Source organism: Zootoca vivipara, chromosome 9 (genome assembly GCF_965207765.1).
Source record: "Zootoca vivipara chromosome 9, rZooViv2.hap1.1, whole genome shotgun sequence".
Taxonomy (NCBI): Eukaryota; Metazoa; Chordata; class Lepidosauria; order Squamata; family Lacertidae; genus Zootoca; species Zootoca vivipara.
Genome location: NC_142592.1, coordinates 26,418,188 through 26,560,643, shown reverse-complemented (window position 1 = coordinate 26,560,643; position 142,456 = coordinate 26,418,188). Strand labels below are relative to the sequence as shown.

Genomic DNA, 142,456 nt, shown 5'->3' with positions numbered 1-142,456 from the left:
GGGTGACCTTCGGCTAGTCACACTTCTCTGAAGTCTCTCAGCCCCACTCACTTCACAGGGTGTATGTTGTGGGTGAGGAGGGGAAAGGAGATTGTTAGCCGCTTTGAGACTCCTTTGGGTAGTGATAAAGCAGGATTTCAAATCCAAACTCTTCATCTTCTTCTCTTAATATGGTTGCGCAGGATAGAGCAAGTGCAAATCCTAAATGTCAGTCCCTAAGTTTAATGGGACCCACTCCCAGGTAAGCAAGAATAAGACAGCACCTAACACCACAATCTCGAGCATGTCTATTTGGAAGAAAACTCTGTTAAGTTCAACAAGTTTTACTCCCAGGTAAGTGTGTACAGAACTGTAGTCTCAGTCGTGTTTTAAAGCAGGGATGGGGAATTTGTGTCTCACCTGATGCTGTTGGAATTCATCTCCCGTCAGCCCCAGCCAACACGGGCAATAAGCAGGGATGAAGGGAATGGTAGTCTGGCATTTAGAAGGCCACCAAAGTTCCCCATCCCTGTAAAGGAAAGTGACCTATATCATGATGGTGACCGACTGTTCCTTTACTTCAGAGATAGCCTGCTTTCGAAGTTGCTTTTGTTTGCTTTTTAAAGTACTTGTATATGTATTATATATTGCACAATCTATTGTTAATACAAGTGTGTGGGGGGACTTCAGTAAATGACTAGATAGTGGCATGATAGGTGCATGAACAGTCTCTATAAAAACATGGGAAAGGTTTTTTTCCCCCTGTTTACGGAGGGGAAACTCAGTCCAAGACTTTGCAGCTCATTAAGGGAAGACATTCAGTACTGGAGTCACAAATTCTTTTGCTCTGTCTTTCTCCGGGTGATGTCTTTCCTTTCCACCAAAACTTACTGGAGTATCTCTTGAGACCACCCACAGACGAAGAGAGATGAGTTTTGCTAAGCTGCACAGTATCTTGAGGATTTGAGAAACAATACGAAAACAGTTTATTTCTTTGTATTTAGACTGAAACTCCTTTTGATCACTCAGACAGTTCTGTTTTGCTTGAGGAGGACCAATCAATTTTCTCTGGCAGCAAACGAAAAAACAAACATCTAAATCAAAGGGAGACACGCATTAAGCAGAGAAAAGACAAGGACAGAGCACATGGCTTATTAAATATTTGGACAAATGTTCACTCGCTAAGTGGCTAGGAAATATCCTCATTTAACACGAGGAAGAGACTGAAATTTTAGCTCTGAGCTCTGCCTACTCATTTCAAGAGGTTTTGGCTTTTTAAAAAGGAATCTTCAAAAACAGAAAAGCAAATGGGAGGCACACTATTCTAATGGAAACTTTAATCAGAGCTCATCGTGCCATTTGTTTTTGATTGCCCTTGCTTTTGTAACAAAACATTATTTGTTCCTTATGCGGCCCTCTGGGGTTCTTTTTAATTAGCAAAGCAGAGGTAAATAATTAAAGTCAAAGACGTGGATGTAACTAAAAAGAGATGTTGTCAGCATCTTGTTGCTGAATTCTAGGCAACAGCAAAAGGCCACATGGAAACAAATCAGGGCATGAGGTAAGGAGAAATCTCCTTAATTCTCTGAAACCGACCTTCTCACTAAATGTAATGTACTATTTGAATCACCTGAGCTATCATCTAGGCCAGGGTTTCCCAAACTTGGGATTCCAACTGTTTTTGGACTACAATTCCCATCCTCTCTGACCACTGGTCCTGCTAGCTAGGGATGATGGGAGTTGTAGTCTAACAACAGTTGGAGACCCAAGTTTGGGAAACCCTGACTAGGCCTTACATCAGGCATCCCCAAACTGTGGCCCTCCAGATGTTTTGGCCTACAACTCCCATGATCCCTAGCTAACAGGACCAGTGGTCAGGGATGATGGGAATTGTAGTCCAAAACATCTGGAGGGCCAAAGTTTGGGGGTGCCTGCTTTACATTCTAGGGTGTGCAATAACTCAATGTCAAGTGTGTAAATGCTGTATAAAAGGAGGGATTGTACCTGCCACGAAGAGCGATGCTGTCAGTGAGCATGTCAGGAAAAAGCATTCAAGACTGGAGTGTGGAATGAAATGCCACTGAGCAAACTCAGTAGATGGTACCCCCTACGTAGCCTGGGGCCCTCCAGATCCTTGGCTACAGCTCCCATCACCCCTCATGATTGGCCAAGCTGGCTGGGACTGGTGGGAGTCCAAATAATATTTGGAGGGCCCTAGGGCTGAACCATTTGAAGAGAATTGGAACAGTGGGAAAGTGATAGAGAGCACAGGTGGGCACTGGAGGAAGAAGCAGGGAGATGACCACAAACAGATCCACCCACCCCCCGAAACTGAAGTGAGAGATGCCAACAGAGAAACATGGACTTTGTTAGAGAAACAGTCTTGGAAAAGGTATAGCTGGATGCATTTATCTCTGCTTAATTTTTCACTTGCTTTTGTGGGTCTTTGCTGAAGACACGGAAGTGCCGTAGGGCAATATGCACAACATGCCAGAGACTTTAGGGAAGAAGCACTGTCTGTAGGTGTTTGTATGCTAATGGTAGAAACCTCAGGGCCAGGAAGTGTTTGGTTTCAAAGTAAAGCATGGATATAGCAAGCGTAATGGAAACTGGTTGGAATGGAGAGGACCAGTATGGATACATACTATAGGAAGACAGAGAAGGACTTGCTGGAGCTGCTGTCACTCTGTGCAATAAAGAACACAGGGCTCTGGGAGCCACACAAGCCTGTCCTACACCTCCTAAGGTAGCCTGCTGCCCACAGGTGTGCTGGAGGGCGCTGTCAGTGCTGAAGTCAGATTCAGCTGCCAGTCTCTTCGGCTTCTGTATTTGGAATGCGAGGAGGCGCTATCCTGGCCTCCGCCTATTGGTCTGGGCTTGAGTGCTGGGTGCAGAATGAGCACAAACGCCAGTTCTTTGCTTTCAATTACGACTGGAGTGGGGTAAGAGGATGGACAGACCTGTCAGTTTCCATCTTTCTTTGTTTCTAATTATCCCAAGCTTAAGTTTAGCTGTCCATATTTCCACATCATTTTGCTATCTTTTAGAAAAATCATAGCGAAGGTTCAACTGCTTTGAGGGCAAATTTGTCCCGATATTTGCATGTCTGTGTGCAAAGCATTATTTTTTTTGCAAAGCAATTACCCCTAAAATAATGCATCTTTATATGTTGTTTCATAGGGAAGCTGTTTTCTATCAAGTCAGACAATTCTGACTTTAGCTCAGTAATGTCTACACTGACTGGCAGCAGCCCTACAGGGTTTCAGGCAAGGGGCATCTCCTAGCCCTAAGTGGAGATGGTGGGAGTTGCAACTGCATGCCAAAGAGATGCCCTACCACCGGCTACGGCATTTCCGCCAATATATGCATTTTATGGGCATTTTACCCCCATATATGCATATTGTACACATTATTAGGTTGGAGAACTGCAAACGTCAATGTATACCTGAGTTTTGGTTCAGAAATCATGAGCTAGATAGGTCTTTAAATGCGAACTGAATCACATTTCTCTCCCATCCCTAGGTGGGTAGGAAGCAGGTATGAGAATAACAGGCAGACCTTTCTCTTTTTTTGTACTGTGTACTATGTGTAGCATGAAGAGCATAATGTGATCCTTCTTATGTCTTCTGCCAAACTGGGTTTTCCACTGTTCTCCTAAGTCTGCACTTTGAAAAATATTAGCTTTTTTTCTTCATTGGCAGCTTGCTCCAGGGAATCTCTTTTATCTGACTGACAGCTGAAAGGCATTAAGCTGTATAGTAAATCACTTAACTAGACCCTGGAAAGTGTGATGGCTAAACCACAAACAGAGAGTATTCCAATATATTCACTACGCTGTACCATTTTATTGACATTATTGGACCAGTGTAACCACATATAATTAGTACAACCTATTCAGTTTTCAGCAAGGTCTTAAACTGGATATTTTCTAACTCTGATGGGGCTGAGTAGTTTATCTGAGATTTGTCGTATTTCCTCTTTCTCCAATTATCGCTATTCCTTTTTGCCCCCCCCCCCCAAGCATTCATGCCAATTTGCTTGCACATTGCCCACACAGAGGTTAGATTATGATTAGGAATTCAAGCGTGGGGTTTATTGCGTTAGCTTTCCTGGTTATAATGCTAGCACATCTGTCCTGATTTCTAACATTCCTTTCACACAGCAGTGCCTGTTGCATTATGGAACTGTATCTATTCGATCCCTACCACGGCATGCTAAATTTTCAATGGGAGGAAAGAGCCATGTTCCACCCCAAATGTCATCACATGAGTGGCAGTGATGTGTTCGTGTACACCTTGGGGAAATTTCAGTTCAAAGTTCCTGTAATTGAGTTAACAGAGCTGCCAATGATTATTATTTTTTCCCCTGGAAACAATTAAGACGGCAATAAGCACTCAATTTCAGCTAGATTCCACTAGATTTCCAGAAGTGTATTGTATGAGAGATCATGTTAGGCTGGTAGGATCGTAGAATGCAACAACTGATTGGCCTGCAGGAGAAGACCAATCAGGTTCCAGGAAGACGTTAATCAGCCTATTAGGCTGGTAGGATTGTAGAATGCAACAACTGATTGGCCTGCAGGAAAAGACCAATCAGGCTCCAGGAGGGAAGCAGAATCAACCAATCAGATGGGACTCCTTGTGTAAAGAATGTATATAAAAGCCTGAGGTTTGGGGGGCATTTCATTCACTGTTTTACAAGCTGCAATAAAGAGCATGAAGTCACTACAGGACTCTGAGTATATTTCACTCCACCACTGCTCCTTCCAGCAATTTCTATAGCCAAGTTGGTGCCAAACGCATGTGCTTTCCTTTGGACCATATCAGAGAGGCCGAGAGGGGGATCTTGTTGCCTAGGGAGCCCAATACATACTGCCCAGGCTTGTGCCCTGGGGAGGTTACTTGGGTGCAGTTTGACTTCACCCCCAAAGGCACACGCCATTGTCTCTCGAGACAGATGGATGCCAACAACTGCTGTACTGAAGGAATGTGAAGGTCTTGGTACACTTGAAGAAACACGACGTATTTTCCATTGCCGATTACGATAATGCCAAGGATGCAACTTAAGCCATAATCTCCAGTTCCAGCAGTTATTCACAGCTGTGGGAGAAATAATTGGCAGTAGGGTTATGACACACACAAGCCTTTTGTTTGTCCCTCATTTCTTCAGTGCTCTGCCTGTCGGGTAGCACACCTGTCAGTGTGGAAAAATGCTCAAGAATTTAGCAAGGCGGTACATTCACGGGTGCAAAGGACCACAAAGCCCAGAGTGGCTGGAGCTGGTGGTCTGTGCCCAGTGGTTTCTCTCTCTCTGGTTGTGGGAGTTGGTTGAGAGAGGAAAGTCATGTAGAGATGAATGATCCTTGTCTTGTTTTCAGGACAAAGTTGCTTTTATGATGGGAAATGCCTCTAAATTGCCTCAGCAGCATACCCTAAAAGTGTAGGGGGGGAAACCATGACAACCCATTTTCTCATGCAAAATTTCACACCAAGATCTCATCCCAAAAAGTGTTTCCCCCCCACAAAAGTGGTTTTTTTGTCCAGTGCTGCAAACTCATGTGACACCATGAAAAAACCCTAAGTCTTTGGGGCTCCGTGATCTTGCATGGGTCATGTGACACATGGTGGGAAGATGCACATCCCAGTTTGGGGACTCAAGATGTTGGAGGGCAATAAGGAGATCACTGTTCAGAGTATGGGAAACATAAAAAGATTCATTAGAACCTAAGACACCTTGGTGGTTATCACCTATTGAGGCATTGTCACTTAAAACATTGGGGGGGGGGAGAATGGCCAACATATAGAGACTTATTGGTAGAACAAGAAGGAAAATTAACATTGAAAGAATATGAAGAAATAAAGGAACATCTTCAAAATTGGTTGCACCATAGACAGTTAAAGAATATCTTTAAAGAGGACAGTAAGAAAGGTTTTTCATATTCAGTTTCCAAATTCCAAAAGGAAGTGATAGAAGAAAATTCAAAATTATTTTAAAAAGGCATACAATATCCTTTTGGAGTGTTCCTAAAGATGAAGAAGTAAATCGGTAATGATTAAATGGGCACAAGATATAGGCCACAATATACAATTTGAAGATTGGGTAAAATTGTGGAAAGTAAATTTGAAATTTACGGATTGTATATTGTTGAGAGAGAATTACATGAAGATGATGTATAGATGGTACATGTCACCGGTCAAATTGGCAAAAATGTATAAAAATGAAAAGAAAGAGTGTTGGAGGTTGAAGGTACTTTTTACCATATGTGGTGGGATTGCAAAATTGTAAAACTGTATTGGGAAATGATATATAATGAAACGAAGAAAATGTTGAAAATAACATTTGTTAAACAACCAGAAGCATTCCGGTTAGGCATTTTAGGTCAAGATCTGCCGAAAGAGAAGAGGACACTATTTATGTATGCTACTGCAGCGGCGAGAATTCTGATAGCACAAAAGTAGAAGACTGGAGAAATGCCAACTAAAGAACAAGAAGTAAGTTGGAGTTCTTGACTGAGAATCATACAAAAATGATAAGAGGTATTATTACAGTGGCCTGAGTTCTTGTCCTCTTATCGTTTTTGTGTAACTAAAGAACAATGGCAAGAGAAATTGATGAACTATGCAGAAGTGGCCAAAATGAAGGATAGACTTCGAGAAAAAGACAACAGTGACTTTGAAAAAGAGTGGGAACCATTTATAATATACTTGCACAAACCAAGGAAGAATATTGACTTGATGGCAGGATTTAAATAAACACTCACATCTTTACTAACAAAGAACATTTAAAATGATAAAGAAATAACATACAGTAGTGGACTTTTAGGAAACAGCAGTATGTAATAAGGGGGAAACAAACCAGAAATGGAAGTTAGGGGAAGCCCAGGAGGGGAGGGAAGAGGTGATGTAATATAAATGTTATTGATATGAGATGTATGTAATGATAGAAAAAGAAAAGTGAATAAAAATTTAATAATAATAAAAAGACGTTGGAGGGCAGTTGGCCTTTAGGTTTACTTCAGGAACAAGCTAGGCCTTCAGGCATATGGAAGTCGTGAGGCAGTTCCAGCGCTGAAATAGAGGGCTGTGAAATCCTTCTGTGCAGCCAAACCCCCTCCACAAAACTGTGCTGTTGTTTTCAGCCTCTCATTCAGACCCTCCTTGAAGTTTACTTGTGGGTCTTGCACTGAGCTCCTGTTCCCATTACGTTGCTTTTCACACAGCGGTAAAGCTATTCAGGGTGTCTCCCCTCCCCCTTTGCCCTGCGCCCTTCTTTCTCTCTTGTTTAGTTGGTAACAGATTTACAAAAGATGCCTCAAGGCCCGCTGAAAAGCAGAAGGGCCAGGGAGGGAGCCTCTATAGCTAGTTTGTGCTGGAAGCATTTCCTTTCCAACTTTACCCATGACAGTCAGGCAGGCTGCATTGTCGCAATTGCCGGTTCCCTTGACAGTGGAATCTCAGCCATTTTGACTTTAAGCAGTCTGGATGGTTCTTGTGTTTGAAGTTGCTGGAACTACATCAAACAGCCATGGATAAAGAATGCTGCTGAAGGATTTATTCTGCCCGGATAGGAATGTTATGGCTGTGTGTGTGTGTGTGTGTGTGTGTGTGTGTGTGTGTAAGAACGAGAACAGAACAAAGTTTTCCTCCAACCCCTTTTGTGATCTATCCATTAAGAATATTTTGGGTGGAGAATTTTGCTGGGGGGAAAACACAATTGTGTTCTGAATCTCCTGTATGGTACTCAGCAGCGCATATGCTCAGAAAAGTCCCTTGCTAATCAAGAGGAAAACATTGTTGGAGGGTATGGTAGGACGTCCCTATTTTCATCAGGGGGTATGTTGGAGGGTATATCTTTGTAGTTTCACGAACTTTTATCAGATAGCAAAAAAATCGTACAGTGGTACCTCGGTTTATGAACACAATTGGTTCCGGAAGTCTGTTCATAAACTGAAGCGTTCATAAACTGAAGCGAACTTTCCCATTGAAAATAATGGAAAGTGGATTAATCCGTTCCAGACGGTCCGCGGAGTAACCGTTCATAAACTGAAGCGAACTTTTCCATTGAAAGTAATGCAAAGTGGATTAATCCGTTCCAGACGGGTCCGCGAAGTACTTAAACTGAAGCGTTCATAAACTGAAACATGGGTGTAATTGGTTCCGGAAGTCTGTTCATAAACTGAAGCGTTCATAAACTGAAGCAAACTTTCCCATTAAAAGTAATGGAAAGTGAATTAATCCGTTCCAGATGGGTCCACAGCGTTCATAAACCGAAAATTCATAAACCGAGGTGTTCATAAACCGAGGTTCCACTGTACTGTTATCTGAGTCCAACTTCCATTCTTCTCCGCTGTTGTTTAGTCGAACCTTCTCGGGTTTGACAGGGCAAATAAAGAGTGAAATAAAGAAGACTGGGAGTCTGTCACGGTGTCGTATACAAAATGTCAAAACATGTTTTGTGGAAAGAGCTTTTTTACTTTAGTACAAAAATAGATATCTACTACAATACATGCTGCAAAGCTTTGAGTGTGGCCTCGGATGGTAAACAAAATTTTGTCCCGTTTTTTTTTAATGACAGTGTTGGTTGGCGGAGTCCATGGGGGAATGTAATTGCTCTCTTCCACTCAGCTCAACCTAACCCTTCCCAGAAGAAGAACCCAAAACATGTCTGGAATGTTTAAGATGATAGCCTTTTTGGCAGACTCGAATTAAAGTTATCGTTTTGGAGCCATCAAGATTTCCTTTAATGAAGTAGCATCGCCCGCTCTCCTCATTCTTCTCAAAGGATTTGGCATCTCTTGGGGGTAAAAAAAAGAGAGAAAAAGCTATACTGTAGGGAGAACAGTCTCTGTGCTACTGAATAGCTGCAACAGACAGGACTCCTATGCCTTTAAGAACTGCGTAGAAGAGGTGTTATTCTGTTATCATTTCTCTTAATATTGTTTCTTGCTGTATTTGGGTAAGAATTACATGCAGGTGAAGGTGATGTACAGTTTGTAGGACCCTGTGTGAGAGACAGGGAAGGGAACATCTCTCAGGGTGAGAGGCTGGGAGAAAACAGGGGTGCCCCCAGGTGAGAGCTGGGAAGACACATATTTTTCTGTATGGGACAAGAGTTAAGATATCTTAGTGAGAGAGGATCTTGTATTCTTCCATCTCTTCGGTCTCTTTCCTTTTTATATTTTCGTTATTCTTTGTGTAGATCAGCTTGTCCTTTTATTGTATTGTGAAAAGTGTTAATAAAACTTCATTTTATTTTTTAAAAAAAGAATTGTGTAGAAGAGGCAATGTAGGCAGGGCTATGTCAGGGACAAAAGGACCAGGATCTAGTGGTATATATCTCAGTGATTTGTATAGTAGTCATAATAAATTATATACTACTGTACTTACATGTCAAAATGCATAAATGAGACTGTCAGGCTTCGGGGAAGCGGCTTCCTCCCTCTCTTTGGCTGTGGATAAGCAGAACCAAGCAAAAATAGTCTCTTACCATTTAAAGAGATTTAATGATCACTGTGACAGAACAAAGAGTCGTTTCTCAGAGTAAAGGTGCTCCCAATTAAGGTTTACACCCACTTCCCCCCGAGTCACCCTTGTCACTTCCTCGTCTTGCAACCTGATCTCGCAACCACTGTGCCTTCTGTGCAGCTACCTTATCTAATCTCCGTGACCTTGGAGTGATCGGCTGGACACTTTCCAGAGAACTGGAGTCTGTTAACTCTCTCTCTCCCCCAGTTCTTCTTCTCCTAGCTGTTCACCACCCAGTTCTTCCCAACTTTTGTCTTCTGAACTATTTCCCTCTGCTCCAAAACTATACTGTTCCAAATCTATATTGCCCCACTGCTTCTGGGAAGATTCAGGATCCTGATCAGGAGCAGGGGAGGCAGAGGGGAAGGCTCCCACCATTCCTGATCTGTGCAGCCCTCCTCAGCACAGTCCCTGAGAGAGACATGGGAAACTTCAACACCCCAGTCAAGTCCTCGGCTAGATCAGGAAACTGTTGGGCAGAGGGGGTGCATTCTGTCCTGAGCATCTGCTTTCAAGAACAGATGCACAAAAGTAGAAGATTGCTGGGTGGGACACACAGTCAGGGAGATGGAATAACGACAGGCAGCTTCAGCTCCACACCACCGCCTTTCTTGTGCCGATGCGACAAATACAATCCAGGAGGGCAAACCCAGATGAAGCACACTCTCTCACACCCACGCCACCTTGGTGCAATCAGGTCTCTTTAATGCAAGCCAGATCAGAATTCTCATTCGGGATCATGGCTCTTGTTGCTTCCCTCAGGAACCCTGGGAACTGTGGTTTGCCAAAGGTGCTGGGAGCCGCCCTTCCTAACAACTCCCAGCACGCTGAAGAAACTATGGCTCACAGGATTAGGAGGGGAGGAGCCATGGCTGTGAAAGTGGCATGCAAAGTAAATCAGTGGTTCCCAACCTTTTTTTGGCCATGCCCCACCTAAGCATCTCTAAAATCCTGATGCCCTCCCCCCCGTGGCATATAATTCTTATTATTCAAAAAGTGAACTCATATTCACGTGGAGGAAGCCTGAAAGGCCATTAACTTGGTCTAAACGTGCTTCCAAATTGCCCCCCTTAAAAATCAACTTGCCCCGCTGAGGGGCGTATGCCCCCACATTGGGAACCACGGCTTTAAATGGTGGGTGCAGGGCCAGATTTAGGTTTGATGAGGCCCTAAGCTACTGAAGGTAATGGGGACCTTTATATGTCCAGCTGTCCTTTGACAACAACAAATTGTTGCTGTTTTTTGTGTGGAATATATGCTGTTTGGTAATTTATGGACCTAATAGTTTTCTAACCAGTGATATTCCTTCAGTAGCACATTCTGAAGAAGTGTGCATGCACACATAAGCTCATACCAAAATAAAAACTTAGTTGGTCTTTAAGGTGCTACTGAAGGATTTTTTTTATTTTGCTTCAACTCAGACCAACATGGCTAACTACCTGTAACTAACCAGTGATATTTTAGGGAGCAGGCTAGCAGACGGGGCTGATTACTTACATCATAGGAGCCTACACAACACAAAGCACTGTTGCTGTATGTAGGTTTTATTTTATTTGTTTTTTATCTTATAATGTACATCCATTTTTTTCCTTTAATTTTTTTTGGGGGCCCCAAGCTTATACGTAAATCCCACACTGGGTGGGTGTTACCACAGAAAGAGAGCTCCCAGAAATTGGACATTGTTTTAATAGCTTTTGAGCTACCGGGATGGGGAACATTTCCTGAGACTGAGGGCTGTTCTCTCTTTGTGGCAACATTCCAGAGGCCATGTGCTAAGGTGGGCAGGAGGGGACGGAAGTAAAAGTGTACACTAGAATAACTACCACACACACACACACACACCCTCCCTCCATCAAGACAAGAGGCATTACCAGAATTCAAGGGAGAAACACCTGGGATGCAAGGCAAGGTCAATGAGGGGAGTGGCCAGGGGGGGTGGCATTCTGAGGGTCAAAGGTCTGGTGGGCCATATTTATATTGCAAACTGCCCTGTGATTTTCAGCTGAAGGGTGGTATAGAGATTTAATAAAAGAAATAAAATAAATGTTGAGCTGTTGGGCCCAAGGTTTCACACCCCTGCTTCCAGCTAACTCAGATAGCTATGCTCAGGGTCCTTGGAGAGGAAGGGCGGGGTATAAATCCAGTAACTAAATAATATCAATATCCTCAGGCTCTTTCAATGGCCTTTCTCCCCACCGCCACAAGCTGTTGGAGGGGGGGAGAGAGCACAAAGGATAAAGCCCACCCAAAGCAGTTGGGAAATAAGCTTCCCCAATATACACAGTTGTAGCTTGGGCCAGGACAGAAAAGATAAAGGCTGTGGAAGGAGTGGAGCGAGCATCTCAGGCCCCTGCCTGGAAGCCGCAAGTGCCAACAATGGGATTAGCTCAGAACTTCCATCTCTAAATATTTGTGTGCCTCGTTAGCTGTTCGCAGGAACATCTGCCCCTCTTCAAAGTGGGACACCTTGAACTGTGCAAACACGCTTTCCAGCACTGTTTATACTTATCCCCAGATGTTTCCAAGGCAGGCACTGCAGCAGGTCGGCTGCAATCAAACTTCAGCTCAGAGCAGACCAAGCACAGGCCAGCAATAAACTCGGGACAAAAGTCGGTATTCTACCTTGACATCGAAATAAGTGTGGGAGATTTTATTCAGGGAGTGGGGCGAGCGAAGGCAGTTCTGCCGAGAAAATAGAAGATGCTGGCTTCCCTGCCAAGATTAAAATTATGTTGCTAATTAAAATGAGCACAGAGAAAAGCCCAAATTACTACGATTTTGACAGGACGCTGAGGCAATTCCTTTGGCAAACCATTCCTTTGGCATGGAAACTGCAGTTTCACAAGTGCTCAAATGCAGCTTGAAAGCAAGCAAGCAAGGAATAGTTTGCTCTGGGTACTTTCTCTTTAGCTAAGTTTAAGCGGGTGGCGCTGTGGTCTAAACAGAGCATAGGGCTTGCCGATCAGAAGGTTGGTAGTTTGAATCCCCGCGATGGGGTGAGTTCCCGTTGATCGGTCCCTGCTCCTGCCAACCTAGCAGTTTGAAAGCACACCCAAAAGTGCAAGTAGATAAATTGGTACCACTCTGGCAGGAAGGTAAATGGCATTTCCGTGTGCTGCTCTGGTTCACCAGAAGCGGCTTAGTCATGCTGGCCACATGACCCGGAAGCTGTCTGTGGACAAATGCACGGCTCCCTCGACCAGTAAAGCGAGATGAGTGCCACAACCTGAGTCATCTGCAACTGGACTTAACGGTCAGGGGTCCTTTACCTTTTACGTTTTATCCTGCACATTTGCAAACCAAGAAAACGGTCCAAGGATGACCACACATTACTAAAACAAAGCGGCTCTCAGCCTGGTCAATGCCTTGAACAGGCTGCATGGCAGTTGTCAGCTCTGCCTTCCAGAGTGGAATCAGTGAATAAATACATTTCTACCAAGGACTGAGACATTCTCTTTTTAAGATGGTTGAATGGTGCCTTATACGCCTCCATCCAGCAACTCCCGCAGCCAAGCTGGTGCCAAACGTATTGCTCCGCTTTCCTTTGGAAGGCCAAGAGACGGGTGCTGTCGACTGGACAGCGCAGGACACTCCCTACATACTGCCCTAGGCTTGCACCCCAGGGAGGTCATTTCGGCGCTGCTAACACAGCAGTTTGACTTCATTGCCTCTCAAGATGCCAACAATACACAGGATGCCTTTAAAGCGCATTCAAAGCACAGTTCTTCCCTCAGATAATTCTAGGCAGAGTAAATCTGTTAAGGGTTGCTATGACGTTTAACTCTGTGAGGGGTTAACTACAGTGCCCAGAATTCTTTGAGGGAAGAATGCGCATTTTAGAGGTATGCTGTGTACACAGCCATAATCAAACCTCTCCATGTGAACTTTGTACAAGCCAATCAGGATGAATGTTCAATAAATAAGCTGCCTGGAGTTGCTGTTAGAGCCTGTGAAATATACTCGGAGTCGAGAGTGAATTTCATGCTCTTTATTCAGCTCATATTCATCAAGGAGAAGAAGAGAAGACGAATAGCTCTTTTCCCAAAACCATCTGCTTATATACATTATTTACACAATGGGCCTTGCGTGATTGGCTACTTCAGGGCTACACCTGTGGGCCAATTATATTGTGGATTGACTTCTGCCTGCAGCCTGATTGGCTGCTCCTACAGGCCAATCAGGTAGCAGATTCACTTCTGCCAGCCGCCTGATTGGCTGCTCCAGCAGGCCAATCAGGTTGCGGATTCACTTCCACCTGGAGTTGGATTGGGTAGCTCCCGCTGATTCTGAATCCTATTGTTCTAGGATTCAGCTCAGTACATAACAGCCTGCAAACACTACAATGTTTTAGGGACACTTTCACAAGTAACTGATAGTAATAATACTTTTTAGTCAGAAATTCTATACCGTGTTTCCCCTTTTTTAAGACACCGTCTTATAACTTTTTTCCCTCAAAAAAACACAAGATGTCTTATTTTCAGGGGATGTCTTAATTTTTTATCAGATTTTTATTATGGACCCACCCTGGGGAGCAACTTCTTTTAAAAAGAGACAAGGGAAAAAGTGCCCTCTGTTTTGCAACACGCTGCCTAGGCTGCAGGAGGGAGGGCACTCTGTACCTGCCCAGAGACCACCACCATCACCCTCACTCCTAGCCACCAGAACGCCAGCCTTGCAAAATACATCCTCCCTGAGAGATGATGTTTATGTAAGGAGCATTCACCGTGCATGTCCAAAGGCAACCAGTGCAAAGGCAGTGGTGAGGGAGGCACTTTGTGCATGCTCAGAGACCACCCCATCCCGAGCTATAAACCCACTCCGGCTTTCCAAGATGCCTTTTCCCCGGCACTGGACTGGGGGATGGGAAGGGGGTGTCTCTCTGTGCATGCTCAGAGGCAGCCCCGTCCCGGCGTCGCTATGGAAGGGGAGGGCACCCAACCAACCACGATCCAGATCTCGGCCACAACGAGGTGCCGTGCGCCGGCAGTGGACTGAGCCGGAGCCCCTGGCGCAGGCCGGTGCAGGCCAGCGTGGAGCCCACTACTGGCCCCACCGAGCGCAGCCACGGGCCTATCGCCCAGCCCGCCTGCCTGCCTCCCGCTTCCCTGCCCACAAAATTCCGGCAGCGGCCATGCAGCCCACGATGCTCCAGCGCCGCGAAAGGGGCCAGCAGCGCTCCTGGTGCCGTCCGGCGCCCTGGCAGGGCCAGCGGGCCTCCCGCCGCCGCTCTGCCTTGGGCTGTGCAGCCCACAACGTTCCGGCAGCGCAGAAGGGCCAGCGGGCCTCCGGCCGCCGCTCTACCTTGGGCCACACAGCCCACAACGTTCCGGCGGTGCGGAAGGGCCAGCGAGCCTCCGGCCGCCGCTCTGCCTCGCCGCTCCGGCTGGGCACTCCGTCCGGCGCTGCAGAGCGCTCCACTCTGCAGCCGCCTGTTCTGGCGGCGGGGCAGCAGGCCGCCTCGGCCGGGCGAGGAAGACGTCAGGCCGCTGGCTGGGTGCTTCGCCTGGCGCTGCTGGGCGCTCCGAGCGCTCGGCTCTGCGGAGCGCTCCACTTTGCAGTCGCCTGTTCCGGCGGCGGGGCAGCAGGCCTCCTCGGCCGGGCGAGGAAGACGTCAGGCTGCTGGCTGGGTGCTTCGCCTGGCGCTGCTGGGCGCTCCGAGCGCTCGACGCTGCGGAGCGCTCCACTTTGCAGCCGCCTGTTCCGGCAGGTAGCTCGCCGCTGCAGCAGCCGGTTCCAGGCCCCGCTGGCTGGCTGGGTCCCGCTGTACACGGTATGGAGGTATGTCTTATTTCCGGGGGGTGTCTTAAATTTAGCAACTGCTACAAAATGCTGCCATGGCTTACTTTATGGCTACGTCTTAAAAAAGGGGAAACACGGTAGCTACTTTGTCAGCCCACCAACTTGGCATCTAAGGCCAGGAGCAGGCAAATTTTCCTCCAGCTGTAGTGGATAAGGAATCTGAATAACACCTAAAGGTTTGTGGGAAAGCAGATGTGAGGGATCATCACCCTGCCAAAAATGGAAGGGAATGGGCTTTGAGTTGGGGGGCTATGGAAAAGACTGGTTTCATTCAATGAATATGTTTATATTTATTTTGTTAAAGAGGGTTTGTAAAACTGCATTTCAGGGCACAATGACCTCACAAAGCAGTGTGTGATAGAATACAAGAGAGTTATAACAGCCTCTCTCTCAATAATATATAAAACCGCAGATTAAAACCATGCTATGGCTCTTTTAAAATGAACAGTAGCAATTAATCAAAATGTGACAATTAATTAAAAGCAGATCAAACCAAAAACATTTTAAGAGCTCCCTTAAAGGACAACGGGGACATTCCTTTTCCCTTGGGGCTGGCAGGCCCGGCCCTACGATGAGCCAGAGTGAAGCAGTTGCCTCAGGTGGTAGTTGCTGAGGGCAGGGGAGGGGGACAGAGCTGTGAGTGCCATGTAGCCTGCCCTGTGCCCCCAACAATAGCTGGCTTCCCTCAAGTGCAGTGAAATATACTTTCATTGGCACTGGAGTAAGATTCAACTTCCAATCCAACTGGCTTACTGTATGTATGTGCCTTGAGTGAGGGCACCAACTCCTAGGGGTTGAGGTCAATGGGACCTGGCTGGATTGAGCCCCCAAATAAAATTACAACCCTATACGTACTTCCTTGGCCCATAAAAGTCAATGGGACTTTACTTCTTAACAGACGTGCATAAGGTTGCTCTGTAAATAACTCGTGGACTAAAGAAGTCCAAAAAGTGAATTTAGACAGATGAGGGCAGGATAATGAAAGTCTACATTTATGTAAAGCTGCAGCAGACAGTTCTACGTGCTCATCTCCCAGTTTGGCAAAGAGTAATTGACAGAACAAAATGCAGCCATGTGGTTTGCTTATATTTCAAGATCCCTTATTATTGTTATTTTCCTAGGGTTAAGTAATGCTGGCATTTCAGACAATTTACTTTAGCAGTCTCAGTAGGGGGAGACATCTCCAATATATGTTCAATTATGCTTTAGAGAGAGACGGAGAAATTGTAGTAAAAGGGTAAAGCCCATACCACAATTGTAAGCTAGTTTAGAACAAGCGTTGCTGAAATGAATGGGTGCTACCCAGCAGTTTTGCTCTTGATGAACTTCCTTGCATTTCAGTGGAGTCCCAAAGGACTGCTGTCTTAAGACCCTTCTGGATAGCTCCAACTGAGTAAATCAAAACTGCTATTTACTTTACTGCCTATTTTGTGACTTTAAATCTCTGCTGGGCAGCCCTCACCAAGGAGTACTTGCCCCCAAACTTGGATCTTGGTATCCAGGAATTGTACCTATTTTTCTTTGCAACCGACGGAAACAAGTCACTAGGACTTGCTTCCCGGCACATGGGGTTAGGATTGCAGCCTAATATTGGCAACTGATCAAGCATTTTTTGTATATTTAAAAAAAGTTCTGCTGGACAGGCATCCAGTGAGCTCAAAACACCGATTTGGTTCGTGGTTGCCTGGATAATAAAGTTTCAAGTGCACCTCTGTGGTTTTCTGCTATTGTTTCTTCAGTATGATTTGATGCAACCTTTTAAAAACAAATAGCCAGGTGATCAAGTGCTTATTTTTCTCAGAGTTTACAGAGAACATCCAAAAGACAGATTTCATAAAACTTTAACAGGGAAAGGAAAGCAGTATTAATGAGAAATAGGTGTGGATGGAACTGGAGAGGTGCGAATGCGCTGACTCGTCTGCCTTTGTAAAGAATTACAAGGTAAGTTTTTTAGATCAAAGGACTTAGCCATATTAAAACTTGTTTTACATATACATTGCAGATAAATTAGGTTGTTTTTTGGTTGATAATTTCATTACAAACAGCCATGAGTGGGGGCTTTTTGTTGTTGTTTTCGTTTTGCATTGTAATTCGCGTAATTAAACTCCGTATCACTTCATTTGCTCATAAATCCTGAATCATTCCATTTATAGTTATTCCAGCTGTGTATACCAATTTCCTGCAAACCATTTTAACCCGATGGCAAGAAGCTTGATATGCCCACCTGCTCGGTCTCCATTCAATAAACATGGAACAGGTGAACCAAGGAGGAAATTCAAATGAGATCAAACGATCTGTTCAAAAGCGTGGACGGGGCCATCTGGAAATCCTTAGAGTTGTCAATCACAGAGGCAAGTCGGGCTGGAATTTTAAGTGGAATTTCTAGTTCCCCTTCCCTGCAGGAAGTCCGAGTGAGCCCAAGGCAGACAGTTGGCATGGCCTCCTAAGGTGAGGCAGATTCTTGAGAGTGGCTACCGGTAGCAGTGGGCAGAGTGAGGCAACTTTCTTAGGTGTCAGTTATTGGGGAGGAAGAAGCTTTTGGCTGCTCCTCTTGAGCCCCAGAACTATTCGCCTCTGTTGCTACATGGATTGTCCTTGACTCCCTAATCTGGCCTACTGCATAAAAGGTTTTGGTACTAAACATTTCTGTAAGGGGTCAACAGCTGAATCTGTCACCATGCAGCTTCTTCAACGAAACGGCCATGAGCGTTGCATCATCATCATCACCATTCAGCAAATTACGTTGCGTGAAAAACCATTCCAGTGATTCAAATTTAAGCACGTATATAGAGTGTTGTTTTTGTGAACCGACAAGAGCCTGGGACAATAAACAAACAAACAAACAAACCTCAATAAATTTATTGAGCTTTGCTGTGTGTTTGTGTGTGTGTGCTGGCTAGTCTTAATGTATTAGTAGAAAAATGCCCCGTGTTGATTTTCAAACAAAAACTGATCCAGGAAAGCAGACTTCTTTTGACTCTACACTTTGGTTTGGTTTTGGAACATTTTATTTCCACGAAATACACTGGAATGTCACTTGGCACTAAAAACAAAACAAAACCCAAGAGCACTAGAAACATTTTTGTTAAGTTTTGTTATAACTCTGATGTAGTGTTTCATGACAAAAAGGATTAATAATAAAATTTATTTCTTCTATCTGACCAGTTTATTGAGTCTATAGAGCAAACTTTCCATGCCTGCTATTGAAATTCATGACGTGTTTATACACGTTCGTACCTTTCTACAGGCTGTATGAAAGTTTATCTCTATTTGTCAGAGGAACCTCTTATATTTTTCTAACTCCATGAAAGCTCAGCGGAAAGTACTTCTTTCATAAGATGCCCATTGGCACCAACAGGAAATTTGCTGCACACCCAAGAAATGGAGTGTTAAAAATATCACAGCTAGTAAGGCATCTGCTATATGAATTGGAGCAAAGAAGTTTGTTCTTAGATCATAAAAATGTTCAGACCTTTTTACTTTTAAGGGTGGTGAGGAGTCTCATAAATTCAACTGGGATTAAAATCTGGCCACATTCTGCAGGAAAGAAATGCGATAAACATTTGCAGCTATGCGGAACGGAACTAGCAACAAAAAAGGCACAAGCGGAAATATTTTCCACTTTAATGGTGGTGAGAAGAATCGTCTGGGTGCCGCTTGAACTACAAAGGCCTAAGATAGATTATAGCAAGAGATTTATGGTGGAGATGCATGCAGAAAAAAAAAGAGTATTGACATGTGATACGGGATTGCCCAAATATTATTAAAGAGTGGGAAATGTTAAGTGAAGTAGCAGATGCTATGCTTAGGTCCAAACTTCTCATAAAACTCTCACTTCCTTTCCCAATACTGTGGCAAAATTGTGGCATGCTAATTCTGCCAAGGGGGAAATTCTATCCCAGGGTGATCCAGGATCAACATCAAGGTTTAAATTAACTTAAGGAAGTTTATGGAATGAAAATTTCCCTTCAGGATGGGAGGGGCTGGTGGGGAGAGGAGAGGACCAGAAATGTGCCTTTGGTGAAGTACCTTAAGCGCTCTTGGGAGCCAAGTCTGATTCTGGATTTATCCTTCCCGCCTCATGTTCTGTCTCATATTTTTCAGGACGGACTCTCGAGAGAGGGAGGGAGCACAGGTGACTGCAAGACAGATAAGGCTGCATGAAACTTTCACTCGGGAAACTTTTGTAGGTTAACTTATTTTCCTGGCTCCCACTATCAGACTCAGAATCCCAATTCTTGGTGTTTAAAGCTTTATTCCAGAACTCTCCACTGTGCCATAAAAGGTAAGTTGGTCTGCAGGGTATGCAAACCAGCGGTCACAGCAAGGTTCTCAGATACATGGCTAGGCATAAGATAAGACACTGTCCTAATGTCTTACATACCTCCAAAGGACAGGCGCAGTAATTCATGCAGTTGATATCCTGAGCCACAGGACTAGGCAAGCGAGCAAGCAGGCTGGATTTGGTGAGTCTGTGCTGGCACAGTGGTTTCTGCACCCTTGTTGATGGAAGCATAGCTATCAGGGCAGTTTACTGTCCGAGCTCTCTTAATCCCTAAATGGCCTTGGCCAAGTATACCTGAAGGAGTGTCTCCACCCCCATCATTCAGCCCAGACACTGAGGTCCAGCTCCGAGGGCTTTTTGGCAGTTCCCTCATGGCGAGAAGTGAAGTTGCAGGGAAGCAGGCAGAGGGCCTTTTCTGTAGTGGCACCTGCCCTGTGGAACTCCCTCCCATCAGATGTCAAGGAAATACAGTAAACAACTATCTGACTTTTAGAATACATCTGAAGGCAGTCCTGTTTAGGGAAGTTTTTAATGTGTGATGTTCTTCTTCTTCTTCTTCTTCTTCTTCTTCTTCTTCTTCTTCTACTTCTACTTCTACTTCTACTTCTACTTCTTCTTCTGTTGGGAGCTGCCCAGAGTGGCTGGGGAAACCCAGCCAGGTGGGCAGGGAATAAATGATAAATTATTATTATTATTATTATTATTATTATTATTATTATTATTATTATTATTCAACAATTCAGTTATCTGGCCGTGTCATCGCTCAATTTCTTTTCTTAAAGTGATTGATGTACACATGTTCCTGGTTTTGTTTGAATTTATTTTACTATAAAATTAACAAGAAAACAAATTTTCTTTTTTAAGGTGCAGAAGCCTGGTCCTCTTTTGCCCCTAGCCACCCTGTGGTGGCGACAGTGGATATTTTGCTGCTTGCTTCATGCCTCAGGAAGAGATTTTGTATGTGAACAGTATGCTTACAGTAGCTACCAAGGCAAGGGTTAAAAGAACTCAAAAGACACACATACAATTTGGCAAATGTCATTGGGTTTAATCATTCCAACGGAGATTCCCTCAAGTCGCTGCACCTGTCATCAATGCAGTGCCCAACAGTGGCACTTGAGCAATGTGAAACTTATTAGGAATTCATTTTTCCTATCTTAGGGTGGGGGGGGGAGAGAAATCCCATTAGATCTATCATTCCATATCAGGTTCGCCTCCATAATATGAAACAGGATCTCTTTTGATGTGGGAAAGCAGGAGCCCTGGCTACCCTTAGAGCTTAATGTAACTGGAAACATGTGACAACTACATGTACTGGCTAATAAGCTGATCTTCTTCCTCTCAAGCTTGTGGAATCACTCTCTGTTTCCAGAAAGTCCAATGATGTGTTTTTGGATTTCAGCTGAGTAAAAACATGTCTATCAAAATCTGGTTAGAAAACCATCCTTTTCTCAGTCAGTAGAACACGAGACTCTTAATATCAGGATCGTGGGTTCAAGCCCCACATTGGGTGGAAGACTCCTGCATTGTCGGGGCTTGGGCTAGAAGACCTTCTGGTCCCTTCCAACTCTGCAATTCTATGGTTCTGTTATTCCCCTGGATATCTCCCCAGTTGTGACTGGCTTTTCTGTCAATGGTCATTTTATTTTTTTTATATGTATATTGTTCTCAATGTGGAATGGGAGTTTCAGAGTTACATCTCCTCCAACCACTGATGATACCATACTATATTGGCTGTCGACAGGTTCTTCATTTTGGGCTTCTATTGATTCTTGTGCTTAGTATACAACCCAAAATTCACCTGCAGGTTTGCTAATATATAGTGTGCCATGTTTCTTTTAATTCCATTACCTAACCAGGAACCTGTGTGTGTTGCTATGTATGGAATACATATAAGCAACAACTGGGCTGTAGTTTTTCAACAATGGGGAGCAGTAAAAAAAAAAAAAGACACCAAAGACTATTTTGGCACTTTGAAGATTAGGACATTCATTAGGGTATAAGCTTTTGTGGACTTGTTTCCGCTACAGGGAAAAGGCAATGGCTCCGGAGTATCTTTTGAATGCAGTAGATCCCAGATTCAGTTCTGTGCATCTCCAGGTACCCATATTAATAAGTGGTGTGTGTGTGTTCCTCTACTCTCTGAATGAAAACAACAACATCAGCCGACATTGGCAATAAGAATAGTTCATCAATCCTGATATAAACATATATATTAAAATAAGCAGCCCACATGCCAAAACAGAAATCCAATCAAGATTGATGGTAATAAACTGAAATGTAGAAAGAAGCAGCAAGATGTTCCACTGATTAATGGGGGGTGTCGAGTATTTACCATGAGCTGTAAGAGGAAGGAATGTTTAAACAGAGGGACTGAAGCTGAAGAACGCGCTTATATGGGGAGCATTTTGGCTCTCGTATATAACAAGGAATTTTTAAATTTTTCATTAATGACAGCCTTTACTTTTAACAATCAGGGGTAGCCTTTGTTTATAATTCATTCCCCTTTTCCTGCCCTAGGCCATTGAATCAGGCTACCTCCTCTGTCTTAAGCCTATCTGATCTTTGCCGTCTGTTCGGTGCCCATTATTTGCAGGAGCCTTTTAGGGCAATTCCCATCTCCCTATTAATTGGGAGGAATCATTAACTGGGGAATTTCCCTTTGATGCTATTGTGAAATATTGAATCACATCAGGAATTTGCACTAAACTGCACAAATACTTGGATTCTAGTCAGAAGCATAATCCACTGAATACCAGAGGCATGTGGACATAAAAGAAAATGAGATTGTTTTGTGTTGAAGTCATGGCAAGTGGTTGGCATAAGACGATTTCCTTTCACAATGGTTTGTGGTGGAAAGAGGGGGCCAAATAGAAGCATTTTCTTTTAGACATGAAAAAATAGAGCACCATCTCCTAATCTCGTGCTCTATCTCACACGCAGCCTTGTTGTTTTTCATCCGATATTCTGATCAAACTACAACTCAAAGGTGTCCTCTTTATATGGCAATGCCATATGAAGTTTAATATAGCAAGATCAACACGGTGTACAGTTTTTAAAATCTCTCTTTGAATTGTGCTAGGAAATAAGAACATGAAAGGGCTCCCCACACATACACCTCCTTTTTGTGCTTTTAACTTTGTACATTGGCAATTTTCATCATCTTTAAATTACTCACAAGAGCATGCCATTTTAATGATTGCTATTATTCCAAGGGGAAGTTTTGGATCTGAGAATTACACACCTGGCCGGCAAAAACCCTGTTTGTATTTCACAGCCAATTCCCTATTCATCTCATTAAATCTTTACTTCCTCTGAGTTCATGGCTCTTCGGTATGCAGCAAGGACTTCTCTCCCCGTAGCTTTATGGAAATGGAAGTACAGTTGGTTCTGCCACAATGTGAACTGGCTCAGGAAAAAACTGTTCTGTAATCTAAACCAGAGGCAGCTAACTTCAGAAGCTTGGGAGGCCAGATGACATGCCACCATGCTACGTTTCTGAGCTCAATCATTTTGGGCATCCAAAATGTGTGTCCCTGGAACCACATTTGCTGAGCACTTTTCCCACACTGCATTGCCACAGCTACAGGCCCTCCAACATTCCTCAGATGAAAATAAGGACGTTTCTCAGAAGGTGAGTGCCACCACCACTTCATCAATGGGACACAGCGCACGTACCCTCTACCATCCTGAGAAAATCCCTTAATCCTGGTTTTATTTTTTAATTCTTTGGTAGATTTACAAAACACACACACACGGTCCCCATAGAAAGAGCTTTTCTTTTTAATAATCAAGATGGTTTGCGCTCCGCTCCCCATTTTTCGCGCCCAAGGAGGCCCTGCCCTCTGCCTGCCCCTCAGAGCCAGTGCGTCGCATGGGGCTGGGCCTCAGGGGTGTGGCAGGCTCTCATTCTCCTCACCCAGTCTCCAACAGCAGCTATGAGTGGCCCAATGGAGGAGGCCGGTAGCGGTGGCCATGGAGAGGCAACAGGATGCTGCCTCGCAGCCACTGCAGCAACCATCGTCGTCAATTGGGACAAGTGCCAGCTCATCCTCCTCCCCGAGTTCAGTGGCAGCAGCACAGATGGAGGAAATAGGGCCGTTCCAGGATCAAATCAGAAGCCAGGATGGCTTTCCTAATTCCGGGACTGTCCCTGGAAAATCGGGACACTTGGAGCTTTGGCAACTACCCCAATGCTACTTTCTAGCTTGAAGCTCTCACAACTAAAATTTTAAAACTGAAGCACTAACTCAAGAACGACTTACCCTTTGGATGGGTTTGTTTAACTCTGGATTCTATAGCTTCACAGGAAGTTCCTTTACGTCAGGCCAGGCCACCTAGGGCTGTGTACGCACTATACATTTAAAGCACGTTTGAGGCACGTTTCCCCCCTCAAAGAATTCTGGACACTGTAGTTTGTTAAGCGATGCTAGGAATGGCAATTCTGTGAGGGGTAAATTGCCATGCCCATGATACTTTGAGGGGAGAAGAGAAAGTGTGCTTATAATGTGCTTTAAAGGTATAGTGTGTGTGCAATCTAGACACAATATTTCACTGATTGGCTGGCAGTGGCTCTCTCAGGTTTCAGGACAAAGTATTTCACAGACCTGCCTGAATATACGAGGAGGTAAAAAGCATGTGCTCTTATGCTTAGCTACGGCTCCTCCTCATGGAGGTGGGCATGATGTTTTTGCTCGTCTCACAAGCCCCTGGATCCATAGACCTGCCTACCATCTGTGAAAAAGGAGACAGGATGAAAAACATTATGGCCTGTATGATAATGTCTTTATACAAATTTATGATGCAGCTATGTTCGGAATGCTGTGTGCAGTTCTGGCTGCCACATCTCAAAAAGGGTATTTTAAAGCTGGAAAAGATCGTAAAAGGAAAGCAGAAATGATCAGTGTGCTGTCTCTGTGAAGAATGGCTACAACAACCAGGATGGGTTTTTTGTTTGTTTTTAGTGGGGGAAAGGCAGTTAAGGGAGACTGTGACAGAGTTTTTTTATGTGGAGCAAAGAAAGTGAACAGAAGAGAGGTTTCTCTCCCTCTCTGAGAGTACTAGAACCTGGGATCATCCACAAAAACCAGCTGGCAGAAGATTCAGTGCAGTTAAAAGAAAATACCTAGTTACGAAATGTAACTGGAACATAACCGTTATGAAGTATTATGTCTGTTTTCATTGAATTTTCTTCTGGATGTAACATTTTTATGGAATCCGCTTTGGGGCCTATTTGACATAAAGTGATGTAGAAGAAGTTGGAATAAATATACATGCATAAAAATAATTAATTCATCAAATCTGCCTGCTGCTGCAATATGTGGTGATAGCCACTAGGTCAAATGGATTTAAAGGTAAATGATATTCAGCCCTGTTTCAGAGGCTAAATACTTCTGAAAAACAGCCACTGGGAAGCAGCAACAGTAGAGGGATATTGCCATCACATCTGATTTGTGAGCCTCCCAGAGACATCTGAGAATCCATGATTGGAAACTGGACTCTTGGCCTCATCCAGCAGAGCTCTAATTGTGTGTGGTGTGGTTTTTGTTTTTTAGAAATCCATGTTTGGCTCTATAACAGATTGGGGGTTTCTATTCTCCCTTCTGCTTCTCCTCAAGCCATCCTTCTGCCCCAGTCTGCCACTAACTTCCTAATGGCAGGGCCAGCCATGGCATAATGCTCAGAACCTAGGCAATCAAAGCCTCTAGACGCCATTGGACCCTAACTCCCATCAACCTCAGCAAGCATGGCCAGTGGTCAGGTATGATGGGAGTTGCAGTTGAAAGAGGGCCGCAGGTTTAAAGATCTGTGCACTGCCTGCCATTATTCCTCAGTAGTCCCTAAAGAAATATTTGCCCGTCATGAGGCCAATGCAAGTGGTACAGCCCTCACAGGAAACAAGACCTCCTACACAACACAACACAACACAACACAACACAACACAACACACTAGGTTCTGAATTGCATTAAAATCTAACATAGTGAAGATGGAACCATTTCAAAGTCATTACTCCATAAAATTAACCCCAATCCTATCCTGGTGTTATTTGATACAAATGCGAGCAAAAGGACTGCTGTGGCTTACAAATAAGTCCAAGTAGCATAATAGCAATTTAGTGGTAACAATAGCTATCTCAGTCTTTCCAATGGTGAGAATACTGTTATGGCGGGCATAAATAAGGGCTTGTTTATACACTGTCTACTTTAAATGGCCACAGTGGACAACCAGCTGACTCTGGGAAGCCTGCAAAAAGGACCCAAGCAAAAGAGCACTCTCCCCTTTTGTGAGTCCCAGAAATTGGCATTCAAAAGCATATTGCCCTGACAGTGGAGGGAGAATAACCATCATGGCTAGCAGCCTTTGATAGTCTTATGCTCCATGGATTTCTCCAAGTCTCTCCAAGTTGGTGGGCATCACTGCCCCTTCTGGGAGTGAATTCTGTAGTTTATTTAAGTGAAGTACTTTCTTTTGTCTGTCTAACATTCAGCTTCATTAGATGTTTGCAAGTTCTAGTGTTATCAGAGAAGAGAAAAACTCTATCCATTTTCTCTATGCCATGCATACTTGTATCATGTCACCTCTCTGTCCCACAAGCACAACTGTCTCTCCCGCGCATTGCTACAATGCAAAATACAATGATAACAAACTAACTAACAATGCGCTGCCCGTTCATGACACCCCAAACTCCAACTCTGCCTAACGGGAGGGCAGGCACAGAGCAAGAAAAAAGGAAGGAGGCACAAATACATAAGTCCCGTGTCTCTAGATATAGCAACTGGCCACATGTTAATTTCTTTTCCACGCTCCCACCAACCCACTGACATAAAAGAGTGCCTATTATTGCTCTCAGCCTGAATCACAGATGGCAATAACAGGCAGCAGTGAAAGATACAGGCACACATACATATGGTAAAAATATACTAGAATAATAGGTCGGACATTTTTGTATTGGGTGGAGTAGGCGAGAAGTCACTTCTCATCTTGGTGTGGTTTCTGCAAGTGTGTCAGCTCGACATTTCATTTATTATAGAACAGATCACATCCGTGGCTGAGCCATTCTGGTTTGGCGGGGGAGGCCCCCCGATTTGGATTGGGAACTTAGATAAACACTATGTTTCACCGAGGCACTCGGGAACATTAAAAGAGATACTGACTCATCTGGGGCAGGGGGGTTAGGGATGCGGGGAGACCGAGAGAGAGAATCTGAGAACGATTACACATGGAAGTAAATTCCATTTCCTTGAATTCACTATCTGGTGCTTTCTCAAATATCTTCACTTACACAGGCCACATGCAGGAAAGCAGGGCCTTTGTTTTGCTACGTTCATGCTTTTTCTGCAGTAGAAATCCACTGCCTCTGCACTACAGAAAAAATGTGTGCGGTTTTCCAGTTCTCATCCATTTCTATAAGGGGTCTTTGCAACCTTCTGTAGGTCCGAACCTGCACTCAATTGCTTGCATCCTCTACACCATGGTCTAGCGCTGGTCCTGTTCAGGCTGATCTTAACCTCTAGGCTATAAAACTCTTTAAAAACAAAAGCCTGACAATTTTGCTCCCCTTCCACACAAAAAAAACCTCAACTATTGCGTCCAGATTTTCACTTTTTGAAATATGGCAACCCTGTGCTCCTTAATGTCAGAACAGCCATTACAAAAAGGATTTCACCATCTGTCAGGGTGGGTAAGTGAATAAGGCATCTACCTGGCCCTTGGCAGTAGCTTTGCAGCTGTGGAACACCTACCTAAGAAAGCCATGTGGGGCCAAGCCCAGAAACATTTCTAGGCAGAACTGTAAGGGGTTTTTATTTGGTGGCTTCTTATAGAACTATGGTGATACATTTAATTGGGTTGTGCCCAGCCAAGTGTTGCGCAGAGTAGACTCTCTGAAATTAATGGATCAGTTTTGTTCCAATGCTAGGTTCTTGTGTGTCAAAATAGTTTGATGTTCTTAAATATTGCAGGTGTCATTGCAGATAAGACAGAATATATAATAAAACAATGAATTATTATATGTATTATTAGTCCTTGTGTCTTAGATTATAGCTGCAATCCTATAATTTAGTTTGCAATCCTATGCACACTTACGTGGGAGTAAGCCCCATTGAAATGCAGGGGGATGGACTAGATGACCCATGGTCCCTTCGAACTCTACATTTCTATGATTCCAAGTCTTGAAAAAGTGCAGACACATTCCATTAGTCAGGTCTGTCTGTTTCCCCCACTCTCAGAAATCAGTGGCATTTACTTCAGAGGAAGCATGTCTTAGGATTACATTGTTAAAATCTTGCTGATCTCAGTGCTTACAGCTGAATAAACGCATTTAGGATTACGCTACAAGGTTTTAAAGGAAAATACCACAGACTGGCAGTACAATCCTATGTGTATTTACTTTGACATGCCCTGTTATGGCAATGGGGCTTACTCACCACTAAATGTGTTTAGGGTATCTACTTTAGCCCATCAGAGTACGGTACTGTCAACTGGCAGAAAGTCTGCAGTGTCTAATGCAGAAGGATGTAGTGGAAGAGAAAGTTAAGCTTTTTCCATTGCTACAATTATTATTAAAAGCAGCTTGAGCACCTTAATACTGCTCATCACCCAGCCTAAGCAGGTTTCTCAAGTGAAAATGGCATTTAATACACAGTTTTAGGAGCCAATAATCTAGCGTGAAAGGCACTTGAATTGCATGTTTGGAGTTTGGGTAAACAATAACAGTTTCTTCGTTCTTGTTTAAGTAACTACATTGCAGGAGCTTCAACACGTTTTAAAAGAAAAAAAATTGTAGCAGACACATTCCACAAGTGTTAAGCATGCAACACAACAACCTGCAGCCTCAATGCAATGATATTCCACCCAATATTTTGTGTGTTCCTTTAAAAAGTTTGCATGAACCGTTCAGTGCAGCCAACACCTTCCCTCCAACACATTTGAATCCAATACAAAGGAATGTCTCGCCGTACTGTTTCCATTAAAGACGAAAGAATGAACACTGTATTGTAATTTTCAAGATAGCCAGCTCTTTCCATAGCAGCACATGAATACACCTGAGATAGATTAAACTCATATAGAAAATGTTCTTAGAACTTCCAATATATCTCTGCAAACAAACACCAGCATTCTGCAACTGCAAAGTGGTTTGTGTGTAGACCAATAGTGGCATCTAGTGATCAAGTGGGAAATTATTTTTCCCCCACTTAGAATTGCTTCTGCCCCCTAAACAACATAATTTTGCTTTACTTCTCTATCTTTGGAAACCTTTTGGGGGGAAAGGTCTATAAAGATGCAAGCTGCATAGATAGTTTGATTTAGAAATAGTAGAAGAGCATGATTTCCATACTGAATGCATGCACAATAAAGCTCTGAATGATTTCGTATACAGCTCTGGCTGTCATGAATTGAGCTGAGAAAATATGGTAGTTGACTTTAATTGCTTGATAATACTAGAGGTAACGGGAGGGGAGTGGCAATATTTTGAATGAACTCCATTTAACTGGGACAATTAAAAACTGGAGTTCATTCAAAATATAGAAGCAAAATTATTAACTAGGAGCAAGAGAATAGAACACAAACCACCAGTTTTAAAACTATAGTTGTACCTTGGTTTTCCAACAGCTTAGTTCTCAAACGTTTTGGCTCTCGAACGCCGCAACCCCAGAAGTGACTGTTCCAGTTTGCAAACTATTGTGGGAAGCCGAACATCAGACGGGGCTTCCGCGGCTTCCGATTTGCTGCAGGAGCTTCCTGGATTCTATTCAATTTCCAAGGTACTACTGTACTACATTGGCTCCTGGTCCATCTTCATCTGAAGCCTAAAATACAATGGACTGGAACCCAAGCGAACCATCCTGGGGAGGGTATTCAGAGTTGGGGTGTCATAGCAGAGAAAGTTATGGAAAACCTTCCTAGTGAAAGCCTTCTCGTTCTGTTGCTACCATTAGCAAGGTGGGTTAAGATCGTACTTTCTCTGTCATGACACTCCAGCTCTGAACAGCGTCTCCACGATGGCTTGCCAGGTACCATGTCCATATGGAAAACTATTTCATTTTCCAGTGCTTTTTTCAGAAGCTAGCTTTATAACTCTGCTTTTATTATTTTTGCAGGCTTTGATTTTACTGACAATGGTCATAACAGCGTAAAATGGTTGCAAGTGCTCTTGGCAGCTTCAGCTGAAAAAGCAATAAATTAATTCCAGAACACATGCATGCCAAGGCGTCGCTTCCAGACGTCCCACAACACAACTTCCTAAGAGGCAAGGTGTAGTCAAAACAGTGTCCATTTGCAGCAGTGGATCAGGGATGAAGACATGAGTGCAATGTGCAGAACACATTCAGATGCACTACACCCTTGACAGGTCCTTGCACTCTCAAAGCCCTCCACCCAGACTGCTCACACCATGCAGCTAATTTTGGATACGAGGCAACTGATTAGTACATACATAAACTGTTTTACTGTGTATCAGGCTTTGATCTAGTATCAACTATCTGTCACTAAACGCTCAAGAGTTGGTGTACAGGTATCACCATGAATATAATTGCGTGAACAAATGTACCAATTCAAAGATGAGACAGTTTCACCTTCAAAACAAACAATCACATTGAAGTCCACACTCTAAATTCCCCAAATTGAACATGTTATCAGCCGACTGGTGTATCTGTGTATCATTTGCTGCATTCCTGTACCACACAAATAGTATAACAATTAAAACAAACCTCGAAGGATGACATACAAGACGCAAGCAAACCTGCAACATGTATAATAAGCACATAATGAAACAGAAACGAAACACAGAAATGGGGGACGGGGATCCTGAAGTATTGGCTGCAATGTGATGATTAACTGTGCGGAATGATGCTCTGAATAGCTTCACTTATAGCAGCTGGAGCCACAAGCTGCTTGTAAACATACAACATCCATTTGGATTAATTTGAAATACTTCTAATTATTATATATCATGTTGTTGTACACAACATTACTTTCTTTGACACAATGGAAGGAACAGTACATAACCATTTGCTTTGACCAATAGTGAGACTTTTTAAGCAGCTTATCAACTCACAAGGATTGCCTCTGAACAAGTTGCACAGATGATTCATTTCAATGTATTCTTATAATGTGCTCATGAGACTCTAATGTTGAGAGAATTGCAAAGGAACTGCTTTCTATTTTATCACAGGCACAGTAATTAGGGTGTTGTTGTTTTTTACAATATCATATCATCTAGTGTATTCTGTATACCAGAAAGGCATACTGATACAAATATTTATCTACAAGAGATCATTTGTAGCTCATGCACACAGCATGGATAATCGTGGGCTGTGCATTTTTGTTTTGTTAGAAATATTTGAGATTTAAAAACCCTGCCTTATTGCAAGAAATTGGAGGCAAATTATTATTATTATTTAAAATGCATTATTGGTAAGTCCTATTTAATCTACAAGAGAGAAAATGGCATCAACTATACCCATTGGACTCAAGACACAAACGCAGATAAAACTTCTCCAACAAAGACACCATTTCATACATCCTGTATATATTATCCTGTATATATTTATAATGTTACAGTATCTATAGTACATTGTATACATCAAAGAGTCTTATAAGATACAAAGTTTAACACCAAAGTATCTTAAATCACAGCGCACAAAAGGCAGACAGACCCAGTAAGTTATTTCAGTTTCTTATCGGCATCACTCAGCTGGCAACAGTGATGGGTCCAGAACTACCTATCATAATAATGTAAAGGTAGAGACACCATGCCAAAACTAGCTGCTCCTACTGATGTGCAGGGACAGGGGAAGGCTCCAGTACCCATGCAGAATTCCACATACGACACTGACATCAGCATCAGACAACTCTGAAACGTCTTGTGTGCATGCACAGGGTAGATCCTAAATAAGATTCCCACTAGTTCTTTCCATTGGAGTAAATGGAGTGTCAAGCAATTTCAGAACGTGTTATGGGTTTGCAAATTGCTAATCTTGGATATAATTTTAGCTTATTTCATTTAGCTGCTTTCATTACTCCTTTAAGAATGGGAACAAAATAATTTTTACAGAAACATTAGCTCTGAAAAATTCACACGGCGAAGGATATGATTGTCTTTCAGGGTAGGAAACTATAGAGATTTCCAAAATAAAGTTGGAATCCAAATTGGTTTTGGGTCAGTGTTTTGAGCACCAAATCCTATGCCTTTTATAGGATACTGGAGAATCAGCAACTGAGGCCCAAAGAAGTACATTGGACAAGCCGACACAGTAGGATTTTTTATTTTTAAAAGTACGGCCACCTGGAGCCATATCACAAACTGTTTTTGAGCCTTCCTCAGGTTCATAATTGGCTTGCTGTGAAGCATGTAGACTGCTGCTCAGAAATCACGAGAAAACCAAAACTTGTTAGCAATCTAGGTGCATGATACTTTAGATTCTGCACTGATACTTTATTCGCATTTGCTGATTTATCTGTTCGCTGAAAACATAAGAGACACATTCAGCGCAATCGCATGCATGTCTATTCAGAAGGAAGTTCAACTACGTTCAATTGGACTACTTTCAGGCAACTCTGTGCAGGATTGCAACCTAAGAGCTATTACTTAGAGAAGCCTGGAGGATTCTTGTTGTGCTTATGTGGGTATACATTTCCTGAACCAACTGTGGATTGCAGGATGAGATGCTCCCCATTCAGAGGACTTCAGCTAAAGGATAATGGAAGAATGTGTAGACATAGGAGCTCTTCTGTAACAGAGAACTCCACAAATTGTAAGTAGGATTGATTCATCATCAGTGTACTCTTCCTTCATGCACCTGGGCTTAATAGCTCACAGCTATTGTGAACAGGATATATATAGACAGCATCTTTTGTGGATAACGGACTTCTGTTTTTTACCCTAGAATGACTCTTGTTGTTATGGCAGCACGTACTATTTTTTATTGCACTTAACATTACACTGCACTTATAGTCCTTACATTTGTCCTGTGAGGTCGGCTCCTACTCTTTACAAATCTAAAACTGTTTCAGAGTTTGTAATTTCCCCAAGCCTACACAGCTAGTTTGTTCACTGATTCCCACCGAACACTGAAACTATTGCACAGCAGTATTCTATGTTTTAGAAATGGGGTGGGGGGGGAACTGCACAGTGTTTTGGAGACTGAGAAACAGGAGGTCCCTTTCTCCATACTGACTGTCAAGTTTTGGAATTTTAACCATTGTTTACATGATAATACACCCTAGTGATAACCACCTCTAATCTCTTGAAGCTTGTTAGGCAAAATAGATCATCTCACTTCAAATGTAGAAGCAAGGGACAAGATCTGGGGGAAACTGCTAAAACCTTCACTGGCTGAAAAAAGTTAAGTAGTACACTGAAGACGGTCTTACATCATCAAGATATAAATTTTCCTCAGCTGGGAAGCTGACACATTAGGGAATTAACACACACTGTGGAAGCAACACTGCCCAGCAGTTAACATGAAAAGTGACCTAACCTTATCAAAAAGGCTAAGGAAGATTTGTCTTTAATACCAGATACTGCTAGGAATTTTAGTGATAAATCAACTAACAGATTTACATATATATTCCTACAGTCCCATGACTCACTGAAGGTCATCATTTAGGGAGCCACGATCAAGTCATAGAAAACATTTCAACTTCCCTTTTTACCTGACCTAAGGTGATAATTATTATATCAAAAATAATTAAAGGAAGTAACACCAATGGCATTAGAGTGGAAAATGCTAAAACACGGCTAATGTGTCAGCTGCTCAAATACATTCCGTATGTATTATACAGAAGCAGTTTTTTTAAAAAAATATTTTAATCTGCCTGAAATTTTGAAGTTCAGTGCACTTCATCGAGGCAGCTGCAAGGCTCTGCTAATTAGCCACTGAACCATAAAAGGTAGCAGTCTTCTTGATGAACTGACAAGAAAAAACTGTCCTACCACTGCACTACTGAATGCCGTATTACAGCTTCTCATTGCTGAAAGTCAATGTTCATTTTTTGAACATGAAAATTGTATGTGGCACTGTGTACTTTCACTACTCCACATTATATATATAAAAGACATATCTTTGATCATACAGTTTATGTTCCAGTTGCGACTTATCTTCATTATTTCAATTAAGAAATAAAATTATTCAGAAACCCCTTCAGAACGATGAACACACACACATAATAAAAACTGAGATGATGATGACGACGATGATGATGCGCCAGCGGTATTTACATCATCGTTTTTTAGACCCGCTGTTACCGCTTGCAGGCTTGTTAAAGCTCCTGCTCATCTGTGGGAAGTGTACAGTGGGGGTTCTCTCAGTTGGACCATACAATCCTAGGTTTCTGGCCGCAGCTGATTTTCTGAGAGGCTTGACACTGGGAAAAGGACTGAAGACTTGTGGTTTAGTATTGGCAGCTTGGGGAGATTTTGCCACTGTCCCTCTGTCACTGGGCGAATTCGGGAACTCGGATGGAGGTGTCTGACAGAACGAAGTCGATACTGATTCAACATCATCTTTGTCATTTTGGGTAAGTTCCAGGGCTTCGAGCTTCAGCTGAACAGCTGATACATTGGCGTTGGCATTGGCGTCCTTGTAACTTGGTTCAGGAGACTGTCCTTCAGCAGTCCTGGCATCTGAATCACTGCCTTCGATTTCCATAGATTCAGATTTGCTTGGAGCCTCTTCTTTTCCATTGGGGCTATTGGTTTTCACACCTTCATTCTGCTCTTCTATTAACCCTATTGTATCTCCATAGCCCAGCTGGCCTTTGGCTCTTGCTATGTTCTTTCGATGCACCCTAATGTGAGTGCGCCAAGGAGAGTTGAGCTTTGTTTTAAGATCTTCGTGGGGACTAGGTGACATCTTGCCTCCTGCGTGATTTGGAATATGAATAATAGCATTTTTGGAAGACCTGTTAGTTGGCTTTATCTTCTTTCCTAGCAGAAGGTGGTTGATCACTGGAGAATGGTTCACTTGAGAGGGCAGAAGACTAGTAACTGGTCCTTTATCTGAAGAAAACAAACATTTAAGAAGCACGCTATTGAATGAGGCAAGGCAAATGATCAAACATTAAAGCAAAACTGACCAGTCCGATACACAAAATCACACCACACACACACACACACACAGAGAGAGACAACATGGATTGGGGGAGAAATTAAATTAAGTTTGCAATTAAAGGCAGATCTACCAAATTAGCACTTTGAGGAAAAATATATGAGAACAGAAGAGAACAGAAACACAGCTATCCCTCAAAATCAGCACTTATCTGAATTTTGTAGTGGTGTTCTCCAACCAACCTTTATTTTAAAAATGCATTATATCAGGGGAAAGTGCATATGAACATTAATATGCATCAGTGAAAATGACATAAAATGCATTATATGAGGGGAAATGTCTTGCAAAAATGTGTGCATTGGTCAAAACCAAATATCAAAATGTGTTCATTAGGAGAAATTTTCATTAAAGTGTTGATCAGTTTTCATGAATCAGATTGCTACAGAAATGTAGACGTTATTTAAGAATCGAAAAATGAGTAACCGAGAGAACCAAAGTTGAAAGATCCTTCTACCGTGTTTCTCCGAAAATAAGCCATACCCCGAAAATAAGCCATACCCCGACAATAAGCCATAGTGATAGGCAGTTTAACCTTGTAGGTTAAACTGTACCATACTTAATAATAAAAAAGACATCCCCTGAAAATAAGCCACGGTGTGTTTTTTTGAGGAAAAATAAATATAAGACGGTGTCTTATTTTTGGAGAATCCAAAACTGACTCAGATATTTGACCATGTGCTTCTCATGTCTCTCTCTTCCGTAATAGCTGCTCATGATAAAGTTTAAAGGCAGGCTCCATAGTTTCTGTTGACTGGGGGGGGAAATGCAACAAGAAACAGCACATCTAGCAGCCTGAAGAAAGCAAGGAAAATGTATTTTATGTTGATTCAGAACTAAGAAAGTTATTCGGTAAGTAGGACTTATTTACTTTTAAAGGGAAAACATCTGGTACACAGGAAGCTATGTATACCAAATCAGGCTACTGATTCATCTAGTTCAGCACTTACACTAACTGGCAGTGTCTCTCCAGAGTTTCAGTCAGGATTATGTGACTTTACTACTGAAGTTATAGTTCAGATATGTTTACCTGAGCAGCGGTGATCCTCTTTACAAATTTCTCTGACACCTATCCTAAGCAAATAAAAATGAAGATCCTAACCCAAGCCTTCTATTCAAGGCAATAAAGACCAAAAAAGCAAGAATGTGAAATTAAATATATTATGAAGCTATACATATACACAACAGATAAATAAAATGATGGATTAGATTCTATGGGTTGATTTAGTTTAACTACTACAGTAAATCATGTGAATAGCATGCTAGACTCTGCCTTCTGCCTCTGCCTCGTCCTGACGACCACACAAAGGTGTCTATAACCAAGCAGCTGGGTAAATACTCCATTTCATAGAAAGAACATTCAGCAATTTAATATGGTAACCAAGACAGACCATTTCCCAGCAGAATATCCAGTCACAGAGAGACGAGAGAGAGAGAGTGCTAAAGGATATATACAAGACGATTGATTCAGGTTAGTGAAAGGGGGCTTTGGCAATCCTGGGAAATGAAAACCTTCATCATTTTGGTTTTGCCACATGGCTGTTCTGTGCATACTATATTTCTTAGATTTTCAAAACTGCATTTATGAAAGCTGGAACTGAAAATCCAGCCTGGGACAGGAAGGCCGTGCTGTCAGATGTGGGATAAGATTCCTCATATTACCTCACCACTGTTAGGAGGCACGACCCATCTCTAGCAGTAAAGTGAAAGTTCAGTTTCCAAATGGTTCATCCCACAGATAATACTGTCACAAAGGGTATTTACTATTTACTGATCAGCAGTGGCTGTATGTGCACTTTATGCTAAATCAGCGTTGAAACATATTTGGTCTAAGAAAGTCCAGCCAATTCATATATAACCTTGTAAGCTGTTGATAGTTCTGATGCCAAATCACTGTCCATCCAATTGGGAATTCAGAACATTTCACCCCAAGTCCAAGGATGCCATGCCAGAGCTGTTAGTAAAATCAGAGAAACCAATATTGAATCCAAGATTAGCATAGATATCTTTAAATACCATTATTCGGCTGGTCCCTGGGATCTAACATAATCCCAGGGTCATCATCTTCAGACCCTAACAAAAGAAAAACAAAGATCAACATCGTCTTTATAAGTGACATGCTCCTTAGTCAGATGAGATCCTTCCAACTACTTCATTCTTTTCTTCTTCTATATATGAATGAATACATAAAAACATGATTTGCTTTCACATGCACATAGCTGAAGATAACTTGCGCTTCCAAATACAAGTGATTTACCTGCTCTGATGTACACCTGATGGACCTGTTGCTGCTGTTTCTTCTTTATCCGTGAATACTGCCTTTTCAGCGCATTAATGTCTGTGGTCATACGTTCCATCATCATACTGTTAAAAGCGGCGTGGTACTCACTCCGACAGGCATCTATTGCTCCAGGGCTTAGCTCTGCGATATTGCTGGAACCTAGACTCTGCTCTTCATTATGATCTATGCATAGTAGGAAGGGAGCATGAGAAATACATCAGAATTAACCCCACCGTCCTTAAATCGGGGGAGGAAAAACTGTAGCCCTCCAGATGCTGCTTGGACTATAAACTCTCATTATCCCCTAACCACTGGCAATGCTGATTGAGAATGAAGGTAGCCACAATCCAAAAATCACTTGGAGGGCACAGGTTCCCCACCCCTGCCTTACATGAGCAGAGGATTTCAATAACCTGGCATTGTCTGTACTTGCATTTAAATGGCTGGCAAATTTTAAACCTCAAAAGATCAGCAGTAGTCAACATGAAACTGTTACCAGACTGTACTTAAACCCTCAGGAACTACAAAAAAATTACCATATATTCATCTTGATGTGACTTTGAATATTACTTAGCTATGCTGTTCTCAAAAGTACACATCATGGGGGTGGGAACAGAACATAGTTAAGGAAGGGATACACTGCACCTCTCTAATTGCTCAGTTGTGGGTTCAATCACATTATATCCGAGATAAAATACCAGTCTATCGTACAGTCAAACCTCAGTTGTCGAACATAATCTGTTCCGGAAGCCCATTTGGCTTCAGAAACTTTCGACAACTGAATTGCCACTTCTGCTTGGTTGCAAGAGCTACCTGTACCCAGCGGAAGCCACATCGGATGTTCGGCTTCTGAAAAATGTTTGAAAATCGGAGCATTTACTTCCAGGTTTTTGGTGTTCAGGAGCAGAATCGTTTGAAAACGGAGCCGTTTGGGAGCCGAGGTTTGACTGTGCTGCGATCAGCACCAAAGAGGCAGCTATATTTCACCTACGAAGCACTTCCTATGAAAGAGCCTAATGTGACTCAACGATTTTAAAAATCAGTAATAAAAACATATGTAAAAACCATTTACAATCCAATACAGATAAAGATGGAATGAGCCATATTAATCAAATGCTCTGATCAATGCTGTCAACTTTCCCTTTTTTTGTGGGAAATTCCCTTATTCAGCGCCCTTACTTTCATAATACATACTCCCTTACTTTCCTGCTTGGCAGGGGGTTGGACTGGATGGCCCTTGTGGTCTCTTCCAACCCTATGATTCTATATCCGGGAATTGACAGCCCCATAGGATTCCTTATCTTCAAATCCGGGGGTTGACAGCTATGGCTCCTATACCCTATCATAGGCCATGGAATGGTATGGTTTGTCCTTTGAGCATTTGATTAAGGGCTGATGCCCAGGGATGGTAATCTGCAGGCCTCTAAACTTTATAGCAGAACTGCAAGATAAACCCATGGGGGAAAGAGGATCCTATGGTAATGCTGTAACGTTTACATTCTTTACCTTTGAAATGCTTTTGATACTTCTGTAGTTCTGGGGCTAGAAACCCACTGAATGGCCCAAGGCAACCGATGACATTAGCTATGGAATCTTCATCATCGAGGTCGTTCTCCTCATCACTGTCTCTAATTTTTCCCAGCCATCTGCAGAAGGAAAGCACACAGACACATTGCTGTCCTGGACGTGCAAGTGCATCTATAATAAACTGAACAGTTCACCAGGCTCAAGATACATACTGTAATCATCTACGTTTGTCCCTTTTATATACAGATCTTGCCTGGATTACAATATATGGTACTGGCAAGGGGTGAGGATAGACTTACCCTGAAGCTGATTTCACTGAGGCAGGAAAAGGAGTAATGTTGTATGTATATTTCTCCCGTAATTCTGCTAGTTGTGGGAAAGGGAACTGGGCCATAGAATAAACAGTCTAGGGGGCAAAAAGAAAGAGACAAGCTTTTAAAATCGGTGCCTTTTCTTTTAAACTTTCAAAGCAACTGTCCATAACTCAAATAAAGGACGGCTGCAGGATTAGGCAATATATTTCCTCATGTACTGAAACAAAAGGTGAAAGGTTTGGGTTTTGGTGATGGAACATACATTTCCTGCAGGAAAGACGACGACAGTCTCGCTAGAAACATAAGAGAACTGTTTGAATCAGGCAGAAAAGATAACAAGGACATGCATGCGAAACTCTCGCAAACGCAAGCATTCGCTGCATTCCAAGGCATTTGTTTTCAAGGCAGTAAGTGCAAATTTAAACCAGCTCTACTGCAAGTGTGGTTGATCTATGGTCCTGCGGATGTTGCCAAACTGCAACTTCTGTCCTCTCTGCACCCACTCCAAACAGAAATTATGAACTAACAGATGTTGGAAGCATTCTTTATTGCTACCATGACACAAAAGCAAGAAAGTGAACAAATGGTGGAAATAATCACAAACGTTTGCTTTGCCAAAAAAGAAGTGCTGCCATATGCACAGGGCAAAAGTCTCGCAATTAAGGCGTGTTTCTGAATGTATAAAGAATGGGTGAGTCTGCTTGGCCTATACTTAATACACAAAAGCTACCATAGAAACTGATGCTATACTTCTTGCCTGAAGGTGGCGGGGGCGGGGGAGCCACATTGCCTTGATGTAGTGCAAGCAATGAAACGTTAAGCCCTTCTGGAGATGAGATTCCTTTTGCCTCAAGTCAGGAGTGTGCACAAAAACTCCAACAACGTAAAACACCTCTTCCATTTAGCGAGTCCACACAAACACCTGGCAAGCGTGGGAACAGACAAAACTGAACCTAGCCCCCACATCTTCATCCCCCTCCCCATTATTGGAGTTTGATCACTTTCACCTGCTTTGTTACTATATTCCTACAATCCTATCCCTTGGGAGAAGAATTGTAGCAGAACCTGAAAATCATTTATACCCTTTATGTCAATAGAAATCTGTTCCATATGAAACCTCTGAATAAAATTGTACCATTAAATTTTTCTGCATGTTGCTAATTTCCAGAGGTTTAGGTTATAAACAGAACTACACTTTCCTGTCCCCTTCTCTTTTAGCTGCAACAGACTGATATGGCTACTTCTGGGTGGGTGGGGGAACCAATATTCATAGCCCACCAAGCTGAACATAACTCTACAGCCATATATTGTGCCTTCCTTTTTGTAAAAAAAAGTCCTCCCCAAAACAGAAAAAAACAGGTGATTTATTAAGCATCTTGGTGGGCTATCTTACATGGCTGAAGGACGGCAGTTCGTTGTGCAGGCTTCCTTTAATACCCAATACTATGTGCCTATTATTGTTACATTTCTATCCCATCTTTCTTCCAAGGAGCTCAAGGTGGTAGCCATGGCTCTCCTTCTCTCCATCTTTATCCTCAGAACAACCCTGTGAGGTAGGCTGAGAGAGTGAGACTGGCCCAAGGTCACCCAGTGAAGCTTTATGGCTGAGTGGGGACTGGAAACCATGGTCTCTTGGGTTCAGGTCCAGCACTCTTGACCACTATACCACAATGACTCATACCTTTGTAAACCCTGAACCTCTCTGAACCGGAACAGCTTTATTATGACAAATGCAGTGGGTAGCGTTCAACTAAGTTTTTCCTCAGAGCAGAGCCCTTGAAATCAGTGAACATGGTTGACATAAGCTCAATAATTTCAATGAGTCTCCCATGAGTAAAACTTAGTTGAATATTGCCCCATATCTTGATTTCACACATCAAACCAATCACTGAAATGCAATTTATAACAGAGTAGGAAGCAGTTTGATACTGACATTCGTTGCACTCTTCTCAGTATTGTACAAACCTATTTCAAGAGCTATGTGGGCAGCCACCGCATTGTATTTTAAAAGTACAGCACATTTGCATTATTCATAAGGTTCCTTCCCTGTCTTTAAAGTTCTTGCCAAAGTTGGATGAAAAGCGAACTGTACAAGGTTGACTTGTTATTAACAGTAATAGAACACTCTGCTTCAATCAGATTTCGGAGAAAACTTTATAATTTTTGAACTGTTTTTTTCTTTCTTTTCTGAAGTAAGCTGCCTTATACAGGATCACACCTTCTAGCTCAATACTATCTTTGCTCACTGGCAGCAGCTCTATAAAGGAGACTTTCTCAGTCCTACCAGGAGCTGAATATGAAAACCTTTGCATGCAGAGTAGATATTCTACCATTGAGCTACAGCGTCCCTTCAAGATATTTTTAATACCTTGAAAAAAATGTGAGCTTTGTCCAACCAGAGCAATATTATTCCACCCTAGTTTCACCTTTATGTAGTTACCTTTATGTAGTTCATACTTACTAACCTGCATGAGTTCATTGCTATCAATCAGGTCGCCTTCCAACATCTCTTGGGTTAACTTTCCCATGGTGCCATAGAATTCATCTGCAGTTTCACAACAATCTATCTGCCTGCATCGCAACACAAACATTTCTGTTATCTAAACAACATGTTATATTTCTGAGTAAATATAGAGCGTTTAATCAGTTATTTGGAGAGGGGGGGAAACACATAAACAGCTATAAACAGCTTAATACCAGTGATATTAGTGGACAAATATCCACAAATAGCTCTAATTAGAGAACTATCAGGCTAGTTCTCTAATTAGGGACCCAGGTGGCGCTGTGGTTAAACCACTGAGCCTAGGGCTTGCTGATCAGAAGGTCGGCGGTTCGAATCCCTGTGACGGGGTGAGCTCCCGTTGCTTGGTCCCAGCTCCTGCCAACCTAGCAGTTCGAAAGCACGTCAAAATGCAAGTAGATAAATAGGAACCGCTACAGCGGGAAGGTAAACGGCGTTTCCATGTGCTGCTCTGGTTTGCCAGAAGCAGCTTTGTCATGCTGACCACATGACCTGGAAGCTATACGTCGGCTCCCTCGGCCAATAATGCGAGATGAGCGCACAACCCCAGAGTCGGTCACGACTGGACCTAGTGGTCAGGGGTCCCTTTACCTTTACCTTTATCAGGCTATTAATCTGTGTTTCAGCATCATGCAAACATAAAAAGTGAAAATACAAAACTGTTTCTTTGCCACACTTGAAAGTATCTCAGTGTTCAGGGGAATGAGTTGTCCAACGAAGCACCCTATTTGGGTGATCTACTCTGTGGCGATTATTTGTTTACATTATTTCTCGCACCACTTTTCTCAAAGCAGCTCAAAATCATAAAAAACAGAACACTTATAAAATTTGAACTAACACATTAAGAAACAAAAGCAGATTCTAATTCAGTAATCCAACTGAAAGTGATCCAAACCATTTTGTAGTTTAGAAACAGAGCAATCACTGTTTAAAAGCCAGCCATCTATGATGAACTATGATCACACTGACTAACTACCGTGTTTCCCCTTTTTTAAGACACCGTCTTATAACTTTTTTTCCTCAAAAAAACACACGGTGTCTTATTTTCAGGGGATGTCTTATTGTTATGTTTTTATGGTATCTGTGGTTCCGGGCGGTGGGGCGACAGGCCACCTGCGCGCCTTCTGAGCTTGGCCAGCCGAGCTTGGCGAGGTGGAAGGCCTCCGGGGAATGTGGGGCCCGGGCAAGGTGGCACTGAGAGCCCCCACGGCCGCGCAGCCATCGCCCTCATTGCCGCGTCCCTTTCAAGCCTCTCGCTCAAGCTTGGAAGGAGCCGCGCGCCCACGGCTCATGCAGCAAGGGCCCTCCCGACTCCTTCCCAGGCGCCCCTTTCCCCTCCTCCTTGCCGGTTCTGGGCAGCAGGCGGCAGGCAGGAAGAGGCCAGGTCGCTGGCTCGGCGCTCTGCCTGATCGGCGCTGCGGAGCGCTCCGATGGATCGGCACTGTGGAGCGCTCCGAGGGATCGGCGCTGCGGAGCGCTCCGAGCGATCGGCGTTGCAGAGCGATCGGCGCTGTGGAGCGCTCCGCTCTGCCGCCGCCAGTTCTGGGCACTGGGGCGGCAGGCCTCCTCGCCGGGCGCTCTGGCGGCGCAGAAGGGGCCAGCAGCGCTCCCGCCGTGTGTTGCCCCGGTGGTGCGGAAGGGCCTGCAGGCCTCCCGTCACCACTCTTCCTTGGGCCATGCAGCCCACGACACTCCGGCGTCGTGGAAGGGGCCAGCAGCGCTCCCGCCGCCGCCCGTCACTCCAGCGGTGCGGAAGCACCCGCGGGCCTCCCGCCGCCGCTCAGCCTTGGGCCATGCAGCCCTCTGAGGGATCGGCGCTGCGGAGCGCTCCGAGGGATCGGCGCTGCGGAGCGCTCCGAGGGATCGGCGCTGCGGAGTGATCCGAGCGATCGGCGTTGCAGAGCGATCAGCGCTGTGGAGCGCTCCGCTCTGCCGCCGCCGGTTCTGGGCGCCGGGGTGGCAGGCCTCCTCGCCGGGCGCTCTGGCGGCGCAGAAGGGGCCAGCAGCGCTCCCGCCGTGTGTTGCTCCGGTGGTGCGGAAGGGCCTGCGGGCCTCCCGTCACCACTCTTCCTTGGGCCATGCAGCCCATGACACTCCAGCGTCGCGGAAGGGGCCAGCAGCGCTCCCGCCGCCGCCCGTCACTCCAGCGGTGCGGAAGCGCCCGCGGGCTTCCCGCCACCGCTCAGCCTTGGGCCATGCAGCCCCCAGGGGTTGCTACGACCACATAACACCCAGCAGCAGCAGCAACAGCAGCGGGAGGACAAGGACGGCGCTGTTGCTGGGTCCCGCTGCCTCGAGGCGAGCGGCACTGCTGCGCGGAGGTATGGCTTATTTTCAGGGGGTGTTTAATATTGCACAAATGCTTTAAAAGCCTGCTATGGCTTACTTTCTGACTACGTATTAAAAAGGGGGAAACACGGTATGCTGGGAGTAGGAAGCAATTTCAGCACACAGAGCAAAGGGAAAGGAGAGGGAAGTGTTACCAAATGTTTGATAGGACTTCAAACTTAAGTGTAGGAAGGAAAAGACTAGTCCTGTTTCCATTCAGTTATTTCCTTATTGCAGTGTCTACGCAGCTTGTCAGTGCTTTGTGAAATTTTGTTTAATCTCTACATCAGCAAGGGAACCATCTGTTATCAAGTAGGAGGCCAGTAAATGGGTCCCAAAAATATTCCTGGGAAATTTCCAAAGGAAAGGGTAGTAACCATTCCATTTAAAGGAGAGGCTAGACTGTTGTCTCTACGGATGTACATCCTAGATAAAATTTAGCTGGAACACTTTAGAGACATTGTTGTTTAATATTTGCACAGTTCCAGTTGATGAGAGCTGCTTTTGAAGCTTTCCTGCCCTTCTTTCGACTTCCACAGAGGAATGATTATTTTCCCCCCTTCAATGTGGTGTTTTCTTAGCGAGCATTTGATTGATCTGTAGACAGTTGAACTCTTTAGGGTGCTCTTGAGAGGTCAAAGAAAGGACAACAAGATAGTGATTCAAGACAACAGTACATGTGCCTCAAAGGGAAATGATCATGACTTAGAATTCGTGCAGCAGCCTCTATTTCAGATGGCCAGTTTAACACTGAAAAGTGCAATCTCGTCATGAGCTTCTGAAGATAAGCAACAGCAATAGAGACTCTGACAAAGACCCACTTGAAATAAATATCAGGTTGGCTTTGATTGTCATAATTTATCTTTGTGTCCTTGTTTTAGAGGAGGACCTGAGGTGGATGTAGCCTTTCCACCTGAGCTCTCAGATCTAAACCTGAGTATTTTATAAAAGCAATGCAAAACTATTTCATCTGACTTTCAGTAGCCAAAGATAGGTAAAGGGACCCCTGACCATTAGGTCTAGTCGCGGACGACTCTTGGGTTGCGGCGCTCATCTTGCTTTATTGGCCGAGGGAGCCGGCGTACAGCTTCCGGGTCATGTGGCCAGCATGACTAAGCCGCTTCTGGCGAACCAGAGCAGCGCATGAAACATCGTTTACCTTCCCGCCAGAGCGGTAGCTATTAATCTACTTGCACTTTTTGGGGTGCTTTCGAACTGCTAGGTTGGCAGGAGCAGAAACCGAGCAATGGGAGCTCAGCCCGTCGCAGGGATTCGAACCACCGACCTTCTGATCAGCAAGCCCTAGGCCATAGCTGCCAAGTTATCCCTTTTTTAAGGGATTTTCCCTTATGCTGAATAGGCTTCCTCGTAAGAAAAGGGAAAACTTGGCAGCTATGCCCTAGGCTCTGTGGTTTAACCCACAGCGCCACCCGCATATACAACCGTTCAATAGATTAACTGGCTGATCATATGTTTTCAATATACTGTCACCACTCTGGGCAGGTCACAAACTAAATATTATATATACATAAACACAAACAAGAGACTTGGCACTGCAGGGCACTGCATAAGAAACTGTGGCACCATCAGATCAACATCGTATTTCATATACCCTTAAGAAGTAAATGGTGCTGGTGCACCTGCTGTGATCCACCTGGGATCGAGCTGTGACCTACTAGTGGGTTGCGACCCAGCAGTTAAAGACCAGTGCACTAGAATATCTGAAAGAACTTATACGGTCTTGAAACTATTTGACATTCAGGTTTCTGCAAATATGCACTGTCTCAAACTATGTCCTTTTGGTTCCTAACACCACAGTGGAGGAAATGCATTATCCATTATTCTGTCTTATATTCTGGGAACCAGAGCATTGGGCTTGTTGCTGAGAAACATGAGTTCATACCTCCACTCAGTTATGGGGGTCATTGAGGGTTCTGAACAAAACTATCACTGAGAGTTGCTTTCAGGCTAGAAGATGGAAGTAGGGAAATGTAAAAATGCATTAAGTATGAGAAGATAATGGGAATGCCTAACGTAAGTACCATTCGTGGATATCTCACTGCAACTATACTGCACTACTCAGTGTTTAGTCTTAAGTCTTAACAATATATGTCAAGCTGGAGAAGCAGCCTTTGGCTTGGATTCTGAGTTGCCCATCCTTGAAAAGAAGGGTTCCTTCCTTGTATAGAAGGAAGTCTAATCCAGCAGAGATTCTAACAACTGTAAGGGGAAGTCAGAGAGCAATGTTGACAGCTTTCCTCTTCCTTCTACAGCCCTCCATAAACCTCCCACACCATTATTGATCCTTTCAGAGCAGACTTTCAGGGGTACACTGGGAAATCACCAAGTATTGCCTACCCTACCCTAGCAACAGGAACTTCTCATGAGCAAATTCTGCTCATGGGACATAAATTAAAAATCTAATTGTTCTTCGAAAGACAAAGTACAAAATGAAAACTGTCTGCCTACTATGGAAAATTTGTAAATCGCGATTGGTGTTAATTGCATTTAGAAAGTAGCACTTAATTAGTTTTTTGTCTTATTTCAGGGACAACTTTTGCATCTAAACTGGCTCTTCAGGAAAGCAAAATATATGGGCATCAGAAGAGGAGATCAGAAGCAATAATGCAATCCAGCAAAATATTTTCCAGCTGAACTAGCAGGCTTCTGCTTGCAATTACCCTTGAAGTCAATGACAAAAACTTGTTCACAAAAGGACTGGGTCTTTTTGTTTTGAATGTAACTAACTTGGGAAAAGAAATGAGTTGTTCCAAGTATTATTATCATTATTATTAAAGCATAAATCTGACTTTATGTGTCTTGGTACTTTATTTCAGAAAGCTTGTTCAAGTTCTTCACAAGAGATGGAAATGATTCCTAAAGCCCTTGCTATTAGCTTTTTAAATCAACTGTTCTTGACAGCCACTAGAATATTTGTTAGAACTTGTCCCAAAATAAACACACTTTTTTTAAAAAAATAATCCTTTGAATATAATTAGTTTATTCAATTGCCAGGGTGTTTCTTAGACTTTCATTAAGGGCTTCAAACACTCTGGGTGGAATTCAATTAACTCCCTTATACTCAACAAAAGGGCTTTTGATCCAGCAGACACCTCTGCTAATGGAAGAGGAGGGGAAGGAACTGTTGCCGATTCCCCCTTTCCTCTTCTGCAGGGTCCCTCAAATCTCTGGAGCTGATTTTGGGGAGCAGGACACCAAGAGTTGCATTTGGGGGAGCTAGCAAATAGTGAGCTCCCCATTGCGGGTTGGATCCAGGCCACCTTTTGTGGACAGGAAGCCTCCATCTATGCAAAGCTTCTGATTCAACAGAAGGCTCCCTCCCACCCCGCCAAACAGTGTCAGGCATAGTGCTGGTTGCAACTAGCAAAGATACTTCTCCACTGGCCGCAGCAAAGTCTGGATCCAACCCCATAATATTCCCATTAGTAAAAACAAAACAAAAACCATGGAAACCATGATAGCTGTCCCAGACACTGTCACAGTATATAAAACATTGCATTAATCTTGTACATAATACCGTATTGGCTTGAATATAAGACGCACCCGCAAATAAGCCACAGCTTTAAAATTGAAGTGGGGGAAAGAAAAAAAAGAAAATAATCGGGCTGCTTCCTGGGCCGGCCTTCCCCCCCTCCCCCTTCCTCCAGGCTGCCACACTTATATTCCACAGAGGCGGAATCTGGAAAAAAAAACTGTGGCTTATATTCTATTCGGGCCAATATGGTAAATGTAATGTTGTACAGCAGTGGTCCTCAACCCACGGGCCATGGACCGGTACTGGTCCGTGGATCAATTGGTACCGGGCCGCCCAAGGAACATTTAAATACAATTAAATTAAAATTATTAAATCAAAACAATCTGAATAAAATATAAACAATCAACGTTCCCCCCTCAGCGGGCCATGGTAAAATTATCAAACGTTGACTGGTCCGCGGCGATAAAAAGGTTGGGGAGCACTGTTGTACATGATCCAGTTATAGTTGTACCTTGGATCTCAAACACCTTGGTTCCCAAACGACTGAAACCTGGAAGTGAGTGTTTCGGTTTTCGAACAATTTTCGGAAGCTGGTCATCCGGCTCGGCTTCGGCAGCTTCCGATTGGCTGCAGCATGCTCGTGCCGCCAATTGGAAGCGGCGCCTTGGTTTTCGAACGGTTCTGGGAGTCGAACCAACTCCCAGAATGCATTCTGTTCGAGAACCAAGGTATGACTGTATGTGAATCACTAAGGAGGGCGATTCAACTCCTGGGATATGTTTTAGGAGCAATGTCAGCTGTTGCCTCACCACCACCAACCCACAAAACAACTGAACTGTATGTAACATAGCTGCATCGCAAAGCACACTACATGGGTCGACTGGGATGGAGAAGGAAAAAACAATCGGGCAGGAAAGAATCCTGCGAAGGAAAGTGAATGGGCATCGTTGTCAGAACTTCAATACCATTTCATATAGTACTTCCAACCCTCCAAATTAAGTATTAAGTATCATTCCCTTTAGGCATAGGCTGAAAGTATACTTACTCTCCCAGCTTTGCCCAAAGAGCCAGCGCTACTCTCAGTATAATTTCTGACCCTTCGAAGAACACAGAATCCCAGATTTTTAGAACTGTATGGTTAGGAAGGCATGTAGCAAACAGGGTCAGGAACCACTGCATAGTGAAGACATTCGTGAGTGGGGGTTCGTAACCGCCTGAAACAGAAAAAAACAGAACAGATCCACAGCTATTCCCTGAAAGTGTTTATCTTAACACAACCCATAAGGAAGAAAAATACAGAACTGCAGGAACAACAAATCATTCCATTGCATTCAGTTTTCGGTTTGCCATAGATCCAAGGAACCCAAACACAATTGATAATATGCTAGCAACATTCCTCTATGGAATAGCTTTGCTCAGTTTTAACTAATGTCAGAATCTGGTAGGATTTTTACCCCCATGCCTTCTGAATTGATATCATAAACTGAACAGTGGTGTGGCAGGTGATTGGACCAGGAGTGTAACAATAAATTCCATCAACCCATCTCTTCCTCTCTTTTACATAAAAAGAACTCTGCTTCATCGGGCCGAAGTCCAGCATCCTGTTCTCACAGTGGCCAACCAGATGCCTATGAGAAGCCTGCAAGCAACACCCAAATACACCAAGTAAGTGGGGTTAGGTATTAGAATTTGCATGTCAAACTCAGTAGTATCCCAATTTTCAATGGAATGGTTTGTCCAAGAAAGCACTCTCTTAGGGTCTTTTAACTCTGCAGTGATTATCAATTATTTATTAAGCTTTCTTATGCTGATTTTCAAGACAAGAAGTCTTTCTGAAGCAGCTCAGAGTCATAATTTAGCACTTAAGAAAAAATACAGAAGATCCCTTAAAAATGTAAATTATCACAGCAGCAAAGAACAGATTCTCTCTCAAACCAGTAACCCCAACTGGAACAGTTATTAATAGTTTCACTATGATCATGTTTGCTATTTTTAAAAAAAGTCTGATACAAAAATACATATGAGGGCCCTGTGATAATCATCTGAGGCCCTTTCTTCATGAGAGCCCCAGAGCATGGCAGCACAAGGGCCATTTCTGTGGTGGCTCCCCACATGTAAAATGCTCTCTTCGGGGAGGCTCCCCTGGCACCTTCATTACATATCACTAGGCACCAGCAAAAACTTCTCTCTTTAACCAGAATTTTGGCTGATTAACATTCTACGTCATTTTAAATGTGTTTGTCAGGGGAATGTTATTGGTTTTGTTTTGTTCTTGTTTTCATTATGTATTTTGTGTTCTCCTTATTTATTTTTATAATGTGGACCACCTTCAGATGAAGGACGGGTATACAAATTTAAATAATAATAATAATAATGTTTCACCTCAAACATTTGTTAAGTTTTAAACAGGCTAATACAGTATATATATTTTAGCCTCATGATCAGATGCGTTCTAAATGCTCCCAGGGAAAAGAAATGTTATAGGAGCAAATAAACAGAAAACTAACGAAGAAAACAACTGGAAGGCATCTGTTCAGGAATCTACCTCCGCTTTCCCTGTTGGCAGCTCTTTGAAGAGTATCCAAATGCTGTGACAGCTCAGGAAGTTTCATTCTCAGGAGGTCTCGGAACACGGCCATGTCGACAGATAGCGCTCGGAGGTTATTGACAAAATAGCTGTCAGGCAGCACTTTATCAATTAAGAAAATCATAATCTGAAAACAAAGCAGAAAAGGCTGGCAGCTAGTAAGCGTCCCGTGGAATCACTGTGATTGAATACAAATTATTTCCATGCAATTCTCTATTATTGTATTAAAGGTAAAGGTAGGCAGGTGGTGCTGGGGTCTAAACCACTGAGCCTCTTGAGCTTGCCGATCAGAAGGTCAGCGGTTCAAACCCCCACAACGGGGTGAGCTCCCATTGCTCTGTCCCAGCTCCTGCCAACCTAGCAATTCGAAAGCACGCCAGTGCAAGTAGATAAATAGGTACTGCTGTGGCGGGAAGGTAAATGGCGATTCTGTGTGCTCTGGTTTCCGTCATGGTGTTCCATTGCGCCAGAAGCGGTTTAGTCATCCTGGCCACATGACCCAGAAAGCTGTCTGTGGAGAAACACCGGCTCCCTCGGCCTGAAATCGAGATGAGTGCCGCAACCCCATAGTCACCTTTGACTGGACTTATCTCAAAAATCCCCTGAATTCCTGTGTTTAAAAAAAGACACACCCACACACCCTGCTTCGGGGGACTTCATCCCCACTGCCAAACTATCCTGATAGAAAAATTTCAAAATACGGGTTAAAAAAACACACCACCTTGCTCAGTAGCGTTACTCACTTTTAAAGCATCTCCCTCGTTGCCTTCCATTACTTCAAGAATGAGGGCGGCCAGAATGTTAAAGCCTTGGCAATATCCTACAGATTTGTTCCACCTGGCGTAAGCCAGTAAAACACGTTTCAATACCACTCTGTCTTCCTCTGCCTCCTGGCCACAATAAGAACTGCATCCAGTTCGATGAAGATCCTAAAGAAAGTGGGGGAGAAACAGGGAATAAGGTGCCAGGAGAAGCTCCCTTTAGGGCTTTTCCATTGTTAAATTCAAGCACACGCTCTAATGTCAGCCCTGTTTTTATTTCCTGAATTAAATTGACTTTGCACTATGGAATGGAATCTGGAAATGTCCAATTCTAATATGAAGTAAATTAGTAGATTCAATATCCACACCCTTTATCTACTGACACGCTTAAGGAAGCTAACTGAATAAGCAATTACCGGTACCACCGGTCAATATAAAATAGCAACAAAATAATCATTGTGCAGAAAGTGGATTATTTCTTAAATGGAAAATTAGAAACACTTTTTCTGCTGTCAGCAGTTGATATCATATTGGGCAGAAGCAACAGCAATATAAAGCCTGCTACTTAATCTTGTGTCTCCTAATTCCCAAGTTAACATGCTGGTATATTGGGGGGGAAACACCATCCTGGGGATGAAGGGAACAGGCAGCAGCATTCTGAAGCTAAAATTCGTAACAAAATTTTAAGAAATTAAGACATCCCTGGGACAGAAGGCAATGCGAACTCTAGCCATATTGAAACAAACACTGAACAGGTGCATTTTATCAGGCAAGCTGTAAATTTTTAACATTCTAAGGGAGGTTTCAGATAGCTTGAAAACTCCCATCTGTCTCTCTAAAAGCATGCCTTTAAATGAAACAAAGGTTTATAAAAGAGCAGAATGAAAACTGGAGTGAAGTGGACGATGTTAAGCAGCAATTAAAAACATTAAACTACTGCAATTTTAAAAGTTCACTATTTGAATAAAATGCAGCAAACTCTAAATACAGAATTAGTTTTTTCTGGAACTAGCAGAGAAGTTCCAGTGAGAATGTAAAGTGCACTAGTCTCCATACGCATGAGCGTACAAGTTATGCGTTGCATTTAACTAAGTTCTACTCAGTGCAAAGCCACTAAAATTAAGTGAGCCACGGCCAATAAATTCAGTGGGTTTACTCAGAGTATGACAAACACTGGATACAACAACCCCACATCTTGAGTAGACACTGCTGCTCTTTCAAAAGCAACATGTAAAATTCTAGAAAAATATGTGGACTTGAACTATATAATTGCATGACTGGAATGACTTCTGCTTGAATAACAGGACTTCCCTGCCATTCCTCCCGCCCTGTGCTCTCTGTGGGCAGGGCCGGCTCTAGGTAGACCCCCAGTGGCGCAGAAACCATGCTGCGCCCTGCAAGGGCAGGGGCGCCAGAGCGATCTCCGCCCCTCAGCGCCAGGGCAGCCGACCTGCTCAAGACTGCCCTGTCTGTGGGAGAACCTCTACAAAAGGCATAGGGGTGCACAGAGGAGGAAAAGGGGGGGAAATATTCTGTTGCGCATGGACACATTCTTGCACTGACAGTATGTTCAACTTAGTGTGAATTCCACCCTATGTGCTCATTTTTGTCATTGTTGTTTTTCCTTTATTACACTGCACATAGGAATTGACCGTTGTGTCACTCAACTGCACCCCTCCCCACTTTTATTTTATACTGCAGGGGTGTGCTAACAGCTGTTTAGAACCCAAATTTTGGTTTGTGTGCCAAACATACAGGCAAACTTTGGTTTACACTTTGTGCTCCCTACCCCACACCCCGTCTCTTTCCCAAGAGCCTCCAGATACTATTCCAAACTGCTTATTGCTGCTGAAGAAACACCTTCTCACCACTGGTTGGCAACCACAAGGCGGTGGTGTAAGCAAGGACTTCACTGCTTAGAATCCTTTAGATTACTAAATGCATAATCAACTCACACAGCATATTCTTCCATTCTATTTCATTCTGCCCAGGAGCCCTTCCCTCTCTTAATTTATATTGGTGTGCCCTATTGCTAGGATCTTGAATGTGCATAAAGCATACATCGCTTCCTTTCTTTTTAATTAGCAATGATTTTCCCTCACCTCCAATTGCGTATTTCCTCATGCCATCTTGTATTCATCATGTTCACGAGAATTGCACCCCCTTATAATATTTAATACATAATCTATTTATTGCTAATTAGTGCTTTGGTATCTTTGTTTTCTTTTGCTGTTACAGTGGAACCAGTGGGCTTGATTCAGAACCTGTCAGTCAAAAGACACCTGAAGAGAGATCTTTAGAGAGCACTGTCACCAGCCTTATCTGCTGCCCTTACACTAAAGAAATCTGGAGAGTGAACATCATTCTCTCCCCACTCCCATTTTTAGCTTCACAATAACCTTGTGTGGTAGGAAAGGCTGAGAGATAGTGACTGGCACAAGGTTAGCCGATGAACTTCATGGATGAGTGGAAATTTGAGCCTGGGTCTCCTCTGGCCAGGTGGCCCTTCAAATGTTGCTGGACTCCAACTCCCATCAGCGCCAGACAGCCATGGATGATGGGAGCTGTAGTCCAACAAGATCTGTAGAGTTGCAGGTTACTTTGGTAACTACACCAGCTCTTTCTTAATAGTTGTTAAGACAGGATCAGATGCTGGCACGATCAGGTGTTGATTTTTGTTCACTGCAATAGCTTGTATTCTATGTCAGTTATACTCAGACTTGTTGAAATTAATGGACAAGACTAAATTAGTTCCATTGATTTCATGGGTCTATTTTGAATAAAACTTAGTTGGATGCAACCCTATTCCATTTTATATAAGCAGATTAATAAGAAATAGTTATCAGAACCCAGAAAGGGGGGGGGGGGAGAGGGAACAGACACACTTTGTTTCCCAAGAGTTACATTGTATTGGCGGTTATAGACCATTAGTAAGCAAGAGACAAAACATATGTATTGTTAATTTTTAATGTGGACTGTACAAATAAGCTCTATAATTTATACCTACTAATTAGGATCAGTATTTTCATACAGAACATTCGGAAATATGTATAACCTTTCTAAGACCCACTGGGATAGCTCAGTCAGTAGAGTATGAGACTCTTAAACTCAAGGCTGTGGGTTCGAGCCCCACATTGGACAAAAAGATTCCTGCATTGCAGGGGTTTGGACTAGATGATCCTTGTGGTCCCTTCCAACTCCAGAATTCTATGATTCCTATTACAAAACTTTGCTGTAGTTCTCATCAAGGTGATGTTCTGGTTTATTTCTACCTGTCCTCATTCTGGGCTATACCACCTTAAATTGCATTTTGGGGCTTACCGTACATAATGGAATTCTCATCCACAGAAATAAAATGCCTGCACATAGGAAACTAAAATGTCTTGGAGAAAGGTTCTTGCCTGATCTTCTATATTCTTCTACATCAAGTTTCCCCTGCAGTTTGAATGATCCAGCCCAAACACAAGTTTGCCAACTCATAGAGAACCAAGACTTAGGCATAGTCGTACATTGTTCACTGTGGTAATTTTTATTTTATTGCATTTAAATACCACCTTTAGGAGCTCGAGGTAGCATACATTCCTCATTTGATACCCCCCCCCACAACCCTGTGAGGTAGGTTAGGCTGAGAGGTAGCAACTGACCCTAGGTCACCCAGTAAGCCTCAAGGGGGAGAGGGGATTTCAACCTTGGCCTACCAGTCTGTCGCCCGACAATTTAATCACAACACCACACTGTCTCCTGTAATGTGGAATTCATACCACTGGCTACTTGATACGTGAAGCAATTTTACATTCAGTTCATGCTGCAGTATATTTAAATACTTTTGGTCAGGGGTCAGGTAGATAATATGAGAAGCTTCCTCGAACAACATCATAGTAGGGAGTGGTTCATACATGATAATAAGCTACGTTGCATGTGGGAGGTGGCCTTGAAATGTGGAACTGACAAGACTAAGACAAGTATATTTCTAGAAATACAATGGGGGGGGGAGGTAATTTGCCAATGAGCATAATAATTCAAAAAGTAATGCTAATAAAGGAGTATTTTAGGACCAATCTTCCTTCTAAGCTCACTTTTGCCATTTTGGAAGCTTCCAGGTAAAGGGAACCTGCTTTTGGAAGTGGTGAAGAGCTCAGTCTTATTATTAAAAGTTTAGCAGTTCATTATTCTATTAATCTTCCTAGCTGTTACCAGTTCCCATTGATCTAATTGAAACAATGGACAAAGAAATAATTTCCTTGCACGTTGATAATATAAATGTAACTTTCAGGAAAACAAGCAGGGACATATACAGCCATGAACAATAAACTACTTAAAAATTGTTTAAAGTACCTTTACAATCTGAATACCCATGGAATCATCATCCGGATTGCTTCTGTCATTGAAAGTGAAGCGCATTGTTTTATCCCAGTCAATTGCTATGCTCCTTAAGTAATGATCTGCCAAGGTGAGCCAGACCTTAAATAATAAATAATAATAAGTTTATTATTTATACCCCACTCCCAAAAGAGATTCCCCCCCCACAAAATAATGGTGAGTCATCCCTCCTTTAAATAGTTTATAAATAAGTAAAGCAAATCAACAATTTCATATCAGTCTGAAATACTATGCAAACAAGCTTTCAAACAGTAGCATAGCAAGACAGGAGCAGGCTGCCCTGGGCACTGCAGGGGACCACATGGCATCACTCGGGTTGGGGGGGGAGGCATGCAGCAGAATATACAAAGGTTTGGGTTGGATCCACACTCACTCATGCTAAGAACAGACTCGCTTAAATCAACAGGGCTTAACTTAGTCCTGACTAACTTAAGCTACATAGATTTCAATGGGTATAATCTAAGCATTACTAAGTCTGGCCCTATTCCAGAGGGTGTAAAGTTGGAGCAGGACTCGGCTTTACCTGCTGAGCAGCAGCCTGAAGGAGAAGAAGGCAGGGTGCCTCCACTCTTTTTACATGCAGTATCTCTTCACAAAGCAACTGGCGTAATTCACAGCTATCAGTCACCAGAAACTGAGGTATGGTAACTTCACCAGTGCCAAGCTTGAGGCATTAAATCATCTGTCAAAGTTATGAGCACTGGCACAAAGATTGGGTTTCTTTTTTCCCCTGAATTTATGCTAGAAACATCAGGTGACTCTGGTCACTAAAGAATACCTCTATGCTCATTCTTAAATCTAGAAGGAAGTGTTTCCATCAAAACATGTATGTGTTTATCCAATAATGAAAGTTATGCTCATTGAAATCCACAGGACACAGAAGGGTACAGCTTTCCTCACCTTTCTCCTCCACTCCTTTGGTATTCCTGTTGGCAGCCTAGCCACTGCTTTGAGAGCATCATGCCACTGAAAAATAACCACTGAGACAGATTATTCCAGTTCAGAAACATAATTGGGCATGCAACACATTATCAATTTAATATATTTACCATGAACTATTTGGTGACCAAGTACTTAAATACCCGGTTACCCAAATAGACATGATCAACATGGAGAGCATTCATATTCTAGAAATTACAAAAAATAGTAATAATGCAATGGACTTTCATCCTTTTAGCTTCTTAGCCATATAGAACAATCTGCTGTCACAGAAAAGGAAACTGTTGAGGTATCAAAACACCACTAGTAACAAGCACATTTGCAATGGAAGTGATTACTGTATAGGCTCATTCAGATAACACTCCCACTTCACAGGCCAGTGCAGATTTTAAATAAATATTTGTCCATGCATTCAGAAGGCCTTTTGCCACTTATAGAAGAATAAAAATAATATATTACCTGCTGAAAGCCATTCTGACCTAAAGATGGCTCAAGTGTAAATTTCAACTTGGTGTCAACTCCTATACAGTAAAACAACAACAACAAAGAAACCAATTACTAAAATATTGGTTTGGGGATTAAAGAAAAAAAATTATCAGATAACCATAAACGTGGGAATGCCCCCAAATATCTAAATCAACATATGGTAATGATACAATTTTTCACATACAAAACTGGGTATTTACGCTGGGTCAGAGACAACTCTAGAGAATAGGTAAATACCTTTAGTAATCTACATAGTAGTCTACATTTACAATACTGACATCCAAAGAAATTTCCAACCTTTCACAATTAGCTTTCCTTTTGTATCCAGTTGCAGCCAAAATATAATTAACAAATTAGCTACATATTTAATCAATATCCACTTCCAAAGAATCATATGGATCATAGTGAATTGTTTCATGCCCTTTCTTCATTGAAGTCTGATTTGTCAAACTCGCCTTAAGGACAATAGGGCATCTGCTTTTATGCAGCCCTTGTGCAAGAAGAAACTAGTTTCGTGCACAAGCTGTGCATTTCTTTTCTTTTTTTAAGACAAGCTGCATTATATGTACGTACATTATACAGTAAAGCGCTCTTTCCCCACATGGTAGAGTGCTGCTGTCCAAAGCTAAGGTGCTGAAATGTCATCTGATGTTCTAACAACAAACTTGTGACATCTTAGACATGGGGAAATATAAAAAGACTGCAACTTTTGGAAATACTGGCGTTGCTTCTGTTACAAGACAAATACTAAGAAATGAAAGGGTGGCCAGACACGACAACTTCTCCAATCAATCACACAACCATTCCTTCTAAATTTCAAACAACTATATTGAACTAGGAAAGAAATAGTGTTACACACACAAACTACTTCAATATAATATAACCAAAGGAGCCCTGAAGCTTTAACAGCCTTTCCAGTATAGGCCCTACAAGTGATGTCATCGCTAATAGGGAATCTGTTTGCATTTGATGCAAGGCTGTTGGTGCATTTGCACCACGCTCCCTGTACCCTCCACAAATGTGTCTTCGCTTAAGCCAGGCAACAAAGTTGGATTTGTCTGACTATTGAGATTTAAATTTCCAACAAGAATTAAATCACTGCTTTCAGCAGCCCGCTCCTGCCTGCAATGCTTTCAAGCACCTGGATAGCTCAGTTGGTTAGAGCAGGGTGCTGATAATGCCAAGGTTGCAGGTTCAATCCCGGTATGGGACAGCTGCATATTCCTGCATTTCAGGGGGTTCAACTAGAAGATCTTCGGGGTCTCTTCCAACTCTACAATTCTGTGATTCTACAGTATATAAATATACACACAAGAGAGAGAGAATTAGTCTTCTTCTACCTGTCGGTATTGGATACCTCTCGGGTACTTCCAGAGGTTGTCTATACTCCCCATTCTAGATATCTCTCCATACGCTAAATAACGCACAGATGGCTAGGCATCAGGGCACTTCGCCCTCAGTCATTCTTCTGCATCGCCATAGGCCTGGTCTTCAAAGTGCAGGATAGGTACTCTAAGCATAAACTTAAGAATTGCATCCAGAACAAAGACACTGTGCTAAAGAGTCACGTGGGCTGGAGTCAGGTGGAAAAACAGATCGAGCGAAGGGACGCTCTACCCTTCAACCAACCCGACGTTCTAGCTCACAGGACATTCCCAGGGGACCACTCTGGACTGGACGGCTCTACACCTTGAAGCGCCGCCCATCCTTCCGAGATGCCACCACGAGATCCCCTGCTAGGGGCTCGGAATCGGTAGGCAGTTTCCTTCTGGCCCTGTCTGCCAGTGCCAGGCCTGGAGAAGCTATCCTCAAGCCGCAGCCATCCGTGCTCCCCGCCCAAGGCGGCGCCAGAGCCTTGCCCTCCGCAGCGCTGTAGCGCCCGGCCGAGAGGGCGGCGGCGCTCTGGAGCCTCCCCAGCCAACCCGGACGGAGGGCGCGCTTCCTACCCGAGGGTTCCATCTGCGCCCCTCCGGCGTCGCTGGGGAACGTCTCGAAGGAGCAGCGCCGGGCATTTCCTCGTACGCACGCACAGGCTGCCAGTGGCCGCCCCCACCTTCCCCCAGCAGCTTAAGCGATTAAAGCCTGCCCGGGTTAAGCCCGGCTAAAAGGCATCCCAGAAGCCGCATGCCCTTCTCCCCACGGCAGCCGCTTTTTCAAACAAAGGCGGGAAAAGCAAGGGTCTCCAGGGCGCCCGGTTGGCGCCAAGCAGGCAGGCAGCCCTTACCCGGCTCCAACGTGCAGAGGAGACGAGGCGCGGTGCGCGAGATGCAGCTGCGCTTCTTCAAGACATTGCTGAGGATGGTGCCCACCCCGCCGCCGCCGCCGGTGCTCTGGCGCTTGAGGCAGCGTCCCCCCCGGCGCAGCGAGGTCGCCAGCCTGTCCTGCCTCATGGCTCAGCCCGGGCCGCAGCCGAACCATCCGCCGCGCTCGCCTCAGTTCAGCAGCCGGCGGGTCGCGCGCGGCTGGGCTGCAGGTGCAGCGCGCGGCTTTCCCAGCCGGTGACGCAATGCCCGGGCCTTTCGCGCAGCCGGGCTCCGGGCGAGCCGTCTCTCGGCGGCAGGAGCCGGAGGCTGAGGCTCCCGGGGGAGAGCCTTAAACGTGCCAGGCGGCGAGGAGGGCCAGGCGTGGCGGAGGAGGAGGAGGGCGCCGCGGGGGCGAAAGGCGGCCGCCGCGCTTCCCTCTAGGCTGGAGGGGGCATCTGCAGTGCAGAGAAGAAGGCAAAGGCGAGGCGCGGGCGAAGGGAGAGGGAGAGAAAGGGCTGCTCCCGCCCACAAGCGCAGCAACATCACAGGCGCGAGCCGGGGGGGGGGGGAGCTGGGCGGCGGTTCCTCCTCCGGCACCGCCTGCTAGCAAGCAGCCCGGGTTTAGAATAAACGGGAGGCGGCAGGGATGCCAGCAGCATCTAAAGAGCGTCTTAAAAAAAAAAAGCTGAGGACGACACCAAGGCAGGCTGCAATCCATCCGATTTGCACAGCCTGTCCTGAGGGAGCTGCAGAAGAGTGGTTGCCATCTGCTTAGGCACGCACAACAACAAGGAGTGCCAACTTGAATAAATGTGGGCAGGGGGGCAGGTGAGCCCTGACCCACATAATCAAAGCACACCATAATAATAAAATATTTCAGGGGGCCGCTCCCCAACTGATGGGCATTGCCATTCAAATGGTGTGCATTGGCTCCTATGACAACGTGTCTCTCCCATTGTTGATTAAGATGCTGCTGTTCTTTGCAGCATCCTTAAAAACATTGAAATGGGGGGGCGCTTCCAGTTTAGGTTTCAGTCTAATTGCTGAACATAAGGCGGCTTTGTGTTACCCCCTTTGCACAGAAGGCACCATATGTGCCACAATGGGATGGAATATGTTATAGCAGAAGACGCTTTGCAGGTATTATATGCCGAAGAAATCTATAATAAAGAGAAATTCAAAGTTCCCAGGGCCTTTCCATCTTTTCCCTCTTTCAAGATTCCATCCTCTGTGCTAGTGAACCATTTCGGCATCTATTTTCAATATTAAATTATATCTGTGCCAGTAACATGTAATAACTGAAGAAATGTCAGACACATTCAAGAGTCACTTTAAGGTCAAGACTTCTGCCAGAGCTGAAGCAGGAAACCTTGGGCTGCATTGCATACCCACCTCACTGTTTGATATACATATGTACATTATTTTCCTTTCAGAAACAGTACAAAGCTCAGCGCAGTTGGATTTACCAAGGACCAGAAGGATTTGCACCATAAAGAACTTGCAACATTCCTGCTTGCAGCAGCCTGACAACTCATTGCACAGAACTGGAAAAGTCTGGACTCACACAGTGGAGAAAAAAGGTATGGACAATAATAATAATAATAATAATAATAATAATAATAATAATAATAATAATTTATTATTTATACCCCGCCCATCTGGCTGGGTTTCCCCAGCCACTCTGGGCAGCTTCCAACAGAAAAATAAAACACAGTAATCTATTAAACATTACTGTGTTTTATTTTTCTGTTGGAAGCCACCCATTAAACATATAAAATGCATTAGATAACACCCAGGACTCAGGCAATTTTACTGAAATATGGCATCCATTTATATCATTTTCTATTGATAACACAGAAACCTGGCATACATATGCCTATGCCTGGATAAATCTTTTTCCTTAACAAGGATGTTAATTGGAAAAGGAGGGGGAGAAGAGGAAGGGAGGAAATACCCCCCCCCACACACACACACCATTTATTCTTGCTTTGTACCAAACTGAATAAAAATATAAAGCTCCGTGAAAGTTTAACTTCTTCAATCTAGTATGGCATGCTGGAGCAAATTCATACAGCTTACATCAAGTTTTTCCTGTAATATGTGCCCTTGGTATTGTATGCACTCCTTATGCACCATATGAGATGGAGGCTGACATGGTGAATCAACAACTCCAATGTGAACTTCTGGTGTGGCAATCACACCACATGCATACATAATAAAAGTGTGTCCCAGATCTGAAAAAGTTTGAAGATAAATGTTCTGTTTTTTGGTAAGTCATTATCTGTCATGGGTGCAGGGAGACAAGAGCATTCAAATTAATCACCACCACCATCCTACGGTGCCTGTAGCTACTTATCTCAATCCATCATAGCCTCTTTTCTGTGCAGTGTACTGACACTAAACAATTTGCGCACCCTGGTTCGAAACATTTTTTTCATTAGAACTATCATAAGCTGCAGAATGCCAGACTGGATCTGTCAGTCATATCAAGGTGATACTCCTAACCTGAAAAGAGCAACACAATTCATTTCAACCTTTCAAGAAAAAAAAGAGACTGGCTAATTGCTATGTTTTCTAACAGGGTTTAGCTAGGCTCTTTCAAACAGAAATGCAGTGGGTGGTTTTTGTTGTATTAATACAACTGCTCCCTATTCCTCAGCGACAGCAAGTCAGTATTTGCTTTTCTTGTTCAGGATAGTCAATTCATTCACCGTGGTAAAAAGCAGGTGTAGTAATTAAGTACAGCAAACTGTTGCCCTTTTTGTCCTACATAAACAGAGAGCACATATGCAGCAAAGTGCAGCGTGACAGCTTTATTTTTCCGACAGAACACTTTCTGCAAGCCTGTAAAATAAATGAGTAACTAAGCTTCCCAGTACAAGATGTTTATGATGCTATCATATTATATGAGATAAATAAAAGGTCCTATCACACCAGGTTGGGCAATAAATCAACTGTACACATAATAAAATGTACATAGAATATAGTTAATTGTGGCTTTTGTTTTGACTGGGATTATTCCTTGAAAAGCCGCCCATTGCTATTCATACGTAAGTGCATTGTTAATTTTGATTACAAAGGCTATATATTCTTCTGATAAGAGGATGACCAAAACTCGAGTATAAATTATTAAGTTCTTTTACATGTTTTTATACAGAAATCTTTGAACCAGCCCCAAAACTGTACAAATAAAAAAGAAATTGCTTTCATAGCCACCCATTAAAAGTACTGGAAATGGCTTTCAGGAAAATATGTCATTGATCAAAAGTAGCCTCAAAACATACACTGAAGATATTCAGATAATAAATATAGCCAGCAGGTCTCACCCACCTTTCCAGATTTATATATAAATTTCCATCAAGCCTAAAGATATGTTTGGTTTACAGGGCCCAGCACCAGGTGAGGTATCAGAGCCCCTAATCATATTAAATGTTCTGGAGTCCATATTGGCCTATTTATGAGATTTTTATTCTGCTCTCCCAAGGCAGCCCAGGGTAGCAAACAAGAGCAAAAGACTATGAATGTTAGCTTGTTAGGTCAAGGAAAGGGATAGAATAATTCTAAGTTTAGTCCCTGCAGAAGTTGGCTATTAATCATGCACCTCCCAAATGCTTCTCCCACTCTGCTCTCCACAAACGAAATACCCACCTACATAGGATGGCTGCCATATAGACACCACTTAAATTGCTCCTTACAACAGTGCAAAGAGTCAAAACTTTGTGTATAAGCTACAGTACAGCGCATGAACAGCTCACCATGCGTACAGCAGTGAAAAGCTCGTTCTACGCAACAGCAATCATAACACGTAAACCAGGCCTAAGAATTACTTGTTGAGCAGCAGTTCTCAAGTTGTATGCACCACTCTTGGGTGTGTACCTTGAATAGTGCTCTGTTCCCTTGAAACCCAGGAGCTTAGGTTAGTTAAAGGAAATGTATTTTGGCTAGCTTTCGAAAGCTATTCTAAGCAATTAGATCCAGGTTGTTTTCAGGAAAAACTACCCAACAGAGGCAGGAAAGGAACATGGTATATTAGAGGGTAGGGAGAAATCATCTCTATTCCCACATACTGTATCCCATTTGCAAATTGTTTTAACATATTATCTGCAGAGTACGCAATGCATTATTAATCCCACCTTTGAAAGATTCCCTCCCCCCTCTTGCCTAAATATAATTATTTGCTTAACAGCTCGTATAAAACTGCACTTTAGCATGCTATTGACTAGCGTAATCAGTCCAGACAGCTATGTCAGATGCAATAAAGGTTTACTATCCAATTCTAATAAACGAAACAGTGTTATGTGCTGTCCATGAAAAAGATATAATTAGATCTAATATAAGAACTGTGCAAGTTGCTTTTCATCTCTGCAAAGTACATTTCATGTCCTTAGTGCTGAAAATCAAAGTTTTGGGAATTGTAGCACCTTATGGGCCAACACTGGCATGCCAGTCAGAGGTTCCCCACATCTGGAGTATGGCATACAGGACTGTAACGGCTGGGGAGAATGACAGAAAATGGGGTTGGTTGCCTTGCACAAATGGAAGTGCTTTCCACTATCACAGCATACAGTTCATGGATCATTTGTGTGGCTGATCATGCTTACTTTGGTCACCATCACTGACAGATTCTTGCCCCTGGAGAATTTGTCAAGAGGGAATCCAGCTCTATGGTTGAAACAGCTATTAGGCTTGATGGGAGGGAGGAAGTTGTTCCCCAAGCCTCATTGTGAGAGGAGGGCATTTCCCTAACATGGGGTAGGATTAGCCTCTCCCTCTCCCTCTCCGATTATGACCTCTCTGCCCAAAAATTCCCCTGCGTGCCAGTTAGGTTTGAAAATAGCCTTCTATCAGCGCTTAAGAGTTTTTGGTGATTAAGTGGCATATTCACATTGTTAAATAAAATAAATAAAAATATATTTTGTCTCCAAAGCCCTGCCTCATATGAAAGAAATACAGCAATGCTGCAACTTTATCGCAGGAGGCAAAAACTATCACAGCAAAATTGTTCCAGTTCAAACAGAACAGATTGCCTAATTCCTAGCAGTCTTGGTGCCGTCATGTCTAAAAATACACATTCATGCCGTATTTTTTAATTAATGCGTTTGATCCACCAGTCTTTCAAATATTTTTCTTCCCATTTAGGTCACCACACAGTTCTCATGCTGTGAAAGATGGGAGAACGTGACATGAACTGAGTGCGAGTTACAGAATTTATGTAGGAGGGGTAGGATTCTTCATTTCGCCCACACACAAAGACTGCATAACCAAAGTTGTGAAAATAAAGCTACTGCCTCCAATTGAATGTTCAAGCTGTTGGGTGGCAAGTCATAAAAGCCAGCTACTGTAAGTAATACGCAAGCAACAGGAGACTTCAAAGGGGACGGCAGGAGCCAAAGAAAGCACAATTAGTTTTTCATACAAACTGCTTGCGAATTTTAAATGATGGAATGGGTCAGGAAAGGGAGAGCTAACATTCAAAACAAAACATCCAACTGACCAAGCCGTCTTGCACATCCAGCCAAGAATACTATACTAGCTCTCTGGGTTCTAGCCAGCCTTTGTAACTCCAGTTTCAAGGTTAAGGTCACATTGTCCAAGGTACTGCTATGGCAACCTCTTCGGCAGTGGCACAGAAATCCTTTGAACAAGGGGCAAGCAAATGTGTTCAGCACAGTGACACTGAAAGCCTGCCAAAATGTCATGACCGATTTGCATATAATGTCCATAATTGACTCACTCCACAAATGCACCGGAGACCAAGTGTACCAGGTGGCCGTTTTGTACCTATTGCACAATATCACACTATCAGGGTCTCTTCTGCTCAAATAGAGAAAGGCTTCCATCCGAAAATACATTGTTACCCATATTAAGAGTTGGAAAACATTTCATCAGTCGACCAGCTCATCTTCACTGTCATTCCTTCAGTCTTCTACTGTAGGGATGGAAACTGCAGCTCTTGAGATTAGAAATGGATGAATCTCCCAATTCTGGTTTCTCTCAGGGTGTGGTTTCTCTCACTCAGCTTTTGTATGGGTGGAAGGTAGCTCATTGTAAGAGTTGCAAGAGCTGCTCCACCCTTTCCTCCAGCCCACTACCACCACCACTGGTTGACCTTGATGGAATCTAGCTCTCAGACTGAAAACACTTGCCCATCAAGCTGTCAGCCAGTAAAATGGAGGCTGTGGTTGCCAATCCTAAGAGGTCTTAGAACCCAATAGTATCACAATAGTGCAAGCAGGTGGACTTAGGGGTCAGGATATGCAGTGGTAGTTGTTACTGATGCCATGAGGCTACTTGCTTCTGTGAGATCCTGGGATGAAGCAGACTCAGTGGCTTCCAGCTTATGGACAAACAAGAGAAGACATAGAAGTCCCACTGATATTTCTGCAGATCCCTGTATTATAGCAGCCTAGCAGAAGCAGTTTCTCCTCCTCCTTACTGCCACAGGAATACAGATGGGTAGAGTGAACACAGCTGCCACAAGCTTCAAAGCCCCAGCAGCAGCATTTCACAGTGTCTGTTATATAGAGAACATGGAACAAGTGGGCTTGTTTCCCTTGACCCAACAGTGCATGTGTGCATTGTGCATTTCCCTTGACCCAACAGTGCATGTGTGCATTGTGCAACAGTGCATGTGTGTTAACTTAGTGTAAGGGACAAAAGGTACAGAGACCCCCCTTCCATCCTGAGGAGTAGTTCCTCCACCAGCAGCAGCGCCAGTGGGGAGGGGGAAGAGTCCAGTGGGGAAGGAGGAAGTAGGGGACAGAGCTCTGGCAGGATAGCAGAGCCTCTGTTGCACGTGAGAGAGGAAGAGAGAGCGGGGGAAAGGGGGGGAAGCAAAACAGGGAAAGGAGACCCTCTTTCCCTCCGGTTCCGGAATTACGCAGGAGGAAACGCGGAAGGAGATTTGGGGTGCCCAGACTCTTATGTTGGAAGAAAACGCAGGAAGCGCCATTCCAGGGTTCTGACCCAGACTGAGAACATGTACCCTGTACAGCTCTAGCACTGTAAATAGCCTGCACACAATAAAAGCATGAAAAGGCAACGGTTTGGAGAGTCGTTACTCTAGAGTAGTCGCAGCGCCTCCTCTGTGACACTTAGCTACCAGAACCACCTTCCCATAAAACATTTCCTGAGTGGGAGAGAGTGTTGCACATGATTCTAAGCAGCTACTTTACTCGGATGTAGAAAACTTCATCTGGCTCTCCACTCAGTCACAGAGACGGAACATGAAGATGCACACATCAAAACAAGACAAGTCCCTTGTAGCATATATATATATATATATATATATATACATATACATATACATATACATATACCGTATATTTTTAAATGCATGCACTTAAAAGCTCATTTTAGTGCAGTGTTCATGCCATTTCATTTACCGTACCTGAATATAACAAACTGCCATGCTGCATGTTAATAAAAAAAAAGATACAAGACAAAAAAAAGTTAGCTTTAGAAAATTTCTGAAGAACAACCTGTGATACATTTTATACACAATACTGCTGAATTGAAACTTGTAAAAAAGGCTAATTATGTGTGCATACTAGCTGTGGCCCCAGTGGTAATCCCTTCTTCCCTAAACTGCCACTACAGGAGTTTCTGAAGAACCATTTTGTTCTGAGGGAAACAGAGAAACAGAAGAACTTCCTCCTTTTGTCTTTTCTGCCTTACTGTAACACTTACTGTCTTACTGATCTTCTGTAAACTGCTTTGTGGGGCCTACCAAATGGTAGATGAATTCATAAAGCAAATGCACAGGAGGTTTTGCATTTTCAGTTTTTAATAAGGGAATTGCGTAATTGAGGTCAGATTGTTGTACTTCAGGCCTTTTAAAGTTTGGTGCCATATGTCTGAAACTCTCAGAACTATGTGTGGGCACAATCTGCGTAGCCACAATTAAATCATTTCTGTCCTGCTGATTTTAAAGCATAGCCTGAACTCTTTGCCAGCATGTCATCGGGACAAACAAAGGTTCACCATTACTGAATTTGACCTTATACATGAAACTCACTTTATGACTGGACTGTGTCTCCTTTAAATGCATACCTCCTCTTTTTTTTGGACGCCAGGATCAATATTTTTCTTTCCTAGGCTATTAATGTTAATAACTTTAAAAGGCCCTTGAAAATATTCATACTGAATATTTTATCCTTCATGGTTTTTCTTTTATGGCACAAGCTGTCTTGAGAATTATATCTTGAAAGGCAGGGCCAAAATGTCTTTTAAAAAATAAAACTTATAATCTACTCCATGGGTAGGCAGACTAAGGCCTGGGGGCCAGATCCAGCCCAATCGCCTTCTAAATTGCCCGCGGATGGTCCGGTAATCAGCGTGTTTTTACATGAGTAGAATGTGTCGTTTTATTTAAAATGCATCTCTGGGTTATTTGAGAGGCATAGGAATTTGTTCATTCCCCCCCCCAAAAAATAGTCCTGCCCCCCACAAGGTCTGAGGGACAGTGGACCAGCCCTCTGCTGAAAAAGTTTGCTGATTCCTGTACTCCTATGCATATTAACTTGGAAGCATGTCTCATTAAGTTCAGTGGATTTACTTCCTAGGAAGTATGGTTTGGATGCAGACCTAAGAAGTCCTCAAGTAGAAGAATCTGACCTAAATTTCAAAATTCTTTTTTAAAAACTGAAAATGAAAAAAAAACCTCCTGTTCAAGTATTGGACAGAGCCTGCAAAAACAAATAGAAGAAAACCATCTCAGAACAGCACTTGCCTGTCTCCTTCCCTTACATATATGTTTATAGAAACCACAAATATTTTTTTTCTTGTGCTAAACAGCATTTTCAAAATACTACAACAGTAAAATGGCATTTCAAAATAAGCTTACAGAGCGCCTAGATGACAGCACACAAACACACAAGGATACTTACGCCGTTTCTGGGAAACTGCTTGCAAACAGGCTGTTACAATATCACAGTTCTTCTGCACTTTGTGCAAAAGCCTGTCCTTTTGTTTCAGAAGGCGAAGCAATTTTGCCGACTGAACACAAATTCTGTAATTCAGCTCGCGTATTATAGTTGTCAACTCATTGGTATCTGTCAACAAACAGAGAATAAAATTAGCCTGCGCCGGCTGAAACCTGTAACCTGAGAACACATTTCTCCCTATGGAAAGCACCAGGGGTTTCGCCCCTAAAGGTTCTTATCCTGTAAACTGGGGGTGGAAAGTCGGAGTCAAATTTCCATCAGCCTCAGCCTGTGCACCCAATTATCAGGGAAGATGGCTGCTGGAGTCCAGCAATATCAGGAGGCTCAAAAAATTCCCCACCACTGCTATAAATGCATATTCTTGGGTAAATCCCCTGCCACACTCTTAAAGAGTTCATGTTGTGTTACACCTTAAGAGGTTTATAGTAAATGATGGATAACAAGCTATTTATTATCAGGTCAATACTTTGCTCAAGACTACCCCCAAGGTAATGTATAGCAGTAAATCCACAAATTAAAGCAATGGAAATCAGTAAAATAATTGAATTATTAAGAGACAATAATCACAACTGTGTGAGAATTTCATCTGCAGTTTTATATACCCATGAACTTGAGAACACGTTTTCCAAATTATTTTACTAAATTGTTCAGGCTCCTTAGTATACTATAAGTATCTCCTTCAGAAGGATTTAGCTATTGGCAATGTTTGACTAAAGTAAGCCAGTTTGGTGTGGCAGTTACATTGTTAGATTAAGACCTGGGAGACCAAAATTCAAATCCCCACTCAGCCATGAAGCTCACCTTGGGCCAGTCATTCACTCTCAGTCTAACCTACCTCACAGGGTTGTTGTGGGTATAAAATTGGGAGGAAGAATAACCATGTAAATCACATTGAGCTCCTTAGGGGAAAGTTGGGATATAAATGTAATACAAACATACATATTTCATTTCCTATTCTTTCTCCATGACAAGTTCATTTGGCATCATAAGGACTTTGTAAAAAGCCCATACTGTATTTTTCATTAGCTGCAAATATTTAATATATATGGTTTGCTGGTAACTTAGCTTCTTAGATTAGAAATCTTTGAACATAAATTCACCTGCAAAGAAAATTGTAATCTTTAAAACAGCCATTTTATTTGCATAGCATGCACCCTCTAGTGGGCAAAAGCAGGTAAAAGAAATCAGCATTTAAGTTAACAGCTGCTTGCCATTCATGAAATTAGCTAAAACAAATAAAGAAGGTTATATCTGTAATCAGTAACAGTGGACAACCCTTAACCCTTTGAGAAAGAACACAGCAGAGAACAGGGAGGATGGCATTGAACAGGGATATTATCTGCATGCAGAACGTAGGAACTGTATTGTGATGTTAACAGACATTGTAGTATGGACCTCACTGAAATGGCCCTTTAAAATTTCAGTACTGGGATATCGTTCAATGTAATGACAAGAGACTTATTTAAAAGAGTACTTATCCTACACAACTGGTGCTGATGACCAGAGAAAGAAAACCAGAGGTAGAGTTTCAGGTGCTATGGGGAAACTTGATTGAACACACCCACTGAGAGAATGATCATAATATTTATATACGGTAGTGCTTTTTCAGTGTTCAAAATGTTTCACACAAGCTGTCTCAGTTGAGTTTACAACGAGCTTATAGGGTATGTCACCATTATGCTGCCCATATTGTAAATACAGCATGCTGAGAGCACAAAGCCACCGAATATTAGAATCCCACTCTTTCCGGCTGAAAAGACTCCATGAGCAGGTTATGAAAGGTTGATAAATAGACTTACAAATCTAAAAATACAGTACATAAAATGAAGACAAGGGAGGGAGGGAAGAGATGAAAGCTTTAAGCAAGTGAAAAGGTAGATCACCAGAGAGAAGGACAAAGCAGGCAAGCTGAGAATCTGTGGATCAGAGTTTGGTGTGTTGCAGAAAAATGTCACTTTAACCAATAAAATTATTATTTTTAAAATAAAATTAAGTCAACAGATCAACATTCAGTTGTCGTAGTAGCTGGTAGATCACAGTTTTTAACTCTTATCATGGCAGTATTTTCTAATGAACCAGGAGTGCCACGCATCACCAGTAATCAGGACAAAACATCTGTAAGGTAATGGCCAACTGCAATCTATTAATTCCTGTTATAGATATTCACATGCAGGACAATAAAATAAATATGCTTTTAGGAAACTACTGTCCATAATAAAGCTATGAACAGATCAGAGTAGGCAATACTAGGCTAGAGTGACATATGATCTTACTCAGAGGCAGCGTCCTATCAGCATATGAGGCAGATTGTGTCTCTACCCAACTCAGTACTGTCCACTCTGACTGGCAGCATCTCTCCAAGGCAATGCTGCACCTTGCTGTGCAATGTATTTTAAAAGGCCACATTTTCAACCTGGACCACTACTATTGAAAGATTACCCTTCTTTTAAAAATTGTACGGCTCTCACAGCAATTGAATTCATAACCCTGGCATTATTAACACCACATGCTATAACTATCTGAGCAAATGAGCCAGGTTCAGATGACCCATGGAGACTGTCGGGGGCTCCCAAGCCTTAAATTAGGAATCCTAGCACAAAGGCCCAAGACAGGCTTGAGTCCTTCTCTCAATCCCTCCCCTCAGAGTGATGGAACGGCACAACAGAAGCTATGGCTAACTGTCCAGAAACAGTTAATGCTTCGGGACCAAAGCAAAAGAGATGGTACATCATAACATCTTTCTCAGAACCTAGCTGAATTAGGAAACAATTATGAAAACCATATTGGCCTGTTTAATTGCTGTTGCAGAGGAAACAGATTTTACCCTCTCCTAGAACTGTCTCTTTTAGAGTCTTAGGTCAGCATAAATTTGTATTAGCAATCTCTGTAAACTGTTTTAGCATATTAGCTTCTCTAGCTTAACAAAAGTGCCAAGTTTGTTGCTGATTAAGTATAGATCTGGGACGCAGGTGGCACTGTGGGTTAGACCACAGAGCCTAGGGCTTGCGAATCAGAAGGTCGGCGGTTCAAATCCCTGCAATGGGGTGAGCTCCCATTGCTCGGTCCCAGCTCCTGCCAACCTAGCAGTTCGAAAGCACGTCAAAGTGCAAGTAGATAAATAGGTACCGCTACAAGCGGGAAGGTAAACGGTGTTTCCGTGCACTGCTCTGGTTCGCCAAAAGTGGCTTTGTCATGCTGGCCACATGACCTGGAAGCGAGATGAGCACCGCAACCCCAGAGTCGGTCACGACTGGACCTAATGGTCAGGGGTCCCCCCCTTTACCTTTAAGTATAGATCTACTTTGCCCTTCTGAAAAACAGAAGCTGGGAATCTAGCTTAGGGAGTTTATGTGGTACTGTAAGAGGTATAAACAGAAAAGGTGAGGGTATGAGATGACAGAGAAGCAGAGGCATATGTAACCTGTTGAGGTAAGAAAAAATGTGCTGATATGCACCCAGCATTAACATCTAAACACCTAAGATGAACATGAAGGGCTATAAAAGTTTCAGTTTAACAACCTATGACAATATGCCAAAATTGCAAGCAAGGATGTCATAGCAATTTACAGTCAAGGCGTAAGATCATCCCTGCTGGTAAATATTTACTTACTTAACATCAGTATTCAGGACATTAAGAAAAGAAATTGATAGGTTGATTCCTCACTGTTCTATTTTTTATTAAGACTTCCCTTATTTTGCTTGCTTCATCATCCATGGCTATTCTGTGGTCATCCTTGATTGAATGTACAGTACCGTAGCTAAAGTGGCTGCAGCACAAATTTAGGTCCCAGTTTTAGAATACAACCACAGCAAATCTTCAGTAAGACTTGTCAACGGAAAAAGCAGCAGGAAACATGAGATGGGAGTATCCTTTTCCGCTAACAATCTGTCATAAACCTGCATGGGAGGTAAGTTTGTGAAATGTGCACCCACTAGTGTTGTTTTTGGGAAAGCAAACATGAAAAAGGGCTCCAAAAGAATGACGAGTAAGGAAAAGAGGAAAGAAGACTGTTTGGTTAGCTGAAAGTAAACAGGATTTTAAAAAATGGGACATGGAAGCAGATATGAGACACAGTCAGAAAAATCCTGAGGACAAATAGGAAGAGAGGAAAGTCTTGAGCAGTCCTAATTCAGTCGAAGAAGAGGGATGGAGATGAATGCAACAGGCGCACACACGGAGCCCAGTATATCTTAATCAAGGCTTTTTTTCAGGTGGAGCTGACGGGAGCTCTGGCACCTTTCAGGTAGGCGCCATTGCCATTCCAAGAGAACAAGGGAGAAGATCATGCTGAGCCCTGGCACCTCTTTTTCTAGAAAAATGGCACTGCTTAGAATATATGAGTAACAAAATCACCCTGCAAGGACAACCTTGCCAACTCTTTTCACTTTCTTGGCAGTGCTCTCGTACAAATAAACAGAAAGCCGACCGGTGCAGTGCAGCATTCCCCGCCCGCACCACGGAGATGCAGAGCAGGACCTCATCACCTGTTGACTTTCTGGCTGCCAGGAAGAAGCAGGGAACACCCCCAGGGCAGGGTCCATCCTTGCCCGACCCTTTTACCTTTCTGCGCCAGGTACGTCCTCTGGTGCCGCTGGCCCGGCCTTCGCCGCAGCTCCTGCAGGAAGCGTGACTCGGCGCTACTGCCCCTGCCGCCGGGGAAGGCGTCGGAGCCGGCGGACGCCTCGGTGGAGCTGTCCACGCTGTCGCGGTGGCGGGCGCGCCCAACGCTGTACAGCTCGGTCAGGAGGCCGTTCACCAGCGAGGAGGCGCGGCTGCGCGACAGCGCCTCCTCGCTTTCCTCCCCTTCTTCTTCCTCCGCCGGGCTGTCCGCGCTGCTGCACCCCCCGGCCCGGCCCGGCTGCTCCACGGGGTCGCCCAGGTCCACCTCGGCGAGCTCCATTTCCCTCGCCCGAGCAGGAGCAGCCTCGCGGTGCTCACTCGCGCCTCTGCCAGGCGGCTGAGGGTGGCGCGCGGCGAGCCGCCTAAGCGGTGGCACATCACAGGGCCAGAGTTCCGGGTCCGGCCCATTGTCCTCGAGACGACGGGGGTGGGGGGAAGAGGAGGGAAAAAGAAACTCCCTTTTGTAAAGGAGGCTTTGCGCAGGTCACATTCATCGGTGTCCCCTGGAGAATGGAACGCGCCGTCCTGTTACGTTCTGCAGCAGGTCTGTGGCTTCCAAGCTCCCCCGCGCGGTGCACCTGCTGCTGCTGCTGCTGCCGCCGTCGCCAGCCAATGGGGTCTCCCCAAATCACCGCTCTGGCGCGAACTTCCCAGGGAAAGAAATGGCTTACGGAGGAAGTGTTCGTCGAGTTTGGTTTTTGTCAATTTAAGGGTTCCAGTCCGTTTTTGTGGTTTGCTTCTTGGGTCGCCAGTGTTGGCATCCCAGCATTCAGGGTCAAAACCCTACCAAGGTGGCTGAAAGTCACATTCAAGCACGTGTTTGAAAGCGCGATTTATTTACGTATATATATGCCACTACTGCGCCCCCTGTTTTGTTAGCCCAAAAATGGGAAACGAGCGAAGAATGGCAACTTAAGCTGATGGAATATACGCAGCTTGCAGACTTAACACAGAATAAGAGAACAAGAAGAACATACGTTTAGAGAAGATAGGAAAGCGTTTATTGAAAATATGGGGGAAATTGTGTACATTTGAAAACGCTGGCAGCATTAAGATAAATTCAACAGTGTAAATAAGTTTTGATGGATGTAATAATGGAATACTGAATGGTTTAGTTTATGTAAAATATGCAGGAATTTATGTTATGCAAAATGAACCATGGAAAGAGAAGAAGGGGAGTTGTTGATATTTTAAGGTTGTTTAAATGAATATTCTAAAATGTAAAACAGAAAATTTAATAAAAATTATAGAAAAAGGGAAAGAAAGCGCAATAAAGAGTTTGGACTGACTAGGAAAGCATCTGTCCGGATCCTTCCTACAAGATATAGGTGATGGCAGGTGGCCGCAGGGAGGTGAGGGGTCCAACTGCAATAGACCTGGAGGTCATTGTTGCCTGCCTCCAATTCTCTTCTGGAATTTAGAGCAAAGCATAGGAGCCAAATCCAAGGAGCCAAGGTCTTACCCAATAAAATATTTGAGAGGGCTGGGCTCCTCTCCCCCTCCAAAGTTTTGGGCATTGCCATTCAAAGTCTGTGTGTGCGCCTTGTGATCAATTATTTGGGATGGGGCGTACCTGTCCGTCCCCATATTTTATTCAAGTTGGCATCCCTTGAAATTAGTAAATTAGTACAGCCAAAACCCAGGATGATCATGTTACTGCTCCTTCCTTCTGGTATGAATTGTCATGGTGTTTGTCTCTTAGAACTGTCTCAGTTAAAAAGTTAAAAGCTGTCCCAAACAGGATCGGAAAACAGCAGTGGCAAAATTGCCAAAAGTGTGTGTGAGAGAGACTGCAATCCTAACTCCACTTTCTTGGGAGCCCCGTTGAATTGAATAGGACTTATTTCTTAGTAAATATGGTTAGGCTTCTGCTATCATTGTTTCTTTATTATTAGTATGCCAACTGACAATAATATTTCATGTATCTTATGAGTAAGGCCGTCGTTCTCAAAAGTTAACAGTGATGCTGAAGTTTCACAAGCATACCTCCTCATCACAATGCTGCAGTGATTTTTTTTAAAAAAAGCTATGCCTGGTGAATATTGTCCTGCATGACAACTCCCAAAGAATCTTAACTCTGTTTCTTTTGGGAGTATGGGCCAGTGATTAAGGCAGATTTCTGCTAAAATGTCCTGCCATCCTTAATTCACATGTGACACTGAAGTTCTCTCTTTAGACCTCAGTTATGTCAGCACAGGAGTATTAATAGCCTTCCTTGCAAAGTTGGATGACATACTAATCACTTTATAAACATAGGGAGAGCCCTGCTGGATTAGACCAATGTTTCACCTTGTCCAGGCCAACCAGTTTCTCTGGGATCCCACAAATAGGACCTGAAGGCAACAGTTCTAGCATAATAGCAGTGGAGGTGAGCCTTTGACCCCAAATTAAACCCATCAAGCCTTTGGCCTGCGGCATGATTTGGTTCAAACAATGTCCGTGTGTCCATCACCTGACATCATGTTACTGCAGATGCTGGACACAGTGGACAGCTTAAACTGCAGCATCAAATTGAAAAGGAAAAACTAGGAACACATTCTAAGTGTGCTCTTGAGTTTTCCTTTGCAACCTCTAGTAAAATCCAGGGCTTTTTCAATCGGCACCTTTTTCTGTTGCCTCTGTGGACAGAAAAAAATACCACATTCAGAAAGTGCTGAGTTGCAACTGGAAAGGGAGAATCAGGAGCACACTAGGTGTGAAGCTGAACTGTCAAAGTGCCCCATGGAGAACAGGCCAGTTCTGTATTCAGCCTTTTGGCTGGATCTACTTCCCCACCCGTGAATTAAAAGGGAGAGAAAATAATTCCACCCACTTTCTCCCATACAGGACATAATTCGATAATCCTCTACTGTGTCACCCCTTCCAGTATGTGTGGCACAATTATTTCGAAGCAAGTCCTACCATATCCAAAGTAAGCAATGTCTAGAGCTCCCTCTCTAGAAAATGTGTTTAGGATAACAGCCTGTCTCACCTTCGCAGCCTCCCTAATCTTATTTTGGTGCTGACTGTTCAGGCAGCAGAGGGCGCCTCAACATCTTGAATTGAAGACAACTTCAATTCAACCACAGCCAGCATTGCACATTTTAAAGATTGCTTGGGCAATGTCAAGATCAGAAGCTGGGGCTTCCAGCCAAGCCTGAGCACAATTAAATTAAGCGTTGGCTAAGCTTTCTGACTGTCAAAGATAATTGTGCTGTTTATGTGTGACAAAATGGCTGCCCTAAATGCACCAAATGATGAGCAGGAACACTGCAGGCAGCTATTTGCAGTGTTTACCTTTCTGAACCATTCCTATTTTTTTCATTTAGTCTTATTCTAGTAAGTCGTGCACAGTGCCGCTTTCAAAGTGTTGTTTCAGGCCTATTTCTCAATGCTAGCAGTATCAATTATAATGACCAACAGCCTATCCTGTCTACTCAGAAGCAACCTCCAAATCCCCACTGAAGTAGAGCTTATTTCTGAGTAAAAATAATAATAATTCCTTCCAGTAGTACCTTAGAGACAGACCAGCTAAGTTTGTCATTGGTATGAGCTTTCACATGCATGCACACAAAAGCTCATACCAGTGACAAACTTAGTTGGTCTCTAAGGTGCTACTGGAAGGAATTTTTTTATTTTGTTTCTACTACAGCAGAGCAACACGGCTACCTACCTGTAACTAGAATTATTTCTGAGTAGTCATCCATACGATTGCACTGTTGGAAATCAGCAATGGTGCTTTTGTAGTCACCAGGGGGGGAAAACATGCCTTTTAATCTTCACATAGCTGCCGTTTTATCTAGCACTGTATAGATTATATATATAAAAAGAGAGACTTTTGCTTCCAGCGTTGCAGGGGTCCCTTAACAGCTCTGCCATTCTGTGACTCAAGCTCGGCGGCCAAGAGGCGGGAGCAGCAAAGGGCCAGTGGGCGGGGCTTGAGGCCTGCCGTCACCGCAGCCGTAGAAGCGCCGCGGGAGGCCTGTCGGTCACGTGGCCCGGGCTCCTTTCGCTTCCCCAGCCTCTTCTCGGCGTACTTAAAAAGGGGGCGGGGAGAATGGAACGGGGAAGCGCGCGCGCCTCTCTCTCGTGACAGCCCAGCCCGGCTCGCCTCTCCCCCTCGGCGCTCCAGCTCCGGTGCAAGGATGGCGCGCGCCGCTGCTGCTTCTGCTTCTGCCTGGACACTCTGTTTCCTGCTTTTGTCGTCGGCCCTCGCTTTGGCCGCCGCCGCCCGGGCGCGGAAGCCCAATGTGGTGTTAATCCTGACCGACGACCAGGACACCTATCTGGGCGGAATGGTAACGCCGCGCCTCCCTTGGGAAGTAGTGGGCGGGTGTGTGTGTGGATTTGGGGCCTGCGCGCGCGGAAAAGAGTTTTTTGGGGGAGGGGTCTCTTCAATGGGAGAGAAGAGGCCGAAGAGCCGAGACCCGGGAGGGAAATGGCTACGGCCGCCTTTGAAGAAGAAGGCGGCTTGCCCTTCTCCCAACCCTCGACGTAGCGTACGTGCCTGGAGGGGAGGGGAACCGGAACCTGCTTATCTCCTCGGTGCCAGAGGAGCCAACTCCTAGGGAGCCGAGGTCCCTTCGCCCCCCCTCTAAAATATAAGAGGGTCCGGGCCCCTCCAAAGTTGATGGGCATTGCTATTCAAGTGGTGTGCAAGCACTGCATCATGTGATCGGGTGTGCAGGGCGGGGCTTACCTGGGGTCTTACCGCCCCCCAAAAAATATTTTTTTCAAGTTGGCACCAGCTCTTGGTGCCATCCAGTGCCTGATTTACGTATAAGCTAAGCAAGCTATAGCTTGGAGCTTCACTCTCTTGGGGAGAGTGGATCTATTAGGTTCATAAATTACCATATAGCATATATTCGAACACAAAAAACAGTGACAATTTTTGGTTGACAAAGGACAGCTGGACATATAGAGGGCCCTATTACCTTCAGTAGCTTAGGGCCTCATCAAATCTAAATCCGGCCCAGGTGCCATCCGATTAGAAGCCAGGCTAAGGCTGCAGTCCTGTGCATGCTTTGGCAGGTGTGAGTTCGAGGTAACAAGTTGAGTCATAGGATTGTATTGGCAAGGCTGGAATGCCCAAGGAGCAGTTGGAATCCACTGGGGTGGAGGGTTAAGTGAGGTGTGAAGGGCAATATATCTTGGCTTTCTCATGCTTGTAAAGAGAAGAAGCCCCACTATTCTGTAGTGGGGAAGTGTGCCAGAAAGGCCCTTGGGTGTGAAGTAGTTCAGGAAAGGGCTGTTGAGTCTTTTGGCTTTGGAAGTGGGGAGAATTGGTTGTGTGCATCTGACACGTGGTGCAGGATGGTCCAACCTTTGGTTTTCCCTCCCACAAATGCTGAGAAAGAGGGGGCATGTGGTGGTTTACTAGAAGTTAATGTTGGGTGTGGCAGTGGAAGTACACAACTGGATCATCTCCATCTGAGAATGGACATGTTCAGGTTTTGCCGGCACATTCCTTATGGCCAGGTTGTGTAAACTGACCTTTCTCTACGGCAATTAAGCTAATGCATTTATCATAGGTTGCATAAGAACACATTGCGAGCCTATTCAGTGAAACAGATTTTTCTACATTTGAGAAATGATCTGGGGTTTGTTTGTTTGTTTGTTTGTTTGTTTGTTTGTTTGTTTCCAGTTACGGCAATGTATTGAACAGGTTACAACAGCACATCACTTCCATTAGTGAAATAGCACTGGGTGTAGGAATGCTCTTCCTTGTTAGGATTCAGCAAGAACATGAAGCAATACACTCCTTGGCCTTTTCTACATGGGCAAAGCTAACTTTTTGTTAGACTAGGCCTCAAAAATGACCATGGCTGTTTTCTTCTTCTGCTGCTGCTTCTCCCATCAGACCAGCGGGCACATTTTGGCTTTTTAGACAGTGCTGTGGGTGCCGGTCACAAAAGGGCTGCCATGTGGCTGTGGCATAACAAATTTTCTGCTGTTGTTTGGGGGGAGGGAGCATAGCATAACTCAGAATAGAGGTGGGGTCATTTCTGCCCCCCCCCCGGACAACTTCATACTTGCTGCAGGAAGTCACCTGTGTTCTGCTGGTTGTGATTGATTTCTCTCTTGCCACACTCACAATAATGCTCTTGCTATCTAATAACAGGGACCATTTCCCAGGTTCAGGAAAAGTACACAAGATGGCCGCACCACTGTCTCTACTGCATACTCACTGCATACATACAGCCTGCAACCACATCTCTCACACAGACTCGTGTACTTCACGACCACAAACTTCTTAATTTTTGCCCATGTGAATTGCTCTCTTAGAGAGACACACAGCATAGGTGAGCACAGCAACGTTCAGAAAAGGCCCTCCACAGGTGGGCCATTTACAATTACTGTAAAAACAAAGACATGTGCGCGCACACACACACACACGGGCCATCAGCCTGGCATCCACAGGCAGTCCCTTCAGAATAAGAGGGAGAGTATCTATGAGCTATGGAACCATGTGCTAGTAGAAATAATTGCTGGATTCTAGAATGAAGGGGGGGGCTTTTTAAGGAACTGATAAGACATTTAAGGAACTGATACTGGTAAAACATTCTTACTCACTTTCCAGCACTCACAAACTTGCTCATCATCTGCTCTCAGAAGGTTGTGGTCTCTCCTTCCTTTAAGCAGAGGTTGGATGGCCATCTGTCATGGATGCTTTAGTTGATTCTTGCATTGCAGGAGGTTGGGCTAGATGACCCTTGGGACCCTTCTAACTCAGCAATTCTGTAATTCTATGCCCATATGTGGTGCTTTGTTTTGTTTCCTTTCGGGAAAGAATACCATTGTTGAGCTTATTTAATTTGTTTTTATATTTTTTATGCATTGTTGTAAGTAGCCATGTGTATTTGGACAGAGATGTGTTTAGTAAATAAGGTACAGTATTGCTTATATTTAGCAATAAGTGCTGGTTTCCCTTTTAAGTTGCAAGTCTGAAAGTTTCCTTTTAGTATATAGTGGACGCTCGGGTTGCGAACATGATCCGTGTGGGAGGCACGTTCGCAACCCGCAGCATTTGCAACCCACAGCGCCTTGTCTGCACACATGCGGGTCGCAATTCGGCGCTTATGCGCAAAACGCAATTTAGCATTTCGGCGCGAGCGCCGAAACCCAGAAGTGTCTGTAACCCGATGTATGACTGTAATAATAAATGAAATACTAACAGCTAGAATTTGTTTTGGTACTGTACTATTAAGTTGGTATTGGGTGTTAACAATCATTGAAATTGGTTACTTAAGTAGCAAATCCATCATTGAAATTATTTACTTAAGTAACAAGCCCCATTAAGTAACAAGTGCAGTCCTCTGTGTATTTAATCAAAGTAAGGCCTACTGCAGGGGTCCCCAGACTTACCGGGCTTCGGGCCGGAGGGCAGGGGAGTGCGCGCGCAGCGGGCTGGAGGGCGGGGGAGTGCGCGCCCGTGCTCATGCGCACACTCACACGGTCGGAAAAAAATCGCCGGAAATCGCTTGTGCGCATGCGTATGGGCCTCCCCCGACCCGGAAGTGCATCGGAAATGACCTCTTCTGGGGTCATACGCATGCGCACAAAGGATTTTCGGCTATTTTTTGCCGATTTTGAATATCGTCGCCGCGCGCCGTAAGAGCAGGCGGCGGCAGCGGGCGGCGGGGGTCGTCGCGGGCCGGATTGGGAGGCCAATTGGGCCGCATCCGGCCCGGGGGGCCGTAGTCTGGGGACCCCTGGCCTACTGTGTTCAGTGGGGCTTACATATTCCCTTCTTGTGTGTTCAGGTTTGCAAACATAAACAACTCAATCTTCCTGTGGAGTCATATTATAGTAGCAGGTCTTTATACGTATTTCCTTTCTTTCAGACACCGCTGAAAAAGACCAATGCTCTTATTGCAGAGATGGGGATAACCTTCTCAAATGCAGTAAGTACCGAATCAGGCTGTGCTGTTGAAAATACTGCCATTTTTACCGCTGAGTTTATTGTATTGTTCTCACAAGAAAACCTAAAAAGGGAAGAAGAAATGGACCCAAGGGATGAATCAACACATGGTTTATTAAAGGCATAGTGAGACCTGGCAGAACTGTTACCTTGGTTAACTGGTACCTTGGTGATCCCTGTTTCTCCATGATGTAGCATTCGGGTGGTGACTTTTGCTGTTTCTTGGATACATTTTTTCCTCGTTTCAAAATGGACATCAGAGCTAGAGAGAATTTAGAGGAGAGCAATTTTAAGTCAACTGGGAGTTGGAGCATCTTTCCTATGAAGAAGAGTCATTCTCAAACAGACGGGGCTACCACCTGAGTGCTACAAAGTACAGAAAGTGGCTGGTGATGCCACCTTAGTCTTCTCTGGTATTGCTCTATGTTTTCCATCTTTTGTTTTCAACCAGAGGGACAGCGTAATCAAGCCGTAATGTTTCCCAGAATCCCGGTTTGTTTTCTAACTGGAAACGCAACAGAGTGGTCTGTCAGCTCCTAGTTGGGATTCAGCATTGCCATGTTATTATCTCTGATTTCCATCTGTTTCAAAGTCTACTTGATAATTTTTACTTTAATGATGGACAACCTGTGTCTATATGCTAGAGCCCCCTTCCCGCTGTCAGGAATGGCTGTGGTGGTACTTTGACTATAAACAAAGGTTGATATCTGATTTGAGTCTTTGTCAGCTTTAGATTACTTTCAGTTTCTGCAGCCTGAAGATGTGCACAGGAGTCCTGAAGGGGTCGGGTCAGTTACTTGCATTGTGATCCTTGCGCTGCATGGCTGGTTTAAGGTGGCCAGCCCTGGGGTGGCCTGGGTAGAAGAGACTGAATATCTCCCTAGGCGAGGTGTAATGACACTGAGTTTAAAGGAAGAGGTTGTTATGAAAAAGCCCTACCATTCTAGTCAACTACACTTTGAAGCATCACATTCTGGGGCAGGATATTTCAGCATGCATGGTGGCAACCCAATTCGAAGCTTTTCTGGGTCCCTTTCAGTCTGACTCATAACATGGTTTCTGGACAAAACAGCTTTGATCCCCCCCAGTAGAAAATCTGCACCAGGAGCTCGTTGAAAAGTATCTCCCTTTTGCCGGATTCCTCAGTGACTTCTGATACCATCAGCTATGGTATCCTTTTCAACTGTTAGGCAGGTATGAGATTTGGAAGCAGATTTCTGGTGGTTCCCGCCCTTTCGAGTGCAAAGGCGTGTGTGGATTTCTACTTGACATCTTGATGTTTGGCTTCTGCAATTTAACATCTACATGAAACTGCCGCCTTGAATATATCAATGATACGGTAGTCTTAACACTCGCTGCATGGGGCTGCCTTTGAAAAGCCTCAGTGAGGCCAAAGGGCTTCTGAAACAATCAACTATTCAAATGATTGCTTTTCATGAGGCTGTTGTATACTACCATGGGCAATTTAGAAGTTAAGTTGAAGAGGCAAGAAATATACTGCTCTTCAGCTAGGCAAGTAACCATTTCTTTGTTCCCTGCCAATAAGATGCAGGTCTTTCTAATTTGCTTGCAGGTTAGTTTCAGGTGAATAGTGTAAAGATTTTAAAGGGAGTTGCATACTAAACATTTTATAGACGGAAATCTCGAGTGTTATTAGTTATATGGTAGGTATTTCTGACAATATGCAACTTGATTTTCTCACCGTGCTCTTTTAACTTCTTCAGTATGTGCCCAGTGCATTGTGCTGTCCCAGTAGAGCAAGCATCCTGACGGGAAAATATCCACACAACCACCACGTTGTCAATAACACACTGGAGGGAAACTGCAGTAGCAAATCCTGGCAGAAGATTCAGGAACCATTTACCTTTCCTGCCATCCTCAAGTCCATGTGCGGCTACCAGACGTTCTTTGCTGGGAAATATTTGAATGAGGTACAGTTTTGTGTGTACTGTGCATATATAGCTTGCACGAATTATCTGTCTTAAAATGCTTCTGCATGTATCGAGACTTTACTAAAAAAAATTCAAAAGTAGCAGTTTGTGTGAAAGGGTGGTTAGGATATGCAGTGAGCAGGAGTAGTTTGTTAAGCATAATAAAGCTGGCTTTTACTGCATACAGATGTCTGCTCTGAAACGCTTGAATTACAGCTCCCGCTGCATTAGCCACCTGTGGTGCCACAAGACTTCTTCCCCCTCTTCACTCCTTGTGTGCCCCCGCCAAACTGTCTAGAGCAGTTTTGTCCTGGGATGAAGGAAGAAGAGAGGAAATCTTGTCGCACAGGCTGAAGTCCTAATGGGACACAACCCATTTTCTGTATGAGTGAACCTGAAACTATAAGCAAGCCCTTCCCATACCCTTGTTTAAAACTCAGCATGGTTCCCAGGATAAGATGAATTTGGAACCCTACTCAAGTCCTCAGGCAATAGCCATCTATAGGTTAGACCAGCCTTTCTCAACCTTGAATCCACAGGTGGTGTCGGGCTACAACTCCCGTCTTCTCTGACTCCTCATCCTGATAGCTAGGGATGATGGGTGTTGTAGTCCAACAACTTCTGGGGACCCAAGGTTGAGAAAGGCTAGGTCAAATGAAGGCTTTTCTGGTTGGGATAATTATAATACTAATGACTTGCTTAATGTTGGATTCTTTTCATTTTCAGTATGGAGCAGAAGATGCAGGAGGAATTGGTCATGTTCCTCCTGGATGGAGTTTTTGGTATGCATTGGTAAGTGTCTGTTAAAAATCTACAGTTCGCTTTATATGTTTTACCATCGTATAATATGCCAAGCTCTAATTCTTGAATCTGGGAAGATGGAGGCCCTTCAGAAGTAAAAATAATTAACATGGAACCTTACAGCCTTTCACATTGGCCTTTTATTCCTGCCATCATTCTAGCACACCATCTGCAGACCTGTTTATAGTACTTCATAATATTAAGGAGTGAAGAAGAAGAAGAAGAAGAAGAAGAAGAAGAAAAAGAAGAAACACTAACCCTGAAAGTAAACTGATCAATCAGTGAAGTAGAATTCCCAGAGTCGTAGCATGGTGGCCACTAGTGGGAGTTTAGCAGAGAAAGTTCTCTCAACTCGGATTGGAGTAAATTTCTGGATTATCTCAAAAGGCACTGTAAAATGGTATATGGAGATATTGTATGGAAGGAAAAAAGCGCATTAATCAGATCTTAACAAACAAAACCAAAAACGAATGTACGGGGGAAGTCTAGTTCGGCAGAACAGACTTATTGGATTGCTTATCTTGTATTTGTAACTTGGGGATTTGTGAATATGGTTTATGTTTTACTTGTTTATGTCTAAGTTGTTGTAAGAGAAAATAATAAAAATTATTGATTAAAAAAAAGAGAAAGTTCTCTCAACTCAAATGCTGTGTTAGCCACAAACTCACCAGTTAGTCTTAGGCAGGTATCCCCAACCTGCGGCCCTCCAGATGTTTTGGCCTACAACTCCCATGATCCTAGCTAACAGGACCAGTGGTCGGGGAAGATGGGAATTGTAGTCCAAAACATCTGGAGGGCCTAAGTATGGGGATGCCTGGTCTTAGGCATGCCATGATTTTCCCTCTCAGCCCCTCCATGTGCAGTATAGGCCTGGTTCTGTTGTATAGAGTTGCAAAGATTACTGAGAAGGTATGTGAAGCATTTTAAGCCCTGCAGCATCTGATTATTTATTTATAACCAGTGTGTTAGTTTGGTAAGTCTTACTGGGATTTAAATTTATCTCATTGTGACTGGGGACAAGTAACATTCTAACAACAATCCCCTTGGATGTTTCCTTTTGAATATATATAAAGTGGCTTTTGTTTTCTTCCGCAGGAAAAAAATTCAAAATATTATAATTACACACTTTCAGTAAATGGAAAAGCACGGAGGCATGGTGAGAACTACAGCGTTGATTACCTGACGGATGTACTGGTAAGGATTTCTCAGCAATTAGGTGTTTAGCAAGATGAATTCTAGCTTGGTTCCAGGACTATTATCGGGTTGAACTCCTAGTATAATAGTGAAGCAAAGTCAAATCCTGAGTGTAAATGAACACTGGGTGTCACACAACACAAAGCATTTAACTGTAGCTTAAATGTACTTTCTTGAAAGGCACCAAAACTGCCCAGATATAACTGAGGTTTTTTATTTTTTTTGATAACCATAAGGTAATCGAAAATTAAAATAGGTGGTAAGGCAGTTTTCACACTGGTAATTTGCTTCCTTACTTGGAAGCATGTCATATTGATTTAACTTGCTTCCATGTATAAGTGTGTTCAAATTTGTAGACTATATATACAGTCATACCTTGCTTGTTGAACAGAATCCATTCCGGAAGTCTGTTCGACTTCCGAAAACATTCGACAACCAAAGCGTGGCTTCCAATTGGCTGCAGGAGCTTTCTGCACTCAATCGGAAGCTACATCGGATGTTCAGCTTCCAAAAAATATTCGTGAACCAGAACACTCACTTCCAGGTTTGTGGCATTCGGGAGCCAAAATGGATGAGTACTAATGCGTTTGACAACCAAGGTACGACTGTGGTATTTGTAAGCCTATGTCCTCAAACTAGTTATGCCCCAGTAACCAGTTTGTTAATAGCTGTCAAGATGACAGTTGAAAAAGCAAGGGAAGCTTAAAATGCAGGGCTGTGATAATAAGATTAAATGATAATAAGATTAAAGGTCACAGTTAAATGGGATGACCAACCTGTGTTACAAAGATGATTTTATTTTTAGCAATGGTCAAAAACACACACACTAAATGTTTTTAAAATACCAAACCCTTCGTGTTTCATATTATGGTCTTTGGGATTGGGGTGTGACTCAGTTGCAGAGCACATTTTACATAGGAAAGATCCCATATTTAATCTTCAGCATCTCCATGTAGTTGCTAGGAGAGACCCCCGTCTGAAATCCCGGGGGGCTGTTGCCAGTGATAGAATCATATAATTGTAGAGTTGGAAGGGATCCCAAGGCTCATCTAGTCCAATTCCTTGCAATTCCATCTAGTCCAATTCCTTGCAATGCAGGACTGCAGAGTAGGCAGTACAAAGCAACATGGACCCAACATGGACCATTGGTATAAGGCAACTTCCTAAAATAAAAGGAATACATTGTTGGACAAGAATGGTTGCCTATAGTGAGATAGTAAAAGTTTGAAGCAATGGTGTTTTATCAGATTTTGCTCCTCCTTGTGTCTGGATACCAGCATGGCATCAAATGTTAGACCTAAAGAACGTTGGTACTTAATTTGATAAAATAAGAAATAAATATTCCCTGCCTCTCACATAGAATTTAACTTCTGCTCAAAGGAAAATACAAAAGAAAGGAACTGTTGAAATACATGTAACTCTTCCAATGCAACAGGGACAGGGATTTGTAATTTTGGAGACTCTTTAGAGAATCTGTATCTGATTATTGGACAGCAGTAAAATAGAATGAGCTTTAAGTTAATAAATCACAGGTCAGCAAGGTTTACCTCACCTGGGCCGGTTCACTCCAGCAGAGATCCCTCCTTGGGCCAGATCGCACGCACGCCTGTGATTTCCGGCATCTGCGTCTGCCCAGACGTGATTTCCGGCACCATGGAAGCGAGTCCCCGTGCCCGCTGCGCCGGTTTAGCGCAGCACGCGGGGACTTGCCAAGCAGGCAGCTCTGTTCGGGGGCAGCTCTGGGCCAGTTAAACGACCCCTGTGGGCCGCTTGTGGCCCATGGACCTTAGTTTGCCGACCCCTATAATAAATCTTTTGGTTTTCAGGCCAACATGTCCTTGGATTTTCTGGAATATAAATCCAACTTTGAGCCATTCTTCATGATGATAGCAACTCCTGCACCCCACTCACCTTGGATAGCTGCTCCTCAGTACAAGAAAAGCTTTCAGAATGTCAGTGCTCCAAGAAACAGTAATTTCAATATCCATGGAAAGGTATGGATTATCAATTACAAATGTGTTAATTAGCGATTGCTAGATATAACAAATTAATCTTCATTTGAGCTTTTAAAACAGCTAATCACCATGGGAATCTGTCATGAGAACTTGCCATGAGATCAAGGCATAAAAGTATGTGGGTGGAAGTTGCAGGTCTACAGGGGGTGAACTTGATTTCTCTACAAAATACAGAAATTTCTGGCGAGTGTGATGAGAGTGTTTAAGCTAAGTCAGCTCCTCTGCCATTCATAATTTTGTTTAGTTTCCTGTTTGTATCCTTCAATATGTGCAGCCCGTATATTGCCTCTAAATGTGTGAATTGTACTCTTGTGTTTAGTTGTCTGTTCTTTAGAAATGAACTTAGTAGTTGTTGTTTTTAACAAGTGTCTACAGGCTTGGCACTATATGGAATCAATAGGTCTTCTTCAGTCTTCTGACTCAAGATGAAAGTACCTTGTATTCAAGCAACCCTTATTTGCCTTGCTAACTTAGAATGAAACTCTGCCAGAATAGTTGTCATTTCTAATGGAGCTTTAGAGAGTGCTTTAGTGACCAATCAGCCTATACACACAGAGAAACAGAGAGGAAGTTCGGACATCTAGATCTTCAGAATCTGAAGTTGTTGTATCTGTGGCTTGAAGATGGCTAAGTAGTGGTCTCAGGAATTTATCAATAAGATCAGGCTTCCTCAACCTCGGCCCTCCAGATGTTTTGAGACTACAATTCCCAGCATCCCTGACCACTGGTCCTGCTAGCTAGGGATCATGGGAGTTGTAGGCCAAAAACATCTGGAGGGCCGAGGTTGAGGAAGCCTGAATAAAATGGTGCCTGGGAGTGCTGTGTTCACAGTGTTGAATATATAGTCAGTGCCGATCTAATGTAGCTAAGATTCTAACTCCCACTTATGTTACATTACTCATCAAAGTGCCTTAAAACAATTTGTCCTTCAGCTGCTGTTGCAACATAGGCTCCTATCCTGAACATGCTGTGTTCTACTATATAGTAAAATGTGTTGGAACGTTATTAGGCAAGCAGTGACGCACAGTTCTTTTCAAAAAATAGTCATTCACATTGTCAACCCAGATTAGACTGGAGCCATTCGTGTTGTTTCTGGATAAAGGTGAAGGCCATGCAGCTCTCAGCCTCATTGGATGAGAATTATGAAGGGGATTTCATCAGCACTTACTGTTGTCTGTTTTTCTACTTCTCCAATTCAAGGTCCTGTTTGTTTTTTAAAGTCTGAACAGTCTCTCAAACATTCTCGTTCCTCCTTGTGGCCCAAGAGCATCTTGTATTCTGGCAGTATGTTTTCATTCAAGCAGAACCTCGTTAGATTCCATTTTAGGAGAAACTTGTGTACATAGCAAAAGGAAACTGATTGCAGAGTCTGTGGGTAGAGTCATCTGTTAATGGAAGAGCATAAGAGGCTATGTTTGCCGATTTCCCCCTCTCCCTGCTCCCCAACGCACCTTGAAAATTGTCTCCAGAAAGTTGGGGAACCCTCCAGAACAGAACAGGGTGAAAGGTGGTATCTGGCATGAGGACAGATGAATTGACAATCACTTTCCTTTCTCTTCTGTTAGCAGACATATCCAATCAATCCAAAATCTTTCCATGAGCACAAAAGGCACCAATTAGATTATATACCATATCATTTTGGAAAATTGTGTTGCTAACATTTATATTGGTTTTTAGCTATTATGAAATAAGTAACCAGTGAGCTTGATCAAATGCCAAATATGACAGCATCTTTATATAGGACAACAGTTCCTCTTAATTTATGACACCAAGAAAGCAAGAGGGAAATAGTTCAAACTGTTAAGACTACAATCCTATATCCACTTATCAATGAGTAAGCCTCATTGAACTCAATGGGATTTACTTCAGAGTAGACACGCAGGTGGCACTGTGGGTTAAAGCACAGAGCCTAGGGCTTGCCGATCAGAAGGTCGGCGGTTTGAATCCCCGCGACGGGGTGAGCTCCCGTTGTTCGGTCCTGCTCCTGCCAACCTAGCAGTTTGAAAGCACCCCCAAAAGTGCAAGTAGATTAATAGGTACCGCTGCGGCGGGAAGGTAAATGGCGTTTCCGTGCGCTACTCTTGTTCGCCAGAAGCAGCTTAGCCATGCTAGCCACATGACCCGGAAGCTGTACGCTGGCTCCCTCGGCCAGTAAAGCGAGATGAGCGCCCCAACCCCAGAGTCGTCCACGACTGGACCTAATGGTCAGGGGTCCCTTTACCTTTACCTTAGACATGGTAAAGGTAGGATTGCACATGTTATCTGAACTAGAATAGTTTGGGTTTTTTGTGTCTGTCATTCCAAATCCCAGTGGCTTGAGGTGGGTAAAATGTTGATCACAAACTGAAAATTGTCTGTTAAACCCAACCTTGGGCCATCCTATCGAAAGGCAATCCAGATAAAACAATATCATTGTTGGCTTTTAAACTGAATCTTAGTTTGTTCCCTTTTTTATATGCTTTAAATTGTTCTTAACCCTAAGTCTTTGGCATGAGGTGGTGGGTAAATCTAAAGTAACAAATGTTGATAATATGTTTTATAGGACAAACATTGGCTCATCAGGCAAGCAAAGACACCAATGACTAATTCATCAATACAATTTCTAGATGATGCTTTTAGGAAAAGGTAGGAAACTTATAGTATTTTTTTTTTAATGGGAGTTCTTGCAAAACTGAAATGGAGCACACTATTTTTTTAAAAAAAGGCCGGCTTTGAAAATCTACACGATATATTCTTGCTTTGGGTTATGAAATAAACTGCAGTTGGTTGAAAACAGTTTGGTTTCACAAATGTCACATCTGCCTCTCCACCTTTTCCTCACCAAATATTCCTTTAAACAGCTGGTGTATTTACATACTTTCTGTAGCAGAGAACAGCTACGTATTGCCTAAGTAGCTGTTGAAAGGGATAAGCAGAAGTGACTGGTGACCATTGAAGGTGGCGAAGCAGAGAGAAAGATAGCTTAAAGACATGGAACGCAGGCACATGCACACCTGGCAAATCTCACCTGACGCTGAAATACACTCTCATGTTATGCTGGCATGCACTCAACCCTTCTCTCCTGATGCTGGCATGCACTCACATACACTTGACTCTTACCCTCTTCTCTCTCTCGTATATTTCTCACACATGTGATCAAAGAGAGAGAGAGGAAGAAAGACAGACTGGGAAGGAAGAAATTGTTTCTAATGTTTGATGTTTTATTTATTATGGTTTTTATATGTGCTGGAAGCTGCCCTGAGTGGCTGGGGAAACCCGGCCAGATGGGTGGAGTATTATTATTATTATTATTATGCTTTATGATAAGAAAGGAAACCCCTATCTCATTGCTTAGCACAGTAATCAGAGGGTCTGTTTATGACTGCAGAGAAGGGAGAACATTTCCTTTCCCCATGAGCAGAAAGGAATGTTTCTCTGCTGTGTGGTGAGAGATGAAGCTATTGCACAGCACAGTAAAGAAGGCATAGCTCTTAACCATAGCTGCCAAGTATCCTGTATTCCCCGGGAAACCCCCGTTTTTCCAGCTGTTCCCAGCCGAAAAACGGATTTTTTTTGTTTTTCCCCGGTTTATTCTGGCGTGGTGGCCATTTTTGAATAGGGCAGAGCAGCATCAAAAGTCGCTTCTGAGCATGCCCAGTTCCAAAATGGCGGCAGCGCTACTTCCAGTCTGCTACTTCCAGTCCGATCCCTTATTTTTCTGGCAGGAACTTGGCAGGTATGCTCTTAACCATTAGTGAGCAAGCAGCTGGGATCAGGAATAGTCCCCTATATGTAATAGTCCTTTGTGCCACAGAACCGCAGTCAACACCTTCCCCTTTTGGGGTGGAAGCTGTGCTTGTGTGCATTGCTCCTGTAAATGGCTGCAGTGCTTGTGAATCAAGAGAGCCTTAAGTAAAAGCCCAACCAGAGAAGGGATTTCTCCCTTGCTAAGGCCTCTCTCAGCGGCTCCCTGTGGTTACTTCTGATCTTCTTCACATGCCTGAGAGTGAGTCTTGTGGCTCCACATGTGCAGCCAGGCAATGGCTCAATGGTTAAAGAGTGTTAAGATGCTGCTAAAAGTGGGTTGGGTGTGAATGATGGTTATGGATACTAAATTTTCATGCAAATTACTGTTTTGGAGGGCTGCAATTGGCTAGGTATTGAAAGTCATCCAAAAAGGAGGCTAAGAGGGAACCATTGGTTCGTATTAGCCTTACTGAAAGGTTATCTTTTCAATGGGTAGTGCTTTTAATATATATATTTTTTCTGGGGAGGGTGGAGTTGTGCCACAGCAGATCAGGTTTCACTTTCTGTTGACCAGAATAGATTTCAGAGAAAAAGAGGTAGTGAATTAGTTATGTGTGCAGATGGAGAGACAAAAAAACCAAACCCTTTCTCTCTATGACTCTTAAGGGGTTGTTTCCTTTTCTGCCCATTGCAACCAGCTGCCTCTGGGAATAAGCCAAACTTGCAGTGCTTGAGGAGCCAAGTGCAGGTTTCCCTTCAGTTAAATAGTACCTAAGTACCCAACTGATGCTTTTACACCCCTCCCAAAGTTGTGAGTCTTGCAGAATTTTCAAACACTTGCTTGAATTCGCACCCCATGAAAATGGTGGTTCTCATTATCAAACAAACTAGATCAAGGTATTGATAGGCACAGGACCTTTTAGAATAGAAAACAGTAGAGCACTAAAATTTAAAAATATATAAGAAAGTCTGCTTTGAGTTATGAAACTCACATTTGCATGCACATATCCTCATACATTTAACACACTTAAATGAAGAAGTGTGCATGCACACGAAAGCTTATACCCAGAACAAATTTAGTTGGTCTCTAAGGTGCCACTGGACAATTTTTATTATTAAAATCTTTCCTGTTCGCCTCAGATGGCAGACACTTCTGTCAGTGGATGATCTGATTGAAAAACTGGTGAAGAGGCTGGAATCTCATGAAGAGTTGGATAATACATACATTTTTTACACTTCAGACAATGGCTTTCATACAGGTAAATGTATTTTAGTTAAATAGATATTTTTTAAAGGCTGTAAACTTTTATACATGCATTTGAAACAACTTCAGATAAGCGGTAGCAATGGGAAATGATGGGAGAAGCGATGCAAATTTGTGGCTTTGGAAACTATTGGCATCCAGACACCTTAGTCCTATATTTTCTCTTTGCGGTCACTTCCTGGAATTTACCTCTAAGCTAAAAACAATATAGGAGTGACCGAAAATAAAGCGTTTCCCTAATCAATCATGCAGACCAGCTGGGGAGTGGACAAACACCAAGAGGGATAAAGCAGTAATGGCTAAACTGTGACCCACCAAATATTATTACATAGACTCAAACTCTTACCAGCCTCAGCCAGCATGGTCAATAGTCAGAGAAGGTGGTAGTTGTACTCTACCAACATCTAGAAGGCCAAAGGTTAGCCCCTCCCTGGGATAAAATAACAAAAGCTGTCAATGCAGTATATAGAATTTCTGTTCTGCATGTTTCTTAGGTCAGTTTTCATTGCCTATCGACAAACGACAGCTCTACGAGTTTGACATTAAAGTTCCACTGTTGGTGCGAGGACCGGGAATCAAACCCAACCAAACGAACAAGGTAAAGTTATACTTACAATAAGTGCAAATACCTGCTACCATGTTGTTTGAAAGCAGCCTGGTTCCAGAACATTTGTTGTGTGAACTGGAAAAAGAATTCAGTATGAGTGACATTGGAAAGAGAGAGAAGATACTGAGAAACAGAATATGTAAAGAGAAGTGAGTGTGGTAAAACCTGCAGCTGTGTAGAATGGAATAGTCAAACTTACTAAGATGTTACTGCCTCTGAATCGGCCTTGCAAAGAAGCAATAGCAGCTACAAGCCTGTGTGATTTAATGTGTGTGTGTGTTGAATTGTTACAAAGCTTCTTGCCTAGGCATTGGCAGTTGTTCTTAGTCACACGAGGGACTCGATAAATTTGGTTATATACTGGCATTCTCTGAATATTATGTTGTAACTACATAAAGGGTGTGAAAAGTATTCTAATGACTTCTAGAAAACTGGAAGGTGGACCAGGACTCACACTAGAGATGGTGCTTCATTGCTTCTGCAGACATCCTTTTAAACATGTGTTCACATTAAATAAATAACTGGTCCCAAATAACAGATTAGCACAGTTGGCCACAAGGTAACACATTAATAAAAATAACAGTCAAGGTGTCTATATTAGAAAGTGGACACCTTTCATGTTTCCCCCTCCTCTTTCCCTCTGTCTTCCTTTTTGCTCTTTTGTCTTGCTTTATGGAATGCAGTGGGATGCAAGTTCTTAGAAGTTCTCGTGCAAGATTAGAGGGGAGAATGCGAGGGATGGCTCGGATAAGAATTAGTTATTACACAGCAATGATCATTGTATTTTCTTGTACCCTTTTTATTGTAAAACAAATGTTGATAAAAAAATAATTGCCATGTATTAGTAGAAGGCAGGTATCAACTATAGTCCTAGCTTTAAATGGAAGATGTTCTGAGTTGGCAGCTCGGTCAGTGCATGTAGAAAGCTGGCGGGAGGAAATGGCAAGTGCAGTTTAAACTGCTTCCCCAGAGCTTTAGCAATATGTTCCCCCAGCTTTTCAGAGCACAGTAGAAGTCTGTTTATGTGACAGAAGCAAGTGTAGACTAACGTGGGGGCCACCATGCTTGGACCCTGCAAATGTGCATGTTTCCACTTGGACCATAATTGGAAAATCCATAATTATTTTATGTTTCCTGCCTTCTAGATGCTTGTGGCAAACGTTGATTTGGGTCCTACTATTTTAGATATTGCAGGCTATGATCTAAATAAAACACAGATGGATGGGATGTCACTACTACCATTACTGGTAAGTACATTGGTGGGGTTGTTATTATTATTAGGTATTCTGGTAACTGCTCTAAACATTGTTCTTTAGTGATTGTTCTTCCACTCTATGAGGTCCAGCAGTCGTAATCTCCTCTACCTTGTAGGCATTTTCACAGCCCTTGCTGTTGGTATTGGTAGGAGTGATAGATTCAGTGGTAGAGCACAGAATTTGAACTCAGGATCTTCTGTCTGCAGACACCCACTAAAAGGGAAGGATCAGGCAGCATGTGATGTGAAAGAACGGTGTCTGAGAGGCATAGAATAGCTAATACCGAACTAGATGGACAAAAAATAACACAACCTGGTGTAAAGCAAATCAGAGTGTATATTTATTGAGCACAACCCAATTTACTGATTAAATAATATTGTGAAATAATTTGAGGACTGATACAGCTTGCCTCTGTTTCTTTTTGTAAAAAAAAAAGTCTTAATTGAGGATTTTCTTGGGTTACAAAAGTACACATATCACCTCCATTTTCATATCATAAAGTCCTTTCTACAGATCAGTTATATTCGATGTGAGGCATTAATGTTGTATACAGTATAAGGTGGCTTCTCGTTGCAAAAAAAGGGAAATGAAGCAAAACGCTTCGTGATAAATTCCAGAGGAGCTAAAAGAAAGGAACAGTGCATGTTTATAACATGCAGACTTAGCATAGCATCTCTGAGCTCTGTGGTTGCACCTCACACATTTGGGCCATTTTTATTGTGAATCTGGTGGAGAGCACCTAGTGCATTTAAGGGACACTTTAGCAGTGTGAAACTTCACAGAAATTGTTTCTCAGCAGTTCTTCTGTCTCTAACATCAGATACTGAAGATGACATCAGCTTTCAGTCATGAAACTGTAGAGTGCAAAGACTGGGGCTTTCTTCATGTTTATACTTAAGTCTCTGCTGCTGCTGCTGCTATCACAAGTTTCAGGCTTAGTTTCCACAGTTCTGGAGGCTAAAAGCCCTTTTTGTTTTATGAAGCTTCCATTCTACTCGGTCTGCAGTCACCCACACAGTTGCTGACATTTGCTTTATTTTAGAGAGGAGATGCAAATGTGACCTGGAGATCAGATGTTTTGGTTGAGTACCAAGGAGAAGGACACAACAGTAGTGATCCTACCTGCCCTGCCCTTGGACCCGGTGTCACCGTACGTAGTTCTGTTTTCTTCCATTTGCTTTTTAGAATCCTCATCTGAAGAATGTTGAGAAACATGGGGTCCCCGAGAGTTTGTGTGGAAAGATTAGATGAGGAGCGGCATCTTGTACATAGGCCAAAAAAAAAGGAATGAGGGGTTTGAAAGCAAATTTAAGTTGCATCTAGGACAGTCTGTGGGCATACAGTGGGCATACGTCGCTGTTCACTGTCAGTGCTCTGTTGTTTGTGTGTAACAATGGATCTGTGCCGCATTGTAACAGAACTTTTGTTTTTATAGCATTGCTTTCCAGATTGTGTCTGTGAAGATGCATACAACAATACATATGCATGTGTAAGAACACTCTCTTCTTCATGGGATCTGCAGTACTGTGAATTCGATGATCGTGAGGTAATTGTTCTGTTTTTGGGATTTATTTTTTTTACAGTACCATGTTAACTTCAACTCTTGATGTATTCTGTGCAGATGGGAATAGCTGTTCTAGGAGTTATTTATGCAAATCCCAGAACCTGGTTAACCAAGTAGGTTAAATTTAGTGTAATCAGCTATTTCCCATTTGACCTGAAAGCTCCCTCACCAGACAGCTGGTTCAGATATCTATATTTAATCATCCTGTTTGTTTTGGGTTTGTTATGTTCGTTTCAGTTATGCAGTTAGCAAGATTCCGCAAACAACAATTCTAACTTGTAAAGTACTTAGGTGAACTTTGACAAGGGGAACCACGACCCACTCCTGTAAGATATTATCTCTGTGTCAGTAAAATGCAATGCAGGAAGTAACCTTTAGTAGGGGTATATAATCTTGCTAGTCCAGCACTTACCTTCTGAAGTAAACTCAGTGTTGGCTCAAGAACTCTGAAAGTTTCCTTTTACAAGCAGATTCTTGCAATAAAAAGGGTATGTAGAGAAAGCTGTATGAGTTTGGCCAAATGGAGCAGGCAGACAGATGTGTAAATAACATGATAGCACTATCTAACAGAGAATTGCCATCTTGACAACGGGCCACAGTTTAAGAGAAGATCAGCTTTAATGGAATACTATTATTGTTATTCTGTGTTGTCATTATGAAAGGAGATCAGTTCGCTTCCTACACTTCTATAGCAATCAATCCCTTATTCCCTCTTCTGTCACTCTCGGTTGTCTAGTTAAGATTCTTCAGAGAGGGGAGACTCTGTTCTTTTTCTCAACCCATGATATATCTATATCCCGCATCCTAGTGGACATGGCTATATTTTCAGGGTGTTTTTTTTAGTATAAGTAGTTCCTATAACATTGGTGCAGAAGTTTAGTATTTCCTTTTGTGCAGAGCAATCACACACCAGAATAATGGCTAGAAATGGGTAATGTAATGTAATGTAATGGCTAGAAATGGGTTTTTGGCACGTTACTCCTTACCTGCATTGGCAATGAATACTGCCCTGTTTGGCTTTAAAGAACCAGTAATTTTAAGGCTAGGAGAAAGAGACCTGCAGGCAAAGCCCACTCTAGATTGTAGATTGTACACTCGATCATATCTCACTGCTGGAGTGAGCAAACAGTGGGTAAAGTGCTGATGGCTACATGCAGCAACGAAAAACAAGACTGGGGCCGAACATCAGAGTATGGTTCTTGTTCTAACAGGTGCGGCTCTAGCAGTAGTTGCTAATGACGAATGTAAAACTTAAGGTTTGATGAACTAGTAGCACTGTAAATCGAAACGAGGCAGGCAGCTTGAACACTGAGGAGGGAACACAGGTCTGTAAAAAGATCCGGGACAATTGGCTTTGAGAGGATTTTAGTGACCTACCTCTCCCTTTAGAAGCGAAATTTAAATCCCATTAGTAAGATGCTGGCTTCATGAACACTTGTTCATGGAGCGACATCTGTCACCCCATAGATCGCCAGGCTTGATTCGGCTGATCTGGCAGGCTAGGTGGGTATCCCCCTCCTTCCCTCCCTCCCCACCCCATGTGCGTTCCTCCCAAAGCTTGCGCGCTCGGTGGAAGAGGGCAGCTATCCCACTTGACAGCGCCTCCCAGCTATCATGAGGGTGATCCGCTATGAGTGGTGAAACTAGAAGACTATGAGAAAGAGATTTGGTTTCTGCTTACTGTCGCACAAACCAAACTAAAGTTCAGATGTATTGCTCCTACAAAAGGAGCAACAGGATGGGATCAACAAATGGATTTATCCATGTGGCATCTAATAGACCATGTTAAAATGTAATGGCAATCTTCATTGTAGTATCTCTGGCTAAATCCTCAGTTCCATGTTATTTAGCATGTCATACCTCTCTTTTTTTATGCAGGTGTTTGTCGAAGTTTACAACTTGACTGCAGACCCGCACCAGATTACCAACATTGCAAAAACAATAGATCAAGAAATTTTAGAAAAGATGAACTATCGGCTAATGATGTTGCAGTCCTGTTCTGGAGCAACTTGCCGCACACCAGGCGTATTTGATCCGGGGTAAGCCTGCACTTATTGACCTTTTTCAGTCGTCATATAATTTTGCAACTGTTTTTGAACAGTTCAGGCGCACAGACCTTCCCTCTTGGGTCTTTTGAGTTATTGTAAGTAAATTTCAGTTACAAGGTTTTTAATCAGAATTCTTGCAAGTGAGGCAAGTCCTTTTAATAGTATATCCAACAAATCTGAGACCTGAATACTAAGATCATTTAGCTTAGATAAAAGGTTTCCCATTTTTCCTCCTCTGACTTGCACCCAACCTAATTCTCTAGAGATTTGGGTAGGAAGGAGGTTTTCCTTGGTCCAAGCCACAGGCTTTAAAAGAAACCTCTTATCTGAGCCTAAACATGAAGTATTTAAAGCTTATATGTAACAAACCCCTTGCTGCAGCTTGCTTGTTAGCAGCTGCTTCTAACACTTTTGAGCTTGGAACTAAACAACGGAAACAGTTGCTTCTTTGAAAGTACTGTATTCAACAAAATGCAGCATCTATATAGCCGCCATTCATTTTAATGGAACACAGCTTCTTGCATGAATGTGATGTAACTAATACAGCAGAGGTTTCTCTCGAGGAAAAGATCAGCAAGAGGTTCTGTAACACACACAGAATGCTGATATTTTTAAAAACTGCAAATACCAGACTTGACCTGAAAGCACTTTTTTTCCTCCACTTCTCCCAAACTCACCCCTTTCCCTGTAGATACAAGTTCAACCCACACCTGATGTTCAGCAATCATGGGACTCCAGCTCGCAGACTTTTTACACGGTCACTGTAGCTGCAGTGGCTAGCCTGTTGTGTTAACATTTCTTCAAAGTGACTGCAGAATATCTGCTGAATCCACTATGACTACATATGAAAGGCATGATTGGCGGACTCTGTTTGGAGAAAATAACCTCCCGAGCTGGTTGTTTTGTGCAATACGTGCTAACAGACACAATCGGTCTAGTTCCCTCAAAATCTGATTACCACATCAATCTGAAAATGGTATCCTGAATGTTGACTTGTGGCCAGGAATCTCAATTTGTTTGGTGTTATGTGAAAGACCTCAGGTGGGTGGAAACTGTGTTAACTACTTACCTTTGAGAGCTGGTTCTGACGGAAGTATTTTTTTTTGGGGGGGGGGATAGCAGGGTCATCCTGGCCAACCCTGCAGGCAGAGGCTATAGATCGCCTCCCTGCTAAGCTTTCAAGAAGATGCATTGTGCTTCTGGGTTGTGTTTAGAAGTCTAGTATAATCAAGTTAACCAGGGAGGTTGCCATTGTTTTTCTTCTTAGCTTTTCAGGACTCGTCTGGAATTGCTGATTAGAACATATGTGCCTGTTAGATTGTCTCATGTATTAATCAACTGTTTTCAGATCAGAACCAAGTAAGCCACTAAATGGAGACTCCCCCCCCCCCAAAAAAAAAGATAAATGGCACATTCATCACATTTTCTATTTTGTACGGGAGCCACTAATTTAAGAGTGATATTTTAACTGGAAAATGTGCATTCTCAAAAGTACAATAGAATCTGACATTAGGGTTGCCAGACTCAATAAAGGACAGGACTTCTGTGCCTTTAATTGCCCTGCTCTCTTTTGAGTGTGGAAACCTTAAAGAGAAACTAGGAGACCCTTTGTTTAATTTCCAAGCAAAGAGTCTGCTGGTTTCTCTTTAAGGTTTCCACACTCAAAAGAGAGCAGGGCAATTAAAGGCACAGAAGTCCTGTCCTCTATTGAGTCTGACAACCCTATCTGACACCCCAATGTAGCAATATATACAGAGGAGCGTATTTGTTACTTTAGGATATAATGATTAGTGCATTAGCCCTTTATGCCAGAAAACTGCAAGTCATATTTATTTGATGCCCAGACTTGACGCTTCTTATTCTTGATTGCCCTATGCTTGTGAAATATATTGTTAGCACTTGTTGAACGTTTGGTCCTATTTTTATTTAATATCCAGAGAAGCCAATCAGGCTATTTTGCTATCAACATTTGCTTGAATACCAGACCAGTTCTCTTCAATTGGCTGACTTATCACCCAAAGGGCATATCTCCTTAAACACTTAGGCAGCACAATGCCCCCAGTTTTGTCCCAATCGTATCCACTTAACAATAGATAGGAGCAACAAATATAAATGGACCTCTTTTATAAGAATGGCCTATTTGGACATATGCTGTGTCAGATGATCTAAAAAGACTGAGGTCACATAAAGTGAGAATGTGGCTTGAGTCATCCTGGAAGTGGGGGGAGAGCATGAAAGGAAATTGCTTCAGAGATTTAGGCTGTTGCTCCAGCCAATTTAAACACCTCTGAAAATCAGTCGGGGAGGGGGGCATTGCTTGTCAACTTTAGTGATTTAAATCAGAGCTAGAAACGTGTAAGTTCTGCTGCAGTTAAATATATTACATGTTTTTATTTTCTGTTTGTCATACATAACCTTGAGAAAGATTACTCTGCATTTAATACCTCTAGCTAGAGTGGATCAGAATGAGTTCCAACATTTTTTAGCAGCAAGCTCCTATACCATATTAAGGTTAACTTCTAATGTATGCCTGTGTGGACTTGAGAGTAGGGGTGGGAGCCTGTAATCACCTGGAAGTTGTTGGGACTCCCAATTCCCAGCCATCACATTCATCAGTTGGGAATGATGAGAGATGCAGTTCAGTGGTACCTGGCAGGCCAGCGGTTTGCCACCCCTGACTTTAAGAAACATTTAAGAGTTAAGGTGTTTTACTTGGTCTGAGCAAAAGATTCTGTGCTGCATGTCTTAAACAATGTTCATGCTATCGAAACTAACCATACAGAATGAGTGAAACAACTTAGTAGTAGTTTGATATATTTAATACTATGAAATTCACCGGTTGATTCCTCACAAGGCACTTACGAACCAGGTAATATACAATAGCAATTCAGGAAGAAACTTGGGATTTTGTAAAACGTAGAATGGAAAGATTTTACTTGTTTTGTTATTCCTTTAGGTTCTTACTATCATTTTCTTTCAGAACAATGGGCTTGCATCTCAAAATGTCTTAAATGTGTTAACTTCTAAATATCCTATCCAAAACTGCATAACTTTTGTAAAAAAAACACCACACACACACACACACACACACAACTTGTGGAAATGATTTTATTCGTGCAAACTGGACTTTCCCTTTTCCTCCACCTGTAGAACCCCATACAACCCCAAAATTTGCTCTGGGTGGGGATTGGGGGAGCTTTGAAGGCGTCAGGGAGAGGAAGGCTGATCATGTCTCAGAGCACAATGTTGGCATGGGAAAGACAGGCTGCTTTGAACATGATGGCAAGTGGAATCATAAGAATGAGAGCGCCACCAGAAACCTATTTTTAACCAGTCTTTGTGCCTAAGCATTTACCTAAAAGTAACACCGCCCCCCCCCCACAGATCTAATCACTTATTTGTATGCTTCCATTCTGTAAGATTCTAGCTATTGTTGTTGCCTGTTTGCACTTTACGATGAAGACTCTGTCCAACTGTTGGACACCAACAGAGGCCTTACACAATATTAGTTTTAAAGGAAATGTGACGGTAACATTCACATTGCTAAACAGAGCTGCTTGGCAGTGATGTGGGAGCAAACTATGCAGTAGAAAATGAATCTGCCTGGCAAGCCAATTACTCATGACATTGCATAGCTGCTATATCGTGAGGAGCAGCCCAGAGGTGACTGGTGGAGTTTTAATTTAAAAAAAAAATTTTGCACAGCTCACCTCTTTTGTGCATTAAAAAAACAACTTCTAGCTCAATTAACAGAACCTATCAAAAAATTTCAGGGCTCGTTAATGTTTCACAGCACTGCCCTAACATCTCAGAAGTTTCTGCTAAAAAACAACTCTTGGCCAAAGTTCTTTTAAAAGGCAAGTTACCCTGGAAGGCTGTCTGTTCATATGTAACTCACCAAATAGACAGTCACTGCATGTAATTGCTAGGGTTTTACAAGTGCTTGTACTAGGTAGGTCTTTTTTGTACTTGGGCCCCACACCACCGAATCCATCCTGATCAGTACAAAACAAAAAACCGGTAAAATGTTTGTAATGCTGCTCAAAACCATGGCATTTTTTTGTTCAGTTTTCCTTCAAGTGTAGCTGTACGACAACTGTGTATGCTAGTTTCCTTACTCATGAATCATAGCAATTTTTTTAGAAAGTGCCCTTTGAAGGACCCTGTATTATTGCTGCACTTTTCAGTAATTAAATTTATGTACAACAAATAATTGTTTGTGATGAACTGAAATTAAAGGCACACACATCTGAATTGTTGAGTGACTTATCTATTTGGTGATCACAACACATTGATTTAGCTTTGTGAGGAACAGCTTAAAATTCTGTAAAAAAAACCCACAAAGCACAGCTCGGCAGCAAGGGACAGGACACCAAGCTACCCAAGACCACTGCGTGCTTTTAAGAACCTTCCATAAAGACTCCAGCAGCAATGATGGATCTTTTACAACCAATGGAGGAGGTCTGTGGCTAAGTTTTCATTAGATGTTATAGCATCATGTTAGAGCCCTGAAAAACAATTTTGGATAAATGCAGGCCCTGCAGTTTCTCAAAGTAGAAAGGGTTGTGATAATATGCAATGTCTATAATATGACATCTCTCTGATTCTAATGGACCAAAGCTGTTTAATGTGTTAAGTACCTGCCATCACCAAGCTGACAAATACTTGCTGCAGGATTGCTTATGCCTTTACTAGGTTGCGTGATTTGAATTTGTAAGGAATTTTCCCGATTGCTTGAACATGAGCAAATGGTTTGCTTTTTCTTATCCTTGAACATAGCAGAATTTTGTGTCCCGGGAAAGTCACTATCCGTCTCTGGCATGTGGAAGTATAACTGTAAAAACAGCAAAAATAATGTAAATGTTGTACCCCTCACCTTTGGAGATATTGTGGGACATTTGGCTTGTGTCAGATGCCTGGTGCTGATTCGGGATACTGATGTTGCGAAGTCCCATCAAGTTAGCAAAGATTGTTAACTTGTTGTTGGAAGTACTATAAACTTAAACCAGTGATTAAACAATGAAAACATCCATATCGGTGTGAACTTCAGCTTTAATGATGGAATTACAACTTGCTATAACAACTTCAAAGGGAATCATTAAGGCTTCCCTATTAAAAAATAAATAGTACAGCTTTGTTTTTTAAAAGAAAGAAAACTTTTTTCAGTGTTTTCCACATCACCCTCCAGTCAGCTACTACCAAAGTCAAAACATAACAGTTTGCAATGCATCTTTGACAGATTAAGAACCTGATAAGAAAACAAAATTTAAGCCTACCCCAAAAACCCCTACCTTTGGATCAATGTTGACCTATTCTTTGAAGCTTTGGGGTTTTAAAAAAAGCAAAACAAAACACCTGTAGTAACCAGTGTGTTTTCAGCTTGAGACTGCTTGGACTAGAAATTTTGTTGTTCCTGCAGTTCATAAAACACACCAAGAGAAGATGTAGGGATAAGGAAAACACAAAGTTCAAGTAAAAATAATAATTAAGATTCACATACTTGTAGATTGTCATTTCTAGACTGAAATACAGTATTTAAATTTCGAGCAACCTGATTAATATTAAAATTCCAAACATCAACGTTTTATGAGTTTCGATAGAATTAAATGAATCCTAGGGCAAGTTTTAGAATTCAGATGCTCCCAGATGCAAGGCATGAACAAAGAGCTACGCCGAAATGCACTCCCCTTCCCCAGTTTACCACGTCCGAGTTGGGCAGCCATTTTGGAACTGTGCACATGAGAATACGAACGCAAACAAGGGTGACGTTTTCTCCCGACTTGCCAGCAGCATGTTCACTCTCCCTGCCGATGGCATTTCTTCCAAAGGACTTGCCACTGCATACTGGATATACTGCTCCCTAGCTCTGATGGTGTCCATTTAGAGGCCAAAATGGGGGTGGGACATGGAGCTTTCTTCCCTTACTCCACTGACTTCTTAACCCAGGAAGACAACCAGAGTGCAAGCAGGAAGCAGGGCCCTCCTGCCATCACTCCGATCTGGCTTCAAGACAGTTCCTGTTAGAGGAAGAAGTGATGGGGAGTCACCACCTTTTTTTTGCGGTGTGGCGCTACCCTCTGCACCCCTAATTTTACCAGAAAGGGCTCAGTGATTAACTTTCAGCTCTGCTCTAGTGAAAAATATCTTTCTGTGACAATGCTTTATGCAGAAGCCATGTTTGATGCCTCTTGCTAAGAGGATTGCGCCGCCTTGCGCAAAGTGTACACTCTCTGCCAGTTAGCGGTGTATCCCTGGTGGGGTATATACCCTTGCACACGACTGGCCAACATTTGTGCTATAAGAAGCATTAAAATGTTGACACTTCCCTCAACAAAGGGCAAAGGCTTCTGGGTGGCTGGCACATAGGAGCAGTTAACACCTAAACCTTTCCGATAATGTGACACATAGCCTTTGTTGAAAAATAATTCCAAAACTGATGTTAACGCATAACCTGCACCCACTACCCTATGTGACTCTTGATTAGGTCTCCGGTAAAAACAGTAAGACACATACAAAGCACTACAGTATTACACATGAAATAATAATAATAAAACTCCAACAAGATATGCCTTTGATTGATAGCCTAATTCTACTTTTAAGTTATTGCTAACCATTTAATATATCAAGATTGTCTTGGCAAGTCTGAGATCAGAACCTCTCCCTCAAACCTCAATATTTTGAGGGGAATAAGCAGCCTAAGTTTTTTTTTAAAAAAAGGCACACTTTTCCAAGAGAACATATGTCTTGGAGTTGCATATAATCCCCACCAGGTGTCAGCAACTGGCATATATTACTCAAATTTCAAAATGAATGCCCAAATATTCAAAGGGAGGGGGAATGGCTGCTGCTCACGATTCCTTAAATTATATAAATTAAAGTTACTCCAAACCAATATCTTTTTTTCCCCTGGGTGGCCACAGATATAAACTTGAAAGTCTTTTGATACATTTATATAAAGGTTTGAATTGCACACCCATTCCTTTGATTACATTTACACCTTACGTACTTTAGATAAAAATAGTTCTAGAAAAAAATACAGTTACAGTCAAAACGCTAAATTCTTCCTCTTCCAATTATTTAACATGGTTCAGCAGCATACAGAATCCTAGCCAGTTTTTCCAAACTTGTATAGTTTAAACACAGAAACCAAACCACAGATAGCTCAAGTTGCTCACAGCGCAAAGCTACTTTCCCTCCTAGCCTACTTAATTCAGAAGGATTTTCTTTTTTTTCCTTGGGTTTTTAAATAAAACCAGGAGAATGGCACTATTTTGCCTCTTTCTACGCAAAGGTACAAAGTTTTGTGCTGACTTCAATGCAACTGCATCTTTCAGCATTGCAACAGTTGTGCATTAATTCTTTAAATGCTGTTTTTACTCATGAAAACCTCAACCAAGAATCTGACTGTATTTTAACAGCACATGCGAGATTGTGACTAAAGTGTGTTGCTGGTCGCACACAGCCTCTATGCAATTCAACTTTTACTATATTTAGTAAATTCTCTCTCAATAATAGCATCTGAATATATTAATTTCAGTAACACTAAGTATAAACACTCAACCGCCTTTACAACACACTAACCAACTTTTCTCAAGTTCCAACATCCTCACTTCTCTCCTCTCGTTACCTTCTTTTCTACTTCCCCTCTATCTTCTCCAGCTCAGAATACTTCAACACCTTCTGCATACCATTGGAACACAATTGTTCATCCCTTCTACAAATAAAAAGTAATACGTATTTCAAAAATATCTGAAGAAAGGTAGTGCAAAAATCAATTTTGGTATCAAATAGTGTGCTATCCTTATCCTAAACTGAGCTGAGATTTATAATAAAAACTAACTTGTACACCCCTTTAAATTTTAAAAGCTACAAATTATAATTAAAGCACATAATGTCTCGTGTTTCACGGGGTCTTTGAAAAAAAGATTCATCATACAATCACAGTTGGCATGATGCAATCTTGAAAAGACTCGTGAAGTATGCACACAACACAGGTCTGCAAATATTGCAAATTCCCTTTGCTGCTACCTGCAAGATGTAAAAGTATGTCAAATTTACAGAACCACCTCTATGGTAACAAAAAAAAGGTCATATGTTTTAATGAGACAGGTAGTCTTGCTCTTGCTCTGGGGGTTGGCATGCTATGCAGTATTTGGTAATTTGTATTTTTCCTGAGTGTTCTTTGGCCCCATTTTAACCTGGTTTCCAGACTCCACCAAGGGCTTCTTCAAGTTTGTCTTTGTATGCTGCATAGCGTCTCTGTAAGATTTGCAGCTGCTCATCTTCTTCCTTGTCCAGTATACGCAAGAAGTTCTGTAGTTCAGGAACACTAAAGGCTTCCCACTGTGGAGGGAAAAGCATGTAGATGATTTTTAAAAAATCTTAAAATTACAGGCTGGATTTTAACTGGTATCAAAACAGGTCCTTCTCTGGTCTACAAAAGAGCCTGAGAGTAGTACACTTGACAAACATCAGTTGGGAAATAGCCCAAAATCCTGGCAATGGAAAAGTTGGACTTGAAAACCCTCAAGAACCCCTCCAAGCTATTTGATGCTATAAAGACAGGTGCCAACTTACCAAAAACTCTCCAGTTTCATGCTCACGCAGAACAAAACTCAGCATGTCTGTCCTTGGGCCTGCCACCAACCGTAAATAAAGGGGATGTTCAATTTCTGAGAGCTTGCACATATACACTGAAAAAAGTGTGAGATTAAAAGGTGGGGAAAGTAAATATGCATACAGAATTTCTGCTGAACTAGGACTATAACTAGATCAATACACATACAAAAGACCCCCCCTCAAATGTTGCTGCACAAACTTAAAATTATGAGCAAAGTTCATTACATGAGGCACAGCAACAATGACAACTGCTAAAGCAAAAAAACTACACACTAAGCAAAATACCCAAACTTAACATATTCAGAACACACAAAACTGACAAGTGTATACGCAATCAGGAGGGAGGATCTGTTACATCAGAAGTGAGCAGTTCATTAGCAGAGTTTTCCTCAAGTTATCATTACTGTGAATGGCAGTTTCCTGCAACTTGTGGTGGTAAAAAAAAAAAAAAAACCCACTTTATTTTACAGCCCAAACTCAAGTATTTCTAAGGGACCACTTGCCAGATGAACATTCCTAAGCACTGGAATGAAATATTGCTCCTTCTGTTTGGCACGTGAAGCAATTTAGCATTCAGAGAAGATAGCCTTCTCAGTGGTGGCCCAACAGCAAGGGTAGAGAGAACCTTTTCCAGAGCCTTTTTTCAAAAACAAGAACATTTATGCAGTTTCAGAAGGAAGATAAGAAAGGCTGACTTAAACTAGCACTCAGTTCTTTAGCTTTTATGGTTCTGGTTTATGGCTCCCTTGCTTGCTTGTTTAAGAGTCTTGTAGCAAATGTATGCGATTTTATTAGACAATTTCAATATTTTCAATTCATACACCATCTAAACAGAAAGATGGTACCGTATTTTCAAAACATGATGCAAGAGCATGTTGTGTTTAGTAGGCCTAGTATTTAGATGTAAACAGGTCGGCCTATATAGTAGTGCAATGTGGCTGGATCTAAACAGTGTTTGGAGGGAATCTATGGGTTATCCAATGATGATTTTGCCTTAGTAGAAAGCACTCACATTTTTGCTGTGACTTATTATGTACTACAGCCCTCTGCAGTAAAATCCATCAAGCTGAATAATTCTAAGTATTTGCCAACACACTCTAGCGCTTTGTTATCTAGTGATATCTGATTTTCAACCTTGTGATATATCACCAGCTAAACATTGTGATAAACTGATATATCACAATGTCTGAAATAAGGATAGAGTTTTGTAGATGCATCAGGCATGGGCTGGCTTCATGGGGTTTCCCACATTGTGATTTTTGCATAGCGCGCACACACACACACACATGGATTCACAATATATTGGGAGGTCAGAAATTATGAAACTGATATCACCATATGGCAATGGTTTTCAACCACTGTGCCATGACCCCCTAGGGTGCCTTGAACGTTGGTCAGGGGTGCCAAAGGCAACTCTGTCCCTCTTTCCTTCCCTCCCTCCCTCCCTCTGTTGCCTTCTCTCATCTCTGCCTCCCAAACACTTGCACAGCTGTTTGTTGCAGCAGCCCTGGCTACAAGTTTTAGAGGTGAATGGTACTTCTAGGGCTGGCCAGGGGGTGCTTCCCAGCCCCCTGTGGGGCAGGGGAGGGGCAGCTCAGAGACCAGGGGCGGCAGCTGCAGCTGCCCAGAGGACTCTGAAGGAGAGGGAAGAGGAGACAAGGCTGAGGGAACACTCCACGAGGGAGGGTGTTCAAAAAGGGGTGAGGGGCTGCTGGCTCTGCAGGAAGGGGGTGACATAACTGGGCTCCTGAGCCCCACAGGGGTGCCGCAGAAAGAATGTACTTGGTCAAGGGAGCCGTGGACCCAAAATGGTTGAAAACCTGCTAGATGGGACTTCGATCCGAGGAGCCCTACCCTACTCTCCAAGTCTTAAGAGTACAGAGTGACTACATGAAGCAGAACCTCTTTCTTTCTCACTCACCCACCCTGATCATTCAGAAGATTTACAAGCATACCTTGATCTTCCTTGTGACAACGTTTATAAAGCGCAAACTTGGCAGGGTTATCAGCCACCATGAACTTCTTGAGCAAAGCTTCAATAACCTCACGAACAGTGTTAGTGCTGCTGATGTGAAGGGTATTTGTGTAGCCATTAGGCAAGCTGAAAGCTGTCTCCGAGTTGTTGTTGACATGCTTCCCGGGATTCACTGGAGCCCGTACCGTGATGGGTCTGCACAGTTCCATCTGAACTTTGATGAAGCCGGTGTATACTCCGCTGGAGTGCTAGAATACACACAAAAACGATAGGATTAGTTCTTTCAAAATAACCAGAAGCTCAAGGCTCAGATACATTTCCGTACATCCATTTTTTTGCTCCCCGCCCCCTTTTCTAATGCTTAAACATCACAATGTCGCAACAAAATCAACATAAAAACCCCAACACAACACAAGCAGATGCAGACATAGCTCGGTTGGCTAGAGCATGGTGCTGATAATCCCAAAGTTGCAAGTTTGATCCCTGTGTGGGACAGCTGTATATTCCTGAACTGCGAGGAGTGGGGCTGGATAATCCTCAGGGTCCCCTCCAATTCTATGATTCTATTATTCTACAATAACACGAAAACCAACTCAGAGGGGCTGGGGGAGACTTATCTGCCATCCTGCCACGTATGGCAAAAGTCTGGCATATAATTTCTTTCAAAGTCTTTACTAGCCAGCAAGAAAGGGAGTCAGCCAGGTTTTGTGGGGCAAGCGGATAGAAAATGGAGTGCGACCACTGAAAGTCACACTCAAATTTTCTTCCATCATAGATGAAATGTAGAGAAAGGCCCCTCCAGCTGATGTTAAGGCAGTGTGCTCTTTAGGTAACCTGGGCCCAGGCCTTTTAGGGCAAAAGTGAGGAAACTGCCAGGCCGTAGATCAAATTAGGTCCACCAGTTCTTGGAGAGAGGCAAAGCACAAACATCTTTCCTATGCTTGATAGCATCTATGATGTCAAGCACAGGGGAATTTCAAGCCACAGCAAAAATGAAGACAAATTAGAAGCACACCCCAGATTCTTCCTTCGAATTCAAGCTGGCAATACAAAAGATCTTCCTCTGCGGGTGAGCTTGCCGTGAATGCCAATCAGCTGACTTGGGCCTACAGCAAGGCCTGCTGAGATCTGCTGCACTACCGATCCTTACACAAAGCAGAGTTTGCTCTCAAGTATGGCTTGATTGTTAGAGCCTGTCAAAAGCTCAGGATTTGGCCTGCCAGCCAGTTCCCAGTCTCTGCCCCTGTTGTAGGGCTTTAAATGGTTAATTTTCAAAACACCGACTTGTGCCCAGAAACCAACTGGCAATGTGCAGCTCTTGCAGAACAGGTGTCACATGATTCCAAGGGCAAGTACCCACTAGCATCCTTGCTCCTGCATACTAAACCAACTGGAACTTTTGAAGATCCTTCAAAAGGTAGTCCCATGACACTCCTGGATTTAACTAAGGCATATGCTGAATTTGCTTGTTTTCATTTTCCTCTCTGCTATTTAGTGTTTAGGAATATTTTAAGTACAAATACATAGAATGTGGGGAAAAATGAAGTAAGTAATATTATAATAAGTATATTTTGTCCAAGTCCATATACTCAAAGCATACAGTGGTGATTTGATGTTGCCACCACACACCCCTTTAAACTACCAAAACTAAAACTAAAACAAAAAACTTTACACAAAGTCTTACCAATGTCATCTTTAGCTTGTCAGTGACATCTGAATTGTATGTCTGGACTTTTTCCTTGATTGCTTCTTTGGTGAGATAATTGTGAGCTTCTCGCTCTTTCTGAACATCCTAAAGCAAAAGAGATTTGACGGTTTTAAAGATACCAAACATATATATACACTACTGGTACTACTTAATATTTATTGAGCATTTCTAGCTACAGAACTAGAGGTTTTAAAAATGAGAGCCGATGTACAAAAGTTTTAATGTAAATGTATGTGTTCCAAATTAGGTCACATATCCACCATGCATTTAAAGCACTATTGTGTCGCTGTAAGAGTCATAGAGAATTGCTGGAAGTGGTAGTTTCTGATGGGTGCTGGGATTTGTAGCTCTATGAGATCAGTAGACTACAGTTCCCAAAATTGTCCATGGCTCTTAAAGTGGTATAGTAGCGCTTTGAAGGTCTTGTGTGGATGCGACTGTCACATTCCACACACTACCAATGTATATAGTGGAATCAATCTTAACTTTCAATGAATGGCTTAGGAGCAGGCAGCATGTGGAATCGGATTGATGCCCTTATGCTCACAAAAGGACCATGTAGCAGGCGTTCTGCAGATTCCCTCTCTCCCCTGAATTCCCTAGCATCCCTGAAAATCAGCTCCTGGGATTTCCTGCAGAGAGAAATCAGCAAAATATGCATCCCTTGCTAGTCGGTTAAAAGGAAGGCATCCAAATGAATCACAAGCCCATGAATGCCAAATGGATTCCTACCCAGAGAGTGGAAGAACAAGTCACTCACATATCTAATCATCTTGTTTCCATGTTGTGTGTGACTCCCTACCAGACTAGAAAATGAATTTATGGGCTTTGGACAAGATGCAGAAATGGTAAGGGGAGACTCTTCTGTCTCATCCAAAGAAATCTGAAATCAACGTACTGCAATATTCACATTGCAGAATACAAAGCACCAGCAAAAGTGGTGCATTTAAGAGAACCACTTTGAAACAAAGCATGCCCAAATGCAATTGTGTTCACTTGTCCACTATTTGCATGCAAAAAATTTTTATTGCTGAGGAATCTTATTTCATGATACGTCTCTCCAAAGCTATGCAGAGTTTGAGCATGTAGTGACTGATTTACGGTACTTTGAATCATTTATTGTTGGATGACAACTGTTATGCAGAGAGCTAATGTGGTACAGAAGTAACTGGAAATTGGGGGGGCAGGGAGAAGAAGAGACAGAATTCCTAATGCCCAGTTCTAATCCCCATTTAGCTATAAAGCTCACAGGGTGAGCAAACCTGCTCAAACTTTGTGTGAGAGTACAATGCCCCCAAGTTCCTTGGACACAAACTGAAGATGTTAAAAAAATGATTCTCAAGGACCAGGGGGGGGGGGGGCGAGACCTTTAACAGACAAGCACCCCAACTGAACCATTCTTGAAATGAAGATTACGGTAATCCTTAAATGAGGAAGGGTATCTTTTCCTCACCGCAATTTGACCATGGCTAACAAATAACCAAAAAACAATGTGAAGAGCTACTATTTACATTTGGGGGGGGCAGCTTAGCCCTTACTAGATTTCCATTGGTTAGTTTTTAACCTTGTTGTAAAAAAATAAGTTCTTATCCCAACACAGCTTTCTCCAAGTGGCATCTTGATTTTTACAGTCCAATGCAAATATGTTCCTTAAGCGCAGGGTATCTTTCAAAGGGCATTTGCTCTCAACCCATATGGAAAATTGGTGTTATTAATACACCTCCATTATTTGCACAAACACACCATATATAGCCTGAAATTATTGCAGCTCTCAACTTTAGTGAACTGAAACGTCTATTTAATTGCCTTCACTTGAAAGTCATCTCATCAGGCGTATCTAACACAGGATCAAAATACTCAGAACATACCCAGGAATGGTTACTAGGCCATTGCGCCCCCAAACAGAAAGCTTCTACTTAAGTTGCTGGATGTGTATCAGGACCCTATCAAAGAATCATGGAATTGTGGAGGATCATGTAGTCCAAGCACATCCAACAGGTAGATCGTGATCTACCAGTAGATCACTGGTCGTCTGTGGTAGATCACTGGCTCCCCCCCAGAGAAGCTCAACAAGTTTGGCCCCTCTAAAAAAGCTCAACGTATTTGCCCTGCACCCCCAAAAAAACAAGCTCAACAACTTTGACCTGAACTCGAAAAAAGAGGGTAGATCACTGCCAGTCTTTAACTGTGAGTGGATCGCAGTCTCTTGGGAGTTGGCCACCCCTGATATTCTTGTCCAAACACCTGCAATGCAGGAATATGCAGCTGTCCTATACGGGGATCAAACCTGCAACCTTGTCATTATCAGCACCTGGCTCTAACCAACTGAGCAGGTTGATCTAAAAAGCATTAGGAACATGAAATTCTGAGAATATCAAAAGCTCTGCTTATCCAGCAATTGACAAATAAGGGTGTAACATACTCTCAAAGCTTTCACCACTATATATCATGATGTGGACATATTTTTGGCAACCTTGACCATCTTTTGCCTGACATCTTTAGAAGATAAAAACGGGATAAAGCTAAGGTGGCTTCTAACAGCATAAATCAATCAGTATGTTTCTATTACAACACTCACGTACACTACGACTGGGCAATATATCGCTATATCATCCATAACCGGTTTGAAGTCCATATTGTGATATCGGTTTCATGATTTTTAACCTGGCAATATGTTGCAAATCATATGCATGTGTGTGTGCGCGAGCGCACGTGCCCCAAACAAAAATCAAAACATGGGAAAACCCATTAAGCCAGCCAATGCTCTCGATTCCTGCAGCCCCTCTTAACGTTGGTGGCTTAGTTCTCCCCTGCCTCCTGCAGGGAGCAGCAAAACACAAGAGCAGGTGCCGGCAAAAATCACAATGCGGGAAAAACCATGAAGCCAGCCCATGCCTGATGCCTCTACAAAACTCCGTCCTTATTTCAGACATCGCGGTATATTGGTATTTCACGATGTTTAGCTGGTGATATATCACAATGTTGAAAACCAGTTATCACCCGGACCTAACACACACACACACACAAAATATCAGTTATCGAAACCAGTTTATGTGCAAGTTAGTTTTGTGACCCTGTGGGAAGGCCAGTCGGCTGCTATTGCTCCTTCTTTCATGCAAACTAGCGTGCAAGTTTCTGCTACTGCAGAAAACCAAACCATAAAAAGAGCCAAAAATATAACACAATTTATTTGTGTATGCCTGTGTATGTGAGAGAGTACGAATACGAGAGACTTATATGTACTTGCGATACTAAAGTAACTGATCACGTTTATCATGCTCTCACTCCAAAACCACAAGTTTTGCCATACCCTATATGGTTGTGCTTTAACTGCTGGCACACAACCCAGTTCTAAACAGAGTAGGTTGTTTAAAGTTTGAAGCTGCAAGAATAGCATTTAGATTCCTGGCACTTGATTTACAGCAAAAGGCACAGCAGGTTACCCATCCATTTACAATGGAATAAAGGGTTTTGTTTTGATGAAATATACTTTTCATACAGGCCCATGTGACCTTGTGTCAATTTGTAAAAAGAAGAAGAAAACTTTGGAACTTGGAACGTAAATGAATAATTTACCGGTTGGTATTTTGTTGCTGGGAAAGAGAATGAATCTGGACTAGAACTCTGAAAGTGTTTTCATCACATTTTACTAAGATTCAGGGTAGCAGACATTTTAAGGTAGCTGGTGTATGAGAGAGACCTGCCCCTGCAAACGAAGCAATGAATCCCCCAACACTATCCACTAAACCACATTGGCTGAAGTGCAGCACAACACTTGAGACTTTCACAAGGATGTTTACTGACTTACCGGTAGTACATTCACATCCTGCTGTTTTACCAGAGTTCTCAAAGCAGCTAACATTTATGAAATACAGAAGGTACACCAGGAGCCAAATGCTCACAAAAGAGAATAGTCAACATCTTTCCTTCCCACCACGGGAGGAGAGGGGATCCGGTCTGACTGCAGCAGGCCCAGATGTTCTTCTATGTTATTCAATGAGACACCCTTCCATAGCACACTAATAGGGCTAGTAATATATTGATACAGTGGTACCTAGGGTTAAGAACTTAATGCGTTCTGGAGGTCCTTTCTTAATCTGAAACTGTTCTTAACCTGAGGTACCACTTTAGCTAATGGGGCCTCCCGCTGCCGCGCAATTTCTGTTCTCATCCTGAAGCAAAGTTCTTAACCCGAGGTACCACTGTATCTTGTTTGTAGAGTCTGTAACCTGAAGCATCTGTAACCCGAGGTACCACTGTATCTTGTTTGAAGTCCATATCGTGATATTGGTTTCATAGTTTTTGACCTGGCCATATATTGCAAATCATGGGTACATGCGCTATGAAAAAAAATCACAATGCAGGAAAAATCGTGAAGCCGGCCAATGCCTCCACATAGCTCCATCCTTATTTCAGACATTGTGATATGTCAGCATATCGAGATGTTTAAGCTTGGCAATATATATATCGCTGAAAGCCAGGTATCGCCCAACCCTGCACACTCACATATTGCTTACAAAACCGATACATGACGCATCTCTAAGCAAGATCATCAACTTCCCCTCTGATTCCTAGTAATCTGCTCCCTGTATCTGCTCTGGTACCGTGTGGTGTCTGGGTCCCCCCAAGGGCTGCATTATTTAACCCCCGCCTTGCTGCCAATCCTGGGATCCCTTTGCAATGCAGGGAATATTAGAAATACTTTTAAATAAATTGGGGGGGGGATAAATATCAGCTTTAAATAATATTTACATGCACCAGCAGGAATGGAACCTGCGTTGCCAACTAAGCAGCAATTGGATGCATTTAACTCACCTGGAATGAAAAAGGATGCTCTTCGAACTACAATGGAAGAAAAACAAAACCACACATGCGCATGCACACACATTGCTTTTTGGACACAAGCCACTGGATCAGATTGTAAATAAACAAGTTATTCTACTAGCTCCGGAAAGAGGCCATCAGGAAGCACAGGGAGAGTGGCTTTGTTCTTAAGAGTGCAGGGAATAATGTGCGTTGACTTTGTAATTCAAGGTTCAAACACTTTCTTCCTTTTTGAACAGCGGCTTCCCTGTTTGTAAGCTCAGGAAATCACAGTCACAGGGAAATTTGCTGCTCCACCCATCCTTTAAGACAAATTTAAGATTTCAAGGTAAAAATGCCATAAAGCTCCCAACAGCACAACACTATTCTGCCCTGAGTGGAATAATAAAAGAAGTCTTTTTTTAAAAAAAAACAACCCACCACCCAGTAACCATTTATCAAGCTTTGATAAAACAAGAATATTCTTCCACCAATCAAAATGATCAGTTCTCAACAATATATCCAGATATGCTGGTTTAAAGCATAGCGGAGTTTTAAAGATTAGTTTTTAATTTCTTTCAGTCATTATATTTGCTTTGTGTCTTCTCACTATTACTATTTTTAAATCATAGGTGCTACTGCTTTTTTAGAAAGAAAATCAAATTAGATATCAGCAACTTAGGTAGCAATCCTATGCACGAAAAGCTGGTGCAAAGTTACGCCAGATCCCCACCTGCTACTCTGCCTAAGCCTGGCAGGGAGAAAATTAGCTTTTAAAATACAGTGGTACCTCTACTTATGCGCACCTCTGGTTACGTATCCTTCGGGATACACAAGCGGCAAACCCGGAAGTATTTTTCCGGGTTTCGCCACATGCGCATGCACAGAACCGCTCTACCACGCCACGCGTATGCACAGAACAGGCACCTCCGGTTGCGAAAACCTCGGGATCCGACTGGTGCTCTGGAATGGATCCCGTCCGGAACTGGAGGTACCACTGTAGTGTTATATGCCAGGTCATCAGGTCACATGACTTAGGCTTAGCATCCAGCCTAAGTACCCCCTCTCTGGTCCCTCCCTGGGGCCTTAGCCTTGTCTCAGCTCAGCTGGCTGAGCCCCAGATGAGATAGTTGTGTTCCACCTGATCTAGCATTCCATTGAATACATTGCCACTAGTGAAAACTTATGCACTAGGGAGTTCAACCTGATAATTGTGGTAAATTCCAGCACAGCATTAACAACATTTTCTCTCTACAGGCCATGGATCTTGGACTTTGTACCTTGAGTGTGTTCCATTTTTAGCAAACAATTCCGAGCATGTCAGAAGTGTGTGACCATTCTTAGCTCATCAGCTGAGAATTCCATTCATCCAGCCTTGTGTCCTCACTTCGTATTATTCAACAGCACCTCAAAATCATTATGTGACTTCAAAAATATAATGTACATACTGAGAAATAAAAGTATAAATAATAATAAAAAGTATGCTGTTGGAATTTTAAGGTCTTGGGGCAGAAGCACACAGAAAAAAATAACACACAACTCTTTTTTTATACCTCCAAGGACCATCAATTAATTTCCACATTCAGTTTATCCATCTCTAGTGGGGGGGGAGAACCCATGTAGAAGTTCATATTCACTCCTTCAATGGTAACACAAGAAGGTTGTTCTATACCAGGCATAGGCAAGCTCGGCCCTCCAGATGTTTTGGGACTACAACTCCCATCATCCCTGACCACTGGTCCTCTTAGCTAGGGATGGTGGGAGTTGTAGTCCCAAAACATCTGGAGGGCCGAGCTTGCCTATGCCTGTTCTATACTACTGTATTACCAAACACAATGTCATCCATCTGTCTCATCACCAACACCCCCTAAACTAACCTTCCACAACCAGGTGCTCACCAGATGTGTCAGGCTACAATTTCAAGCATCTTGGACCAATGACCATGCCAGTGTTTGAAATTAGTCAGGCGCCAGGAGCATTTTTCACCTGGCTATTGACCACTTGCGACCAAGTGGAGATGCCTGCAAGCCAGGATGGAGCCCGACATATTCCACTCTGCAGTTTTAATCTGAAATCTTAGCCGCAGTACTGCCCCAGAGCTCAGAAACTGCTCGTGCTAATGAAATTCCCCATCGCAAAATGCACCTAGAACAATGGGAGTTTTGAACACTGCACTTGCCTATTGATAACGGGGCAATTCCATTGATAACATTATTTTTGAGCAGTAAAACATCTTCAGATTTAGTTGTACTATTACAAACGTTCTAATACACACTAGGGAACACAGCTTTGAAAGAGCAGATATACAATCAGAAAAGGGATTATGTATAGAGGAAAATTCATTTTTAATCAAAACATAGAAAAAGTGCTGCAAGATCAAACGCAATGTAAACAGCATCCTGCCAAGCTTAAAACAATTACTGTGGATATCTCAGAGTGGAAATAAGTAGAGCACTAGTGATAGTTACTTTACCATCAGCAAGCATACAAAGTTATTCTCCTGAAAAAAAATTCCAGCAGTCTAGAGCTCATTCTATATTTTAGCAAAAATTACTTTTTAAAAAACCTTGCCAATGCAAAAAAAATCATGTTGATCAACAGCAACCTGACAAAATTCCAGTTCTGATGAAAGAGTCTGTCCCTAAAATTTACTTAGCTGCTTCTACTAAAAATGTGCCACTTTGCTAACTCTAAAGATCATATGACTATTGTAGTCATTTTAAAAAAGGCAACCTCTTTCTATGCAGCTTTAATCCAATGGGAGTCACTCATTTCTTATTTAGAAAGTGAACTTGCCTTCTCTATTTAGCCTCAAGTAAGAGTATTTTCCATAATCCTTAATCACAAATAATGGCAAGTGCCATCTTATTTTTAGATCCTGTTCTTCCAATACACAAATTAGAGACATTACTATGAAAAATGAAACAGAAGTTTGAAGCAGAAATTTCCACATAGCAATACATGACTCTTTTTTTTAATTTGATGTGGTTTGCTTTATCCAACCCGAAATTGTACCACAGTGTCTTTCTGTAGACAAAAATGGTGAACTGCAGAACTCAGGGTACACACACACAAACACACACAAAAAGCTTTTAGGAACAGAACCACCCCCCTGCACTACAAGCATAACCATTTAAAACTGACTGATAACATACATACAGCAGCTCTAAAATGTATTATTTGTATAATTCCACTTTAAAAAAGGAAATTATTACTACTGCTCCCACAGGCCAAGTCAAGATCCCCAACTGTCACACAACTAGTTCTGCATGTACAGGTATACAGAGTGTTGGAGCTTTTGTTTCTCAATACCAGCCCCCAGGCAGCATTGCAAACTCAGACATTCTCAACAGCAGTTTTGTGATATGGTACAGCTATTCCAAGTCAACAACTGCACATGGAGCAGAAACCTTAGATTAGTTCTTCAGATGCCTGAATTCCAAAATCTCTGATTAGCAGCTTTTCAAAGACACCGGCATTGTATTTTTATTGTCTGAGCAAACCAAGGTGTTAAGAACATAAGATCTCTGCTGCATCTTATAGGCCAGGGACGTCCAACAGGTAGATCACTTGATGTCTGTGGTAGATCACTGGTAGATCACTGGCTCCCCCCAAACAGGCTCAACAACTTTGGCTCCCCTAAAAAAGTTCAACAGTGTTGGCCTGCACCCCCAAAAACAGGGCTTTCCTTCCTTAAAAAAGCTCAACAACTTTGACCTGAACCCCCCAAAAGGGGGTAGATCACTGCCAGTTTTTAACTCTATGAGGTAGATCACAGTGTCTCGGGAGTTGGCCACCCCTGTTATAGGCCAAAGGCCTATTCTAGTCCAGGATCCTGTTCTCACCATGGCCAACCAGATGCCCACAAATAGAACACATGATTCCCAGCAACTGGTATTTAGAGGCATGCTGCCTTGCCCGTAGAGGGCTGTTCTAGAGTATGCATTCATTCGCATAATAGATGGGTTATGTATTTTGTACTTGTATTTCATTATTGTGTATTATACCTTTAAATTGCTATGTAGATACAGGACATTGTCTCATTCCTTCTTTACAGTTTATGAAACACTTCTACTTCCTATTGCTGTGCTGCAGAAGTTCTTACGAAACAGTGGGTGATACCCGGAAACACTGTACACCACGACAGCTTGTTGACTACTTTGGCAGCGCTGGAACATTATAAAATAAAGCCTTTCAGCTTGTTTCATTGAATGACTTTCTGCTATATTCTTTCAATTCATGACCATCAGAGACTTTATAGATTTCTGCCAGATTGTTTATGTTTTGAAGAGAATCCTCTAAGAGTCGTTTACATTGTTCATATATGTTAAGTTTTATGTTCTGTTTAGACATCATATAGAGTTGATATTATACACTGCATGTTAGTTACAGATTTCTTGTAGCAACCACCAGGTAGACTGGAAAGATTTGGATAAAAATCATGCGCTGTGCTGGAAAGACCAACAAGTTCTGGAGAGGTCCAACCTCTTGTTTCCCCCACAGCCTATAGAATAGCAGCTGCTGTCATCAGAGTTAGCAGCCTGTTAGAACTGATATCTTAGCAGAGCCAAGATGCTATGCTTAAATATTTAAGCTTTTGCACTGCAACCAACTCCCAAAAGGGCTACACACAATGCAATACCGCACTAAATGTGCACACCAGGAAATCTGACACAATTCTTGGACAAAGATACAATTTCAATTAGTAAAAACGCCCATAACTTGGATAAGCACACTGGGTTACGTCAACTGTGGGATACCATATTATTAAATGTGAATCCATGCAGTATATAAAGGATAGCATGTTGAAATGCTGAAAGCACAAAGCACAAACACATGTGAAATGGGAGCATAGCTATTATGACGGCACCCCTACACTCAGACACAGGTAGCCTCTTTTTTTTTTCTTTGTCAAATCTGAAAATATACCAGTCTCAAACTGCCTAAAATTGTTTTAACTTCAGAAGACCAAGAGAAGGAAAGAGGGAGATGCCTCAGGAAATAAAACAGAAGGAAACATGCCAACAATGTGCAGTGCCAACTCTGCAAGTACAGCTAAATTGCTAGCAGATGGGTGGAGAGACTTATATTTGCTGCTTCCTTTGACCTCATTGCCCATGTGCTTGTCCCCTTCTCCAAAGGGATATGCAGGCACGCAAACTGCAGGAGCAACAACTAAGAACAAATGAGCCCCTACATCTCCCTGCCTTCTGTGTACCTTAAGCAATGCAAAAACAATTCATTGTATGTACTCAAAACAAGGCGAGATTTTGCTGCTGCTGCACTTGGGTAGGCAAGGAGCTCAGAGCCTATTTTGACTCAAAGGTCTTTTCACTTGGCAACATGCTCAGAATGATTCAATGCGCACTGCTGCCAGTGGCAGCCATGAGCACAACCAGGTTCCATTTCACCCTAGATGCCCCCTGCCAACCCCCCTTCAACAGATTTTACACTGATGTGTTGAACATGACCTATTATGTGACTGGCTCACTAGGTATGGATCAAGTAGCCATACACCTGATCGGGTGAGAACAAATCAAGTCTTTAATTATAAACGCTAGTTACCAAACAAATGCAAGGGTGTGTGCTTTTGTAAGCAGCTTTCCAATCTAATGAGGGCATAGATGATGACATAGTACTTTGGGTTGCTTCACAAATACAGAAGTGCCAATCCAGAGTTCAGCATTGGATCAATCAGACTTCTGCACTTTACACACTTCTGCTCTCTTTCTCCCCTTGCACACACTTTTTTTTTAATCCATGGAAAGCCCTTTGCCATTACACCCAAACCCACAAGTTGTGGTTTCCACAATCCCCTCCAAGGATTGTGGTTTGGAAGGGGTGCATAATTCACAGCTTGTTGATTTGTATGCAAGACGGCCTATCATTTCTATGAAAGCAAAAGTAGCTAACTGAATCAGAGCCTGTAACAGGAAGGAGAGGCAATACACAAGCAATTCCAACCATAGTCTTGACTGTTACATGAGAACTCGGTCAGCTTTCTAAATGAGGAAATCAATAGAAGAAACTTTTTTAAAAAAGCCAACAAAAACTCCACTCCAGATTTTCAGGAACTGAGTTTCAAATGCAAGGTAACAGGTTTCCCAACTACCCTGCAGCATTATTTCAGAAATGCAGCAACCCTCAAATATTTGTTCTAGAATCAGAGTTAGGAAATAGTGTGGTTTAGAGGTTAAAATGTTGGGCTAAGACCTGGAAAGCCAGGTTTCAAAACCCCACCCAGCCATGAAGCGACTGGGTGAACTTGGTGACCAGTTACTGTCACTTAGGCCTAACCCAGTGGCATCACAACAGTGCGCCCTGGGTGCCATGTCTGGGGGGGCTGAAAAGAAGGCACCCCACGGGGGCTCATGACGGCGTGAGCAGCCATCGTGCCGCCGCCGCAGCATGTGGAGGATCCTCTGTTCATGGCTGCAGCCGTGAGCAGAGGATCCCAGCACCGTCCATATGACGCTGGAGGGGCACCGCCAGCAAACCGCTATGTACAGCGCATGTGCGGCATCACTACATACGGTGCTGCGTCGTACTTAGCAATGCCACACACATGTGCCCTACTTAGCGACGCCCTGCCCTGGATGTCACGACACCTTCATTCGCCCCTGGCCTAACCTACCTACCTTACAGGGTAGTTGTGAGGATAAAATGGGGAAGAAGAGAATGGAAACCATGTATGCAGACGGTTCCACTGGTCTCAACATATTTAAGGAGATGTATGCTCATGGATTCTAAGGTAATCAGTTTATTAGACCCCAGTTCCTGACAACATAAACAATCTGTGTCAAATACTAACTGTAGGGCTTAATAGATATTTATAAAGCAGTTTTGCAAGAGCTCAGAGCACTTTCAATATGGTACAACACTAAAGATAGGACACTAATCTCCTTATCACTCAGGTCAGGCACCAAAGAAAGTATATAGAATATCAGCATAGCTCACTCTGAAAAGCTCACTGTCATTTTGGTGGCCTAGGTCTTTTAGACTCCTACTGCTCCTAGTATTTTGTGTTGTTTTATGTGGTCTTCATATTTATACTTCAGAATGTGAGCTACTTTGGAGGATGGACCACTCTTGATTATGTTACTCTATAAAACACTATGTACACTATGCTGGCCACATGACCTGAAAGCTGTACGCCGGCTCCCTCGGCCAATAACGCGAGATGAGTGCCGCAACCCCAGTCAGTCATCATGACTGGACCTAATGGTCAGGGGTCCCTTTACCTTTACCTTACACTCATGACACATACAACTTAAATGCAGTGTGCTGCTCATACTCCTTATCTGCCTATTCCTGCCCACTTTTTAATCACTGACTGTGTTTCTGAATCAGTGCCAAGGAGTGGAGGCTGAACACTGCCCTGTTGACGTCATAAGGAATGCTGCAACATGTTGCCTGTAGCCATCTCCTAGCAACTATGAAGAGTCCCTAAATATTGAAAACCACTTAGGAATAGCCAAAGCCAATCTACATATTGACATGACAAGATTATCCTTACACCTTAGGATGTATAAAGCCCAGGAATTAATTCTAGCTGAATTCTTAACCGCTGCTGTCACCCTGATCCTCTCTGAAACTGCTGTTTCAAAACTTTAACACAAAGTTTGGCAGAACCTAAACCCTGAGAGTCAGATGGGCAATCCTGCAGTTCTAACGAGATCACAGCCAACTAAGCTTAGTTTAGCAGCTTTAAGAAATTAATAGCAAAATATTAATGTCTTTTAACAGAATATCAAAGCATTTAGAATACCACATCATCACCACTGCATTTTAAATCATGACATGCATTCTTGAAATTATTTTGCAGAGGAGAAAAAAAATAACCTGCACAAGATGACCCTAAAAAGAACCATGGATTTTATTATGTCCAAATTTAAATGCAACACTGCGTATGAGAAGCCCTTGCCCATGCAGGTGATCCACACAACTGACATGTGTTTTTTAAAAAGTACTACTGTATTTTTCCTATACATTCAGAATAGTGTGCTAGCATCATATTTGTAAACACTCCATGCATGGAGTTTGGGATAAAAGTCTTTTAAATGCTTTGGTTAGTTAAAGGCCTTTTACATGTAAATTCCCATTTAAATACACCTACGGCACCTGTGTCACATGCATGTGGTGTTAAAGAAATAAAGTGCAGCAATTTTCAAAACTATTTGTACAGTACTTTCTAACTATTAAAAATCCCTGGATATTGAAAACCACTTAGGAGCAGACACAGACAACCTCCACATCATTATGAAGGGAAGATTATAACCCAATTAAGGCTTCCTTAGTGTGTTAAAAACAATTCTATTGATTACGATTGCCGGGGTAGGGCTGAGAAGACGAGGCAAAAAATCCGTTACCTCCCAGGGAACTGTATTTTTTCCTATTTATGCGCTTTCCCAGAAATCCTACAACGGTTTGCACGAGAGTGGTGGCTGCAAGACCATGCGGTTTCAGGAATAACGCATGAGCAATCAGACTTCTCTTTTTCCCGGTCGCATCATGGGAGATCTCCCCCCCCCCTCCCCGCCGGGAGAAGTTCTGGCTCACGAGGAAGTTAATCTACTGAAAAAGCTTTTCATAACCAAAGGTCGGAGCAACGCTGCTCGAGCTAGCCCAACGGCTGAAATCCACACGTGCAGTTTGACCGAAAGCCTGGCTCGGGGGGTGCGGAGAGAAACCTTGGGGCTCGAGGCCCCTCCACCCCCACCCCAATGCTTCTGGCTGCCTGGACTCTGCTCCCTCTGCGATCATCCGGAAGCGGCACCCGACACCCTCCAGATCCCGCTGGAACTTGGGGGAGGAAGCGGGGGAAGCGCCACGAGGGGCTCCCCAGAAAGCCGAGACAGGACTTAAGTTTGGCGCGGGGTGCGGGGACAGAGAGAGCGCCTGGGAAGAGCACGTGGGGCTGCCGGGGAAGGCGCGGCCTGCTGCGGGTCAGGCCAGGGCAAAGGCGCTCTTGCTCAGGACAGGGAGGATTCCCGCCCGGCTAAAGGAGGGAGTTTGGGGGCGGGGGGGTCTCGCTTACTTGCAGACTCGGCTTGGCTTTGGCGGGGCAGCTCCTGAAGAAGGAGGTGCGGGCGGTGAAGAAGAACTCCTCCGACTCGGACTCTTCCCAGCTGCTGTAGCCGCTGCTCATGCTGCTAGTCCCCGTGGCGCGCCGTCCGTGCAGCAGCAGGGGGGCCCGGGCGTCCCCGCCGCCGCCACCACCACCGCATGGAGACCCGCCAGGCGGGAGTTCGGCGGCGGACAAGTCCCGTGGTAGCTGCGCGCCGCAGCCTCGCCGGCGGCGCACTGAGGCTGGCTCTCCTCTCGGACGCGCTTCCGAGGAGGCAGCGCCGCCTCCCGCCCAGCCAGCCGAGCCCTCCTCCCTCCTTCCTTCCTTCCCCCGAGTGGCCGCGACTGGGCAGCTTCCCTGAGCCGCAACCTGCGTTGAGGCTGGGCGGGAGCTTTTGGCTCGCCCTCCCTTTTCCCTCGGGAACTTGGCTCGCGCGCGGGGACTGCGCCATCTCGCTCCCGCCTTGCAACAGGTGAGCCGGGAAGACGAGGCCACGCTTCCTGAGCTCAGGTTCCTGCGGAGATAAGTTACCGGTAGTGCTCCTCCCCGTTTGGCTTCTGGGCACCTCGTCGCCAAAGTTTCGGCCGGGGCCTGCTGGATGAGCTAATATCCGTCGGAGATAGCGAGTGTTGATAGGCGCGCATTCTTGCAAAAGCGCTTCAAGGGTTGGCAAATGGCCCCCATTGTCAAGGGCACCTCCTTAGTTCCAGAAAAGCTCATCTCTTTTAAGAGAACACAATGGGTGTCACTTAATCTGGTCCAACGCACCTCTGGTTTTCTGAATGGCACAAAGCCTTGACAATTATCAAAAGCACACAAAAGAATACTAGCGCCAGAGCCTCAAAGGACCACAGGTGTCAGCAAAGCGGGTGACACATTTACATTTTAAAAGGTGGTATATCATGGAGATGGGGCAATCAAGACTGCAATCCCATTTTGGAGGAAACCCCAAGGAGACTTCCAAGTAAACTTGCAAAAAGAAAAAGAAAAAAAAAGACCAGGCTGCACAATAGGTGAGATTTTAGTACACAAAGTGGGAGCAGATGGTAAAAGGCAGGTTAGAAATCCCCCCAAAAAGCAATTATAAGTACCCATATCCTAATGTAAAAGACACTATAGTCAACAAAACTAAACAGTGGGGCAGAAAAAGGTTCAGTCCATGGTGTGTGGGTGTGTGCACGCAGTTTTTAAAACCAGGTTATCCCACAAGACGGACAATTAGTAAAGTTGTGGACATGGGAGTGCCTTATGGGGTGGCGGGAAGCAAATCTCTCTTCAGATAAAATACAAGACTTCTGTATATATTTGTTGTCAAGTGGCCGAATCATAATTCTGAACTGTTAAGAGGATTTTCACAGAGTACTGTACCCTGATCCTAAGCATGGTTATGCTGAAGTGAATCTGACTGTTTATTGGGTCTTTTAGTCTAGGTTTCCTGCAGCCTTAGATGAGAAGTTTGCCACCTGTACATTCCCAGGCACATTTTGAACATGGTTAAAAACACAATGCTGAAATAATACAACAAAGTAATATAATCTGAGTCTTAAAAAAAATATAGCACAAACATGGTAGGCATTTTTTAAATGTTCAGTTATTAATTCCACAAAGCCAAAGCAAGTATGAATATGTTCTAAAGTTTAGTTGCAAATAAAGTTCCATAGTCGGTGTTTCCATAACTCTGGATATCTAATTGCATGTTGTCAGGATGAAAAGGGAGAAAGAACAAAAACAGTTGTTATATGAACACTGTACTGTCTGGTTTGTAACAACTTATACCATGCTAAGATGCCTGAAGTTATATTGCTTTAGTGTCTGTATTTGTATTTTATAAAGCTACGTACTGGCAAAATACTTAACTGCATCAACAAAGGAATGAGCATATACGAATCAATGCTTTGTGTTAGCTTTCTGCCAAATTTCACAGTACTGTAAAGCAGAGAATATCATCCTCTGTGTCCTCATAGTACAAGTTATGTGTAAGTACTTTTCAGGTGGACAGCATAGCACTTTTTTCTATCCACCATTGAGTTCCAAAGCATGCTCTTTATAAATTAAGGGCCAGGCATGCAGGTGGAGGTTAGCCTGGTGGGTGTAAAATTTCAATTGGATTTTGAATTATAGTGTGTGACGTGAGACAGACAATATACTTCACAGGGGCCTTATGCTTTGCTTATGGACAATGACCGTAACAGAATTTCTACTTGTTATTCCTTGAGCCTCTAGCTCTATAAGACAATGGCAAAAATCACATTACAAAAGAAGAAAAGTAGCTTTCTTACACCTAAAATTAATGGGTCCTTTAGCAAAAGTATCAGAAATGTAAATAGCTGTTCATTTGTGCTGTGAATTCCCTTTGTGAGGAGAGGCTCCTTTTTGTAGGGAGGATTTTAGGAAATGAAAGGCAGTTGTATGTCATTTTACTTCAGACCTAGGTTAATTTTCCACAAATGTAACTCAGGCATACAGTAAAGCAGCATTTGAACTAACAGCATGCACATGAAAGCTCATACCAATGACAAACGTAGTACTGAATTTTCAACTTCCTCTTGCCTATTTATTTCCAAAGCCTCAAGTTAAATCTGGGAACTTCCCTTTCTCCCTCTGCACTTAATGAATCATTCCTATCAATTTCTTTGGTGCAACTTTTAAAATTTTGTCTAAGGTAGTAATCCTAACCCCCCAATGTTGTTGGCTGGGGAGAGGTAAGATGTAGCGCTGTCTCTCTGCCAATGACGAAAAGCAGACACCCAAACTACTCCCTTGCAGGTGGGAAACATCACTGGTGGGTCTCCTATTGTTTCAGTGGCTTGATGGTTTGGACCTGTAGGACCCAAAACATGGCTCCTCAGACCCCTCAGCTATGCCAAATATGGCTAAAAACTGCCTCTACACTTTCCTTTCTGATCAATCTTAATATGTGTCGTGGTGACTCAGGTGCTCCTGTCTTTCCTCATCCCAGTTAGGATTGTTTTGCCCATCTACTTACAAGTGGACCTGATCAGAACCTTTAGAATCACATTTCATCTTCAGAATAAAGATTACTGTGTGTTTTTACAGATAGTCAATCAAAAGCCAGTTTTTCCAATGCACAAAATTTATGAAATCAGAAGACGAGTAACATGGGGAAAATGGGGATTTAAAACACACCCTTAGAAGTCTGTAGTGCTCTGTATTTAGCCCTGATGAATCACTTTGAACTGTAAATGTTTCAAGAAGTTTTAGTTAATACTGTGAATGTTTGAGGGAAGGAAGCAGAAGGATAATTATCCGTCTAGGAAAAATGACTAACCATAGCATCTGGTGTTTTAAGATACAAATCAGCTGGCTTGGCAAGAGTGCAAAATGAGTGCCAGTGCCTTCCAAAGGTATATGGATTACGTGTGACAATTCTAACAGATAACTGTAAGCAATTATAACAATTTAAATTTGTATTTACTAACACCAGCAAGTCAGCATGTAAGCACATGATTTTCTACCTCTACTTCTAACATCTCCAGGAACCACATGAAACTGAATACCTTTCTCTTCCCCTCTCTCTTAAACATATACTGTTTAGCATGGACATCACAGACTTTAACTTGCAGTAAAATATAAGTTTATTCAATATAGAATAAACCTTGATGTTGGCAGGTTTCAAAGACCATGAAGGGTAGCAGAATATATGTAACAAGATCTTTAACTTAATTGTCAGGTTGAAGGGTTTCAAAGATGGTGAACAGGGATGACTTTGAACTGTTCACTTTCAAACTGACAGCTGTTGTTTAGGTAAATAAATGGGAAACAATTCTGAGAGGGGGGGGCTAAGTGGATTCAATCTGACAAAAGCAAACTTGCTTAATTTTTCATACAAAGAGCAATAAGGCATCCTGGAGGTGCAAAAGTTATGATTATTAGAACAGGAACAAGAAACAAAACAAAAAACACATTTTCAGCCACACATTCACAAACCTACACAACTCTTCAGGTCAATTACCGGTATTTAGTTACAGTATCCAAGATGGTAATATATTTTGGGTAGAAACTGTTTTTTAGTCTATTTGTTCTTTATTTAATTGTTCTATATCTCTTGCCCAAAGGCAGTAGTACAAAAAGACTATATCCCGGATGAAATGGATCCTGTAAAATATTTTTTACTTTTTTGAGGCAACGGGAGCTGTATAGATCTTCCAAAGATGGGAGGGGATGACTAAGAATCATTCCGGCTGTGGTTATGACCTTCTGGAGCATCTTCCTCTCCATTTCTGTACAAGTGGAAAACCAAGCACAAATACAATATGTAATAATGCTCTCTATCAAGCCATGGTAGAAGGACACTAGCAGTCTCTCACTCAGATTGTTCTTCTTTAAAAGTCTGAGGAAATAAGTTCTCTCTGCCGTGCCTTCTTTACCAGAGCAGTGGTGTTTGCACTCCAAGTCATACCCTGCTCGATAGTCACCCCCAAAAACTTGAATACAGCCACCCTCTCCACCCAATCCCGTCTGATATACAGTGGCTGGATATCTGCCCTCCCCCCCCCTGTAATCTATCACTAGTTCCTTAGTCTTGGCAGTATTAAGAGCCAGAATATTTTCTCCACACCAAACACAGAGCCACTCCACCTCGTCCCGATATGCGGATTCATCCCCTCCTGAGATGAGCCCCACCATCGTAGTGTCGTCAGCAAACTTTATAATTTTGTTGCTAGAATAGATGGCTGTGCTGTCATATGTATAGAGGGTGTAAAGCAGGGGACTCAACACACAGCCCTATGGTGATCCGGTGTTAAGACTAATGGCTGAGGACATATGAATTTTGGAATAAACTCCTTGGAAGAACTGTGGAAGCAATAACTTCTTTAGGAATACCAGGAATCTCCTCTTCCCTGAGAAGTCAAGACTAATCACTGAAATTTCCAGAAAGGATTGAGGAACTGCAGTAAATGGAGAAATGGATGGTTTTCTCCCATCCATAGGACCCAGGTGGCGCTGTGGTTAAACCACTGAGCCTAGGGCTTGCTGATCAGAAGGTCGGCGGTTCGAATCCTTGTGATGGGGTGAGTTCCCGTTGCTTGGTCCCAGCTCCTGCCAACCTAGCAGTTCGAAAGCACGTCAAAATGCAAGTAGATAAATAGGAACCGCTACAGCGGGAAGGTAAACGGCGTTTCCATGTGCTGCTCTGGTTTGCCAGAAGCGGCTTTGTCATGCTGGCCACATGACCTGGAAGCTATACGCTGGCTCCCTCGGCCAATAATGCGAGATGAGCGCGCAACCCCAGAGTCGGTCACGACTGGACCTAATGGTCAGGGGTCGCTTTACCTTTACCTTTACCTCCCATCCATACTGTACATGAGGCTGTCCTTGAAGAAGACCCAGAACCCTCAACTGTCCCAAAATACAGCAGCCAGAATACTGGCTGGGTTTCCATTTAGAACTCACAGAACCCAAATTTTAAAACAGCAGCATTAGTTGTCAGTTCACTCCAGGCCTAATTCAAGATGCTCAGATTAGGAGGTGGGGGGCTGGTTTGATATATTTTGGGTCCTCTCTAAACCTCTGGTTTTATATCTGTAAGGTGGGAGTGTGTGATAGAAAGAACGGCTAAAGTGGTCAAACCAGTCTCTGTTAAGTTAATGGCCCAAGCCAAGCCTGTTAAGCATCTTTTTTACATGTGTAAAGGTAAAATAAAGGTGTGTTGTCATAAAAGCAACTAGATAGCAATTCTTCCAGGAGGAGGCAGAAGGTTTCTCCCCCCACCCCCACCTGGCTGGAGGCCAAGCCATCCTAGAAACAGGGAAACAATAGGCCAAAGCTGTGCTTTTGAGGATTATCCTAAAAACCTAACAGGAAAGCAAAATCTGTTGGAATGTTAATGCTGTAAGAAGTCTTTGTATATATGTGTAAATAAGACAATGTTTCAAAAAGACACCACAGTGCCCAGAGACCTTCACCCCAGGGAAACCAAATCTGAGGTAAGCGTTGGACCAGCTGAAGTCTTTCGCCACTCAGAAAATGTGTAGCAGTGGGTGGAATTCAACATTGTACTATAGTGGTACCTTGGTTCTTGAATGTAATCCATTCCAGAAGTCCATTCGACTTCTGAAACGTTAGAAAACCAAGGCGCAACTTCCAACTGGCTGCAGGAACTTCCTGCACTCAAGCGAAAGTCACGTCAGATGTTCGGCTTCCGAAAAACGTTCGAAAACCGGAACACACACTTCCGGGTTTTCGGTGTTCAAGAGCCGATTTGTTGGTCAACTAAGCCGTTTGAGAACCAAGGTTCCACCGTATTATAAGCATGCTGTCTGCCACAAGCATATCAGCTTCCCAGCTTCCATGACCCCCTTCTCCTCTGCCTCCTGCACTGTTTTTGGGGTTCTCCTTAATCTCCCAGAGTTAATTTAATGAGTCATGTGGAAGCACAGAGGGAGGAGAGGTAGAAAAACCCTGATGCAGCTAGATGAACCCTCCGCAGCATTTTTAAACTGTTGTAAGCTATCCTGGGACCTCAAAGTACAGTATATGGAAGGTTGTTGTTGTTGTTGTTGTTGACAACCTTAGCACCCAATAAGATGACGCTTGCTTGCATCGGAGGATACAGTGATATCCTCTCTCCTGCACCACTGCAGAGCCTTGACAGACACATTCTTTCCAAGCTTCAAGACTTCCTCTTGTTCCCAGTCAGTTCCCAGGCCTTGTGCTTCCCCCACTCAAATTGGATTTTGGCACTCCTAGGTAACAGTTTCCGATTACTGTGTTGATCTTGTTTGCCGCAACTCCTTTTTCCTGTCTTGCAGGCGGAGATCTCTGGCAGCTTACAGCAAATCAACCTAGGTTATGCTTTCCTTGGCCTCTCCCTCCTTGTTTTCTGGTTCCCATGGTTACTGGAGCCATATTCCCAGTGTCCAGAGTTTACTGGGTATGCTCATTAGTGTTTAAAATCTGCTGGCATCAGAGTGCTGGCAAGTCTGAGTTTTAGATTCCCCGTTTCCCTGAACGAGGATTTCTTATGAAAGTCTTTAAATTGTTTTGTTGCACTGTTTTGGTTTTATTTGTAATTTTGATTGCAATGTATTCAATGTATTTTAAATTTCTGTAAGCCACTCTGAGTACTTTCTGGCAGAATATATGAGTAAGACGAACACGTTTTAAAAATATATCAATAGTAAACTTCTGGGTGCAGAATTTTCCATTACCCAAAGGAAGTATTTTATTCCAATAACCATATAAATTGTAGTGGAAGATTGCAAAGAAAACAAAGCTGTTTACTTTTTTAAGAAATGCTGATTACTCAACCTTTGTATCCTTTTAGTCTCATATTTAAGGATTAGACTGCATTTCCTTGTGATTACTTCTCAGTAGATAGTCATTTTGACTATTCAATGGGTTTCTCTGCTACAAAGCTGGAATAAGGGTTTCCAAGACACAGGCAATTTTGTGACACTTGACAACACCCTCAGGCTCCTGTGTCAAATCCTGACACCCACTTGCTCTAAAATCCCTGATCCTAATTAATTGTATCATCCTCCATCCAACACAGAGGCATGCTTAAGCCAATTGATTTCAAGGTACTTAAGCATGCCTACCTTTGTTTTCTCCCACCTGTGACATTCACATTATTTGTAACATGGATCAGCAATATTAATTTTTTAAAATATTTGTGATAGTCCTGCAAAATCTAATGTACCTCTGACAAGGTTGTAACCAAAGTTTTCAGTTTTACAGATAATAGATAAGGTTGCAATGATGTTTAAATTGGACTTCACATTACTGCATCTAACCATCGAACTGATATAAAAAACCATGTTTATGTTTTTGAAATTGCAGTAATCTCTGCTTAATCCCTTCCTGAATCAGTAGATATCAGTAAATGCATATCTAGTATTCCACGTTAGCAATGGAGTTTGAATTCAGCAGTAGTGTGCTGAACAAGGTCATCTGAGTCATAAAAACACATGAAAGCAAACAGAAGCAGGTTTAACAACTTCTCTCTATTAAACAGAGTCTACTTCCTTGTGCAAGATCTATGAGGATACAAACACCTTTGAAATAACACCTGCCCCTGCCATTTATTTTGACTTTTATACCAGCCTTTCTATGATAAATCATACTCAAGGTAGCTTAGATAGATAGATCACAACAAATTAAAATTATCCTAAATATAAAGAGCATCAGAAAAGCATATTAGCAAACCACAACCTTGAAACTATAACCATTGACACTGAATAAAAATGCCTGATAAAATAAGTTTCAAGTGTATCTGAAGAAGTGTGCATGCACACGAAAGCTCATACCAAAATAAAAATTTAGTTGGTCTTTAAGGTGCTACTGAAGGAATTTTTTTATTTTGCTTCGACTCAGACCAACACGGCTACCTACCTGTGATAAAATAAAGAATGCAAATTTCAAAGAGATTCATATGCCAGAGGATGATGCTTCCTCAGAAACTGTGGCCCAGGCTTTGAAAGCCGAATCCAAGAAACCTGAATCGAGCCTTGAAAGACATTGGAAGTTGGAACAAAATTGACTTAAGTTACTCTAGGCTTGTTATAATGGTCTTGCTTCTTACACTTGGGGTTAGAAAGTAGCCACTATATAGGCTGTGCATTGATAACGGTATGCAATCTTCCTTCCCTTGCTACAGGTAGGTAGCCGTGTTGGTCTGACGTAGTCGAAACAAAATAAAAAAAATCCTTCCAGCAGCACCTTAAAGCTCAACTAAGTTTTTTATTTTGGTATGAGCTTTCGAAAGCTCATACCAAAATAAAAAACTTAGTTGGTCTTTAAGGTGCTGCTGGAAGGAATTTTTTTATTTTTTCCTTCTCTTGCGTATTTGTTTAACTCTTCCCTTCACACCGCCAAATTAGGAAAGTAAATTAAAGTAATGAATCTGAAGAAATCAATCATAGGGTTCAAGATCTTTCATACCGTGAGAGTTCCTGTGAAATGCAAACATTTATGTAGCGAGATGGACGTAAAAATACATAATTATGTAACGTTGTTGTTGTTATTTGTTTGTTTGTTGCATGATACAAAGTATCTCTAGGAGATTTACTTACATAGTTAAAAACAGCCCTCAAGTTTCACAAGAATTAATTTTGTTTGTAAAAAGATCATGACTCTATCTTAGAAATATACACATATGGCAGTTAAAGGAAACCTGCTCACTGACTCCAGGTACACTCATAGATGGCTTAGCTCCTAGTCATAGCAGCTGGCTACCTCAGATAAGCAATGCCCTTCCTCTGTCAGGGGAAATCTATCCTAGCAACTGCTGACTCTACCCTGTCTGTTGGTTTGTCCTTGCCTGGAGATAATTCTTTCAATCATCTACGAACTGGGACCACTTTTGACCTGAGACAATCATCTAGTCGTCCCATAGCCTCTGACATCTGTTAGATGAAAATAGATACCCTAATTTTATAATCAGCAAACTCTTTGTGTTGAGGCAGATAGCAACAGGCCTGAAAAAGTCTTCCTCTGCGGAGGCTTGTGATTGGCACACACAGAAAAGAATGCAGGGCAGCCAGAACCTCCCTTCCTATAAAATACTGGCCACAGTTCTGATTTCTTTCTAAGCGTGTTCTGCGGGAACTACCGGTAATCTGACTTAAACATGTCACACATATTTATGTTTAGCTACATACCCTCCAACAATCCTCAGATGAAAATAGGGACCTTCTATTCTACATTAGTATCACTGCTGCACCCCCCTTTAAAAAATATTTTTTATTAACGATTTTCTTGGCTTACATAAGTACGCACATTGTCTCTCTTCTCAGGTTGTAAAGTCTTTTCTACAGATCAGTTACATTTGCTATGAGACATTAGTTCTGAGCACGGTATAAGGAGCGGGAAGAAAAGGGAGGGGTGCTGACCCCCCTTTTTAAATTGTATAGGATTCCTGGTGCCCAAGAACACCTAGTGATTTGCTCTTACTCATTGGGTCACGGCAGGGCGTACATATTTCAATAAATGATAAATTCAATAAAAATAGGCATGTTCGAATGTAATATCTTCCTACATCTTCCAAAAGAGCTTGTGTTGGCAGAGCACCTTGAGAATGTGCCAAGAGTTTTTCCTCAATTGTTAGTTCTATTCCATGGCAGGAAGAATGGGATTATTTAGTGGTAAAAAAATGCATCCTTCCTTAGCTTCCTTCTTTCCGTAGTACAAATCCATAAACCTCTCTATAATAAATTCTATTCTAGTGAATTTTATTTGGTAATGGAGTGAACTTAAAGGGGACTTTCCATCTCCTGCCCCACTCACTAATGGCATGTAAAATAAATAAAAGAGACTTGCAGCAATACAAACACAACTATAATACTTTGTGGTTTAAATATAGCACCCCAAACGTGGAATCTCAGCATGCCTGCAAGCACCAAGAGAATTCCAGCCTGTTATTGCACTGCAATTGCAATTTGATTCCCAGCATCTGTCTTGGAACAAGCGACTCGACATGAAGAGGGAGCCATCAGAAAATCAGAGCAGTAAGGTCTCTATGAAAGAGGGAAGCTCCATTCTTTTTCCTGTTCAAGCTTGCGTGAATGTCAAATAATGTCAGCAAGATTGGCTATTACTGCCCCTGCCCCCTAATTTATAATATTGGAAGGTAAAGGGACCCCTGACCATTAGGTCCAGTCGTGACCGACTCTGGGGTTGCGGCGCTCATCTCGCATTATTGGCCGAGGGAGCCGGCGTACAGCTTCCAGGTCATGTGGCCATGGAATGTAAAAGTATTGGAATGTACAAGTATGTAATTACAAATATTACAAAAGACTGAGATGTAATGTTTGAAAAAAATATCCGTGTCAATCCAATGGTGTGACCATCATCACAGATACCTAAATTGGCCCCTCCCCACCCAACTGTCACCTCAGAGGCAACCGAAGGGCTATCTTTTCCCAAAGAGAGTGGAGAAGAAGCAGTAACAGAGTTTTTTAAATAAACAAATTGTATTTTTCATTCTGGGATGACTTTAAAAATATATTGATGTTTATTGTTCTAGTAATCTTAAGTAAACAACTTTTAAAATACACCTGAAAGTGGTATATAAATACTGTGCAGAAGTCAATAAACTGAACAGATAATGAATATGTTAACCGTTGGCTGGTTGGAACACATGGCCCCAGTTCTACTTTACTCCCATAAAAGGATGAGGGGCAGAGAACAAAAAGGCTGAAAAGATAGCCATCAAATGGAAAATGAATACAAGCAAATAGCATCTTCAGAAGAGAAAGCTTCCAGAGCCAAGTGCGGAAAAAGAATCAGATTGTAATCCTCCTTCCAAGTGCTTCTTTTCAGCAGGGATGTTTGTGTCTGCGTGAGAACCTCAGCAGTGAAACCGACATACTCAGAAGGTGTTTCTCAGCTCACATTTGTCAACATTAAAAAATTGTCCAGTAGCACTTTGGAGACCAACTAAGTTTGTTCTGACTACAAGCTTTTGTGTGCATGCACGCTTCTTCAGATACCTTTGTCAACAGTATTTCCCCCAAACTTAGTCATAGATGCATTCCATTCGAATTGCACATTTGAAGTATGTTGAAAAGCTAAGAAGAAAATGGAAATGTACTGTAAATACAGGGCAGATATGCTATAATGGAAACTGAAGCAGCTGGCTAAATGTGCCTACAAGTCTTACTACGAATTTACCTTTTCTGATAAAATCAAACATGTCAGTTTCATGCTGCAAGGGGTAACTACTTGGCAAGTGATGAAAAGAAAAAGCAGGCATTTATTAAGGAGCACGGAGCTGGCACAGCAAAAAAAGAAAAAAAAGGTGGATTTAGGACTGCCTCCCCACCTTCTGCTGTGTCAGGTGCAAGTGTCAGGGTTGTGGATGGGATGGCTGGAACAAAACAGCTCACTGCACCTCAGGCACAATATGGTTCTCTTAGGTGGTAATTCTGTGCATGCCTTTAGGAGGAAATACAACTGGTCACACTAGGAAATGTCCCAGATCTACTACTACTGTATCTTTATAATTTTATATAGCCTCACTGTTTACATTTTGCCCTGTGTGTGTGTGTTTGTGTGTGTGCGTACGTGCGCGTACGTGCACGCATATAACACTTGTCAAATGGATAAATTGAGTTCTAGACCACAAATACAAGCACCACAATAATCCATTCACCCTGAAGGTGCCACAAAACCCTTTGCTGCCATTACTGCTACAGACTGACACAACTACTGTACCATTCTGGAATATATTAACTAATAGCCTCTCTCTGTGTTTTAACATGCAGCACATGTTCTGAAAAGAGGAAGGAAACTCTTAGATGTGGAGGCTTTTAATTGTTTTGAGTACAGATGGTTTGGATCAGAGCAAATCAACAAAGGTCAAGGTTAATGCCTGTAGCTTGAGAAGCATGTTAGTTAAGCTTGTTTACACTCTCTTCTGGGCTATCCTTTTCACCCATATTTTACTTCATTAACTTGGCAGAGGCTTGTCACAATCACAGCAGGTAGAATGCAAACTGCGCACTGCCCAAGCTACTTTGTTTTGAACTTCTGCTTCAGCACTTTTAATACTTCTATGAAGGATCTCTTCTGCTCGTTACCATACAGTTGAAATAACCAAATTCAATGTCCATGGGCCACATTCAGTTACCCTGGGACACGGGTGGCACTGTGGTCTAAACCACTGAGCCCCTTGGGCTTGCCAATCAGAAGGTTGCCGGTTCAAATCCCTGTGACAGAGTGAGATCCCGTTGCTCTGTCCCAGCTCCTGCCAGCCTAGCAGTTCGAGAGCACGCCAGTACAAATGGATAAATAGGTACAACTGCGGCGGGAAGGTAAATGGTGTTTCCGTGCACTCTGGCTTCTGTCACAGTGTCCCATTGCGCTAGAAGCGATTTAGTCATGCTGGCCACATGACCCGGAAAGCTGTTTGTGGACAAACGCTGGCTCCCTTGGCCTGAAAGCGAGATGAGCGCTACACCCCATAGTCGCCTTTGACTGGACTTAACCGTCCAGGGGTCCTTTACCTTTTACCTTACCCTGGTAAACAAAAACTCCCACTAGTGTAATGGGGCTTCTCTCCTCTTTCCATCCCAATGCCTCCCCCAAATCAGCTCTAGAGAACCCCCAGAGCAGCAGGGGAGGACTTGCATTGACAGAACAATCTGAGTGTTGGACCAGGTCCTGTGAGAGCAGGGTTCAAATCCCCACACGGCCATGAAGCTGACTGGGTGACGTTGGGCCAGTCGCCATCTCTTAGACTAACCTACCTCACAGGGGTGTTGTGAGGATGAAACAGAGAGGAGAACCATGTACACCGCCTTGAGATCCTTGGAAGATAAAGGTGGGATATAAATGTAATAAATAATAAAATTAAAATGGTGTTGGATTCCACCCTATCTCCTGGTATTCCACCCAATATCCAAAGTGAGCTTGGCTAGGCTAACAAAATCTAACCTATGTTTATAGCTAGGTGTAGCTAGTCAGCTAAATGTTGTTAGTTTAGTCTAGTATTGCCACCTGACAGCCCGATACATAATACTGAAATGTGCTCTTAACTTCCAGGGGCAGTGAAAAGTCCTAGGTCAATACTGAATTTCCCGTGAAGTGGGGAGAGGTCTTTTTACTGTCCCTAAAATTTCAGAGTCTGGATGGAGAACCACCTGGGAGATTTGTGCTACCTTAAGTTCCAACACAGGAGAAAGTCAAGGGGGGAAGCATCTGGCATTATACCTATATTTTTGAGGAATGATCCCCTGAAAGGCATGTGAAAAGTGACACATCTAGTTGTCTGGAAATTCCCTTAAGCAGCTGCATCAAACGTCTGACATGCAATATTAAGCCAAGTAAGGGTTCAGCTGCCTGAAGCCCTTTGCTTTGATTAAAGGTCTTGCTTATAGTGGTTTCTGTTGGTTAACAGGGAAGTTGTTGCTACAAGCAGGTTTGTGTATTCACCTCCAGAGTTATTTCTACCTCTTATTTAGCTCAGTGTAATTATGACACAGCGGCTTTGTCATGCTGGCCACATGACCTGGAAGCTGTACGCCGGCTCATTTGGCCAATAATGCGAGATGAGCGCACAACCCCAGAGTCGGTCACGACTGGACCTAATGGTCAGGGGTCCCTTTACCTTTTTAATTATGACACAAGGGACGCGGGTGGTGCTGTGGTCTAAACCACTGAGCCTCTAGGGCTTGCCGATCAGAAGGTTGGCGGTTCAAATCCCTGCGACGGGGTGAGCTCCCATTGTTCGGTCCCTGCTCCTGCCAACCTAACAGTTCGAAAGCACATCAAGTGCAAGTAGATAAATAGGTACCGCTCCAGCGGGAAGGTAAATGGCGTTTCTGTGCTCTGCTCTGGTTCGCCAGAAGCGGCTTAGTCATGCTGGCCACATGACCCGGAAGCTGTACGCTGGCTCCCTCAGCCAGTAAAGCGCGATGAGCACCACAACCCCAGAGTCGTCCGCGACTGGACCTAACAGTCATACAAAAGTCCGAGGAGGTTTTGTCATCGCAACACATTTAAGTTTAGTGATGCAGAGCAGTCTGCAATACAATAAATTTCCAAAACAAAATATGAGTAGGGCATTTTCACAAAAAGGGCAATTGGAGAAAGAGTGTCACAGGGAGATAATTGCTGGAAGTAGCAGCTATAATGAACATGCCAGATCTAACTCTAAAGAGCTGTTGCTAAAAAAAACAGTTCCTTTCTTTTGCAAACCTTTGGGATTTGAGAAACCCCAAACGACAGCCATCTTGTGGTGGGAAACAATCACTGCCTGCAGAACAGATTTCAGGGACAATGAATCTGTGTATCTGATAGCAACTGGACTGGTCCATTGTCAGACATCTTGTGGTGGTAAGTGTTGGGAGTGAGAGGGCTAATAATAAACATGTAAATCAAATGCTGAAAAACCGGAACCTGAATACAAGTAGCAATAATGATTAGATCGCATTACTATATGAAGTACATTACACATTTTAAAATAAATGCCTACTCCTTGAAAAACATTTCAGTGCCATTTGCACTCACCATCCAGAAGTAAGTAGAGTTATCAATTACTGAGAAATTAAACTTAATACTGCAGCATGCTTTTGCTGTATTTTCCCCCCAGCACCTGCTAAAATCCTTTTTCTTTAGGCAAGGATACCCAGACATGTTATTTTACATGTACATTTGTTTTAAAACAGGTGCAAGGGTTAGGAAATATTTAAATATTAAAGCAGAATACTCAGGGAACAGACCTAGATTATGATGGTGATTTAAAAGCATTTCTTTTAAATATCCCCGAAGGGATCATAATGGCCCCTTCACCCATTTCTCCATAGATAATCCTTGATTTAGAATTATTATTATTTGTTTGATTTAAATACAATAATGCATGTACAGTGGTACATCCGTTCCAGAAATCCATTCGATTTCCAAAATGTTTGGAAACCAAGGTGCAGCTTCTGATTGACTGCAGGAAGCTCCTGCAGCCAATTGGAAGCCGCGTCGGACATTCAGGTTCCAAAGACCGTTCGCAAACCGGAACACTCACTTCTGGGTTTGTGGCATTCGGGAGCTAAAATGTTAAACTCGCAAGGTGTTCGACTTCTGAGGTACGACTGTAGTATTTACTCAGCAGCAGTATTCAGTGGGGCTTACTCTCAGGTAAGTGGACACAGGATTGCAGATTTATCTACATACCGGACGGGACACACGTGGGCGTAGCTGAAACAAAATAAAAAATTCCTTCCAGTAGCACCTTAGAGACCAATTAAGTTTGTCATTGGTATGAGTTTTTGCGAGCATGCAAACTTCTTCATGGGGACGCGGGTGGCGCTGTGGTCTAAACCACAGAACCTAGGGCTTGCCAATCAGAAGTTCGGCGGTTTGAATCCCCACGACAGGGTGAGCTCCCGTTGCTCGGTCCCTGCTACTGCCAACCTAGCAGTTCAAAAGCACGTCAAAGTGCAAGTAGATAAATAGGTACCGCTACAGTGGGAAGGTAAACGGCATTTCTGTGTGCTGCTCTGGTTCGCCAGAAGTAGCTTTGTCATGCCGGTCACATGACCTGAAGGCTGTACGCCGGCTCCCTCGGCCAATAACGCGAGATGAGCGCCGCAACCCCAGAGTCAGTCACGACTGGACCTAATGGTCAGGGGTCCCTTTACCTTTACCTTACACTTCTTCATATCAATGACGAATTTAGTAGGTCTCTAAGGTGCTACTGGAAGGAATTTTTTATTTTGTTTCGACTACGTCAGGCCAACATGTCTACCTACCTGTAACTAGTGGCTGTAGCTGGAGAGATTTTCTATTTATTTTTGGAACACAATACAGTAGTTAAGATTATAGCAAGAACTGCAGGCGTGTTAAGGGAAATGCAAGTGCAACACAGAGTGGGGAATGATCAGGAAATGTTCCTTTTGCACAAGCTGCTGTAACCTAACCTATTAGACTTTTTCCATAAAATGCTGACAATGGGATGGGCAGATGCCAACAATTCTTAAGGCTTCAATGGGGCATGGAGAGCCAAGCTCAACTTTCTCCAAATCATCCAGGCCAGCTGTCAGCCAACCCATCCTTCTGGGTATGGAGAGGAAAGCAAGATCTGCTTTCAGAATGCTGGCTGACAACATGAGAGGAAAGCATCCATCTCCAAAGTCTGGCTACAATAGATGTTTCGCTTGAGAGATGACATTTTTATTACCTATTAAAGCATTTGTATCCTGATTTTCAGTCCAGGGACCCTCATAGCCACTTACTTATTTCTAAATCATCCTAAGCAGTGGGGGAAAATAGAACTGTATGTCCTTTTGGTTGCAAGAAAGAAAGGGGGGGAGAAAGAGGTTTTCAAAGAGCAACCAAATTTGAGATTGTAAAGTGAAGAAGCAAATTTGTATGAGGAGTATGTTTTGAGGTATGTATGAGGAATATCCAGACCTACTTCAGCACTATCTGTGAGAGCTCACATATACAGAGTTTTTTCTCCAAGCAAGTCAGGCCTAATACCTTAGACTCCAAAAACGTATTGTGAAAGAAAAAGGCATATTACATATTCCCACTCCCTTTCCTTGTATCTAGTGTGGAATGAATGATCAGCACCTGTTACAGTGAGTAAAAAAAAAGAAAAGAAAATGGCAAACTTTCCCTAACGGGTTCCCAACAGCTGCTAAGCTGACAAGCGCAGTATCCAAACAATGACCTCATCACAGAGCAAAATGTTAATTTCCCACAAATCATACTTTTCAACAAGCATTATTTATTTATTTATTTATTTTAAGGTGCTCCTGCTCATTCCATGGGTGAAAATCATCTCCCCTATTTATAATACTTTAAAGTGGATAATACAAAAACACATGGACATTTCAAATGAGTCAAAATGTGGGTCCCTCGACACATGTTCAGACTCCGTTCTTACTCTAAACTACTTCATAAACACCAAAACCTTCTCAAGAAAACAATTCTTTAGCATAGTTTCAACACTAACAAGTTTCAACAATCCTTGGAGATGATAAGGCCCTCCAGACCGGTGGTTTTCTGCAGATGTATTCTCCAACATGTCCTTTACACAATAATAGTGCATCAGTTGTGGATTTATACTGGACTGGTCATACATATGTCATTCCATTCTATTAGTTGTTCCATGATGTTTCCCCAACGTTACCTGCATGATTATGTGGAACGAAACCTCATTGGAACATTTTTTGGTGGTATGAAAGAATTTGGGTTTCAGCAAGGAAGCTAGGGGACATACACCGATTAGAGGAATGAAGCAGTTATTCCTACCCCATAACTTTTGCAGGCACAAAGAGTACAGAAAACTGGATCGTGATACCATCATGAGCACAAATAATCAAGAATGCCAAACGAAAAGGCTGTCTGGAGGTGTCCAGAATGGTGTCATCTTGCCTTTCATTGACGGCTGCTTGCTAATGAAATGCCCGGATTGTGTCCATTCAGAGCGTCCTAGGAAATGCATTTTGTACAATGACGCTTGAGGTCTATCCATGATGGATGATGAGGAAGACACACCATTGTTCTTATGCTGTGGTAATACCATACTGTCATGCCATCATTGCAGAGGGTGTATAGTCACCTGAGTTCATTCTACAGAGGCACGAAAATTGCACCTGCCATGTCAAAACTTCTAACTGACTCTTCTAGGAAACCTGAGCCTTTTTTCAGCAGAGGATGAGAGTGGATGCCTTTGAAATGTATATTCATGTGAAAGGAGGACTTTACAAGGGTGGGTTTTGCAAAAGAAGAAGCAGCTGAAGGGGAGAACTATGCAATAAGCTATTTTAAGATGCACCAGGAAAGCTTATAATAGCTATATGTGGTACATTGTCTATACATACATAGACCATGTATAGAATATTAATATTATATATCTAAGGCCAAAAAAATAGATATCTTCATGGAACATATAATTGGTATTCTTCAGTTTCAATTACTCAGTGAAACTACCAATTTTAGCTGCAGTTTCATGCTAAATGATACATAATAAGAATGCATGACAAAAGTGTAGGAAGCTTTTATTTTAAAAAATGCATTAGTAATTCCTTAGTGGCCAGTGTGGCAAGTTTTAAGAAGACATTATTATTTGGTAAGCTAATAAGAAAGGCCTTCCATTCATATGACACAATTCACCCTAATTATTTTGCAGCGTTCCAGCTCTGCCAAAAGCCATGTCCATAAATTTATTCCCAGTTGTTAATGGCTCTTTTGAGTGCATACAAGCAAGAGCAGGGACAGAAGAGAGAGACAGCTTTCACCCGCCACAGAACAAGGCCAAACCACATGAAATGTAGCATTTGTGCATTGTGCACAGCTCACAACCTTTAGCATTTTCATGTGGGGAAAACCCCACACATATTATAAATAAAACCTTTGAATGATGGTAGTGGGGAATTTGGAATGTAAATACAAGCTGAATTTATAATGAACTAGCTGGCCCTGCATGCGTTGCTGTGCGTTAGTCTGTGAAATGGAGCGTAATAGCCCCCTTCAGATCCCCCTGCGCCTCAGAGTCCCCCTGAGTCGAGGTGAGATACTGTGGAGAGGGCAGGTTTCATCCCTGTGTCTCCCCCCACCCTTTTCTGACCCATTACGTATCCCTGCCCCCTATTCGCCCCCCCACCCCACTCCACCCCCAGGCAGGCCCCTACCTCCACTTGGCAATGTTGGGCCTTGTTGCTGGAAAAGGCCTGTTTTCAGTTGGTGTGGTCTTCAACACCTCTGCCAGATGGATGGATGTGAGTGGTGGATCTCGTGGTGGAGGCGGGGTTTGTGGGTGTGGTGTAGATTTCATGGGAGGGGGTGTACTGTGGGAGGAAATCCACTTGAGGGCGCTGTTTTACTTGTTGAAAAAGAGGTTTGTACCTGCGGAGGTATGAGATTTGAGGGATTTTTTTTCTAACAACGCTCGGGGAGTGGCCTGGATCGTTGTGTCAAAATTTCAGGACGATCGGTCAAGCGGTTACAGAGAAAAGTGGATCCCGCACTTTCACGATTTTTACATTTATATAGATTTAGCCAGCATAGCTCTAGGACTGTGCCATGCTTGTCCAGGGACCAATCATAGTTCATGCAATATTAAAAGTTCACCTGAAACTTTTAGCACAAATTGATTTGCTTGGGTTTGCATGGCAAGAAATGAAAACGACACACACACACGCTAGCATAAAACTCAGGAGATTTTGGGGCACCTAATGCTGCTCTAGTCACTGAAGGGAAGCAACTATGGCTTTTATGAGTAGCGTGGTTGGGAGATCATTAGCAGATCTGCAATATTATATTTTTAATATATTAGAAAGTTGACCCAGGTTGGATACAAAATGGGGGAAAAAACTGCACAAAGATGAATGGCTCTTAAGTTGAGACGATATTGCAGTTGAGACAAGATCAGTTTAAAAAGGATAACAT

At 42.9% G+C, this 142,456-nt stretch overlaps 3 protein-coding genes and 1 long non-coding RNA gene across 7 annotated transcripts; 2 read left to right on the top strand and 2 right to left on the bottom strand.

Annotated features, from left to right (window-relative positions):
- Positions 1–31,098: 31,098 nt before the first annotated feature.
- Positions 31,099–72,525, bottom strand: TBC1D30 (TBC1 domain family member 30). 4 transcript variants are annotated; one of them, XM_035127405.3, is made up of 14 exons: positions 72,065–72,525; positions 67,447–67,611; positions 56,289–56,350; positions 55,791–55,856; positions 54,846–54,971; positions 50,493–50,678; positions 49,708–49,876; positions 48,208–48,376; positions 41,283–41,388; positions 38,803–38,909; positions 38,483–38,622; positions 36,953–37,159; positions 36,712–36,768; positions 31,099–34,589 (listed from the first exon to the last, which is right to left on the bottom strand). In XM_035127405.3, the coding sequence occupies exons 1-14, from the start codon at positions 72,402–72,404 to the stop codon at positions 33,811–33,813; spliced, it is 2,679 nt and encodes an 892-aa protein (XP_034983296.3). In that variant the 5' UTR covers positions 72,405–72,525; the 3' UTR covers positions 31,099–33,810. The 4 variants fall into 4 exon arrangements, with proteins under 4 accessions (XP_034983296.3, XP_034983297.3, XP_034983299.3 ...); XM_035127406.3 differs by lacking the exon at positions 36,712–36,768; XM_035127408.3 differs by lacking the exons at positions 67,447–67,611; positions 72,065–72,525 and adding an exon at positions 58,540–58,829.
- Positions 57,896–63,857, top strand: LOC148684577 (uncharacterized). The gene is made up of 3 exons (XR_015945932.1): positions 57,896–58,068; positions 59,992–60,138; positions 63,698–63,857. It is a non-coding gene; the product is annotated as an uncharacterized LOC148684577 (long non-coding RNA).
- A 3,536-nt stretch (positions 72,526–76,061) lies between the features above and the next one.
- Positions 76,062–101,462, top strand: GNS (glucosamine (N-acetyl)-6-sulfatase). The gene is made up of 14 exons (XM_035126654.3): positions 76,062–76,401; positions 79,948–80,007; positions 81,749–81,955; positions 82,682–82,747; positions 83,852–83,950; positions 85,777–85,944; positions 88,508–88,590; positions 90,832–90,950; positions 91,450–91,553; positions 92,708–92,809; positions 93,861–93,968; positions 94,254–94,364; positions 96,261–96,421; positions 97,122–101,462. The coding sequence occupies exons 1-14, from the start codon at positions 76,249–76,251 to the stop codon at positions 97,195–97,197; spliced, it is 1,617 nt and encodes a 538-aa protein (XP_034982545.1). The 5' UTR covers positions 76,062–76,248; the 3' UTR covers positions 97,198–101,462.
- Positions 101,463–101,464: 2 nt separating this feature from the next.
- On the bottom strand, positions 101,465–122,825 carry RASSF3 (Ras association domain family member 3). Its single transcript, XM_035126655.3, has 5 exons — positions 122,573–122,825; positions 108,709–108,816; positions 107,005–107,272; positions 105,008–105,123; positions 101,465–104,773 (listed from the first exon to the last, which is right to left on the bottom strand). Exons 1-5 carry the CDS (start codon positions 122,681–122,683, stop codon positions 104,624–104,626), a joined length of 753 nt encoding a protein of 250 aa, XP_034982546.1. The 5' UTR covers positions 122,684–122,825; the 3' UTR covers positions 101,465–104,623.
- Between the last annotated feature and the right edge of the window lie 19,631 nt (positions 122,826–142,456).

What these genes read in the sequence shown, in the direction of transcription:
- TBC1D30 (XM_035127405.3), bottom strand. Translation starts at nt 72,404, where the DNA reads ATGGAGCTCGCCGAGGTGGACCTGGGCGACCCCGTGGAGCAGCCGGGC. An exon ending in GACGTACCTGGCGCAGAAAG is followed by an intron (nt 67,612 to 72,064) that starts GTAAAAGGGTCG and finishes GTTTGTTGACAG; the next exon opens with ATACCAATGAGTTGACAACT. An exon ending in TGCCAACAGGGAAAGCGGAG is followed by an intron (nt 48,377 to 49,707) that starts GTAGATTCCTGA and finishes TTTCTGTTTCAG; the next exon opens with GCGGTTACGAACCCCCACTC.
- RASSF3 (XM_035126655.3), bottom strand. Translation starts at nt 122,683, where the DNA reads ATGAGCAGCGGCTACAGCAGCTGGGAAGAGTCCGAGTCGGAGGAGTTC. An exon ending in AAGCCAAGCCGAGTCTGCAA is followed by an intron (nt 108,817 to 122,572) that starts GTAAGCGAGACC and finishes CTTTTGCTTTAG; the next exon opens with GATGTTCAGAAAGAGCGAGA. An exon ending in TTGTCACAAGGAAGATCAAG is followed by an intron (nt 105,124 to 107,004) that starts GTATGCTTGTAA and finishes CACTTTTTTCAG; the next exon opens with TGTATATGTGCAAGCTCTCA.
- GNS (XM_035126654.3), top strand. Translation starts at nt 76,249, where the DNA reads ATGGCGCGCGCCGCTGCTGCTTCTGCTTCTGCCTGGACACTCTGTTTC. An exon ending in ACACCTATCTGGGCGGAATG is followed by an intron (nt 76,402 to 79,947) that starts GTAACGCCGCGC and finishes CCTTTCTTTCAG; the next exon opens with ACACCGCTGAAAAAGACCAA. An exon ending in GGATAACCTTCTCAAATGCA is followed by an intron (nt 80,008 to 81,748) that starts GTAAGTACCGAA and finishes TAACTTCTTCAG; the next exon opens with TATGTGCCCAGTGCATTGTG.